Raw genomic sequence first — 144,179 nt, 5'->3', positions numbered from 1 at the left:
CTTGATCCATTCCTGGAACCGTAAAATGAGGCAAGAATTGTTCATTTAAAACCTGTTCATACCTATTCCCAGTCATTGTACTGTCTGAAATATCATAAGATAGCACCCCATTACAACTGACAGCTGCCCAAACAGTAATTCCTTTTGATTTGAGTAAATTTGAGATGCCACCATTTTGTTTCACCAATTGCTAGAGAGCTGGAATTTTTACAGAATACTTTTAAACCCTATTTAATGAATTGTATAGATTTTGGAAATGTTTGGTGCATAAATGGGCAAGCAATGTAAAATCAAACATTTAAACCCCTTTGTGGGACATCCGGTATTTATTTTAGTAGTAACCTAGTATATATTACATTTATCCTTAATTAAATATTTTTTGAAAAAAAAAAACTGTTGTGTAAAAAAATACTACTTTTGCCAATAACGAAATTATTTTTATTAGTAAGTTGGTCAGAGATTTACTGAAGAAAATTTTCTATTTTCTGGTGAAAATCCTTTTGGTTCTGTATATTATTTGTATACTGAATGTTTTGTTTATTTTCTACCACATAAGCCTTCCTGAGAGGTCCATATTTCAGGATCTGGTCCATACTACTGAACCAGCTGACCCCAGGAACCCTCACTTCAGGTGGCCCTGTTCACTACTATGGTGTCATCAATTAATTGCTAGTTGTTCACAAATTCCAAAAAAATAATTTTACTTTTGTTTTTTTATTTTTTAAATAAAATACCATTTAAAAAATATGCCACCATACAAAAGGAATATCTCTTAGTTTCAGAATTTATTTTACAGCTCAATTATAGTATCATACAGTCTGTATTACTTATTTGTTTAAAAAAATTAGTTATTCTTGGTTTGAAGGACAGTATTTTACGAAAGCCACAAGATTTTTGATCTTCTAATAATTTGATGGAATAAATTTTCAGGTCCCTGCGGCGGAAAAAACCACTGGTCAATCAAGGCTCTGCACTTTCTTTGAAAATTTAGGATGGAAGGTAAATATTATTAGGCTTAATGTTTACAACTAAATTGGAAAAAAATAACAAACAACATAAAAAAATAAATCATTAAGGTTTTTTTTATAAAAAAAATTAAAATATTTTGTTTGCAGTTTGCTTCTTTATAGACTGATAATTAATTTAAGTAGGGGCTGTTTCAAACAGTTCTTTAGTTTGTTGTGACAACTCTCTAGTTTGTACATAATATTTTTATTTACGACTTGTTATATGATACACAGTCCTTATCACAATATTTTTATTGAGTACTGTAATAAAGTTGATGCAAGGTATATTTTGATCTGATGCTTTATGCATTTTCAATATGGTAATCTGATTACGGTGTAGTCATAGTTTGTGCAAATTTAATTATTGTATTTTGTCAAATTAGCTTGATATATTTATGGAATTTATTTAAAATTTCTATTTAAGTATGTTTTTTATTATAATGATTTTACACTGCATTACAAACAACTGGGACACTCGTTAATTAATTTTAACAATGCATTGGCTACAGTTCTGATTTAGTACTCTTCAATACAGTTTTTCCTACGAATCATGAACAGCTTGTTATTTTCACAAAATCCAGGTGTCCCAGTTTTTTTGCAACATAATATATCATTAAATCATTAACCTATGAAATATTTAGTACCTTTCGAGGAACTTTCTTATAGTTTATTAAATGTTGTTATTCTTCTTTGGCATTCATTTTTACCTGTTATTTCAAAATTTATGAATTATTTTCAAATTGTGTATATGAATGATTTCATGTAATTAAATATTTATTCAGTAATTTTTCATGTGAAAATAAAAAATGTTGATATGTTCTTATGTTAAAAATAAAAATAAATAACAATGGTCCAATTTCAAATATTATTTATAATTTAATTTATAACTACATAATTAAAAAATGGTTTGAAGGTTTTTTGTGCATTGGCAATGAATTCCTGTAATATAAATTAATATGTGTACTAAACTTTTTAAATAAAAACAGCAAACTGTATATAAATAAGAAATATTTAATTTCAGAATTTTTTTAAAGATATTTTTACCAATATAATTTGGTAAATTGTTAACGTTTGTCAAGTGTCATGAGAGAGTCATGTATGTGGCAAATTTTGAGGACTTTTGGTATGCTTCAAATTGTTTTTCAGGTATTCCGGGTTCCGGAGACAGCTACTGTACTTCTCAGGTATTTTACTACTCAATAATAAAATTAGCTAAATGTTCCATTTCATAAATTTATTGCATACAATCTAGATTAACACTGCTCCGTGTTGTAGGTCCCAAATTTACAATGGGGTAGTCGTATTTTTTAACTTTATAAAGTGTTCTATTCAAGCTATTTATTCAAAATAGCAAATATTACATTTTTTATATCAGTAGAAGTATATTAATTCAGGTTTTTTTTTGTCTTTTGCAGCGGCGGCATCAAATTTTCAGACTTGTCAGAGGAGGAAGGTAAGTCTGTCATTATACTATTTTGCATGCTTTAGTGTTATTTCTGCAACAGTCCATTGTTAACATGTTTTATTAAATTAGTAAGTTTGTATTATAATTTTTGGAATTTTAAATTTTGTTCAGCTTTGTTTTTGTTCTTCGTTTTTTTACAAGACACTAGTTATTATATGTTTGACAATTTTCCTAATTTACCACACTGTATCAGAATCATTAACAGTGCTGAAAAAATTTGATTTAAAAAAATTATAATCTAATTGTATAAATACACCACAGTTCTAATTAATTATTAACATGATAAGATCAATAAATCCATATTGAAATTTAAATTAAAAATGTAAAAATGTTCAAACATTATTTGAATGAAAGTAAGTAATACGATATTTAAAAGTGATTAGACAGATTAATTGATAATTTTCTTCATTATTCATAATTACAATTTTATTTTATAATAACTGTGTCATGAAGTTGTAAATTTTTTACATGAATGTTTTATTATCTGTTGTTTATTGTAGTATTGTTATAGACTGACGAAAGTTTCTATGTTAAGCTTAGATAATTATAATCGGCTGTTCAATTTACATAAGATATTTGTCCGTGTACAAGAAACCATTGTGAAGGCATGCCACAACAAGTCACTGGCAAGAAGAGTGTGCCGTTCAATTCTGCATTAATGTTTGTTTTGATATCTGTGACTGGAACCAATTGAACAGTATTTAACAGTCTATTGTTTAAGCTTTGACAGATGTTAGTGAGAACAGGTGCCAACTAGGTTAGTTAAGTTAGAGAGCATCCAACACATTTAGCTGTTGTTATATGACAATTTGCTAGGTGTTAAGACTACAATTTACCCATCATCCACTCCGTAAATAACATTTTCAAAAATTAAACAAATAATAATACATTAAAATTTTTTATTACTTTTTAAGGAATAATTTTCTCGTTGTTTCATCTTGAATAGACTCAATGGTTTGTTCGTTCGTCGTGGTCTATCTTGTAACCACCGAACAATAAATTGCAAAACACATAAAAATAGTGACTCAGACAGCTGACATATTCTACCTCAACGTCGGTTGCATAAATAAAACATTGCTTCAATAAATCTGGTTTTATAAAGTGGAACGAGAACGTCTGTTGTAGTTTTATACGGTTTGTTGTATGACAAATGTTCATGCGACCAAGAATATTGTGTACAAGTAAGTTACAGCCTTTCATCTCCGTTGTCTTTGCATATTTCAACAATTCTCTGATCCACTGTGAACTTTGTGGTTTATTGATGCAAGGCAAAACAATAATTTTGCCTCATTCGAGAAGTCCTTGAAATACCCGTTTTGTTATCGCTACACTTTTATTTTCTCTGTGTTACGGCGCAGATTAAAATTTTCCTCTTATTAAACATTTGTTTCTGGAAATTGTCTGTTTCTTTTGTTTTATGTAATTTAAAAATATTACATTTAAATGAAACTTGAAGTTTTTAAATTGAGTGAGTAATTTAAGAGAGACAATCATGTAAATATTTGTATATTACAATTACTGAAATGAGTTGGTTGAGTGATATATTATGTAAATCATTAGAAATTATATTTACTGACATGAATTGTTCATTACAGCACAGTCCCTTTGGTATTAATTATAATTAGTTTGTTCAGATAATGTTCGAGTAAATTTTATATTTTAGTGTCAAACTGTTTTAATTAAATTGATTACACTGTATGAAATATACACATTAATTTACTTTAGGTCATCTATTCTTAATCCACATTGAACTTAGAGCTTGAATGCCCAGTTGGTTTTTGAATATTCTTTTCATTTTATAAAGTGATTTATTACAAAATCTTGTAAAGAAATTCTGAACCAATATTCATTAAGAAGGCTTGACGTTTTGTTATGCATATTTTAATTTAATAGAGAAATATAATGTTCTTCATTTACATATTAGACATTGTATTTTACAAATTTCACTCTACCATATACTCGTACCTTAGTTCTGAAAAGTCTAAATTAATATAACAATTAACATTAGTTCCCCATTGTTTCAATTCTATTTTGCAAATTAAAATTGAATCTTATAACAAAATTATGTATGTGTTAGTTTTTTTCCATTTATTTGGTTATAAGTATTAACATTTTAATTTGTTGACTAGTCAGAATTTTTCAGTATAGAGCTGCAGTGAAGGTGTTCATAAAATTGCCATCTTATTAAAAAATTGGGTTTTATACATACAACACAGTTTTTAGATCAAATGAGTAAAAAATCTTGGAAAATCATAAATATTAAAAATGTTTAAGAAATTATCTGAAGACGTTCATTCATTATACTTACATGGTGAATGTGATCGAAATTATACAGACTCATAATCTGTTTCATGCCATTATACCCAAAATTAAAATTAACGTTATTGTAACCATTGAACGAGAATGTTCGAGTAGATGCAGACTCATTTGTCAGTTGGAATACAAAATATTTACTACTTGTAGTGGAATGCCAGTTTGTCACAACTGGATGTACGCTTTTTTAAAACCACTTTTAACTCGTGGTACTTCAAAATTAAATTTGCCACTACGAGCCAACATTTTTCATTCATCTCAACACTGTTGGTCTAGATAACGCGTTTTCTAAAAAGTAGGATAAAGAAATTAATTATAAACTATAGTAAGGAATAAATTCAACCATGTTTTTCCATCCAACTATCTTCCCCGCCTCCCACTCCCCCCACACTTCTATAACAGATTGTTTATTTTTGTCTGACTGGACCACTACATGTTGGCAGCCATCCCCCCCCCCCACCAATGCTGTGTCAGCGTCACACCTCCCATTATTAATATCTCATACTCTAGTTTTCCTGGTCATCTTGGGTATCTCGTTGTATTTACTGTCTTCTTGTATTTTTTTCTTTCTTGGTGACGGCCGTGATCAATAAATTCCTTAGTTTGTTGTGAAGGCTGGTTCTAAATAATGCAGAACATAAGAGAATTGGAATTTAGTGATCTAAAACAGCTCCATATCCTGATTTTTTCTCATTTTCACCTTTGATTTCTTTACATTTATGTTAGTTTCAGATGGTTATAGTTTCCTCTGAGCATAAAAAAATATACTGAAATACATTTAAGCTGAAGGTACTTCAAGTAAAATTCTCTGCATAAAAAGTTAGTACAAAATAAACCAATACAACAGACTACTGAAGGATCTGACACAAAGTAACAAAGCTATCGCACACACAGACTTCCCTTTCACCTTCTGACCCCAAAATCAATAGAATTCATCCTCTGAGAGACATACAGACAGACTGTCCTTTCACCTTTTAACACCAAAATCAATAGAATTCATCCTTGGTCAAAAAAGAACTTATGCACCAAGGTCTCTAAGACCTCTCTATCAAGAGTTGTCGCTCAGAGAGACATACAGACTGACTGTCCTTTGACCATTTGACACCAAAACCAATAGAATTCATCCTTGGTTGAAGAAGAACCTATGCACCAAGGTCTCTAAGACTCTCTATCAAGTCTCAAGGTCTCTATCAAGAGTTGTCCCTCAGAGAGACATACAGACAGACTGTCCTTTGACCATTTGACACCAAAATCAATAGAATTCATCCTCGGTCAAAGAAGAACAATGCACCAAGGTCTCTAAGACTCTCTATCAAGTCTCAAGGTCTCTATGAAGAGTTGTCCCTCAGAGAGACATACAGACAGACTTTTTTTACTCGAGCCAATAGGACCGTATGTAACAAGTTCAAGTCTCAAGGAACTTTCTATCAAGAGTTATCGCACAGTCGACGGACAGACAACAGACAGCGACAATATCAAGAAGGCCCTGTCGGGTTTGTAACAAAAATTCTAAACTTAGCTAGACTGCACAATTCAAAATTTACTCTTGTTTACAAGGAGGGTTGTTACCGCTGGGTGTGTTTGTGTGCAAAATCGGTTTATTTTTAATTCTCTGTGAGGTTTCGCCAGTCGTTTAACACCTGGCGCATCAGACCAGCCGCGTAAGACCAGGCGCATCACCGCTGGGAGCCAAGAGCTACCTGTCAACTTGTTGGCATCGGTTCTTACATTCGACCTTTACTGTCCAGACACATTGTGTTTCATTCTCATGTGACACAAACTATCTAGTAAACCCGTGGTTTTACTGCATGATTTGGCTTGTAACTGGCTTAATGTAAACAAATTTTCCAAAAATATATGTAGGAACTACAGAGGGCAACTAGAAATAGCTTTTACCAAAATCTATTGATGTTCATAAGAATGTTCAAAAGAAAAATTTTTTTTTTTTTAAATTTTTATTATGATTTGAAATTTGTTAAATAATTTATTGACCTTGTTATGCAATTATTAGTAATATTCAAAACTTTACTGATTTAATATCAAAACATATTTCTTTTGGCTATATTGAATTGGTAAAGAGAACACAAATAAAATCGCTTGTTTTGATGATTTATCCTTCATTGTATACAAATTTAAACGTGGTGACAATAACACTCGTAATTGGTCCTGTGTTTTGTTTTTTGCCACGAAGGAAATTTGTTAGATAAACTGGCAAGGCCTGACCGTGAACAAGTGGAAATTTACATGATTGGCTTAAATGAGATCCAGGTGCTTTGTTGTCAGCAATCAGCTGATTAGTGGCGACAGGGAATCGTTGTTGCAGTGGTACAGAGTTTTCACAAAGGATTCCATTACTTGTTTGACGCTGTTTTCAGTCGAGGAACCCAGAGCCAATTTGCACTGGAAAAGCACACAATCTTTCCAGGTTAAGTGTTAGAGAGGGCTTCTTAGCCCTAACTTCGCCTGGTAAAATAAGACATTCTTTACTTTACTTTACTTTTACAATCTAGTTTTTTATGAAATCGATAGTGGAATGTTTCCTGAAAAAGAAATTGATCGTCAATTTTGTAAGTTGTAGCGGAGGTAAAAATGGGCGGGGGGGGCGTATCGAAATGGTTAAAAAATAAAACGTTAGTTTTTATATCATATTTTTCCTGGTTTGATACGCTTAAACCGACTGTCAGACACACAAATAATAGTTATATCATGTCAGACAACGAGATAAAGTCGTCACTTGAGGACCTATATACGGTGAGCTGACACTGAGATAACATTTATTTATGTGTCTGACGGTTGGTTCTGATTGTTTCAAGCCAAGAGAAAAATATGGTTTAGAATAAAATTACAATTTTATATTTTTAACCCTTTTGATACCCTCCTAATTTGACCTCTGCCAAAACTAACACAGCTGTCGATAAATTTCTTTCTTAGGAAAACTTTCCTCTATCGATTTCATAAAACACCAGATTGTGTGGTGGACTAAAAATAAATATAACAATATATAATTTATAAAAATTTTTGTTCCCTTGTACTTTCTAAGTTGAATACATACGTTTTTTGTTTATATATATATATATATATATATATTTGAAAAAAAGCTTTTTTCCAAGTATGTGTATTAAATAACAGGAAATGTCTCTACAGATTTTTGGCTTTAATAGCCAATCACTTACAGTGTTGACAAACTGTTAATTATTTAACGTTATAATTTAGAATTGTGTATTAGTTTGTATGGCTTTAATGTGAGCAAATTACATAAATGAAAATCTGGAAACAATCACAAGCAAAACACTACCTTTTTCAACTGGTGTTAAGCTTTGTTTCAAAAAATGTCTCAGTGAATTGAGCGATCTAATTTAACCCTTTTGATGCCATACTGTATATCAGACAGTATGAAACAAGTGAAAACGGCCATTATTTGATAAGTTAGACCTCTTAATTTTTTGTTTATTTTTTGAAATTACATGAAATGTATCAATATAAAGTATACAACTTGGGAAAAAAAAAACTTTTATGGTCATTGCCTTATTAATATTTTTTATTAAAAACATTTATGTGATCTTTGCATTTTGTATATGATGTTCGTGGCATATAAGCCCGTATTTACGAGTTGCTGCCATAAATAATCACAAAATTTCTTCACATTTTCCCTTTAAATTTTGCATGAATTTTAGAAAATGACAAAATAAAGTAGTTTAAAAGGATTCATGTTTTTTCATTTACACATTTCGAAATTGAATACAACAAAATTTGGATTGCGTCTCTCAGTAAAGTATAGTTTGCGAATATCTTCCTAAAATTTCACGTTCTTGTTCCAAAATTTTAAGTTAACAGTGGTGAAGTGTGAAAAAACTCCTCAATTGTGTTCTAATTTAACATTTATACAGTACAGAATAATTATTTTGAGTGTTGGTATAAAGACATTTTTATAAACGAATTTCACAAAATTTGTGACAACGCTCGTAATGGGTTTACTGCAAGCTTTGTGAAGTGTTTGTGAGGTTTTTATTGGTTCTAGGAAGCGAAGGACAAATTTGTGACTGATACCATATGATGTTTCTCTATTGGAGAAGTTGATTGTAACTTTGTTATCTTTGTAGATAGTTTTTAAAAGCCAGATTGTTGGCTATAAAACTAGCACTAAGAACGATAAGCTAGGTATTAACTAAGTCCTTGTGGTAAAAGAGTTCTTACTTAATTGATAAAGGCTTACATAAATACAGTTGTAAAAAGTGATAATTGGTCTTACACTGTATTTTATAAACAGTTAAAAAACAGTTTAAAATCTTCTAACTTCCTGATAGTTGTGATGTTGGATTTCTTCACAATTTAAGTGGGATACCAAAGGTTATCAGAGCCTGTTCTGATCCATCGTTGTGAATATTGTGTAATCCATGATTAGAATATTGTACAACGTAACTGATTTGAAAATTTGTCTGTTTTCATGAACTTTACTGTCTGTATAGCCTTCAGTAGTATCTTATGGTTGATTGCGTTCTGTATTGGAGTTAAACTTTCTTGAGGTTTGAAGGCTGTGATGGGCCGAAAGTTTTGGAATTTCTTTTGTGAACTTTATTGGGTAAAAGTCCGTTAGTCTTGGAAGTGGTGAAAGGCTAGTACTAGTCAATTTAGTCTTTCTTTTTTGCAACCGGCTTCTTAATCAAACTTTTGCAATCGGACATTAAATTGAAATAAGTCATATTATATGTCAGATTATTCGGGATTTTTTTTTATTTGATGTTTAGTTTATTGACACTGAAAATACATAAAATTTTCAATACAAACATTGATTTTCCACTCTATTTTGCCTGCTAAGATTTACCATTTTCTAAAAAAATGATTTTTAATTTTGTTATTTTGCTAAGTAAACCATTTTGGCACATTTTGTCTACCTTAAATAAATAATAAGAATTTTAACAAATATGTTCGGAAGCTTTACTTTGGTAATTTTGTTTTTGAATTTTTATTTATTTCTATGCTGTATGTAATAAACATACTAAGTTTTTTACTAACCATTTACATATAGATGTTGGCTGTAATGTACGGACTAATAAAATATATAGTAGTATATACTTTACCTCAATGATCACTACTATACAGATTGTTACATGATGTGCACAGCTAGCAGACAGGTGATATTACAGTTTATACAACTGCTGATTTCAAGGTTAACTGATCTCAGAATCAGAACCAAGAATTTCATTGTCTATAAACACAATTTGTGCAGTGGACAAAGTCAATATTGCATTACAGGAAATATAGTCGACAATCTAATGTTTAACTATAAATATAAAATAGTCAACAATGCAAACAAGGCTATAACAGTAACAATAATTAAAATAATCCATAAAACCTATAACTTATTTAATATATAAAAATGAACACCATTAAAATAACAAAACATCAATAAATAAAAATATATTATGAATAAAATAAATAACAAAACAATGTAATTTAAAACAATTTACTAGTATCACAGTCAAAATATTCATGTGCAGAGTAAAATACTTTGGTTTCAACCAGTTTTCTACTACTAGTGTAAATCTGTGTAAAGCTACAAAGGTTTCTCTGGTAGCTAATTAAAAAGTTTAATTTTCACGAAGATGTGGCTACAATTACATTTCTGTAATTCGACTAAGGTCTTTTATAACCTTAGTGTTATTTATCACCTAATGTTTAGTTTATTAAAATGTTTCAAATCACAAGTCGATTCAGTTGTAAGTTGGAAGGAAAATTGTAAATAAATAGAACTTTTATTTACTGTAGGAAACCGTGCTAGAGTGCTACTTTATATGTCCGACAGAGATAGCATTCAGTTTTAAAACAAACAGACAGTGAGACCATTATCAAACGCAAACACGGAACGACGTTATCTGGACGTGTTGGTTTTCCACACGTGTGTTATACTTGATAGACCAGGTATTAATTACAATCGTTTGTGTTTGTCGCTTCATCCGACATTCTGTAAGCTCTGTACACTCTTTGTGGTGTTTAAAAATTGTTGAACAGTCAAGATAACTCTATTGTTGTTTGTTTGACACTGTGCTAAATTAATTATTCCAACTTTGATGTAGTTAAGCTGTATGCGAGAGTTTAAAATTGGATTATATTTATAGGAAATAGTCTGAGGTAAATTCGATTGCAGTCTCAGCTTTACTTAGTCTTCATTTCTATTTGTTGGTGGTAGAAATTTGACTGTGCTTTAATTTGTATAACTTAAAAATATTTAGATGTTTAAAAATTAATTGCATACAATGAGATTATTGGAGATAGAATCAGCTACCATTGGTTGTGTCACATGCATACTAGCATTGAATTACACAGTCCTTTGATATCTTTAATTGTGTTGGACATGCCGTTAATCCACTTTCTGTAGAATCAGAACACATGAATACATTGTGTATATTGTTAATCTCATTAGGACATAGCTACCTTTGGTTGTATAACATACATACTAGCATACGTCCTTTGACATCTTTAGGGACATTAATCCACTTTCTGTAGAATCAGAACACATGAATACATTGTGTATATCTCATTAGGGACATAGCTACCTTTGGTTGTATAACATACATACTAGCATTGAATTACACGTCCTTTGATATCTTTAATTAAGTTAAACACAATGTTAATCCACTTTCTGTAGAATCAGAACACATGAATACATTGTGTATATTGTTAATCTCATTAGGGACATAGCTACCTTTGGTTGTATAACATACATACTAGCATTGAATTATACGTCCTTTGATATCTTTAATTAAGTGAAACACAATGTTAATCCACTTTCTGTAGAATCAGAACACATGAATACATTGTGTATATTGTTAATCTCATTAGGGACATAGCTACCTTTGGTTGTATAACATACATACTAGCATTGAATTATACGTCCTTTGACATCTTTAATTAAGTTAAACACAATGTTAATCCACTTTCTGTAGAATCAGAATATGACATTCAATAATACATACTAGCATTGAATCTATGAATAAACACATTTGTGACATCTTTAATTAAGTTTGTTAACCCACTTTCTGTAGAATCAGAACACATGAATACATTGTGTATATTGTTAATCTCATTAGGGACATAGCTACCTTTGGTTGTATAACATACACACTAGCATTGAATTATACGTCCTTTGACATCTTTAATTAAGTTAAACACAATGTTAATCCACTTTCTGTAGAATCAGAACACATGAATACATTGTGTATATTGTTAATCTCATTAGGGACATAGCTACCTTTGGTTGTATAACATACATACTAGCATTACATTACACCGCTCTTTGACATCTTTAATTATGTTGGACATGCCGTTAATCCACTTTCTGTAGAATCAGAACACATGAATACATTCTGTATATTGTTAATCTCTTTGGGACATAACTACCTTTGGTTGTATAACATGCATACTAGCATTACATTACACCGCTCTTTGACATCTTTAATTATGTTGGACATGCCGTTAATCCACTTTCTGTAGACCCGGAAACACATGAATACATTGTGTATATTGTTAATCTCATTAGGGACATAGCTACCTTTGGTTGTATAACATACATACTAGTATTGAATTATACGTCCTTTGACATCTTTAATTAAGTTAAACACAATGTTAATCCACTTTCTGTAGAATCAGAACACATGAATACATTGTGTATATTGTTAATCTCATTAGGGACATAGCTACCTTTGGTTGTGTAACATGCATACTAGCATTGAGTTACACAGCCCTTTGACATCTTTAATTAAGCTGCACACAATGTTAATCCACTTTCTATCGACTCATAACACATGAATACATTGTGAATATTATTCATCTCTTTAGGACATAACTACCTTTGGTTGTATAACATACATACTAGTATTAAATTATACCGTCCTTTGACATCTTTGATTAAATTGAATACAACGTTAATCCACTTTCTGTAGACTCAGAACACATGAATACATTGTGTATATTATTCAACAAGATTGATCTCGTCTTAAAAAAATTTATTCCGTTGTCATTAACTTTGTCAGACCATTTCAATTTGTATTTACCCAGTATTATAAATCCATATTTCTATCATCAGCTGGTTGAAGACCATTTCACTGCAAAGTAGCTTTAATAGTAAAAATGTCAGCTTTACAGATACTGTTCACAGTACTGGAATTTATTATTATTCTGTCAGCAAACGGAATGCATTGCACCATAGCACTGTGGTGCACCTCCACAAGAGATCGAGATAAATCAGAAATCTAGTCGGCATTAGACTTATCGCGGGAACTCTCATGATTTATCTCAATAGACTGATAGCAGAGAGTGAGGCGCAGTTCGATTTGATCGTTTGACCTTCTGTATTGTTTACTCTTGTCTGGTCCAGGGCCAACAGCTGATGCTTCGCTTCAATTGGAGATATGAGACGATGATTTACTCTCAGAGGTTTTCCGTTCCACTGTTGTTGTTTATCAACTGAAACGCTTTTGGTTGGTTGAAATGTAGTTTTGATTGGAACTTGTTGAATCTAGCTTCTTCAACTCTTGAATTTATTAATCAAATTTGTTTGCTTGGCTAGTTGTACAAATTTAAGACTGAAAAAAGGTCTGATAAGAAAAATAATATCAGGATTGTTAGAGAAAAGATAAAAGCACTTCACCTAACTCAATGCTTTCATTCTACTGCAAATACAGAAAACCGTAATATGTATGTTTAAAATTCTCAATTCTTACTACAGAAATAGAGAAAAATCATTTAACCTGGATAAGAAATTAAAGCACTATTTGGTTGGCAGTGTGAATTCACCCCGTAGAGTAATATTTTGATTAGAGATAACTGTATAAATAAGGTATATTGTATAATATATTCCAATAAAACATGATATATTAAATAAGGTAAAGTAGATTAACACACGCAGCCCCACATGAAGATTCACAATGATGATATTTACTCTTACTGTAGAGTAAGATAGACGCCTGGGGCTGAATTGTTATACAGCAATTAATACAGGGCTAGATAAAGTACACAATTTTAAGGATACTTTTGTATTTCATTAGATTATGACACTGTTCAGATCTACTTTGTACATTCTGTTAACGATTAAAGAGAATTTTGAATTTGAAATTCAATATTAAATGAGCAATTCAGGCGAATATAGAGAGAAAACGTTTCATTGTGGTTTTGTAAGAAAACCAACTTGAGTTTAACATTTTCTTTTCCACAAGTGTGTCCGTATGGTTTGGATTTGTGACCTTGGAAAGTATTGTACACCAGTGTGATACATGGTTCTTCTAATCATTAGCTAATTCACAGAGGATGTGTCAACTACGCGTGGTGACTTAATCTTTAGTGTCGGCACCAGGAAAAGAAAACCGTTACTAATACGCACTCATTGAAGAAAGAAATGTAGATATATGTTTTATTTCGTCATCAATTCCTAAAAACAAAAATTTTTATTGGAAAAGTATTATTACTTTTTTGTAGTTTCAACTTTATTGGTTGTAAATAAAATAATGTTTATTAAAGTATGAATAATAATTATAATTAAATTCGATTTACAAATAATTTTAAATTTGTTTTCATACATATTATTTTACAGTTATGAATGTGATTTTCATTAAATTAAAAAAATCTCATTCCAAACTAGTAAGTCATGAACTTTATGCCACTTGAGATTTTCGAGTCAAACAAAAGATATTTTCTTCACACAAAATTGTTGAAATCCATTTTTATTGTTACACTAAACACTTTATTTTTGTGGATTAAAGCAGTTTTTCTTGTTATAATAGTAACTTACAAACAAAACTACATTAAAAAAGAACACGCTATACAAACTTTTTTATTAATATGACCTTTATATTAATAAGACCTTTTTTTTGCAAATATGGTTAATTTTATTTTAATATCATTCTTTATTAAGAAAACGTCTTGGGACTATAAATAAAAATAATAAATGAACAAACTGCAATATTCTATGCTAAGAGTTAAATTGTCTTGCCAATATAAATAGATAGTAGAAACAAATATTGATTTAAATTATAACAAATAATTTTCTTTCACATGTCACATTGAAAATTACATATTTTTTGTTTTGTGTGCTCTAAACAAATTTATGTAATCATTCAGATACTTAAAAATGTGATCATGATCTGGCCTGTTTTATTTGCCAGAAAACACATCTCAGTCATGTGTTTGTGGTTAAAATATTGTGTAACAAATTATGGTGAATATATGTGTAAGAGGTTGACAATGCCGTTCAACTGTTGTGACGTGTGACAGTTGTCACAAGACAATGAGCAATAATTCACGGTTAGTTAGGTTTCTACATGTAAATGGAAGCATTAAACTTCAAATAAAAATCTGTTATAAAATATTGTCTACTTTGTTGATTAAAATTTATCGATTACAAATTTAATTGATACTGTAATTTCTCATCACAATGAATTAAATAATACGAATTTATTAGATTAAAAGATTGCATTTTATCCGTACTGTTAATAGGATGTCAGATAAGCATTGTACTAGGGTCCACAAGCCTTCTCAAATTAAATTGTCCAGTTATATTTGTTACTAAGCGTTTATTGCAAATTGTAGAAATGTGTATGGGAAGTAATTCTTTTATTCAGTTCTATAGAAACGTAATAACTTGTGAAATTCGTGTTCCACGTCCTGCTTGCTATCTAACGATCTTCCGGCAATAAGTGAACAATTTGTAGATGATTGCTTTATAATGGTTTTCCATTGTCTTCACAATTTATTACGTCAACCCCAGTCGTCATCTATAGTATTGCAGTAATCTACCGATACTGACGTTGTTTAACATTAACGTTTCATGGGCCGTAATGTCTGTATTGCATGCTTCCCCCTCCTTTATAAATCAATAAATACTCAAACAGGAGTTAGGTTTCCTTGTCACAAATAGTCCCGACCACTGTAATGTGACTCAACTATTATTATTATTATTATATTATTAATATTTCTTGATACGATTATGAAAGTGGAAATTTGTACATAAAACATTAGAGATCTTATTCATCAGTTAAAGCTAAGGCTAAGATGATCCATCCTGATCTGGGGACCAATGGCTTGAAAGCCCAATCATCGTCAGAGATTGGATAAATTGATCACTTTATCCAGGACAGAATTGCTTAGTGTTTAAATGTTAGAACTAACCCACCCAGTTCATTCACCTATCTATAAAGCTCAACCACCCTTACATCTCAGTCACCCATAAAAAGCACCCATCCATAGAGGTCACCTTTCTATGGACCCCAATCTTCCTTAGATCTCAATCAGCCATAGAGTCCACTTGTCCATAGACCTCAAGCACCCTTAGATCTCGATCAGCCATAGAGTCCTCTTATCCATAGACCTCAAGCACCCTTAGATCTCAATCAGCCATAAGAGTCCACTTGTCCATAGACCTCAAGCACCCTTAGATCTCAATCAGCCATAGAGTCCACTTGTCCATAAACCTTACCCATCCCTTACCCATTATTAGACCTTTATCATCCATATAACTCTCCCATCCATTTCCGTTTGTTGCTTGACGTAGGTAATTTCCCTTCATAGGATCATAAAGGAGCCATATCTCTTGATACTCAAGGTTTAAAAAAAAGTATAAAGAATAGTGATAATCCATAGTGTGGTGCAGATGTTTTTAAAAGTATCTTATCAATCTCATTTACAGGATGAAAAAGAAACCAATATTAGTAATTCAAAACAGAAAATCTAGGTGAATTCTCACATACAACATCAATTTCTAGGTTTCAATATATTAAGTTAATGTTTTGCAAACTAGTAAGAATAATGTATATGAAGTATTTAAAAACTTTAATTTGAGCAGAGAATACAATTTTAAGACTTTTCCTGTATGTTATTGCAACAGTCCACGTGGTGGAATAAACCGAAGGTTGTCATAATATTTTGTATACATTTTAAATCAGACATTTCGTAATAAATTTAAATCATGGATTCGTTCCATTAAATTTGCAATAACATTTTTTTTATTAATATGGGAAAAAAATTATTATATTTAATACAACTGTAATGAGTTTAAAAACGTATAGTCTCATTAATACGTTATAATTCATGCATCTTGTCGCTAGTGACGTTTTTAAGTATGGAAGGATTGTGAACCCTGAGCTGGAAATGATTAGTGATCTGGAAGCAGTGTAATGTCAGCAAATTACCGAGTCAGCTGGTTACATTATTATCAGTACTTTTCTGCATTATCATCACGTTTTCTCGCTGACTATTTCAGTAGCCGTAACAACAATTGTATGGTGTAAAAGATACTCTAACCAATGTTATTTTGAAAGAGCAAACGTAATTAAACTTAAATTGCTGTGACAATTTGATATCACTTTGAAGGAACATTCATAATTATATTTCTCATCACCAAACTATACCAGTAGTATAGACAGTGTTTAGAAACGATACTTCATTACAAAAGGTAATTTTAAAATTATCTTAAAATACAAAACATAAAACACAAACAAATTAGTGGAGATATTCTTGGAGTTGTGTACTGATTTCAATGTAAAGCAGTCCCTCTGATTGACCTCTAAACCATTAGGCTAACCTAAATTAAAATTCAATTTTGTACACATTTCGTAAATAACGGTTTTGAACATGCCGATGAAAATTTGAGCTATGTTGAAACGGTTTAATTTGATTTGATTTGCGTGAAACTAAAAATTAAAACCCTAGCTCTACTTAGCACAGTATTGCAAGAGTTGAGATCTAGTTTACTAAATAGTGGTTTCTCGTAATTTAAAAATGACTTCAGATTACGTAGTGAAAATGTTTATTCTCTCTTCACAATCAATGAACTGTAACGAAATAGCTGTAATAATATAATAAATCATAAATATAAACATCCAGTTCCCAAAAACTTATTACACAATTAGAATGTATTTTCCATTCCTAAAATTGGCTTAATTTACTATCTCAAGCCACTATAACAGATGCTGCTTCTTGGTTCAGAACAAATGGATTTTTGCTCAATGAAAATAAAACTCAAAAGATGTTGTTTACGTTAAGAACTATGGACAGCAATAATATTGACAAGGATAGGGTTTCCAGGACTAAATTTTTAGGAATCTACATTGATAATAAGTTAAGTTGGCAGGCTCATATAGATTATATATCCTCAAAATTATCAAGAGTTATATATCTTTTTAAAACAATTAACAAGTTGTGTACCAAGTAATTATCTGAAAACAGCTTATTATGCTTATTTTCAATCAGTTTTTCGATATGGTTTAATTTTATTTGGCAACTGTTCTAGGATCGATGAAATTTTAATTCTTAAAAAAAAAGCAATTAGAGTAATAACAAAATCAGAAACAAAAGCTCACTGTAGACCTTTGTTCACTCAATTAGAAGTGCAAACAATCATAAACTTATATATATTTGATTAGATTATTTTCATTTTGAAGAATCATGACTTGTTAAAATTTACAAATGAAATTCATGACCACAATACTCGTAACAAGAATAAGGCAGTAATTGAGTATCACAGACTAAGCAAATCTTTATCTAGTCGCATTGTATTGTCTATTAAAGTGTACAATAAGGTTATTCACCTTTTAAATGAAAATTCAGTGAAGATATATTTAAACACAAATTTTATAAGTGGTTACTCAACAATCCCTTTCATTCTTTAAATGAATTTTTTTTAATGTCTGTGATCAATTTTTAAACTAGGAATTTATTTTTATTCATAGTGATTAAGTTGTTAAGATTATATTAAGTATTACATTTTTTAACTGTTTTTTATATTTATTGACTTATTTGTTGTAACTTTAAATATCCTTATATTATTTATTTAAGTAGATTAGTGACGTGGCAATACTGCTCAATATAAATAACTTTGTCAGTGCTTTTGTAAGCCTGAACGACAATAAAACATATTCTTATTCTTATTCTTAATGAATATTAATGTATTATTATTTAAATTTACCAATTATGACAATGGGCTGTTTTAAGAAGTAGCCCTAATGTGTAGACAGCATTAATGCTCTTGTGTAAATGTGCTTCCTTTATTCTAATGAAAGAAATTATGCCATTTTGAGTTGTATGACCACATTTAGAATTAGCGATTTTGCAGTGTTGTGGAACATCAACAGACTATCATGTTACTTTCAGTACGGCACTTGTAAGTGAAACGTTCGGTTGTTTGGCTTCTGTGACCACACCCTCTCGCTTAATTAACTCGGGAAAACACCAGAGTGTCCAGTGTGTCTGGTAACATTTTTCTAAACCAATATTTTGGGATAAAAATAAGCAATATTTTTAACATGGCACTCGGTTTGCGTTGGGAATGCTCTATAAGATGGATGAGTATCTCGGATTTAAGGACGGGAACTCACTCGAACAGATTAAAATGGTTTTGACATTCAACAGGAGGATAATTCATAGACTTTTTGTACATCTAAAAAATGAGTAGTTGGCATTATTTTGTTAAACACAAGTCAACGCAACAAATGTAGATTCTCAAATTATGAATTGATGCTTGTTCTGTTAAGGACTAAAACTTTGAACGATATTGAATTTACATTTACACAATGCTGTGTTAAAAAATGTGCATTGTGATAATATGAAAGGTGAATATTTTCACAACTATGTTTCTTAAACTAATTTAAAGTTTTTGATATTATCTAGTCTGTGCAAAATTGGTCAGTTTCAAAACAGAATATGCCATGGAATCTTCCTTTATGCATTAAACATTTTATTTTGCTATTTTCCATTACAATAGAGAGATCTGGAAAATGCAGAATGGAATGTCGTTGGGCTGGTTTCAGTGTTATTGTCATAGAACATAAAAATGTATTATGTATTAAAGTAAAACGCATTACTTCCAAAGAAATTTAATTAAGCTGTAATAGCCTGACACAGTGTTGCATCTGTTGGAGCACAGGCTGTTGGTTTTTAATTTCTTCTGTCCACCTTGCATGTTCTTTATCTATTTAATCCCTTATACTCCCTGTTCTTTATTATAATCTATCATACTTATTCCATATGACACAAATCATTCATTCACGACATAATGAATCAGTTGAAACAAAGATCAGTTTGTTTGTTAAGAAAAGAAACCCACGCGTTAATTCATAGTTACAGAAGTTTATCGTTGCAGGTCCCAATACATAAGGGCGTATTCTGACCTAACGGCCGACTGTCGTATTGTCGTTCAGTTGACAATAAGGGTTGCATGTCTCCGAGCCGTATAACTCCCCTAATTCGAGTTACTGTCACTCCCTCCTCTTCTTTATCGTCAGACATGCCATCCTACGGCCGGAACCGACCTTTCATGCGTTATTGTCCCACCCACATTATTGGATAAACGATGTTCCCTCCCCGTCCATTACTCTACACCTTGTGTTTAACACGTAATCAGTCTTTTAGGGAAATGTTATATACTTTTTGAGTAGCATAACATTTTTTGAAACTATCATTTATGAATTTCGTTCATGTTGGAACTATAAATTTATATTCTGTGAAAAAGTAATGTTTGATATTCAAACTTGAATTACCATCATATGAGTTCTGTTCCATTCACAACCTGAGGGTATAGGATTACCTCAGCTTTGGACCCATATAGGTCCCTCCTAAGATTGGAGGGTGTTGGAAGTTAATTCATCGGATTGAGTTGCAAACATCCAATCGTAAATGTTTGCTCCAAACAATGCTAAATATTAAGGATGGAACAGTCTGTTTGTTGCAACACAATCCAAAATGTAACAGTGGATACTGATTTCTAATAGGTTTTTTAGACATAGATTTGTGTCAATTATACTTCATAGAAAATAGATGGTGCTTTATTGAACGGGTTCAATTTAGGTCTTCTTAGGTCTTTTGAGTAATATACCTGTTGACTGAAGTGCCACAAACTAACACAGTTCCTAAATGAGGACTGTGTAAAACACAGGACAAATTTTATATATATATTTTTTTATATCTTTTTACCACAACTGCTATTCTGAATCAATTTTCCTACTACAAGTTTGTACAATCAAGTATAGCATGAAAGTTAAGTATAAGTATAATTTAAAATACTTAAATGTTTTATAAACTTTTTATCGTGTACTACCAGTGAATTAAATTTACAACACTTAATTGTAATTTATTAGCTGTTTTAATGAATTGACATGTTAATATTAGTTACTGCAGTATTTGTGAGGTAACACTTCAAACGTTATGCACCGAGTATGGTAGCAAAAGTTTTTCACTTGATCTATTGTAAATTATATATGTACATTATTAAGGTTTCAAGGTCTTCGGCTGTTCCAAGCTTCATAAAATCATGTTGTTACGCGTTTGTTCATAATATGCATCATGAAGCAATATTAAAAGTTATTGTTTTATAACCCTTGTAATAAATGCAATAACTTTTGTCCTCACAATTGTCAATTAAGGTGTTCAAATTACGTCATTGACTGTTATATTATTTTACCATCAGAAATATGAATATTGTTAATACTAATTTATATCTAAAAAATTGATATGATATCCACTCATTATTCGTAAAATAAAATGTAGTAGTTTACATGTTTCTGTAAATTCAGACACTATACTTTAGAATGGTTCCCTTATGTAATTCGGATAGTGTTTTTTTTTTCAAATGTTCTTTTTATATTTGTTAGCATTGACATTACTCCTTGAGAGTAGTAGTGACAAATCCCAGTTTGAGAGGTTAGTGAAATCCCAAGTCAGCGAATCCCAATCTAGAAGGAGGCCTTAGCATTGAATACAACTTATATGCAGGCAGTAGAAATAGTTTGGGTTCGATATAGGTTCACGGATGTGCCAAAAATGACAACTCCGAGTTCCAAAAATAGCTGCTTTCAATCGCCCAAGTGCCAGTCCGTGGTTCAAAGGGTTGGAGAGGGAGAGAGAGAGCTAGAGACAGAGAGAGAAAGAGAGAGAGATACCTCAGGCCGTGTGCCAAGCCGACCATTGTGTCGCTATTTGCAGAATATCTCGGCTGTTGAGCCTCCTGAAGATATTTAGGTCGATATTTAATGGGAAATTTTACATCTTCACTTCCAACTCTGTAGTTAGTTTTTCAACACATCAAATTCTTTTCAAACCAATCCACAGATGCAGCCTGTATGTATGTACAGTGTGATGGTTTTTTAATTTTCAAATCCAGAAATGTGTACAAATTTTTCGCAACCAATCGAGTTTTGGATTACCTGTGACGTGAGCACCAGTTTGACCAAAACGGAATTCAAAACTAGTTTTGAGTTTGGTTTTTTCAAAGAAAACCAGTAACGATAAAGAATATGGCCCGCATTTGGTCTAACAAAAAAGAAGCAGTCAAAACCAGTTTTAATTATATCCTGTGTTTAACACCCTCGTGACTGGATGGTCTGCTTCGTACAGGCATGGTTGGTTTAAACCAGTTATACAATTGATAATACTGAGAGAGTTGAAATTCTTGGTGAAAGCTGTTGTAGTGGGAGGAAGGAGTTATTTTCAAGTCGTGAACTGCAATTTCTTATACTGACAGGATAGTATATTTTGTACTGTATATTTGAGTTTAGGTAATTTTTTCATTTGTTGGGTCACAATTTTGTTGTTCTAACATTCTAAGTCAGAAAACAAAGTTAGATCAAATATTCAGAACATATCATAAAGGCTAAATTAAAAAGTTCATTTATATTATTTTGATTCAAAAGTATAAGGCTTGAGTTAAAGCCTACGCCATAAAACACGTCATGTAAAACAATAGATAAATCTGTCAACAATAGAATGTGTTAAAATGTAGTAACAGTGTTACAAAGAATATTATCTATGTCTTTCATATGAATTCGTAATGAATAACTGGTACATGTGAAGTAATTCATGGAACATTGGGCAAGTTTATTAGAAATTTGGTAAAAAAATGCTTTGAATGTAATTTAAGTGCCATACATTAAGTTGTACCAGTGTTACTATTCTTCAAATAATGATTAGCCAATTTCTAAATCTTATAAGTCACACATCTATGCTGATGTACAGTTCTAATTTTGGGGGATGCTGATGCACAGGGGGGGGGGGTTAAATAGATGGGACTATGTTATGTTAAAGATTGTGTTTTGTTCAGAGGTAACAAACTGCTTTCGATATTATTGTTTTTGATCAATATTATAGACTCTTATCTCACCTCTGAATGAGAGGTTCCTACCAGCTATGGACTTTGATCTGACCTGTAGAATAAAATAAAAACATCTTATTACAGAGTTTAGGATAACCCTTTAAGTATTATTTTAAAGGCTTTCTTTAAAAATGTTGTGCATTTGTCTGAAAGTGGATTTGCTGAACATCAGTTTCTGGTTAGATTGATATTTTTTCTAATTTAAAACTGTTTACATAGTTATGACTTTGAAATGACCATAAATCCTCGTGGAGTAATCAGAAAAATATTTCAATTTGTCTGTTTTCAAAAAAGTTATCAGAGCTGACTTTAAATTTTGTAAAATATATTCAAACAAAATAAGATAAACCATTAGTAGTTTGGAAAAAGTAAAATATAAAACACATTTTCAACGTTTGTATTTGTTTTAAATGCACAAATTAAAACATAACATAGAATTCCATCACTTTAGTTGATAATAAGAAGCCTTAGGTTAATTCGGCACTCCTTGTAAAATTTCCATAGGAGGATGATTTAAGACCATCCCTTTTGAAGGGTGCTTCTGAAGGGTTGGTGAGGGTAGGGTGGGGGGAGGGAGGAAATGAGTTGTTAATATTGCATCACTTTCAAAGAGTCATTTCGTCTTTGTTTATTTAGTTTAAAGCCACGAGAAGTTAAAGAGGAAAGCAAGGATTGAAGTTTTTTCAACTCTCGTCCAAATTTGCACAGATTATGTCACTTATTCTAAAAATGTTAGTTTTCTTTGTTTGTCAAGGACTTTATTTGGAAACAGCAATTTAGGCAAAATGGTGAGACACATCCTACATATTTTATAGCGTTAAACAAATTTAATTGTTGTTTAGTTTAAATGGAATTTGTTTAGGGTTGTGTTTGTGTTATTGAAAGCATATAAAAAAACTAAAGTCTAGTGGACAACTTGTAGAAACTGACAATGAATGTCGTATTTAGTTTTATTGGGTGTTGAAGTAAGCAATTTTAACGCAAATTTCGTCATTATTGTTCTTGTTATTGGTCTTTAATTAGAGTCGATCTCGGGTATCGATACGATAATTATTAATTAGCCGTGTGCCGATCCCAACCCTATTAGTCGTCGGTCGGGATCAAATCAAGATTTTACATTTCATCTTCCTGTATCTTGGAAGTGCATCTTCCCGTACCTTGGAAGTGCATCTTCCCATATCGTGGAACCGCATCTTCCCGTATCTTGGAACCGCATCTTCCCGTATCTTGGAACTGCAACTTCCCGTATCTTGGAAGAATGCTCGTAGTCGTACAAAGCCTGCGAAATTGCGGACGAGAAGTTTTTGATAAAACTGTTTTTCGACAAATAAAAAAGTGCCATACGGTTCTATTGTACGTGATGGCAGTGGCAAGCACACGTACAGTACGTGCCGTGCGGCACTGGCGTATCAGTGTGGCATTGACATTGGCGTACGACCTCAGTCACCGATAGCTGCCGTACGTCACAGGCTTGCCCGATGAGGCCAACCGGCCGATGACGTCATCTCCGCTCGCCTATCTGAGTCACGAGGGGGTATTCGTTTCTGTGTAATTCCCTCTCCTTTGGACGCTCTCGTAATTTATGTGCTCATTGGTACTATGCATTACCGCAACGCTATTTTCTTTCAACTTGTTCTTGTAGGCAAACTGTTTTATTATTGAAATATTAAATTAATAATTTATTAATGTTTTAGTTCAGCTCTAAAATGCATTAAAAATAATACACATGTTTATGTAAAGTATTGTTATACCTTATTTCATTTAGTCGAATTGAATTGTTTTGTAGCTAGATCCAATTATTATTATCCATGTTTGTAAAAGTAGAGAAAAATGTGTTACAAAATCATTTTTATCAGTCAGAAAGTTTTAAGCTTAAGAGAGAAAGTTCTGAAAGAAAGTAATACATCTGTTGTTTTTGTTTGTTTGACAGTCAAATCAAAAGATAATCCTCTTGAAAATATTCTTTTTAAATTTGAACAAAGAACAAAATCAAGAATGTTGAAAACAAAATAGAATATAACAAAGCCTTTCTCGTGCTCAGTCTCACCTTAAAATAAAACACACAATAATAATGAAAATATAACATATTATACTGTAACAAAATATAAATAATAATAGCATTTATACTAATAACATAAACTTTAACATTCTTTAAGAAAAATGCAGGGCCTCCAAAGCAAATGTTGTAATGAGGTCCCATCCTTGAATTTAAAATGAATGTTTTAGATCGGTCTTATTATTGTACTTTCGTGATGGACTCCCTATTCTTAAATTCTAAATAGAACTATTTATACAAACATCACAAAACACAAAATATAATGGTCAAAAAATAAGGTTTCTCTATTAGAAAACGTACGCGTTTACGACATTATTGGCTGAGCGTTAGCGAATTTCATTTCTGCCTGACTCTGTGTCTGTCCTCATGTCTCGAGAGCGAATTAACCTATAGACTTGAAATTGTGCATGAGCCTTTATTTTTATATAGACATTATCGAGTTCGATGTCGGTGCATGTCATTCCACGAGATTTGGCGGAGCGTTAGCGAAATTTTTGCATTGGTCTTATAAATTTGTAAACGAAGTTGGGTACGATCATGTGACATTTTAACATTCGACTCAGCATAACTTTCGGGAAAATGTATCAGGAAAGATTTCATCTGTAGACTTGGGACTTGGCATGAAAATCGATTTTTCACACAGAATGGGGCTGAGCGTCATTGAAACCCGTTACTTTGTAGGCCACAAAGCCACAATTTCGACGGATGTAGAAATTTCTTTTCTGTATGATTGTCCCTATTGCCTATTGCACGATTTGTGGTGCGGCATATCCTGTCTAGTTGTATTTCTCATTCAATAAAACATTTGCTCTATGTATGTCATATTGGTTGAGCATTAGCGAACCCTATCACTCCTATTGTTCATTTAAATAAAACGTATTAGACTTGATATTGTCAATCTGTTGATTTTTTAAGCATAAATGTTTCAGTGTTCCTCCTCTCTTTGGACATTTAATAAAACTTATCAACCAAATAAATCTTTAACAGCAATTATAATACACCGTAACCATTGGTTACAGTGAACGGGTTACGCCGTAACCCGTTCACTGTAACCAATGCGCTATATTCTGCGTTACACCTCGCCCTGGTTTGTACGAGACGAGGGCAACGCTAGGCTACCTGCTAGGCTTTCTGAAGAAGCGTGTGCCGCCCAACAATGGGGGAGGGGCAACCCCAATTACAGTACAGGTAGATCTGGCTGCGGAGCAGTTGTTCCCACAGGGCTAACAGCTTCCCGTTGGGAACCTAAAAGTGTCAGAGTGAATCTGCTCCAAATATTCGAATTCAGTAATTTTGTTGTCGTTACGTTTTGTGATAAAATCCACTAAAAACAGTAATTCTGTAGTAAAATTGCTGGTTTTTAGTGTACGCAAAGTTAAAAAGTATTAATGGCCGCCATTTTGTAAGCTTTAAAAATAATATCACATTTTTTCAGTGACTGGCTTTGCTACCTAAACAGTTGACTAAACTATGGCGGGATTTCGTGTATTGGTTTTTAACCTATTCAATTTTTTATTAAAAAAAAAAAACATACCGAAATGGTGAAATGTGTTTGTCTTAGCAATGATGTGTTATACCTTTGTTCAGACAGCTACGGGACAACCATGTATATAATTCTATCGTCATACTGAATAGCACCAAACAGTTACACCTAGTAGAATCTTATGTATTATTTGAAAAATTTAAATATTATTTAAATTTTCTGGATCGGAATGTAAAGTTGCGTGTCTTTTTTGTTATAATAAATTGCCGAGAAGGGAGGTAATTTGACTTTGTCAATTTTGTAAGAGTTTGATCCCCTCTCAAGTCTTAATCAGCCCGTCCTTCTGGGCCACTGGACTCTGCGGGGGTGTTATCAAACAGAATAAGGGGGGGAGTCGATACAATAAAAAGTCGATGATACTGATGAACATTGGTACAGTCACAGTCAGGATTTGAACCTGCGCTGTTTCAGGTCCAGAGTCCGACGTCTTAGACCACTCGGCACCGGCCGCACTCCCGAGTATCGATTTTATTTCATTGCTGTTATAAAAAAAAGTAAAATTAAATTCTCGTTACATAAGATTTCTCAAAAGCGAAGTTCGCAATGTGCGGCGAACCTGCATCGTGTCTCATTTTTATATCGCCATGGAAACCCGGTGACGTTTTCTAAACGAGAAACTGTTTGTTCAATGTTATAACATTAACGAGCGAAGTGAACGAGAGTCTCGACTACTGTACGTACAGCCCTGCCACATGTAGATATGTGTGGTGTGGGAGGGGGGAGGGGGACACACACGTGGGCGAGCTGCTGCTCCCTGGCGACGACACATCATTGTGTTCGCCGCTAAACTGAGTCGTGAAAGGTTATACGTCACACACGTGTTGTGGCAGCGCGTCTTGCACAACACGTGTTGTGGGAGGCGTTGTCATCAATTATAAAAGTAAAAGAACACTGTTACTGATTTGTAGATTTAAACACTAAAAGTTGTTCTTACGTTTTGAAAAAACTTTCATAAATTCGTCGAGGTGTAAATGGCAATGGCCCATTGGTGCAAATTGGAAAATAAGTAAAATAAGGATATAATTAATTTGCAGATATTTAAATATCATAGCCGGCTGCTGCACTGTTCGGTGCACCCCAAATAAGCGTGAGAAAGAAATGGCATAGGTTCAAATCCTGTATGTGACCTTAGCATTTTTTATCAGTACCATCGATTTTTTACTGTATCGACTCCCCCCCCCTTATTCTGTTTGATAAGATCCTCGCACAGGCCAGTGGCCCACGAGGACTGGCAAAATAAAACCTAAAAAGGGGACCGACCACTTATTCTTTTAGGTAAAAAATAGTGAGAATCGATCCAGTCTGATGTTGGAATTTATAAAAGAACCGTTCAGTTGTTATCTCGCAGTCCATCTTCTTGCCAAGCTTAGTTAGCCGGGAGAACGACTCCGTACGAACGAGATAACCTGTTGTGTTCGGCCGAGCGACGAGTCACCGAGCCGGTCCAGTTTCCGAGACCTGCACTGCGTGATCGATCACGTGATCACTCGTCCAACTGATGACGGCAGCTCAAACCGTGCTCGAAACGTCAGCGCGGTGGTAAAGAGCGGAACGAACCTCTCTTTCGTTTAGTTATAACTCCTCATAGTCTCCATTATTAATGGAAATTCCATTTAAAATTTTAGGATTTTAACTTCATTGTTTTTGCATAAAAATATTGCCGATATTTTTCAAAAATTTTCAACCTCTCAAAATTTGAAGTTTTAATTTTTCAAATACATTCTGGATAATTTGTAATTTATAGTGGGAATTGTGTTCGAAATTATTGTATTGCGTATAAAATACACATAAATTGGATACAAAAACGAATAAATTACAATGTCTTGTGTAACACGTTTCTGTCGGACTTTATCTCGTGATTTCGTACAAGGGGAGATTAAACTTTCACACTGAAATTGGAAAATGTCCCTTAAAAACATTCGTTTACTTTTGGGTGCTATTGTTTGTTTGTTTCTGTCATTGTTTAACGGTCATTGTTTAACGGTCATTGTTTAACGGTCATTGTTTAACGGTCATTTTCATTGTCTTCTTTGTTAACGCCTTTCACAGCGCTGCGTGCTACACGTCTCAGACATTTCAAGGTGAAAGAACAAAGGTAATATCGACGTTTATATGCACAATTTAATGTTACCATCACCGTTTTGACTTTGTAAAAATAGTTGCTGTAAAAGAACCCATTATGCTGTAGAATTTGAATTTTTAATTTACAAATGTTATACATTAAGAATTACAATATGTTCTTTTATGTACATCAATAAAAATACACAACATATATTATCAGTAGTAGTAGATGTGCCTAATCTCTAGCTTATGAAACAGATAAACAATAACTTATGCCCCTTTCCTCCTCCCCCCCCCCCCCCCCAACAACAACAATGACCAAGAAGTCGGCTTATACAATCGAATAATGAACAGGTATTTTATTATTCATAGGAAATATAAGGAAAACAAGGTTCTTGTCTAGTTTGGCGCTAGTCGGTAGCGAACAAAACTGCGGAACCGATGAGGGTCCTTGAGGGACTCCAATGCGCAAGGTCTGTAGGACAAAGCAGTCAGCTCACTAGGACCGAAACTAGATCTGGGGTGTGACGGAAACCAGTTACTATTAGTTACATGTGTGTAGTTGCTGGGGCACGGCGTCATACCCGGTGGCGTGGGAGGAAAGGGATTTTAGATCGGATTACAGGATCCGATATGTGTGATTACTTCGTGGTACGAATACGCGTATGTGTACAGGACTGCCACATAGTGTGAGGACCTTGATCAAGGTCAACCGATTGTAATCGTGCAATCGGAGCTCAATAAACGTTATGCACACATTAATTTATCATCTTCTTAATTATTATCTAGTAACACTTCTCTAACATGCTTCTTATAGTATACAAACATATCTTAAACACAGTCGGACACATATAACAAAAAACGCCCACAACGTACTCGTTGTTTGTACGTTGTTTCCCCTAGTTTGTACGTTGTTTCCCCTCGTTTGTACGTTGTTTCCCCTTGTTTCTACGTTGTTTCACCTCGTTTGTACGTTGTTTCCCCTTGTTTCTACGTTGTTTCACCTCGTTTGTACGTTGTTTCCCCTTGTTTTTACGTTGTTTCCCCTCGTTTGTACGTTGTTTCCCCTTGTTTCTACGTTGTTTCACCTCGTTTGTACGTTGTTTCCCCTTGTTTCTATGTTGTTTCACCTCGTTTGTACGTTGTTTCCCCTCGTTTGTACGTTGTTTCCCCTTGTTTGTACGTTATTTCCCCTAGTTTGTACGTTGTTCCCCCTTGTTTGTACGTTAATTTTAGCGGTCATTTTAATGTTCTTGTTTGTTACACGCTGCTTCGTGTTACGAGTATCGGATTTTACGTGGTAAAAACAAAGTAATTTCCACGTGTATACGCACAGTTTATGGTTACTATCGCCGTTTCAACATCTTCAAAGCTTATAAGACCCACAACACTCATTATAAATTTGGTCTAATTAGAAGTGTTGTGACGTAAAACGCTGTAAATGAAAGGAAACAAATTTAACATCTTGACATTTTAATGTGTTTATTAATTTTTCATGGTAAATACTCCATAAGTTTGCCTTAGTTGTGATATAAGCGCCAAAGTCAATGTTTTCCTTGTGTATAAGAACGCCATTCTTGTGATAAATATTAAGGTGATATCACATGTCTATTAGCTTGGTTGTTGCTATTCTGCTAAAACGTGCACAAGGAAAAATGTAAAAGTATTGTTATTCCGAGCGTCTTGCAGGAGTTGCTTCGATTACGCTCAGCCGGTAATGTAGTATAATATATTGAATTTTAAATGCGCTCGTTTCTTGTTAATATTAAGCTTTAACAGTTTGCAGCTGTTGCCACTACCCTGCCTCTATATTATAGAAGTGTGTCTCTTTTTTAAGTACAAATGCGAACATTTAAGAGGTAGTAATGTACACTCTTATGAAACCAGAGGCAGGGACAATTACCGCACTGCGAGACACAGGACGGTAGTTCATGAACGCTTGCCTTCACAGGCAGGCGCTCAATTTGTCAACAGACTGCCAAATTCCATTAAAAGTGCAAAAATGTCCGAGGCATTTAGAGTTTCGCCTGAAATCAACATTAATCCGTGCAGCATTTTATAATACAGACGAGTTTTTAACACACGATTGGGAGACCGCTGAATTGGCTGATTGACCCTGCGGCTAGAGTGGACAAATTCGAATGAACGAGATTAAGAATGGAAAATATTGAATGTTTGAATGAGTCCAATTGTCGTGAATGAATGGTAAATTTTAGTTAACATATAAAACTGACAAATGCAATACCATGTTGTACATTGTTTACGCAATAAAATATGTATTATTATTATTATGTATTTTAAATTATGTTTATTATATGTGGCCTACAGTATAAATTCCATTATTATGCTTAACTGTTTATTTCTTTACATGTGTTGTAATATATAAATTTAAATCGAAATTTAATAATTTTTCAAGTAAAATATAACATCCATTATTACTTGTATTAACTGGGGGGGGGGGGGGTGGGGGGGGGGGGGGGTGGGGGGGGGGGGGGGTGGGGGGGGGGGGGGGTGGGGGGGGGGGGGGGTGGGGGGGGGGGGGGGTGGGGGTATCTTACTAACTTCTCGCTGATAGAATATAATGTAACTTGTTTAAATATCACAGCGACAGTACAACCTTTGCACCTAGGTAAAAGTGACGGCTCAGTTGCTATTATTTGGCAGCTATTGCCCTATCCATTCTTATTGAAGTGGGATAGGCTGTAGCTAATCATTAATATATAAACTACAATAGTCATTCGTTATCTACATCATTGGTCATACTTTTCATTAGTAAATTCAGTTAATGGTAAATATCTGTAGGTACTTGAAATGTTGAGGTTGCATTACAAAACTATCAGGGTTATAAATATTTGGGGCAGTAACAGGCTTCGCTGAGGTTCAAAGCAAAGTTTTAAATCTATAGCTCATTTCATTTTTGAGATGCCCATTAGAGAGACAGACATACCGTACAGAACAGAAATGTTTACATAGCCCGGCAGACAAAATAACAACGAACTTGCACCAACCTATTGTATGCTGTGCTAATGACGCTCAGGCAAATACAGTTGGAGGAATTTAGCTGTGCTCGTAGGGCCCAGATACTACCCTCTCAACCAATAAACGCTATCTGTGTGGCGGGTTGCGTTTACGTGCTAGCCGCTGAAATGAAGGCGCAACAATCTCTTCAACGACTTTAAGGGGGTTCGGTATGCCCTATCCTTCCCATGTTAATTTGACCAATTTTATGTACCTTTTTCTCAGAAACCTTTAAAGCTATCATCATCAAACTTTAGGACACTACTATTTAGACGTTTGTTAACATTTAGAGCGGAACAAAGTTAAAAAAAAGAAGTTATTATTTAATTTGTTGTAAATAAAAAATGTATTAATTTTTTGTAAAATAATTTATAATTATAATTTTTTTAATAATAAATTTAAAATAGATTTTTATAATGTCTTCCGCTCTAAATGTTAACAAAGGTCTAAATAGTAGTGTCCTAAAGTTTGATAATGATAGCTTTAAAGGTTTCTGAGAAAAAGGTACATAAAATTGGCCAAATTAACATGGGAAGGATAGGGCATACCGAACCACCTTAAACTCACGATTTTAATTTTCAGATAAAATTGACATATACGTTACATATTTTCAAAAACACGTTAAACAACACTATAACAACTGAAAAAACAAGGATAAGTCCCATTATTCCTATTATTGTATTTTCTCTTGTTATTTAATTCCACCACAATCAGCGCTTTTACAAAACAGATTTTAGCGAGTGTGATGAGTTATTTGGGCCAGTACGATTCCTGAAAGGAGGGTTTTACCCATGAGTCACAGAAAATGTTTTCGGGACGCAGCGCACAATGCTACCCCGCCACCCCTCCCGCCCATCACCACACACTCAAGGTCACGCGCACAGCTAAAGTCCTCAAACTGTAGTTATACTCTCAGGTTTACGTATCCAAAACAGTTGTGTTCTGTACCTTTACTTCTACTGAAGCAATAAATGTACAGTTTATTGTTAACTTAAGTAACAAAACCCGCTATTATTTATGCAGCAAGATAGAAAGAAAATTTATTTCAGTTACAAAAACAGAGGAAAATCACATAAATGTACTGTAAACGTCACATTCTTATTTTCAGTCAATTACCCTGGACTTAGTTAGGAAATTTTCCAAAATGTTTTCACTTAAAGCCGACAATTCCTCGTGTATTGTTTAAAATGTCCATTGTGAAGAGACATTCTGATAAAACAAGATATTTAAAAAATGGATATTAAAAAAAACAATCATAAGCCTCCTAAATTTTTGGAAAAAAAACCTGTTTAGATCATCATTGCCGACACATGTGCCTTTCTAAGAAACGGTAATTGTTTAGTTAAATCAACATAGAATATTTTCAATGTTTCCACGGATAGACTTCCTTTAGCCATTCCACAGTTTGCAGGGGAAACAGATTATATTAAATCAAGAGCATCGCTTTATGTGCGATTGCGGGTTATATTTGACAACAAAGAGCCGCGACTATTGTTTACATCTAATTAACCCGGCTCGTCAATATTTTATAGAATGAAAAACCGTAAATCTAGGAGTAATTATTTTTAGACAGCTTTGATGTGCCGGCTAGCGAATCTGTAAGGAGGAGGTCAAGTAAACAGAGGTCACGTCTTATCAGGCCATAACAGCCGGGACTTTGACTTTGGTTGTTCTGATAAAAGCTGCAGCTTGCACCACCCTCTGCCCGTCATAACACAGCTACTTTGTATATTTATTTATTTAACGGAAACCCATTACGTGCGAATACATTACAATGTACATTCAACATTCAGAAAAATTACACAATAAATATTACACAGATGGCAGCAGGCAACAACATTAATCAAACAAGAGTCCATCGTGCATGAGAGGTATCCCAGTAAAAAAAAGAAACAGCGTACACAACCAATGACAATAACTAACATCAATAACAATAATCATAATAAGACAATATAAAACCCAAAGAACCAATAACGTAAATATATCTATAGGCATTAACAAAAGAGATTGTGAACCATTCAATAATTATCAACAACATTAATGGTGCATAACAACTAGCAACCCAAGCACATCCACATCCGAACTAAATTCAGCTTAATAAAAATCAATATCAATGCAAGAAGTAATATCAATACAATAACACAACAATGCTATAACACTAACGATAATAATACAAGAAATATAATAAAAACAACTAAAGTAAATTATCGGTAAGCATTAACAAGAAAATAAACCATGCAACATACAATAACAAACTATTATATAGCAATAACATCGAATAACAACTTTGCAACAATAATTCGTTAACGACAACCACAGCCACTCTAAAATACCTATGTGGTCCTCTAAGTGCACCACCACTCACAATGGCACTAATCACAGAGAGACATCAGTAGGACTACTGATAACATGTGATACTGTGGTCCTTTAAAAGCACCACCAATTAGACATCTGCTCTAACAGCACTACTGCTAATGATCACCAGAGAAGTGGAAGTCCCTGATTGATCTTCGGAAAGTAGCCTCCGACATGAAGAAGAAGTCTAAATTTTCAGGCAATGAGTATCCAAGACGTTGCATCCTGACCCTGACGCTGTTCATTTCATAATTGGTCACATGATGGAATCTACCAAAAAGTTCTCTGGATCTTGAAGTCAGGCAGACGAAAAAAACACACGTCTCAGCATCTGAGGACAATCAAGCAGACCGTTGATGATTTTATAAAGAAACATTAGATCTTGGACATTCTTCTGGCTGCCAAAGGTGGAAGACACAGCGCTTCAGCCAAACGATCTACAGGTATCTCTCTGTTAAGCAAACCATTTCGGACGCCCAGATAACGTAAAAACTTGGTTTGAATCCTCTGGAGGGCGCTTAGGGTTGACTGGTGCGGGGACCACACTACAGAGGCATATTCGCCACCGGCCTTACCATTGAACAGTACAAACGTTCTTAGTGTAATAAGATCACTAAATGGCTTAGCAGATCGCATCAAAAAACCAATGGCTCAGGTGGCTTGTAGGCACTTCTTAACAATATGAGCGTCGGCATTCAAGGCAGGTGTCCATACCACACCCAGATCACAAACCGAGGGAGGTCGTCGTATGACATCACCACCAATACTGTAATTGAAATGTGTTGGTGATTTGACCTCGTGAAATGTAATTGCTAAGCACTTGTTGCTATTTAGCGCCATATTGTTCTGCTTGCACCACCCCTCTATCGCAGTCGTCTTGAAGAACCTTAAAATCATCAGGGTGTTTAACCGCCTTAAAGATATTGATGTCATCGCCAAAGAGTAAAGTATTAGACTTTTAGATTGTAGACAATGTCGTTTATAAACATATTAAATAGCTTCGGACCCAGATGTGATCCTTGGGGTACACCAGAAACTGCTGCGAAGATTCCCGAGACTGACGAAGCAAACCTCACTGACAATTGGCATTCAGACAAATAGTTTTACAAGAGTACCAGTGATTCCACTAGCCTCGATTTTCCTAATAAGGAGAGGATGACTAGCCTTATCGAACGCTTTAGAAAAATTTAAGTATAGAGGGTCCACCTACTCACCGCTTTTGAACGCTTCCACTATTTAATATTGTAGAACGACTAGGTTGGTGACGGTCGATCTGCCATGATGAAAGCCATGCTGCTGAGGAACAAGTCTCTTAGAGTTTGACCAACACTAGCTTCTCGAAGACCTTGGCCAAAGTCGGCTGTATGGAAATTGGTCGATAGTAACAATATTATCAACAGCAACCCCCTTGTAAATTGGCACAATGTAACTTTGTTTGAGAGCCTCAGGGAAGACGCCACTCTGCGGTGATTTGCTGAAGTTTATGGATTGGATCGGTTAGAACTGGACTGCATTATTTCAATACAATCGGGGGAATCATGTCCGGTCCACAACCTTTATAAACGTCAAGATTGACAAGAGCTTCTTCAAATGTGATATTACAGTCAGCCATCAAGTTTTCCGAGTCTATTGTGATAGGCAATACCTCGTTGCTTCGAATGGAGTTCGATTTTGAAAACGATGAAGAGAATAACTGAGTAAAGTACGAGTTCCTTACTGCTTCTTCGGTAGTTGTAAGATCTCCAAACCTCATAAGCGAGGGTGCAGCAGTTTTGTTGAAATTTCCAATAAAACCCCAGAAAACCTTAGAGGTGTTTTGAAACCTATCATCAGTAAAGGCGATGTAGTTTCTGTTACATTTGTCAGATAGCAACTTGCATTGATTACGGATGTAGGAAAGTTTTTTTGTAATCACTGGAATAGAAAGTTGTTTTTATTTCTTGTCGAGTGATTTCTTCATCAAAGTTAAGCGCTTTAGTTCTTTCGTAAACCAGCATGTAAATTTGGAAGCACTGGAATAACTGGACTTCATGTTCTGATGCTCCTAATCTTGTTTTACTGGAGCGAAAAGCAATTTGCGTTGCAAAAGTACAAACAAAGGTGTTCTGGATATTTACCATCGTTCAGTAACACTACGTTTCAAAATCAGTAATGATCTTTTCCTCAGGTAGATAACTAGCCTAACGCATAACTTCAATCTAGGATAAAATGAACTAATCATACCAGAGACTTGTGACACGATGCAAACTATCTCTAAAACACGCATTAAATAAAAACAGAACACTAATAATTAAAACCGAACTGGAGAATACATGTCACAGTAGGTCTACACTGAACGTCCAGCCAGGGGCCAATAGTAAATGGCGATCGTCACGGCTGACACAAGATGGCCGCACAACAGGAAACGAGTGTGGGCCTTTTTATGACTGGATCATTCTAGACGAACTTCTTAAAACCATACTATAACTGCATTGGTTTGTTACAAACCTCTAATTTGTTTGAAATATTACATTTCCTTGTTAGTTCATTTTTTAGAATTTTTCAAAATTAATATTGTGTGTTTGAAAATTAAAAACAATTGAACTACCTGAAGATGAACACATTTCGTATTCTCATTATTATAAAAAAAAGCGTAAGTTACTAACATAGCAAACAAAAAAGTGTATGTGTATTAGTGGTTTTAACTTGATCAAGATCACATCCTTAAAATATTGGACAATATCTATCAATTTTAATATTTCGGACACGAAAAGTCAACGTTACGATTTTATGACACTGTAACACATAAATACGTTTTTTTAAGAATATCCGCCCTGTAGCATAATCGTACAGTAAATTTGCCGCAACACAAACAGACTTATAGCAGAGTGTTACAGTAACTCTGTAGCAACCTGGAAGGTACAAACGTATATCAGAGACTTACAATAACTCTGCCGCAACATGGAAGATACAGGACTATAGCACAGCGTTACAGTAACTCTGCCGCAACATTGAAGGTACAAACCTATAACAGAGTGTTACAGTAACTCTGCCACAACCTGGAAGGTACAGGCCTATAGCACAGCGTTACAGTAAACTCTACTGCAACATGGAAGGTACAGGCCTATAGCACAGTGTTACAGTAACTCTGCTGCAACATGGAAGGTACAGGCCTATAGCACAGTATTACAGTAACTCTGCTACTACCTGGAAGGTACAGGCCTATAGCACAGTGTTACAGTAACTCTACTGCAACATGGAAGGTACAGGCCTATAGCACAGTGTTACAGTAACTCTGCTGCAACATGGAAGGTACAGGCCTATAGCAAAGTGTTACAGTAAACTCTGCTGCAACATGGAAGGTACAGGCCTATAGCACAGCGTTACAGTAACTCTACTGCAACATGGAAGGTACAGGCCTATAGCACAGTGTTACAGTAACTCTGCTGCAACATGGAAGGTACAGGCCTATAGCACAGCGTTACAGTAACTCTACTGCAACATGGAAGGTACAGGCCTATAGCACAGTGTTACAGTAACTCTGCTGCAACATGGAAGGTACAGGCCTATAGCACAGCGTTACAGTAACTCTGCTGCAACATGGAAGGTACAGGCCTATAACAGAGTGTTACAGTAACTCTGCTACAACCTGGAAGGTACAGGCCTATAGCACAGCGTTACAGTAACTCTGCTACAACATGGAAGGTACAGGCGTATAGCACAGCGTTACAGTAACTCTGCTGCAACATGGAAGGTACAGGCGTATAGCACAGCGTTACAGTAACTCTGCTGCAACCTGGAAGGTACAGGCCTATAGCACAGCGTTACAGTAACTCTGCTACTACCTGGAAGGTACAGGCCTATAGCAGAGTCTTGCGTAACTATGCCACAACCTGGAAGGCACAGGCGTATAACAGTGTTACAGTAACTATGCCACAACCTGGAAGGTACAGGCGTATAGCACATGCCGCAACCTGAAAAGTACAGACCTACGAAGAACTTGGAATCTGGAGATTTCTGGCACCTATAATTTAATATTAATGTTATCCCAGTTAAGGCCAAGATTGATCATTATCTTTAAACTGAGATAATTTGACAAATAAAAACAAGTAAACTTCTCCGGTAAAAATAATTTTCAAAATTTTGAGAACCACTGTTGTTTTCGTTGGTTTTCTGCATTAAATTGGAATATTTTAACAGTTATCTCTTTGCATACGTTTTGGCTATAAGATTTTTGGCGTCTAAGACAATATCCAATGTTTTCGAGGAATATTGAGCACATACACTTGCGCGCTGTACTTGTCAACTATGAACGTCTCATCACTTTGTAAGGGTTCAAATTTATACCCCGTTTTCTTTTTGTTCTTAAATGAGAAAACGTTTATTTTGACGAGTAGATGTGTCGATTTATTTTCGTCGATAGTCGTCGTCGTCGTAGTCCTTCCATTAGAAGGAGTTAATTTGAGGTTAGGTAACCTCTCTACTCGGGGCAGTGCAGTAGCCGGAGCTCCGATGTAGCCGCTGCAGCGTATGCCGACAGACTGACGAAAACGCGTTTCTGCGCATGACCGGCTGGCGGTCTACTTATACAGCCGACCCGACAAGGGACAGAGAGTTTGCCTGCGGACGTCGTGGTGTAAAGTTGATTCGAGGAGAGAGTGTGCCTGCTGACTTCGTTGTGTGAAGTCGATTCGAGGAGAGGAGTTTGCTTGCGGACGTCGTGGTGTCAAGTCGAGTCGAGGAGAGGAGCCTGGTACGGAGAATACGCATTCGCCATATATCGTATATTTGGTGAGTCACCACGATTTGTAATCGTTAAGTAAATTTAATAATTCGGTGCGTAGGATAGGTTAGCAGCGGTTTATAGGTTATCGCAGTTAGTGATAGTAGTGTATCTATTAAATATAGGTTCTACTACCCTTCACTACCTTTACTAGTTTGCAAACGTATATTTTGCATCCTATAAGCTTGTTATCCTATTCCTAAGATTAATAATTCGGTGCGTAGGATAGGTTAGCAGCCATTTATAGGATATCGCGGTTAGTGATAGTAGTGTATCTATTAAATATAGGTTCTACTACCCTTCACTACTTTTCCTAGTTTGCAAACGTATATTTTGCATCCTATAAGCCGTATAAGCTGGTTATCCTCTTCCTAAGATTAATAATTCGGTGCGTAGGATAGGTTAGCAGCCGTTTATAGGTTATCGCGGTTAGTGATAGTAGTGTATCTATTAAATATAGGTTCTACTACCCTTCACTACCTTTCCTAGTCTGCAAACGTATATTTTGCATCCTATAAGCCGTATAAGCTTGGTATCCTCTTCCTAAGATTAATAATTCGGTGCGTAGGATAGGTTAGCAGCCGTTTATAGGTTATCGCGGTTAGTGATAGTAGCGTATCTATTAAATATAGGTTCTACTACCCTTCACTACCTTTCCTAGTCTGCAAACGTATATTTTGCATCCTATAAGCCGTATAAGCTTGTTATCCTATTCCTAAGATTAATAATTCGGTGCGTAGGATAGGTTAGCAGCCGTTTATAGGTTATCGCAGTTAGTGATAGTAGTGTATCTATTAAATATAGGTTCTACTACCCTTCACTGCCTTTCCTAGTTTGCAAACGTATATTTTGCATCCTATAAGCCGTATAAGCTTGTTATCCTATTCCTAAGATTAATAATTCGGTGCGTAGGATAGGTTAGCAGCCGTTTATAGGTTATCGCAGTTAGTGATAGTAGTGTATCTATTAAATATAGGTTCTACTACCCTTCACTGCCTTTCCTAGTTTGCAAACGTATATTTTGCATCCTATAAGCCGTATAAGCTTGTTATCCTATTTCTAAGATTAATAATTCGGTGCGTAGGATAGGTTAGCAGCCGTTTATAGGTTATCGCGGTTAGTGATAGTAGCGTATCTATTAAATATAGGTTCTACGACCCTTCACTACCTTTCCTAGTTTGCAAACGTATATTTTGCATCCTATAGGCCGCATAAGCTTGGCATCCTATTCCTAAAATTAACAATTTGTTGCGTAGTACAGATTAGGAGCAGCTAATAGTTTATCGTAGTTAGTGACATGTTTCTTTCAGGTTAACTTTATATGATAATTTTATGTTATTAGTATAAAGAAGGAATTTGTTTGGTTTGATATATTTAATATTTATTTTGATATTTGTAAAGCCAAATCATAACCTCAGCTTAACACAGCACAACAACACACTGAAGAAAGAAGAAACGAGCAGACGATACAGAGACCGGTTCGAGTCAACGGCTGTGGAATAAAGATCTCGCGGACCACCGATATTAAAAATCTGTTTTCTCGCGCACAAAAAAATTGCCAAATAGTCGTCGTCACAATAGGAGTTATTTCTAAACGTCACATTTTAGAACGGGGCATTGACAGTTCTAATCGACATTTATTTACGTAAAATCGCGAGACATAGAACAGAAAACTGTGATGATATCGTTCTATTGAAGAGTGCGAATAACTGAATTCGCTCTGAACGAGTCTGAGATTTTCTGTTCACTTACGTTAAACCTTGTGTATCACATCGATCTCTACCAGCGCACAGTGAGGGCGCGGGTAAGATAAAATTATAAGGCGATATCACAACCCTGGAATAGAACCCAGCACGACTGCAACTATCAGGGCAGACGATATAAAAAGCGATTTCACCGAAACACCTCACATAAAATGGCGCCCGAACAATTGGACTGAAAAGAATATAAATCGAAAGACAAAATACTAAGTGATACGACAGAGACAACTTAAAATACACAAACTTACTGCGAATAACTATTGAAAATGGATCTATACATTTTAAGGTTTCTGAGAACCATTCTAAACCTTCTTGGATGGAACGTATTTTGGATGTATATTAATGGAGGAGAAAGCGGTACTACAAGCGATACAAAGAAAACAGATTCAAAAACAACGAAGCCTCCGCCTACGACGTCTACTTCTACTGGAGTAATACCAAAGACCGTTCAAACAGGACATCCGATAAATCCTCACACTTTGGTAACTCCAAGCGCCGATGACGGCAATATATCAACCGACTTCGATGCAAGGGTTAGCTGGGTTTATAAGCTCACCAAACCGCAGCTACAAGCTGAACTTAATAAATATGGAGTACCGAATGACGGAAATAGCCAACAGTTGCGAGCAGAATTAGTGCGATTAGCACGAAGTGGGATTGCGAAGAGCCCTTCCCTCGGATTTGCTCCTACGGAATATGGAAGTGTGAGTCGAGCAACGAGCGGCGAAACTCTCCCAAATAACGAAAATGTGCAATCGAAGACAGGAACAGAGATGGAAGTTATTAGAGAGATGCTTGGTCTCCCGCCTACCGCTACGTTCGAAGAAGTTAAGCGAATAATGTCAGGAGCTGTACGACCACAGTCCCAACTCGTAGCGACTAGAGCAACTACTTTCGAACAAACAACCCCGAGAGAGTTGAGCCAGAATTCAGAGTATGAATTGATGGCATCCCGGAACGTACATCCATCAAACTCGCTACCACAACAGTATTACGAGTTCACTAATACGCAGTCAGGAAACATGGTGTCTGGTTTCGAGAGTAACCCACACAGCATTTCAGACACCGCTACATTGTGCAATATGGTGCGCAAATGGAATCTTCGTTTTGATGGCAGGAGAGATACTGACGCCATATCGTTCTTAGAACGACTACACGAATTGATGGATGCTTATGAAGTCCAACAAGATCGAATGCTAAAAGCTCTACCTGAACTGCTAAAAGAGAGTGCACTTTTGTGGTACAGAAATAATCGAGATATTTGGGCAAACTTTGTAGATTTTCTTCGAGACTTTCAGATACAGTACCTGCCACCGGGGTATATCGTTCATCTGGATGATGAAATTCGAAAACGAACCCAAGGCGATGGAGAACTGTTTAAACAATACGTTGTTGCTCTGTCTACTCTCATCAGAAGAAGAGGAGGATTTTCGGAGACTGAGAAGTTAGAGAGAATCTACAATAATACGCACCCGACGTATAAAATGTATGTTCGAAGGAGAGATTTCGTGAACTTAGCCGGACTAATGAAGGTTGCTGATGAGTATGAAACTTGTCTACGAGAAAAACTTAATTATCGCCCTCCACCGAGTCCTGCTCAAGCGCTAGTTCCGGAAACAGCATTTCAAAACAAAGGTAGATCTCAGCAACTGAAAGAAAGTTTTCAAGCATATGCCGTGTCTAGGACTGCACATCCCAGAACGGAAACTCAGGATAAACTTGAAACTGCGCAAACCAGGCCATCCGACAGCGGGCACCGGAAAGTATCTTTCAATGAACCGTCCACCGATCAGAGAGCCACTACACACATGCAAACTTGTGGCGACCAAAATAACCCGTCAAAGCCTAATAGTATACGAGGGATAGTAATGTTGGAACTGCGAAATACCAGGCCATCTCTATAGAAATTGTAGAAAACCAAGGAATTTGAAATGTTTCAACTGTAAGAAGCCAGGTGTTAAAACGACATCATGTGATTGTAGGCAATCGGGAAACGAAGCGAGGACTTCGGGAGTTGGGGGTCACCGGAGTCCAAACCGAAGTCAAAACTGACTACCCCAAAAGAATGGAATGAATGGCTCGACAAAATTAAAAATTTTTGTGGCATGAACAATCGAATCGATATTGATGACCCAAGACCGTACACGAACGTGGAGATTTACGGAAGAAACTTCAAAGCGTTGATTGATACCGGTGCAGTGGCGTCACTCATTAATGAAGAGGTAGCCGATTTCCTGGGGAAAGTAGGCGTTCTACCTGCGAGGAAACAATTCAAAATCTCACTAGCCGACAATACTCAAGTGTCCGTCTCGAGCATATATCGCTTTAAATGCAGAATCACCGATCACGAGCTGGACGTAGCAACTGCGTATTTGCCGTCGCTGACTGCCCCGATCATCCTGGGCATGGACCTGATCCGACCATTAAATTTGGTATCAGTTAACTGCGGCGGAGATCTATATGACAGTCGTGTGACCGACGTCAGCTGTATGAATAGCGACAGAGTACCAGAGGAGGTTAGTTCACTAGATGACGAAGAGAGACACATATTGAACGAATTTTTACAGGAAGAGCTTCCTAAATTCGAGTCCTGCTCGGGAAAAAACAACTTTGGTGGAGCATCGAATCAAACTCAGCAAGAACGAACCGATAAAACAACGATACTATCCTAGAAATCCGGCGATGCAACAGATCATTAACGAGGAAGTTGATAAGATGTTACAAGATGGAGTTATAGAACCCTCGTCGAGCCCGTGGAGTTCTCCGATAGTGCTCGTGAAGAAACCCAGTGGGAAATATCGTTTCTGCATAGATTTTAGAAAATTAAATGGCGTCAGCGAGAAAGACGCGTACCCGTTGCCCCAAATAAATTCGATTTTGGAGAAATTGAGAGAAGCCTCCTTCATCTCTACCATCGATTTGAAACAAGGATATTGGCAGGTACCCCTTTCGCAAGAAAGCAAACCTCTCACTGCTTTCACCGTACCTGGCAAGGGCCTGTACCATTTTCGGGTAATGCCGTTTGGATTGCATTCTGCTGGAGCAACGTTCCAACGATTACTAGACCAAATTATAGGTCCCGAGCTAGAGCCAAAAGCATTTGCTTATTTAGATGACATAATTATTGTCAGTAAGACGTTTGAAGAACACTTAACGCTCCTCAAGGATGTCTTCAATAGGCTACGAGGCGCTGGTCTGAAACCAAATGCAGAGAAATGTCAATTCTGCAAACGAGAATTAAAATATTTAGGCCACGTTGTAAATAAAGACGGAATTCGTACAGACCCAGAAAAGGTACGAGCCATCCGAGAGTTCCCCACTCCTACTTCAGTTCGCTCTTTGAGAAGCTTCCTAGGACTCGCTTCTTGGTATAGAAGATTTGTGGAGAATTTCGCCAAATCAACTAGACCTCTAACCAAACTTTTAAAGAAAAGTGAAAAGTGGGATTGGACGGACGAACAACAGAGTGCGTTTCTCGAGCTTAAAGATAAGCTTTCCGATACACCAATACTAGCGTGTCCCGATTTTCAACAAACGTTTTGGCTAGCAGTAGATGCTTCGAATGATGGACTGGGTGCAGCATTGACTCAGAAAATCGATAAGAGAGAACGCGTTATAGCATTTGCTAGCCGATTGTTGACCGACGGTGAGAAAAAGTTCACCGTTACCGAAAAGGAATGTTTGGCGTTAGTATGGGCGGTAAAGAAATTTAGGCCATATCTGGAGGGGTACAAATTTATCGCCGTTACCGATCATCAGGCTCTCAAATGGCTGATGAATATTCAGCAGCCGACGGGACGACTAGCTCGGTGGGTGCTAGAACTTCAGCAGAACGATTTTGAGATTCATTACCGGAAGGGTACACTAAACAGAGTGGCAGATGCTCTGTCTCGCTACCCCGTAGAAGGTGCAAACAGCGCTCAGTTATGCTCTAGCGCAGAAGTTTTGGAAAAGGAATCGGACTTAAAGCGAGATTGGTACCACAAGATGTTCGCTAGAGTTACCTCCAAGCCCGACACGTGCCGAAATTTAAGGATTGCCGGAGGAAACCTTATGAAGTATAAGCCCCGAGGAAGGGCGAATAGGTTCGACGACTCTCTAAATTGGAAACTGTGTGTACCAAAAGACAAGCGAGAAGCTGTGTTGAATGAAAATCACGATCGCGAAAAAAAAACGGCCGGCCATCTCGGAATAAGAAAAACGGCAAAGCGAGTCCAAGAGAGGTATTATTGGCCGGGATTGCTCACGGATGTGAAGAATTATGTTAGAAGATGTCAGTCTTGTCAGGCGCACAAGGTTGAACAACGGAAACCAGCAGGAAAGATGTACTTTCGGAGACCAACTGGTCCATGGTATAAGGTCACAGCCGATATAATAGGACCCTTGCCACGTTCACGAAGAGGTGCGAGGTTTATCCTAGTCGTACAGGATATCTTCACGAAATGGGTAGAACTGTGTTCGTTAAAAATCAGTGACCGCGACGAATGTGGTGAACGCATTTCAAAATTTGGTGCTTTTTCGCTTCGGCGCACCAGAGGTCACCATCACCGATAATGGATCGCAGTTTACGGCCAAGCTATGGCGTAATTTACTGGAGAGTTGGGGAATCGAACATCAACTGACAGCACCCTACACGCCTCAAGAGAATCCGGTGGAGCGGGCGAATCGAGTCCTAAAGACGATGATCGCACAGTACGTCAAAGAAGATCAACGGCTTTGGGACATACACTTGAACGAATTCAGGTACGCCATGAACACCGCCGTACATGATTCTACGGGATTTACTCCAGCTTTATTAAATTTTGGACGGGAATTGCGGTTACCGAATTGCAATCCATGGCCCTCTAGAGGTACAGAATGGGCAAGATGACTCCGAGTCTCATGTGACAGATACGAACCGGAAAAGATTAGAAGCTTTCGCGAAACTGTACAAGCAATGCCATTCGAATTTAGAAAGAGCGAGTCGATCTCAGGCAAAATATTACAACCTAAGGCGGAGAGAGGAAAACTTCCGAGTTGGGGAGTTGGTGTGGCTGAAACAACACCATCTCTCGTCGGCGATTGACTCTTTCGCCTCGAAGCTAGCGGCGAAATACGACGGGCCTTATAAAATTGTAGAAAAGTTCGGATCAAACATCTATAGCCTCTGTGGTCGAAAAAGGAATGTGCTACGAGCTCACGTCAAAGACTTAAAGAAATATGTCAAATAAGAAGCCGTACCAAGAAAATCCAAATACCGGATACGTCACGGAAGAGAGTCAATGTACGGAAATTGGGTCTCTCCGTCTTCCCGAAGAAAAAGAAAATGGGAAAGAATGCGACCGTTTTGGAAGAATTCTCTTATTATTCTCCTACAGGGCGTAGGGGAATTCGTTAATGGGAGAACGAAGTGTACTATTTTAGTTTGCCTTTATTATTTTACGTTCAACTTATGAGAAGTGCAAGTTTTATTTTGTTTCGTTAATCCGACTTCAGAGTCTTTTTTTCACTTTTTATTTTCTCCAGGAAGTAAGTGGAGGGTGTAAGGGTTCAAATTTATACCCCGTTTTTTTTTTTTTGTTCTTAAATGAGAAAACGTTTATTTTGACGAGTAGATGTGTCGATTTATTTTCGTCGATAGTCGTCGTCGTCGTAGTCCTTCCATTAGAAGGAGTTAATTTGAGGTTAGGTAACCTCTCTACTCGGGGCAGTGCAGTAGCCGGAGCTCCGATGTAGCCGCTGCAGCGTATGCCGACAGACTGACGAAAACGCGTTTCTGCGCATGACCGGCTGGCGGTCTACTTATACAGCCGACCCGACAAGGGACAGAGAGTTTGCCTGCGGACGTCGTGGTGTAAAGTTGATTCGAGGAGAGAGTGTGCCTGCTGACTTCGTTGTGTGAAGTCGATTCGAGGAGAGGAGTTTGCTTGCGGACGTCGTGGTGTCAAGTCGAGTCGAGGAGAGGAGCCTGGTACGGAGAATACGCATTCGCCATATATCGTATATTTGGTGAGTCACCACGATTTGTAATCGTTAAGTAAATTTAATAATTCGGTGCGTAGGATAGGTTAGCAGCGGTTTATAGGTTATCGCAGTTAGTGATAGTAGTGTATCTATTAAATATAGGTTCTACTACCCTTCACTACCTTTACTAGTTTGCAAACGTATATTTTGCATCCTATAAGCTTGTTATCCTATTCCTAAGATTAATAATTCGGTGCGTAGGATAGGTTAGCAGCCATTTATAGGATATCGCGGTTAGTGATAGTAGTGTATCTATTAAATATAGGTTCTACTACCCTTCACTACCTTTCCTAGTTTGCAAACGTATATTTTGCATCCTATAAGCCGTATAAGCTGGTTATCCTCTTCCTAAGATTAATAATTCGGTGCGTAGGATAGGTTAGCAGCCGTTTATAGGTTATCGCGGTTAGTGATAGTAGCGTATCTATTAAATATAGGTTCTACTACCCTTCACTACCTTTCCTAGTCTGCAAACGTATATTTTGCATCCTATAAGCCGTATAAGCTTGGTATCCTCTTCCTAAGATTAATAATTCGGTGCGTAGGATAGGTTAGCAGCCGTTTATAGGTTATCGCGGTTAGTGATAGTAGTGTATCTATTAAATATAGGTTCTACTACCCTTCACTACCTTTCCTAGTCTGCAAACGTATATTTTGCATCCTATAAGCCGTATAAGCTTGGTATCCTCTTCCTAAGATTAATAATTCGGTGCGTAGGATAGGTTAGCAGCCGTTTATAGGTTATCGCGGTTAGTGATAGTAGCGTATCTATTAAATATAGGTTCTACTACCCTTCACTACCTTTCCTAGTCTGCAAACGTATATTTTGCATCCTATAAGCCGTATAAGCTTGTTATCCTATTCCTAAGATTAATAATTCGGTGCGTAGGATAGGTTAGCAGCCGTTTATAGGTTATCGCAGTTAGTGATAGTAGTGTATCTATTAAATATAGGTTCTACTACCCTTCACTGCCTTTCCTAGTTTGCAAACGTATATTTTGCATCCTATAAGCCGTATAAGCTTGTTATCCTATTCCTAAGATTAATAATTCGGTGCGTAGGATAGGTTAGCAGCCGTTTATAGGTTATCGCAGTTAGTGATAGTAGTGTATCTATTAAATATAGGTTCTACTACCCTTCACTGCCTTTCCTAGTTTGCAAACGTATATTTTGCATCCTATAAGCCGTATAAGCTTGTTATCCTATTTCTAAGATTAATAATTCGGTGCGTAGGATAGGTTAGCAGCCGTTTATAGGTTATCGCGGTTAGTGATAGTAGCGTATCTATTAAATATAGGTTCTACGACCCTTCACTACCTTTCCTAGTTTGCAAACGTATATTTTGCATCCTATAGGCCGCATAAGCTTGGCATCCTATTCCTAAAATTAACAATTTGTTGCGTAGTACAGATTAGGAGCAGCTAATAGTTTATCGTAGTTAGTGACATGTTTCTTTCAGGTTAACTTTATATGATAATTTTATGTTATTAGTATAAAGAAGGAATTTGTTTGGTTTGATATATTTAATATTTATTTTGATATTTGTAAAGCCAAATCATAACCTCAGCTTAACACAGCACAACAACACACTGAAGAAAGAAGAAACGAGCAGACGATACAGAGACCGGTTCGAGTCAACGGCTGTGGAATAAAGATCTCGCGGACCACCGATATTAAAAATCTGTTTTCTCGCGCACAAAAAAATTGCCAAATAGTCGTCGTCACAATAGGAGTTATTTCTAAACGTCACATTTTAGAACGGGGCATTGACAGTTCTAATCGACATTTATTTACGTAAAATCGCGAGACATAGAACAGAAAACTGTGATGATATCGTTCTATTGAAGAGTGCGAATAACTGAATTCGCTCTGAACGAGTCTGAGATTTTCTGTTCACTTACGTTAAACCTTGTGTATCACATCGATCTCTACCAGCGCACAGTGAGGGCGCGGGTAAGATAAAATTATAAGGCGATATCACAACCCTGGAATAGAACCCAGCACGACTGCAACTATCAGGGCAGACGATATAAAAAGCGATTTCACCGAAACACCTCACAACTTATCAGCGCATCGCATCGCATGTCTCATTGTGTAGACAGTTGGTGCTGACTGCAGCTATCAATCATCCGTGTCTACCACGATGTGAGTGGGTTGGAGTTGAAATAACAGATACCTTTATAGAGCAGTGAAATAAATACACCTAGGGGGCTTTGGGGGGCGGGGGGTGGCTAGAGTCAGAGAGGGTCTAAACGTATAGAACATGTGCGCGTCAGTCGTCGAGAAACTTTGTGGAAGGAAACAAGGATTTGAAATATACAAAATTGTACTTCAGAGCAGTTTTGCGCTATAATATCTTCCCTAGCAATTTTATTATTTGAAACCTGAGTTCATGAATAAAGAGTGAAGTGGGTGCCTCATGAAGCAAGATATGTCGAGAAAGGTTTTATCTGTGAATTTTACATGAATCTTCTTTTCTACATTTCTACCAGTGGTTGAGCGTCATTGCAATTTAGCATGCAACCTCAACGAAGCCTGTTAAGTAGACTAGTTAATCCTCAAGCCAAAAAAGAGGGATTTCAGATGAAAGACAAAGTTTTTAAGACCTAACCATCATAAAATGATTTCTAACCCTCTCACTTCACGGTAATCCCTGTCAGTGTGCAGCTCAGTAGGCATCACTAAATGTGACGTGAGCCTCAACTGTGTTCACGGGAAACCCAAAATTCCCTTTTTTGACAAAGGAATACAAAGAGAAATCTCGTCCATTAGTAGATTCTAATGTTAATGTTGAGTCAGCTCCATTTTACCTTTCTCTTAGTGCAGCGTCTGATATCTGACACTGTCACAGACTTTTGGAATCTAAATTTCACGTCTGACAATTGAAAAAATTGTGCATCTGACGAGACAATGATATCACCTCTTCATCTAGATTAAACTTGATTTTGTAGTCTAGGTGTCTCTGTTGTCAAAGCTATGTAAAGAGTTTATTTTCGGTTTCTCCGTCACCGACTTTTTTGGAATTTCTACAGCAGGATGTGAACTCCAGATTTCAGACAATAAGTCTGTTACAGCGACATATTTCAGACACTGCACTAAACTCAACATCCCCAATGATTCAACCCTTCCCACACCATAGGTATTTTAATTGCAAGAGATTTTATCTCAGGTTTAAAATTCAGGATCTGAAAATAATGCAGACCCTTTAGGTTAGTTACTGCAAAAGTTTTAAAAAGCTACGTGCAGCATTCAAAACATAAATATTCACCATTAATTTCGTTGAAAGTAAGTATTATTAAGTACAATGAGGAGAAAGTATAAATGATACTTTGAAATGCTAACGATGGCTAAAATATTGAAGAAGCAATGAACATTCATATGTCAAAAATGACACCTGCAATCACTTTTTTAATTCGAATTATGCAAGCATTGCGAGAGCTTGGTTACCTGAACATATTGGGGTAAAAATTAAAATCATATAGTAATAAAAAAAAATACCTGAGCACACGACGCGCAACTTTATTAAATGAAGAGGAATTTGCACGTAGGGAGAACACACGAGGAGAAAAACAGCTGATCGCTGTACAACTCTCAATATTACACTAGCAGTAAAATACCATGGAGGGGGGCAGAGGCCTCAAGCATTATCCTGACTGAGGAGTCCGTTCGTCTATCGGTTATACTTCTCGTCTGTCAGTTCGGTCGTCTATTTTTCTTTTGAATACCTACATCCAGCGATAAGCATGTTTCCTTATTGCGGTTTTAAAACACTACACTGTTTTTTTCTAGGCCACTATGAACTTTATTTATATTTATACATTTTTTCCAAGGACTGGCAATTCTTTTACGTTTTACGTAAACAACATTTTTAAGCATCTTATTTCCCTAAGGAACTTATTTTTGAATTAATGGGACTCATTCTCTCACGCACAGGTGCTATGCATCTATGTGAGGAAATATTTACACAAATATTTATAGTAGGCTACATATTAACATTTAACTTTTTCACTAAGTTATGTTTTTTTCATTTAAAAAGTAATTTTATATTACAAAAATGTAAAATTGTGCTCCTACGATTTATAAATTTGTGCAACATAATGGAAATAAAGATGTTTTTTGATTTGACTTGATTTGACCAATCTTGTTATCCAAAAATTACGATGTTAATCACAAATATATTCAATGAACTCTTTAGATATTTTGAAGTATTAAAATCTTCTATATGAACAGCCTAAACTTAAATCAAGCTATTTGAATGTTTGATATAAAATTTATAGTTAATACAATTACAGTTAATATATGGATTTTACATTCCATAAGTAAAAATATTGTGTAACTAAATTTAAAATATTTCCCTTATACTAACTAGTTAACATTCCTAATTCCCTGACTCTCCGGTTATCCGTCCCCCCCCCCTAAAATATGTTATGGAGCCGTCACTGCGTTCCAGAACAGTAGAGTAGTGCGGTCATGGGTACGTCATTGCGGGAATCTGCTGGACGTCGCGTCGACTAGCCGCTCCTGTCCAATAACCGTCTTCTCCGTAGCGAAGGGGTGACGCTTAGGCTCTCTAACCGAGGTGTCACGGGTTCGATTCCTGCGGAGGTCAATACATATTTACAATCGGGTTTGGACATTTATCCCTTTAAACGAACAATTTGGTTGATTATCCTGGCACTGGCGTAGAAAGACCCTTTCAAAAACCGTCTATGTAGGTCACTCACAAACCATTATTTGAGTCTTTGGCTTTATAAATGTACGATATAAATGTTCCAGAGAATCCCATGGGATCCTATTTACTTTGGATAGTTGACTTACATATAAAATTTAACCTAAATGATAACTTTATAATGTTAACATCTAGAAATGCACGAAATTCGTAAGCCGTCTTTAACCCATTCTCAAAAACTATCCACGCTCCTTTCTGACTACTTTTCCCTAACATTTTTGTGACATTTTGTGTTCTCTATGGCCATACATTTCTGTACATTACTAAAAAAAGACATTATACTCTAACATTTTCAATCAAGCTTTAAATTTCATGTTTAGTATAAAATAATTATTTCTGCATAATGCTAGGCAAAGCTACTTAATTTATTTTCAAAATCAACATAAAAATATTTTAATTATTAACAGTATGCAATCGGTTTTTTATTGATTTTTTTATTTTAAAAGTTCTAAACCTTTAATATATCTCTTAGATAACTTCCATGAATACAAAGTAAGAAAATAATGTTTTGTTGAAAATTTCTCCTACTTAGTCTATCTTGTAATCAGACTAACTAAAAATTGCTGAAAATAAATATATCCATTTTTACAAAATTTTCACGAAGCAATGATGTGTTAAAATAATGATTTATGACGTGAAGAAGTTAATTGTTTTTACTCCGCTCATTTGTTATATGCTGTAAATATTTCATGTCCTTATCTTCTTCAATTTTTCTTTGGTCTGATTGTAAGACGCGTCTCAATTCTGCTTAAAACGCCTCGACTCCGTGGAATGATCAAAAGAATTTTAGTGCTCCTGTCTTTAAAAAGATATTTAGAAGGATGTGTCTAGAACGTTGTTTAAAAATTAAAAAAAAAAACTTATTTCAATCGAGTACACGATTGATCATATCACTTTATAATTCTGAAGATATTATTTGAACTTGGTATTTTGAGAGGTTCTCATCTAGTCTTTTCATCCGGAAAGTGGACATTGGCATTTTATACACGTTTTTTGCTGAACGTCTGTACGTTGGCACTTTGGACATTAAAAATAAACAGCCGATTACCCGAATGTTGGCACTGAAAGAGAGATTTAATCCAAGAAAGTTGTGACTCTCCCACTTGCCACAGGATGGGACGGAAGCTCGCGTAGGTCAAAAGGCGAGGCAGTCGAGGTCATAGGTTAACTCGAAGGGCAGACGAAGGTAGAGCATAACCGTCACGCTCAATCATTTTCTTACAGACAGAAATATTGAGTCTTACCGAACTGGAAGTATACGTACTTTACTTATACTTACAGAGCAGTGTAGAAGCTATTAGACGGTTTCTGAATACTTAAGTGTAGAAGATGTTGTTTAAATTTGGAAGCAGTTTAAGTAATGAAGGAATTGCCAAGTTTAGAAAAAAATGTTAACGGAACATGCTGAAATTGCTGTTAAATTCTATGATTTAATTCTACTACATTTATGATTAAATGTTTACATTTTTGTAACTTTGCTCTGTATGTAAATTATATGTACACACAATCACTGTAGGCCAAGAACGTAGCTAAGAAAAAATGTTCTCGGAAGGGTCCAGTCAACCGATATTTTCCCGTAGTGGACAGAGAGTAAGACCCCATTTTGTTCCTTAAAAGTTCTTGACCCGTATTTATTTTGAGAACGTCTTTCTGCAATACACGTCAGTAATACTGAACTATTTAAATAATAATAATCGTTTACTAAAAAGGTAGTACAAAAATGAAAATTTGGAGGGGGGTCCGGACCCCTTGCATCCCTTCGCTAGCTACGTCCTTGGTGTAAGCTACTTCAATAATGAAATCTCTGTTCCGAAATAGTAGGCATTTACCACGACACACTCCCCACAGCTAGCTGCTCTGCAACCCTCACTACCAGCCTCCTGTTTGTTAGTCATGAACTGGTACTAGAACATACAGAAATCACTTTTTATTGTTTTAATCCGTTAAAATAGTGTTATTTTAAGTTATCTCCGTTACAAAATTAAGAAAATGAGTCCAAACATGGCATAAACGTGGTATGGTAAAGCAGTGAAAGCAAGAAACAATACAGCTTTAATATACCATAAGTGCATCGCATAACGGACTCGGTTTTTATTTTATTTTTAATTGCAGGCGTAATAAAACTACCTGATTCGAAAAAGAACTCATAAAATTAGCCATTGAACACCGGGAACACAATCTATGAGTTAGCCTGAACATTAGGGTCGTGAGTGCGCGTGCGGGAGAGCTTTGATACTTGAGAGAGCTCAGCTCTCCGTATAGCGTACAGCTGCGAGCTAGCCGCTAGCCGAGAGGAAAAAATATTCAGGATTAACTAATATACATATAACTAATACGAAATACAGGGTGAAAACAAAGCCCCGCACGGGTTTGATAATTCCCGAATGATTACAGGTAAAGCGACAAAACTTGGTACATCATTATTGCACCTATAAATCTAGTTTTTAAACTAACTACCATTCTTTGTCATGTCAGGGGGGTGGCCCGCAAGGGGTCAGTAGGAAATCTTAAATTAAAGCACAGGTCGAGTAGTACATCAAATTGAAAGTCTTTATTAGTAGACTACAATGCCGCAAATCCGACCTGAAACCGTGCACTCTTTAAAAAATTACGCTGGGTTAAAGTTTGAAACATATACAATGTAGGTTCTGGTCTGGACGGTTTAATATTCTTGTCTTGGCTCAAGTTATCAAAGTTAAACTTAGTAAAATAATACTACACTTAAGGAATAGTTTTTAAGGTAGTTATTGACTCTTCTTATCAAATATTGTTCGTTTAAAATAATGTACATCTAGGGCTATGCTTAAGTTGACATTTTTTGCTCCTTTCCTTGTATTTCACCCTTCATTGGAATGTACACCCTGTATAATGTCAGCTCTATAACAGCACGGAGGAGTCACAATAATCACTGGAGTGCTGTATTGAGATTTACGTAATAATTCATCGGTACAATCAGTATTTTACCAAACTTTATTTAAAAGGTGTTCCTGAATTGTTAAAAAGCGAACAACTTAAGAGGCGGCAACCCATTTTTCTCTCAACTAAACAATTTTACTGTTGTGGTTTTATTAAAAAAGGTATCATGTTTTTTTTCAATTAGGAGGACAGGATGGATAGCTTCATGTCTAAAATAACAAATAATAACATTTTATAAAACTCATGATTTATTTTTCCACATGACCTCCATGTTATATGACAGATGTTCCGAAATCATCCAAAGCTTGGCTGGAGTTTTGTCCAAGTCTGCGGTTGGTGCCTTAGGGAGGTTCATTCAACATAGAGCCACTGACTCAATGTTTACCTATTCTGGAGTTTTCAGATTTGGAATCATATGTGAATCTGAAAAGTATAGGGATCATGATGCATGATCTCAAACAATGTAAGGCGTTGATTTTGAACTTCTTTGTTGCCGACATTTTTTGGGATCTCTTCAGACGGACATGTACTGTAGGATTTTAAGAGTCACGACAATGTCAAATTTCAGACGTTGCACAGAGCAAAATGTGAAATTGAGCTGAACTCAACATTTGCATTGAAGAGGAGGTCAATAAATGCTAAATATGTAAACTCTGTGATATATTTCGTCTTTTGATGCAGATGTGGGCTTTCCTAAAGGTTCTGAATGTTAAGGCTACATTAAAAATTCGAAATCCAAGTTTTGCAGTAATACATCAAGGGCTAGACTCACTTAATTTACCATCATCGTACTGGATAAGACATAACCCTTGTTATAAGCTAATTCCTGTTCAATTAATTTTTAGCAAACTTTACTAAATGGTTTTCAGACAAATGGCAGTTGACGGAGGTACCGCTGAAGGTTCACTCTGTTCTCGCAAACTCTAGTTGAGAGGGCCTTGAATGATGTCGTCCCGCTCTCGTAAAGTACTCATTCCAAGATTACTTTCTCTGCTAATTGGCATTGATCAAGCGTTATGCAAACTAACTATCGGATTCATTTCCGTACTAATTGGGATATCGCCAAATGTTTTAACATCTTTTGAGTTACAGGTTTTAGTCTGTCCACATAGCGGTCTCTTTGCATCACCGAGCTCCGCGATAAATTGAGTTGAATTGGTTTTGGACCAGAGCATTTTAGACAAACTTCCAGAAGATTTGCTGGTGGTTTAATATAAATATTTATCTCCGTTAGATTGTGAGGTGGGTACTCTTAGGTTTTCAAATTTTTAAATACTTTATAATTAAAGGTAATAAATGTACACTGCAAGAGACAGTCTTTCAAAGATGTCCTTCAGGAAAGATGAAGGAGCTGTGCTCAATTTTTATGTGTTGAAAGTTTTATTGGATTTATATGTTCTAGCAGGTTTGGTCTGGAAATGTTGCAAAATTTTGGTCTAAGGTGTGTGGTTACTTTATTTTAGCTTGGAGTTAGAGGATAATTTTAATCCATTACAGTAAGAGTCTATATACTTGAAAAGAAATTTCCGAACTTGTACATTTATTTGGAACATGCGTATAAGCATTATTGAAAGGTGATAGTGAAAGATGTTTACGAGGGAAAATGTCACAGCACTCGGGAATCACAACAACTATTTTTTACATGTAAACGTTTAGTTTAGCTGTGATGCTGTTAAAGACTTGACTCCAGGAATCTGTCATGTTCGTCTGAAGAGATAAAAAAATAAGTCGGTGACGAAGACGTTTAAAATGGGTTCTGTAAACTTTTCGACATCAGAGATACTCAGACTACAAAATATAGTGTAATGTATATAAATGTGTATTTCTATTGTCTCATCAGGTGTATAATTGAGTATTCTACGATTTTTAGACACGGTCTTTAAGCACGGTGAATCAACCTAGAACACATCACTTTATGTGTATTTTCTACAGTTTAAAAATACAGATAGAACGAAGATTCAATGATAGGCCCACAAAGACACCAGTAGGAAGAAGAGGGCTTGGTATACTAGAGAAAAGATGTAACAAAGAACCAGATAAATATTTAAGAGAAGAAATTTGAACTCTTCAACTTCCTAATCAATGTGAGTGAACCTAGGAAACGAAGGATTTATATTCTATAAAATCAATGTCACTAAGCACACAACTACCTCAGACGGAGTTTTATGTGATTTAAAATTGTGTAAACTTATTTTATTTAGGTTCAAAGACAAACTGGATCTTTCAACCGCTCAGACAAGATCTGTAACTAGGTGTTGAGCGATTTGGAAAACTATTCGTGTTGCATTTGTATCTTTCGTGATAACGAAATAATACTTTATGTGGATGTTAAGATTGTGTGCAAAAGGAACAAAGTTGGACCTGTGATAGTGCCTTAAGAAATGCCAGGTGGTATTAAATAAAACTTCCTGAGCCACCTCGAAACACTAGGACTTACCAGAAATATAAGGGTATAATCATTGCAAATGATTTCTTTTCCAATAAGCAAATGATAATGCAAACAAGGTCTCCAATCCATCACCCCACTGTTAGCTGTCAGATAGAAAAACCAACAATGCTCGACTTAGATATCCTCACTGATAAGTTTGAATTAACATTAAAATAAATAGGAATAATTAGAATCCTGAACACAAGATCCGCAGAAAAAGGTGCAGCAGAAGTAAAATAAGTAGGTTAACACATTCAACAGCTAAGCACATTATGAGATCGTAACCTGAACCGTGACTAACGTGACCGCACGTCGGTGAAACCGCACGGTCTCACACGAAACACTTGGGCAACAGGATACGGAAACTGGCAACGGAATAACACCTGTTATCAAATTGTATTATCTAGTACTCCACTGACTTTACCAGATAACTGTTATCATTTCGTCCTTAGTTAGGTTACGTAAATAGCAGCTTTTCTTTCACACTTAATTATACACCGAAGTACAATGAAAGTTAAAATAAAACGGAAAAAAGTAAAATAAACATTCAGGTAGTTTAGTACTGAACAAACGTCAAAAAATCCAACTAGATTTGATAGTTTAATCTAATGTCATAAAAAACATTTTGGCAAAGTTATGTTCTTTATAAATGTATGTCAAATGTACACACCACTACTTTTGTTAACTGCCTATTTAAGACAATGCAATAGGTGTACGATAATATAACTTTTCTGAAGACATAAAAAAGACACAGATTTGTTTCATAAGGTATCCCAAAATTTGAGGAGAATTTTGCAATCTCTTATAATTAGGCCAAAAAACAGTTTAGTTAAGGATATGAACTTTGTATATTAAATGAACGAAATATGGCTGGAGAAAGTAACATGGTTTTTAATTAACAAAAAAATGAGATTTTCTTAAAACACAACATTGAATAAACATGGCATTTTCTCCATTTTGCATTTAACTGAACAATATTGTTTCAATAAATCAGAATTTTTTTTTTAAATGCCACTTCCTGTAAATATAACTCGTGTACATACTGTACAAATTTCACATTTTTACCTTCAACCGTTATAAATTAGGTATGACGACTAAATAGCCTGTAGTAAAAACTTTAATTGCCTGCAGTTTTACGTAGTTATCAAAGATTTGTTCTACTGTTTTTGTATTCAGGGAGGTTATTTAAAGACCTTGAATTTAACATCAAACAATATTTTCGAATTCCAAAATCGATATTACTTCTTACCAGTATTCTTCCAAAGTCCTAAAAATAACCGAATGCAAGAATCCACACATCAATTACTTCTTAAAATAAGATTATTTTTTCATTTTATTATAAGATAGGTACTTTTTTGTTCTAAATGAAACAGTAAGTATACATTTCTTTAAAATTATTTACAATATGAAAAAATCGTCCAAGGATCATACTAGTCTTTTTACCATCTTATTATGTTTATTGTTTATATCGCAATTACCGATAATTCTATTTTGCGTTATAATTCCCCTCAAATTAAGTCTCCATAAATTATTAATATCATTAAACAAGTAGAGCATTCTCCTGTTTGTTTGCATTAAATTTGCCCTTCTGTCCATATCTTGATGTTTTGGATATTAGTAATCCAAGGTTCATTGTATATTATTTTTCATGTTTACCTTTATACAATATCAATTTAGGTTAATATTTTCTATAAGTAGGAAGCTTAATACGTTTATAACAGCATAGATACGCGTTTGTGCGTCACAATACAATCAGCACACGAGCAAAGTTCAGTTTTTATATTTAGTCTTATCTTTGACATTTCAGCCACTGACTGTTCTGAATTATTCCATCACACGGAGTCTCGTGACTGAATACAAGTCCTGCGTCAATTTGAAAATATATTAGTCAACTTTACAAGTACTTTTTATCTCGAAATCAAAAAAAAAACACAATTTTACATCTATGATGTAGGGTCTACAGTATGTCGTTCTGTAAACTATGATGTAGTGTCTACAGTGTGTCGTTCTGTAAACTATGATGTAGGGTCTACAGTATGTCGTTCTGTAAACTATGGTGTAGTGTCTACAGTATGTCGTTCTGTAAACTATGATGTAGTGTCTGCAGTGTCTCGTTCTGTAAACTATGATGTAGTGTCTACAGTGTGTCGTTCTGTAAACTATGATGTAGGGTCGACTGTGTGTCGTTCTGTAAACTATGATGTAGGGTCTACAGTATGTCGTTCTGTAAACTATGACGTACTGTCTACAGTGTGTCGTTCTATGATGTAGTGTCTACAGTGTGTCGTTCTGTAAACTATGATGTTGTGTCTACAGTATGTCGTTCTGTACACTATGATGTTGTGTCTACAGTGTGTCGTTCTGTAAACTATGATGTTGTGTCTACAGTATGTCGTTCTGTAAACTATGATGTTGTGTCTACAGTGTGTCGTTCTGTAAACTATGATGTTGTGTCTACAGTGTGTCGTTCTGTAAACTATGATGTAGGGTCGACTGTGTGTCGTTCTGTAAACTATGGTGTAGTGTCGACTGTGTGTCGTTCTGTAAACTATGATGTAGGGTCTACAGTATGTCGTTCTGTAAACTATGATGTAGGGTCTACAGTATGTCGTTCTGTAAACTATGGTGTAGTGTCGACTGTGTGTCGTTCTGTAAACTATGATGTAGTGTCTACAGTATGTCGTTCTGTAAACTATGATGTAGTGTCTACAGTATGTCGTTCTGTAAACTATGATGTTGTGTCTACAGTGTGTCGTTCTGTAAACTATGATGTTGTGTCTACAGTGTGTCGTTCTGTAAACTATGATGTAGGGTCGACTGTGTGTCGTTCTGTAAACTATGATGTAGGGTCGACTGTGTGTCGTTCTGTAAACTATGGTGTAGTGTCGACTGTGTGTCGTTCTGTAAACTATGATGTAGGGTCTACAGTATGTCGTTCTGTAAACTATGATGTAGGGTCGACTGTGTGTCGTTCTGTAAACTATGATGTAGGGTCTACAGTATGTCGTTCTGTAAACTATGGTGTAGTGTCGACTGTGTGCCGTTCTGTAAACTATGATGTAGGGTCTACAGTATGTCGTTCTGTAAACTATGGTGTAGTGTCGACTGTGTGTCGTTCTGTAAACTATGATGTAGGGTCTACAGTATGTCGTTCTGTAAACTATGATGTAGGGTCGACTGTGTGTCGTTCTGTAAACTATGATGTAGGGTCGACTGTGTGTCGTTCTGTAAACTATGGTGTAGTGTCGACTGTGTGTCGTTCTGTAAACTATGATGTAGGGTCTACAGTATGTCGTTCTGTAAACTATGGTGTAGTGTCGACTGTGTGTCGTTCTGTAAACTATGATGTAGGGTCTACAGTATGTCGTTCTGTAAACTATGGTGTAGTGTCGACTGTGTGTCGTTCTGTAAACTATGATGTAGTGTCTACAGTATGTCGTTCTGTAAACTATGATGTAGTGTCTACAGTGTGTCGTTCTGTAAACTATGATGTTGTGTCTACAGTGTGTCGTTCTGTAAACTATGATGTTGTGTCTACAGTGTGTCGTTCTGTAAACTATGATGTTGTGTCTACAGTGTGTCGTTCTGTAAACTATGATGTAGGGTCGACTGTGTGTCGTTCTGTAAACTATGATGTAGGGTCGACTGTGTGTCGTTCTGTAAACTATGGTGTAGTGTCGACTGTGTGTCGTTCTGTAAACTATGATGTAGGGTCTACAGTATGTCGTTCTGTAAACTATGATGTAGGGTCGACTGTGTGTCGTTCTGTAAACTATGATGTAGGGTCTACAGTATGTCGTTCTGTAAACTATGGTGTAGTGTCGACTGTGTGTCGTTCTGTAAACTATGATGTAGGGTCTACAGTATGTCGTTCTGTAAACTATGGTGTAGTGTCGACTGTGTGTCGTTCTGTAAACTATGATGTAGGGTCTACAGTATGTCGTTCTGTAAACTATGATGTAGGGTCTACAGTATGTCGTTCTGTAAACTATGATGTAGGGTCGACTGTGTGTCATTCTGTAAACTATGATGTAGGGTCTACAGTATGTCGTTCTGTAAACTATGATGTAGGGTCTACAGTATGTCGTTCTGTAAACTATGATGTAGGGTCGACTGTGTGTCGTTCTGTAAACTATGATGTAGGGTCGACTGTGTGTCGTTCTGTAAACTATGGTGTAGTGTCGACTGTGTGTCGTTCTGTAAACTATGATGTAGGGTCTACAGTATGTCGTTCTGTAAACTATGATGTAGGGTCGACTGTGTGTCGTTCTGTAAACTATGATGTAGGGTCTACAGTATGTCGTTCTGTAAACTATGGTGTAGTGTCGACTGTGTGTCGTTCTGTAAACTATGATGTAGGGTCTACAGTATGTCGTTCTGTAAACTATGGTGTAGTGTCGACTGTGTGTCGTTCTGTAAACTATGATGTAGGGTCTACAGTATGTCGTTCTGTAAACTATGATGTAGGGTCTACAGTATGTCGTTCTGTAAACTATGATGTAGGGTCGACTGTGTGTCGTTCTGTAAACTATGATGTAGGGTCTACAGTATGTCGTTCTGTAAACTATGATGTAGGGTCTACAGTATGTCGTTCTGTAAACTATGATGTAGGGTCGACTGTGTGTCGTTCTGTAAACTATGGTGTAGTGTCGACTGTGTGTCGTTCTGTAAACTATGATGTAGGGTCTACAGTATGTCGTTCTGTAAACTATGGTGTAGTGTCGACTGTGTGTCGTTCTGTAAACTATGATGTAGGGTCTACAGTATGTCGTTCTGTAAACTATGATGTAGGGTCGACTGTGTGTCGTTCTGTAAACTATGATGCAGGGTCGACTGTGTGTCGTTCTGTAAACTATGATGTAGGGTCTACAGTATGTCGTTCTGTAAACTATGATGTAGTGTCTAAAGTGTGTCGTTCTGTAAACTATGATGTAGGGTCGACTGTGTGTCGTTCTGTAAACTATGATGTAGGGTTTACAGTATGTCGTTCTGTAAACTATGATGTAGTGTCTAAAGTGCGTCGTTCTGTAAACTATGATGTAGGATATACAGTATGCCTTTTTGTAACTTTGATGTAGAGTCTAAAGTATGTCGTTCTGTAAACTATGATGTAGGGTATACAGTATGTCGTTCTGTAAACTATGATGTACTTTCTCAGTCGTGCCTATGTAATAGCTCAGAAGTCCAAACGAAATCTACTTGATTACTAATGGCCGTACACGTTATACAGTGTAACGATGCGTGTGCCGACGAGATCGCGAAGGCAGTGACTGACACGGGGAGTCACAGGAAGTGACGTCAGGAAAGAGTCACTTGTCGCACGATTGTCAGCGGCTATTTGCTGAATTGGCGACCCTGATAACGTTATCGTTATCTTGGGGGACTGGGAGCACAAGTCGTATATCTTTGACTCTTTCAGGATCGCATCGTACTTTATGGAATAAAAAAGTACGAAATAGTTTATTGAATTCTACTTCTCAGAATCGACCACAATATTTTTTAAATCCGGAAAAATTAGTTATTTTAGTGAGATGTTTTGGCAAAATATTATGCAAAATTAGGCGATATCAACTAAAAATGATAATTTATAAAATTTACAAGCTTCTTTTCTAAAGATTACGTATTAATCCCTTTTTGTATACTCTTACAATATTATAGTGCAGTCAAATAAAAGCAAATAGTTAAAATATTGACTTTTTCATTTTTACTCCATTGAGTAAAAGAACTAATTGGGGTCATTAGCTATGGAAATCGGTTGTTTATTTTGTAAATTATGTAGAAAGAATAAGAATGCTGGTATTTTTTTATTATTAATTTTTCTTAATGCTATAAGCTCAGGAACATTTATTTAAAATTTGTACTACAATGTCATTCAGAAAGATGACTTTATATACAATAATTGTTGTAGAATCCGCTAGGCTTTGTTTTCAAAGGCAAACAAAGTCGAGTAATATTTAGTTTGCAATGTTGTCCAAATAATGTCATCATATTATGTTGACAAAACAAACGTTTGTTTTGCCCGACCATGACTGAACGGGAAGGCCGATGAAGCAACAGAAAGACAGATTGTCAAGGGAAGAGGAATACATTCCCTTGTACTTGAGGGCTTTCACTGCAATTCAGATATAAAAATTTCATTTATATACGTTTTTAATTTCCTAGTAAGAGCTTTAAACCTGAAGACATCCAAAAAAAGGTCAGCGACGAAGAAGCTCAAAGTGAACTATTTACATCGTATCGACATCAAGGACACCCAGATTTCAGATGCTGCACCAAGAAGAAGGTGAACTGGACTTAAACGCGTAAGTCAGTGATTGTGAGATTCATGCTTAGAGAAACAAAAACTACTCTAAATTGGATATTTTCTTTATGAACGCTTTTTTAAAATTACAGCTTTTAATACATGTAGTACAGCTTCCTCACACTTTGTACAGCTCGAAAGTATAAAAACCCAGCTTTTCGGAGATCGTATAAAATGAACATTAGTACTTTAACTAAGGCCTAAATATGAGTGGAAGGGAAGTAATTGACCTTCAGTCAGGAATAGATCGCGATTCATTTTTCAGCCCTCATCAAATTCTCTAAAGGAGTTTTAAATATGAGTGGAACGAAAACAATTGACCTTTGGCCAGGAATAGATCGCGACTCATTTTTCAGCCCTCATCAAATTCTCTAAAGGAGTTTTAAATATGAGTGGAACGGAAGTAATTGACCTTCAGCCAGGACTAGATCGCGATACATTTTTCAGCCCTCATGAAATTCTCTCAAGGACACAGTATAGAAGGCATCAGGCAAGGATCTGTACAAAAACTGCACCAGCTGACCTTCATGTGCCAGCTGACACTTAGGGCACTTTCTCCACTGAGTAACACCCGGAGCCTAGCGGGGCTAGAGGTGTGAAAGTATATGACGTCATACATCACTCGAGAGAGGATTGGCTGCGAGCTTAGTAATCATGTGTATCAATGGGACAACCGAATTCGAAGTATTGTATCATTCGAATAGTTTACGCCGTAACCGAATAAGTACTCATAAAAATCGTTCTTTTTCATTCGGCATTGTTAAAATAACATGCACTCTCGCCACTTAGAGAAGTTATTGTGGGCATTTCAATAAATGAAATTAAGTCACATGAAGAACGTATTACATTTTGTATTTACAGTGTTTTTTTTATCTCATTTAAACCTCAGCGTCAGCTATACCGGCTTCGAAGTGCACTGGTTTTTTATTAAAGTACAAAGTACATGGTTGGCCCTCCCCGGGATTTGAACCCGTGATCTCTCGGTTAGAGAGCCGAGAATATAATCATTAGTCTAAGGAGGACATATATATATATATACAGGGTGATTCATGAAGTTCTCCCCCCACTTCTACAGCACATTGTACTAGTAAAAATAATGAAAAAATGTTATATAAACATAGGTCCGAAAACGCTTCGTTAGCGAGTTACAGCTAGCGAAAGATTTCGCCTGAATTCCTGGGTAAAGAGTAAAATAAAGCCATACTGAACTTTTGGAAAGGTTAATTAAGTAAGAAATATCGTGGATTCTTATGTATTTTTACCTGATAAAGCTAATAAAATAGGTTTCAGAACTGTACCTGTAGTAGTTTTTGAGGGATTCAGGGTTAAATGCAAAAAATTGGGGCACGAAACAATGTTTTTTTAAGTTTGATGTACAATAACTTTGTTAAATTGGTAATAAATACATAACATCAATAAACATTAATTGTAGAGAATTTAATTCTGAGAAAATTGATATAATCAAAATCTAAAATAAAACAGAAATAAGTACCAAAAAATCGATTTTATTCAGTATAATACATTACTAGTTTTAAGCAAAATTAATCAGGTTGGGCCAACCGTACGCACCTTTTTATAATAGATGTTCGAAAATGAGGCCATCATATCAATACATTTTGCAGCACGTTTGTGTATTGCTTTTGTTGCGTTTCTTAATTTTTCAGGACTTCCCTGTATCTGCACAGCCGAATCCATAATACGGGCAATTAATTCATCACGAGAATTAATTGCCGTTTCTGCTTACTTAAATCATCAATTTCCTGGACACTGGATTGGTCGTGGAGGGCCTCACCCTTGGCCACCAAGATCACCAGATCTATCTCCATTGGATTATTGCATCTGGGGATGGATGAAAGACATTGTATACAAGACAAAAGTGAATTCTCGTGATGAATTAATTGCCCGTATTATGGATTCGGCTGTGCAGATACAGGGAAGTCCTGAAAAATTAAGAAACGCAACAAAAGCAATACACAAACGTGCTGCAAAATGTATTGATATGATGGCCTCATTTTCGAACATCTATTATAAAAAGGTGCGTACGGTTGGCCCAACCTGATTAATTTTGCTTAAAACTAGTAATGTATTATACTGAATAAAATCGATTTTTTGGTACTTATTTCTGTTTTATTTTAGATTTTGATTATATCAATTTTCTCAGAATTAAATTCTCTACAATTAATGTTTATTGATGTTATGTATTTATTACCAATTTAACAAAGTTATTGTACATCAAACTTAAAAAAACATTGTTTCGTGCCCCAATTTTTTGCATTTAAACCTGAATCCCTCAAAAACTACTACAGGTACAGTTCTGAAACCTATTTTATTAGCTTTATCAGGTAAAAATACATAAGAATCCACGATATTTCTTACTTAATTAACCTTTCCAAAAGTTCAGTATGGCTTTATTTTACTCTTTACCCAGGAATTCAGGCGAAATCTTTCGCTAGCTGTAACTCGCTAACGAAGCGTTTTCGGACCTATGTTTATATAACATTTTTTCATTATTTTTACTAGTACAATGTGCTGTAGAAGTGGGGGGAGAACTTCATGAATCACCCTGTATATGTATGTATGTATGTATGTACGTATGTATGTTATTTTACAATAGAATAACCTAAAAGAAAAAACTTGATGAATGAGATGATTTAAAAATAATCACTTTACTAAAAATACAAAATAGTTTTGAATATTACTAGTATATTAGAATTATTTGTATTCTTGAATTAGAATAATATTATTTACTATATATGAAATTATTTTAATTTTTAATAAACAGTAAATTGCCCTTATTTACAATTTAAAGCAGTCACAATGAAGGAATAGTTCTTGAAAATGTATTATTACAAAATCAAAATTATGTAAGAATCGAGGCATTGCGTACTTCTTATGCTGCACCTTGGAGAGCCATTTACCAGCTACGACCAAACAGTAACTGTGCACCCTGAGATCAGATACGTGGCATTCGATTAGAATAGTATTCAATAATACGAATAAGGCTGTTTTATTCGAATGTTCGAGAAGTATTCCTGTATATAACCCTCAGATCTGCAGATCCGGAACGAGATGAGGTTGAACTCCATACTGTGTACCTTGAAAAGTTCCGGAAAGGTTTACTAATTTTGTAATCATTTCCTGTAAAGCAGTGAGACTTGGTATACCCATTCAAATCTGACTTTCTATGCGATTTTCAGTGTTTTATCTCACCAGGCGGACGGCCCGCAAGGAGTCAGAAGAAAATCTTAAATTAGAGCAAAGGTCGAGATATACATCAAATTAAAGGTCTCTTTTATTATAAGACAATGCCGTAAATCGGGTCTTAAAAGATTTACCCTGTCCAAAATGGCGGCATTTTAAAGTTTCTCTTAAATTACGCAAATTAATGTAACACATACTATTCTGTGTGATTAAGTGCAATGCTCCTTACTTTCTTTACGCATCGGACGTTCGAGCTTTGTTTTCTACATAATTGAGCCGTTTCTCTTGCGGATCTAAAGCATGATCATCGGAGAAGGATAATGAGATGGACTTTGCTTTCTCATTAACAAAACCACTTTCCTCATGAGTAATCCTATCTACAAGTGGGTTTCTACGAAATCCACGTGGGAAATACAGATTAGGACCTGAACTGAAATAACAATCTATCTTCAGCGGATTTTCTGGAAGAAAATAGGATTTTTATGACTCTATGCAGGTGCAAAGTATAGAGGGATTCCATTCGTTATGCTTAACTCTATAGTTTATTACTGTTACAAATTCCTGTTAGAGACAAGTTTTTTGTGAACCTTTCAGAAAGATGATGGTATTCAGCATTTTGTACTTTTCTATTTTAGTAGATTTTGTGTACAGAATCAGCGTATAGCAATCTCCCTCGTGGTAGCATCAAAGTATGATAAAGTGACAACAAGAGGTTTTACATCATTCCAGAAACAACAAACTCAACTCGAATCAGTGTGTTGCTATGTATGTTATCTTGAGCAAGATGTGGTATTAGTGATTAACAACTGTTGACACATAGGTTAGCGAAGTGTTACCAACTCAACTCGTATCAGTGTGTTGCTATGTATGTTATCTTGAGCAAGATATGGTACTAGTGATTAACAACTGTTGACACGTAGGTTAGCGAAGTGTTACCAACTCAACTCGTATCAGTGTGTTGCTATGTATGTTATCTTGAGCAAGATATGGTACTATTGATTAACAACTGTTGACACATAGGCTAGCGAAGTGTTACCAACTCAACTCGTATCGGTTTGTTGCTATGTATGTTATCTTGAGCAAGATATGGTACTATTGATTAACAACTGTTGACACATAGGCTAGCGAAGTGTTACCAACTCAACTCGTATCGGTTTGTTGCTATGTATGTTATCTTGAGCAAGATATGGTACTATTGATTAACAACTGTTGACACATAGGCTAGCGAAGTGTTACCAACTCAACTCGTATCGGTTTGTTGCTATGTATGTTATCTTGAGCAAGATATGGTACTATTGATTAACAACTGTTGACACATAGGCTAGCGAAGTGTTACCAACTCAACTCGTATCAGTGTGTTGCTATGTATGTTATCTTGAGCAAGATATGGTACTATTGATTAACAACTGTTGACACATAGGCTAGCGAAGTGTTACCAACTCAACTCGTATCGGTTTGTTGCTATGTATGTTATCTTGAGCAAGATATGGTACTATTGATTAACAACTGTTGACACATAGGCTAGCGAAGTGTTACCAACTCAACTCGTATCGGTTTGTGTTGCTATGTATGTTATCTTGAGCAAGATATGGTACTATTGATTAACAACTGTTGACACATAGGCTAGCGAAGTGTTTACCAACTCAACTCGTATCGGTTTGTTGCTATGTATGTTATCTTGAGCAAGATATGGTACTATTGATTAACAACTGTTGACACATAGGCTAGCGAAGTGTTACCAACTCAACTCGTATCGGTTTGTTGCTATGTATGTTATCTTGAGCAAGATATGGTACTATTGATTAACAACTGTTGACACATAGGCTAGCGAAGTGTTACCAACTCAACTCGTATCGGTTTGTTGCTATGTATGTTATCTTGAGCAAGATATGGTACTAGTGATTAACAACTGTTGACACATAGGTTAGCGAAGTGTTACACCATGACGTGTGGGTGAACTGGTCTGTGAGGCCGAGTAGTGGAGGTGTGACACACTTTGACACGGATAACACGTACCTTTGGGCACTCCTACTGTATGATAGACTTTTGATAAATACCAACTCAACTCGAATCAGTGAGTTGCTATGTATGTTATCTTGAGCAAGATATGGTACTAGTGATTAACAACTGTTGTCACATAGGTTAGCGAAGTGTTACACCATGACGTGTGGGTGAACTGGTCTGTGAGGCCGAGTAGTGGAGGTGTGACACACTTTGACACGGATAACACGTACCTTTGGGCACTCCTACTGTATGACACACTTTTGGTAAACATATGAAGTAGATTCTTTCTTACAAGAATAAATCAAGCACAAATCAATAAACAGAGTGAGGTAAACCTCCCGTCCACGATGTACAGCTACTGAACCGAGAATCTACCTCTTTAGTTTTAACGAAAACCCCATATTTCAACCCAAAAGAATTCGGGTTCAGGAAAATAATTTTTTAACACCCAAAAATACCCCAAAATGGCACTTTTGGGGGTATGAGTCATTGTTGAAATATTTTAAAATGTAAAGGTACGGTAGGTCGAACTGTACCTCATTTAAAAAACTTATCATTTTTAAACAAGTTTTGATGTATTTCGCTTCTTGTATACAGGGTAGTCCAAAAGTTTAGTTGTGCGGTTTCACAGTTTTTTACTATTATCTCGTTGAAAATTTTAGAAAATTCAAATTTTTATCCAATGTTGCCAAGGAAATACTATTTTTTTAGAAATGTTACAGTTGTCACTTTACAGCAAATTTCCAATTTTAAAATAGTTTATATTTCGTATTTTTCAAAATCGTAAAACCTAAAATGTTCAAATAGCACGGCATGACTTTAATTACACCTAGTAGCTCTTTTAAAAACTCAATTTGTTTATATTTAAACTTGGATTTACGTTGGATGGTTTTAGAATTGGCGCCAAAATAATGGTGATACACTATGCAAAGTCGAATCGTGCGCCGAAAAAGTCAAGCTTATATACTTTAGGTTCATACAGGTGAGAAGAAAGATAAACCATATGACTGCACATTGCAGGAGCACCACATAACCATGCTGCCCACACTAGAGTTGGCGAGAGACTGACTACAAAATCAATATCCGCAGATCTGAAAGAACAACAAACCGGATGGCGATGGTTTTGAGGGGAGGGGCGTAGAAGTCGTCGGCCTGTTTTAATTCTTGATCTCAAAATCATTGTACCATGCGTAATGGCGACAAACATCCGAAGTTAGATCCTGTTATCCTTTTAAATCACCCATCGGAAATGACACACCTTAAAGAAAAGAATTGATCTCTAATAGTTCCCATAGGTAATGATATAAGAGCTTCATCTTTTGTCAACCTCTTATATATTCTTCTGCGAGTGCATATACAAATATTGCATGTGAAACAAAGAGGAAGTTTTTTCAGCGCACGGAAAGGTCTGTATAGGAGCAAGTAAGTGGTTGAGGTTATAATGACGACACGATGACCTTGAGTTTTGTCTCGGAGAAACTCACGACTGTAGTAGGTCGTTACTCTCCGACCGACTGACAAAATCACAGTACCGTAATAAATAACCAAACCGCTAAAGGAGTCAGCGACTATGTCTTCAAAGGAAGTTCTTTGTAGATTATAGCTCATTATTTCAATGTTGATTTTCTAATGGGTTTGGATTGCTGTAATCCCTTTAATACAGTGGCGTAGCGAAGGGGGGGGTCCAGGGGGTCCGGACCCCCCTCCCCCCCCGAAATTTTAAGACATTAAAAAATGAAGCATGGAGCAGGAGAAAAAAGGAGAGTTATCATTACTCTTGTCTACAAACATTAAATTGATAGATTTAATTGATTAAAGTGACCTTTGTTAAAAATATAATTGTCCTTTCGTTTAAATTATAAAGTATCAAACGATACTTTTGGGCTCGGCCTTCCGGATAGTGTAGTGTAATCACGGTATTTCTATAGGGCGCGGTCACGGGGGACGTCGCAAAGTAACCTGAACCGTAACACGGCGAACAGTTTAAATTAGCGACCCACTTCGATCAAATTCGTCTTGGGGACGGTATTATTTCATTTTCCGTAGTATAGTCCGATCGGAAGTGATTATTTTTGTTTTTTTTTTTTCTCGATAATTATATATTTATTAGTAGGCGTTGAATTAATACCTAAAATCAACGTACTAACATAATTCTAAGTACTACTTTTACTGGTTTTCTAACTAAGTACTGGTTTTACCTCAACCACTCAACCAGTGAAATCCAAAATCGTCAAAACTTGAATCTGTAGAGTTTTTCTTCGGTATTTACCAACCGGAAGTGATTTTTTTCTCATAGTTATATAGTTAGTCGAGTACTATATAATTAATTATAACAAAAATGATAACAATGATAACAAAAAATCGTTGCCCTAACTCAATAAAAAATACCACGTTTACCTCAATAACTGAAGTCCGAAGTAGTTGAAGTTCTAATCATTAGAGTTTTTCATGTGTATTTTATTTTCGACCGAAAGTGATTTTTTTAGTTTTTCCGATAATCATGTACTCGTCTACAGTGTAATGTTACAAAAACATCGTCATTATAACTAATTCATAAATACCTCAATAAGTGAAATCCAAAGCATCCTAACTTCTAATCAGTAGAGTTTTTTCCGGTGCATTTTCCGACCGTTTGATCTGTAGCCTACCCGAGCAACGCTAGAAAATTGCCCTCCTTTTCTAAAGGGGTTTCGGCCGTCAGTGGCCCAATGTCCCCGAAGGGGTATTTCATTTTCTCCACAGATTATAGTTGTGTTAATTTGTTCTTCTTCTTTCTTATCCAGTGAATGCAACATCACATTAGTGCCTTCTACTCGGCCAGAATCGAACTTCGTAAAGTTTCTGTAGCTATACAAGAAAATTTGTGGTACTAGAGTTGCTGTGAGAGTTGAATTTGCCTAATATATCTTTCCACTTTCTATAAGGCGTAGTTACTAAAGTTCATATTTTTGGTATTTACCTTTTACCAGTGAACTCATTGGCAAATAACACACAAAACGTCCTCCGGATCCCCGGTTTCGGACCCCCCCCCCCCCGAACGAAATTTCTGGCTACGCTACTGCTTTAATACGTTATTTCTTATGGTTTTACGTCATAAAGTTTTATTTTTCCATGCAAAATATTCAAATTCATTGAGTAAAATTAAAATTAAGAAAAGATAATGAAGAATACCCTGAATAGTACTGCTACAATGGAGGTTCAACACAACCAAAATGGGGTGATAATTTTCATATGGGAACTGAACCATGAATTTGTTAGCTGGACAATCTAAATGCTTTCCTGATATTTCTTGCTTGACAACAAATTCATTTTAAATAAGTTCTCCAACACTAACTTGATATGTTCTTTCCCATTGTACCAATACGGGATCCTGAGTTTGGATTACTGGAATTCATTTATTACGTTATATTTAATATTTTTACGTCATAAAATTTTATTTTTCCAAGAAAAGTTTCAAAAATTAAGGAAAGGTAATGAAGAATACCCTGGATAGTACTGATATAATGGAGTTTCAACAGAACTTAAAAGGGATGATAATTTTCGCATGGGAACTGAACCATGAATTTGATAGATTGACAATCTAATTTTGTGCGGGTATTGCTTGCTTGACAACAATGACATTTTTTAATAATTTTCCAACACTATACGTTGATGTGTTCTTTTCTATTGCACCAATGCGGTCATGAGCCCGAGTTCGATTATAATTCGATGCTGGACATAAAACGAATCATGCTAAAATAGATTGCAGCATAAAAAAGGATCTCGGATTTGTAGTTGCGTTTAAGCCATACACAGAAGGCTCTAAAACCCTCGTCTTCCTCTAGTACTCAAAACCACACTGTTATTATTTAATGCAAATACCTGAAAAAAAACTGGTTGTATTCTTCATGTAAATCAAAAAGTAATAAACATATTAACTGCAAAGCATATTCTGAGGCAGGTCCTCCAGATCTCTTACCTCGATTGAGGGGGGGAGATTTAATTTTACTGTTACACAATAACTAGTAAAGTCAATGACACAATCTATGCAAGCCACTGGTGAGTAGTTTCCTTGTTAGTTTTACTTGTTTGACTGTACTAATAGCGAAAGATTAAATTGCCTTCCCTTATCTTATCGAGAGCGTAATGAATCTACATGGTCCTAATGTAACCATAAGGTTACGTGAACAATACGTAAGCTTAAGCCTAGCGGAACTTTGCGATGTCTTCATAAATTGCTTCAGGCTACCCAAAGACGGAATTAATTTTATTCCTTATTATTTTTATTTGTTTGACTGTACTAATAACGAAAGATTAAATTGGCTTACCTTATCTTATCGAGAGAATAATGAATCTACATGGTCCTAATGTAACCATAAGGTTACGTGGACAGTACATGCCGTCAAGCCTAGTGGAATTTTACGATGTCTTCATACATAGCTTCAGGCTACCCAAAGACGGTATTATTTTTATTCCTTATAATTTTTACTTGTTTGACTGTACTAATAGCGAAAGATTAAATTGCCTTACCTTATCTTATCAGAGCGTAATGAATCTACATGGTCCTAATGTAACCATAAGGTTACGTGAACAATACGTAAGCTTAAGCCTAGCGGAACTTTGCGATGTCTTCATAAATTGCTTCAGGCTACCCAAAGACGGAATTAATTTTATTCCTTATTATTTTTACTTGTTTGACTGTACTTCGAAAGATTAAATTGCCTCACCTTATCTTATCGAGAGAATAATGAATCTACATGGTCCTAATGTAACCATAAGGTTACGTGGACAGTACATGCCGTCAAGCCTAGTGGAATTTTACGATGTCTTCATACATAGCTTCAGGCTACCCAAAGACGGTATTATTTTTATTCCTTATAATTTTTACTTGTTTGACTGTACTAATAGCGAAAGATTAAATTGCCTTACCTTATCTTATCAGAGCGTAATGAATCTACACGGTCCTAATGCAACTATAAGGTTACGTGAACAATACGTAACCTTAAGCCTAGCGGAACTTTGCGATGTCTTCATACATAGCTTCAGGCTACCCAAAGACGGAATGAGTGGGCCTACGGCTATAGACTCGGTAGTTGACGAAACCAGGTCTATGAGATAATGTGGTTACGTTGGGCCATGATTCTCGTGATCTGCGGGTACGGCGTGATGTGGGTCTTATCTAGCCATCCAAGAGGCGTCAGTTCTGACAGAAAAATGGTTACATAGAATAATGGCTACAATCGAGTATGTCTTTCGGATGCCTCTTCATTATTATGACTCCATCGACTTATTCTATGTTTATTGTTAGTGGAGGTTATGATTATAATAAAGATTTAAATAAAATATTATCTTCTCTATTGTGGGAAGGATTCCCCAGGAAAGTTCACTTCTGGCTGGTTTATACCCTCCAGTTGAACCCACAGTGGGTACAGAGCAAAAAAACCGATGAGTCACTCTAATGTTGGAAATTTTATGGATGTCCAGGATCAGCTCAATGTCAAGATGTTTGGAGTGGAAGGGTAGATCAATAGGTCTAGTCTACTGCGGGAGATGACTGTTGGAGATGGTGAGGTTCCCTAAGTGTTAAAGGGCGTGCTATCCCCTGCACCCTTTGACTGGAAAAGCTGTTACAGAACTGGCTTCCCCTTCTTCCAAGGGCATGACAGATTAATGTCCAAAATCCTTCCTCATGGAACTTGACAGGAGGGGCCCTGCCCCGACCTTACCCTTCCAGAATACCCTGTAACTCCGAAAGCAACCGAAAGGTCCTATTAGGACTAAGTGCAATTTCACAGCTTCTTGTCCTGGGGGAACAAAGAATTGTGAGAAGAATTGGTCTATGTGAATGTTGAGTTTAGCTCAATTTCTCCTTTCGCTTAGTGAAGCGTTTGAAATCTGTCTGTCACAAACTTTACTTCTGGAATCTGGAGTCCAATTTCGTCTAGAAAGATTAAGTCGGAGTCGAGGATGTTCAAAACGAACTCGTCATCGTTTAGACACCAAAGACTCCTAGACTATCAAAGAGCTTCCCTGGCTTATCTAGATTACGAGGTATTTTCATTGTCTCATCAGGTGCACTACTGGAGCTAAACTCAACATTTACGTTGCCTCTTTTAGCTTACAACTTTCAATTTGTCTAATATATCAATTTATTTATATTATGCATTTATTTTAAGTTATCGTTTTTACTTTCCTATTTTTAGTCTTAATCAGCTTTATTTTTGATAAATTAGTCAGTCGACATTTTTAAAACATAGTAACAAATTTTACATATTATTACGATATCACTAGTTACTTAGGTATAGCGTTGCTATACCTATGTGACCATGTGATAGAAAATAATTTCAATTAGTTGGTACACAACGTCGATTCCTCCAAAAGTCAAAACGAACAAAACACTAAATATTTTAGATTTGAAAGTCAGTTAACTAAGTGGGAAACAATCTAAACCGGATCCTTAGATAACCAATCAGACTGTAATTCTTTAAAAAATAGTCTATGATGACATAATATTTGCTTAAACGGCAACAGTTTTGAAGATGATGGAAAAGACAAATACTCGGGGAGTTGGGTTGATTGTCGTCGCAAGAATCATCATTCCAGTCACTTGTTTGTTAGTGGTCTTTCGCCAACGCGACGCCTTGTAATCTTTACTGCTCTACAATCGCTTACGCTAACAATATTAGCTACTTAACCTTTACATACTGCAGCATATTATTTTTTTACTCTATGGTAATATAAAAAATACTATCTCACACAAGAAAAATCCGTATTTAAAAGTATTCCAGTGCTTCTATATTGGTCTGGAAATTGGATATTGAATAGGAGAACAGAAAAAGGTAATAGTTTTTGAAAAGGAAATATTGGAAACAGTGTAGCCTATGTACCCACCTTCAACGTTGGAGCATGGAAGACTAATCACACTCGGGAACTGAGAGAATTGTAGACTGATCGAAATATTGTAGCTTAGGTACGAAGTAGAAGGATCAGGTGGGCAGGGCATCTAGAGGACAGCACCATGCCAAGAAAATTCTGGACATCAACCCGGAAGTTAGAAGACCCCTTGGACGACCAAAGCTAAGGTGGTTGAACCAGGTGAAGAAGGACCTGTGAAGATTGGGAAGAAGGAAAGAGGATACAAGATGCAGAAATGTCTGGCGGCAGTGTGTTGGAGGCAAAATACCACCTTGGGTACCAATAACCACATCAATAAGGATCTTTTTTAAGTAATACAATTATTTCTCGGTATCTAGATTTATTGAAAAGAACTGATCAAAATACTGATAATCTACAGTGTATCTAATTTGACTGAAAATAATCAGAGATTGACATCATTCTGAATATATATTTTTTTTTAGTCTGACAGTATCCTCAACAATTGGCATCACGGCGTTTCGCAGGGTGAAGAGGAGGAGGCCGAGCCACCTAAAACTTAGTGATTTAACTGCTTCCTTGATTATCCACTAGCAACAACCCACAAGTTGAAACATGTTCACCAAAATGTAGAGGCTTGGTCCATTATGTTTTTAATTCTTCGGCAAACAAGCAATTCCAATCGGTATTGAGTTGTGGTTTCACTGTTCACAGAACAAAAAAGTCGGCACCAACAAAAATGTTATCAAGGTTATCAAGACTCGAGACAGCCCGTCGAACACGTCTGGTGTATTCCGGGCCAATCTTAAAAGTATTCTGTATAATCAATACACAGATCAGGGACGTAGGTAGCGAGGGGGTCCAAAGGGTGCGCACCCCCCTCAAATTTTCAATTGTTTCTTTACTTTTTTACTAAACGATTATTATTACTTTTTAAAACGGTATTACTGACATGTACTGCTGAAAGATTGTTCTCAACAAAGAAACTGGTCAAGAACTTTTTAAGGAAAAAAATGGAGCCTTACTCTCTGTCCACTACGAGAAAATTACAGATGTCTGGACCCCCCCCAATTTTTCCTAGCTACGTTCTTGACACAGATTACAGTACACTCAAACCCTAAATTGAATCCGAGCGAGTGTGTTTTTCACCAAGAGTTTTGCTTATTGGCTGAGCGTCAGCGAAGCATATTACTCAAGGGGCTGCAAAACTTCCATTTCTATCTGTACGAACAATATCTTGAGACCGAATTGACCTACAGACTTGGAATTTTGCATGAAACTTAATTTCTACACAGGCAACATCGAAGTCAATAACTGCGCATGTCACTCAATTGGATTTGTCTCAGGTTCCCAAATATTTTTATATTGGTCTTATGGATAACAATAGCAAAACAAATAGTTTTGTAAACAGACTAAGTATGCCCACAGTCGTATAACATCTTAATTAATTATTAAAATATAATGTTATAATATATGAGTTATAAAATAGTAACACATGCATCTAATTGCCTACAAAAAAATCTCAAGAATTTGACTAATGTAATAATTTCTCGGCGTGTTTTGAAGGGAATATTTTTGATAATATTCATAACGTTATCCTGAGAAAAAAATTCTTTTAACTAGTGAGAGGCCCCGTCCTATCCACATACATAGCAGGTCCCCTGTATAGCTGCCATCTAACATTGTGTTTTTGTATGTTACCTATGTTTTGTGCTTCTAAAAGCTATTTTACACTTATTACACGTATTGTATCTGTTTTTTGATAATTTTATAATTTATTTATTTATTTAAATATATTATATTTATTTACATTTTAGTGTAAATAAATAGTACAATTATCTTATAAAACATTTTATAATAATGCATTTTAAATCATAAATATATTTGTCATGTAAATAACACATTTTAGTCTATTAAACGTACAATAGACAATAAATAACGTAAATTTGTTTATCAAAGATTATAAATTAAATGTCTAATATTTGAAAATATTTACAAATTACAAAGACAAATGCAGAGTAATTAGTTATTATTTTCTTCTGTTGCACAGTTATGGCACCAGTGCATGGTTTTCGCAATATTGTATGCTTTAATAAAAACATGTTCCCACCAACTCTGTTAGGTGCCATCTAACAAGGGGACCTCTCTCACGGGTTAAGGTTTACTTACAAAAAGATTGTTTTGCAAATTAACACTACTAGTTACATTACTGAAAATGTTTATAGACTTTGAAGTTTAACTATAATGATTAATATTTTTCCTGAATAAAACGCAACATACAACATTTACGATTTTTCCAATTTTACAGTACCAACAAAACCCCTTATTACAGGGAGCGGTCGTAAATATAGACAGGTCGTAGAAACGATGAATCAACTGGAAATTGTCATATTAAATTAAATTTCAACATAGCAATAAAGTATTTTCACAACACAATAGGTTAAAATTTGTCATTTTAAAGCGATGTAAAAAATAATGGAACTAAAAATACCGTATTTCTTCCTGCACCGTCCGGCACAAACGGAAGCTTCATGAGTTGCTATCGACTGAAAAATCCAGCTGAGGATTCATTGATAAGTTTATTGAGGATGAATTTGTGCCACGTTGTATGTTTTAACCTCTCTGTAACGGTTAGTATGTTAATTTACCGTTTAAAACATTGTTTTAACACCTACCTTCTTGAAAGCCTACATAAATCTAATGATTACAGGCGCAGAAGTCTCACCTACAAATGTAGAGATTTTAAACATTGTATCCATGCACACAACGTAGCTATGGTGCAAATGGTTAGTTCAATGTGAATGTTGAGTTTAGCTCAAGTTCACCTTCCTCTTAGTGCAGCTTCTGGAATCTGGAGTCATCTTCATGTCAAGAGATCCAACAAAACTCGGCGACGAAAAAGCTCAAAAAAATTATCTCTTTACGTCGTTTCTACATCAGAGACACCCAGACTACAAAATATAGTGTAATCCTAGGTGAAGAATCATTCTCATTGTCTCGTCAGCTGCACGATTTAGTGTACTTTGATGTTTTAAACGCGATCTCTAAGCGCGGTGGAGGAACAGTTTTACACACATATCGTAGCTATGGTGTCAAGGATTGAATAAATCTGAATGTTAACTTTAGCTCCAGTTCTCCTTCCTCTTAGTGCAGCGTCTGGAATCCAGGTGACAGATTCCAGGAGTCAAGTCTGTGACGTCAGATTCCAGACGCTACACTAAGAGGAAGGTGATCTGGAACTAAACTCAACACTCCTATTGTATTTTTGTTCTATTTGATTCTACAGCTAGATAAAAATGTTCCAGCTATGAATGCTCAAGCTCACCCTTAAGTCAATATCTTTATGTAGCTGAACAAATTATCCATTAAATGTAAGAATAGAAAGATCCCCCACACAAAAACTTTTTATTGAATGAATATACTATAAGAATATTCATATTCATAAGTATTTAGTAATTGTTTAGACTTTATGTAATCAATCTGAAATCATTGCCGTCGGTGGGTGCTTAATCTTTCAGATAGGAATATTCTCTTTTGAAACTGATATGCCTATGCCGAAATACGTTTTTGTAAAATTACGTACTTTAAAAAATTCTTATTGTATGTCCAAATACACTGTGCATACATTATTATAGTACCAGACACATCAATGCAAACCGGGGTTGTGTGTGGCACGATGTTGCCAGCTGTGTAACGAGTGATGGGATAATCGACTTTATTCAACAATCGAGTGATCATTACTGCTTATCTATCTTCCTGAATCCTTTACCTTCTTCACGATTTAAATTCAGCACAGAACGCGAGAATAAATAATAACAAAAACATGCAGAATAACCGAACGCCGAAGAACAAAACCGATGTAAACAATCGAAACGAAGCGAGACATCGTCGCATCGCATTGTACTGAGAATCAGCTGATACGACAATGTGGCAACTCCGCAAGGTGAGGGGGAAATGGGGTGCGGTAACTGTCCATACGGCCAGGCTTGCAACGATGCCTCGTACTATAACAAATTTAATTAGAGCCTGTTAAGAAAATTAGGGAAACTAGTCATCATAACCACTAGCAGTGCCCCATGTTATTATAACGAATAGTAGTGAACTTACAACAAAGCTGAGACAAAACATGTAGGTACATAACAACTTACAACAATGAACTATAAACAAATGTTATCATAATTTATTCAAATGTTTGTACGCTTCCCTTCTTGAAACTTCGTAACATAACAAATAACGAAAATGAGCAAAATTCGCCGAAAGAGGACCGAAAATCCTAAATCGAATTCTATGTTGCTTTACAGCGCTTTATATTCCATACATAACTATTCACTTCAGAAAATTCTAACACCCGCCATCTTAAAAGTTGACATTGATTAAGACCCAATAACAAATCTACCTTAGCCGTGTGAAAATTCTGTTCTCGCGCCAAATTCTGTCTGAACCAATCAGAAATTACGTCAGTCACCGTGGTTATAAACCGCGTTATATTGCGTAAACCCAGGAGTTAAGCCTGAAAACCACTTATTCGCTTCGTCCACGCCCCTTTCCCTTCTGCATTCGTATTAAAACACGCACACAATTGCCTATAAAGAATATTTCATATACTAGCAATAGAGTTCGCTATGGTTAAATACAAGGTTCTAGAAAATGGACATTGTTTATCAATCAACCAACACACCACAACAACATAAGGATCATTTTGAGTCGCTTCCATTTCTGTTTAGACTGCGTCCCCGACTTGTTCACCTTCAGCACCAATCACTGTCCCAATGACTACGCTCTGAACATGTTCCAACAAGCCAGGAAGCCTTACTTGCGACTTTTGTGAATCCACAAATCAATTGATTCGGGGTATTAAGTCTTCTGATGCAGACAACCAGGTCACTCATGGAGATCTTTCGCGTAACTGTAAGGGTTTGAAGGTAGGAATTTCTATTTCCGTTTCCATTCCTATTTAGAACGGTATCGAGTCCTATCACTTGACCCCAATGTGGACCTCCTAGGATTCCGTCACGCTGTAAATATTTTAGTATTGATATTTTAGCAGGTTCGCCTGTCACGGTAGCCATTTTTTCTTTTGATTTGGCGCCTTTCCCTAAATTGCGTCCCATACAAAGGCACGTTACACGGGTCTAGAACCGTTCGTGCAGCTAGAATGGTTTCTAGCTGTCTCGATGCAGCTTATGTGCCCTCGTGTCAATTTTCCCGTTAAAGCACAACTGTGTGTTCTCGTCGTCATCTTCCTGTTTCAATGCAACTGTGTTCTAGGCGTCGAACTTCCCGTAGTTTCGTTTAGAAAAGAGGTCAGAGGTAAATTCGATGTCCGGAAAAGAGGCCAAAGGTAAATTCGATGTCTGGAAAAGAGGCCAAAGGTAAATTCGATGTCTGGAAAAGAGGCCAAAGGTAAAGTCGATGCCATGATAAAGTATCGTCACCGATAATCGTATACAAATTAGTCTAAATTAAGATTCAATCCTAAGTTTGTTTCATAACTGGCAACACTGAATTTATGAGTCCGTAAATCGGGTAAACACCGCCATAAGACATCAACATTCGAACGAAAATGACAACCGGAAAGTCAGAGAAAGTTTGCACCTTTGACTAGAACACAATATAAAGTTAAGAACAACTCAGACAAAATATTTCTAAATGTTTGCAAGTCCCAGAAAGGATGATTAAAAGCAGATTTAGATGAACAATATAGTGGTGAGTTTGGCTGTATGATCGATCAGGAAAAGATAAGTCGGGAGATAACGTAGGGTTTCAATACAACCCACCTTCTGTTCCGAGAAACCCCTCTGTCTCTTCTAATCTTACAGTTTTCACAATAATATTGGGCTTCCTTATTAATCTTAGCTAGTTCAATATTGGTTTGAGAGAAACGAAATCTGAAATTCACAGAGTGCACTGCGGAACATAAACAGCGTGTACCGCAATAAGACATAAATGTAAAACATAACCTAAAAACAGCACCACTCACTTTTCTTATATCGAAATTCTTCACTGACGGGTAGTCCGGGCATGTTCCAAATCCAGGTCTCTGCGACCTCACGATCACAGCACAGGAGGCGATCACCGTGACTGTCACAAGGATCCGAACCACTGACACACACATTTTCACCAGCCCAGTTACACTTCCACTGTGGCACTAACGAACGGTCACTGTCTGGCGGGAGAGAAACACAAATTCACTGCTAGGCGATCAGCTGTTCATGCCTGCTCTGAGCGCTGCCTTCAAGATCTCCCCTCCCCTCACTACATACCACGGCGCACTTGATCTACTTGTAGTTTCATTGTCCCTTGATTGTTATTGCCAGTTCCGTTAAGTAGTTCAATTCCGCAAAGTTAATTTTAGACGAAGACTCTGTTTGTTTTGCTCCTTACTTTACATTAAAGTTTGAGTAAGATTTTATTGTGAAGTTATCCACTGAAACGACCTTGAGTTTTTTCCCATATCTTATTTGAAATGTAAATTACAACAAACCATAATTATTTTATTCTCAATTTTGTAATAAACGTTGTGGCTTGAAGCATCTGCACAAAAAACTCTAAACGACGACGGAATAAAAAAATAATACTTGAAATAAGTTTAAGAATAAAAAATCTCCATCTATATTTATGTGAAACTTCACTTAGTTTTCCAGAACTCCTAAAAACGTTTGTTACCATGTTTTACATTGAACTTCATTAAAATATAAACTACTTCTTTTACACCCCAGTTTCTCACTATCAATGATGACAATGATGTTAATACTATATAAATCTATATACTTATTTATGTTGGGTTGAATGAAATCATGGACATACTGACTCTTGCAACTCACTCTATTCAATTAAAAGATTAAGTGAATTGAATGTTCAAAATGTATTAAACAAATCTTTAATTTTAAAAACTAGTTGAGTTTTTACAAATCTTCAAATGAATTGAGTTACTATACAAAATTAAGGAAATAAAATATTAATTCTTCTCATTTCCAGTAGACGGAAAGTTGGACTTGCTGAAACCCCTTCTTTGGCATCACTGTTTATTCTGGTAGAACAGGCTCAGCTCAAAATTCTGAGCGATCACTCCGACAAATTCTTGGAAGAACTAGAGGTAGGTAATGTGTGGAATGAAAGTCTTTAAACATTTAGTTGTCAGTCTGATTAATGTAGAATTAGAACAATATACCTCCGATGTTTTTGATAGCCAGTTTCAATAATGATATAGCTTCTGCAACGTCTCATCAATCTTCCATCCCGATTTACTACAATAATTTTCATCCTAAAAAGTATTATGAATCTATTTTGATTTAATTATCTTACTTGCCATTTCAAAAATTTTTTATTCCCAAATTAAACTATTGTTATATATGCAACACTCAATTAATTATCCTAATCAATAGTTTAGTTAAATAATCTAGTCGGAAAATTCTAATTTGTATTTTAATACATCATCAATAATGTTATTTAAATTGTGGTAAACTACATTAATGTTACTAAATTCCAAATTATTTTCCTTTCACGACACAAGTTATAGTATGATGCAATGTGACCAAGAGAATGCAGTAATGTCAAGAATGTAGCAGGGGAAACATTTTGGGGGGTCCAGACAACTGATATTTTTGTGTAGTGGACAGAGAGTAAGGCCCCAATTTAATCCCTAAAATTTTCTTGACTAATTTCTTTGTTGAGAACAATATTTCAGCAGTACATGTCAATAATACTGAACTATTTAAATAATAATAATAATCATTTACCAAAAAAGTAATTGAAATTAAGTGAAAAGAAGTGAAAATTGGAGGGGGTCAGGATCCCTTTGGACCTCCTCACTTGATTGATACGTTCTTAAGTGATTTGATTAGCCAGTGCCAACTTCCCTGTACATTGTTGAAAAAATTAAATTATTAATAATCTCCTGAAGATCATAATTCTCCTCCTAACCTCACCAGCAGCAGCAGAAGAATATTTATGTTAGCTTATTATTTGGGTACCATCCTAACAAATTTCTCTAATATCAGTATTTTTGGACAGAGAACTTAAACTTTATTTAACTAAACTATAGTTTCCACAGTAGTGTATTTTACTATCTTTTAAAAATAAGACTTCCTTGCGGCAAAGAAGACTGGTAAGAAAGCCTTTTGCTCAGTCAAACTTTGTCATTTTGCACATGTAAAATTAGAGTTGAAGAAAGAGGAATTTGAAAATTATATAAACATTTAAACTACAAGAAATTTTTTTTTTAATTTATAACTTGCTTTTTTAACAAGAACTTCTTCTTCATTTGAAAACTATTTACATGTAGAACATATAATTTTAATAGGAATTTTTAAATTGCATTTCAACACGGATTTCATTGTGCTTCATATGCGTGCTTGTGATAAAGCTCCCATCCCATTCTTTGTTTTTAACAGCTCCACGAACCGCCCCGAGAATGTATCAGTCTTCTTAAATTTCATAAATTTTATTATTGTTTCTAATTAATTTGTCCCCACTTTTCCGTATTCCCCTATAGTGATTAAATCTTTTTCAATTTTAATACAATAAATTAATATTTTTCTTTCATCATTACAGGACGAACTTGTGTTGTTATTGATAAATTATTTACTGGTTTAAGTAAAAATGAATTATCTATTTACATTATGAAATATGATAAACTAATTGTGTACCTAATTAAAATAGTTTTACATTACAGCACTAATATATTGAAAATTCAATATTAACATGATGTTCATTGATAAACATGAAGGGCCACCTGTATTGGGGGCCATTTTGCCCATTAAGAACAATGTCAAACCTCATTATGAGGTTATGGAAAGATTATGGGAGATGTCTACTCTTAAAGACATTATAAACACACATTCAAAATCTTTTTAGTTTTTCCCATACTTTTATAACTTATTTATGAAAAAATTTCACACTTTTTGCACTTAATCATTAAAATATTCAAAAGGTCAACACTTTACAAAAAAACTAAAGTGCGTTTGGATGCGTATTAATTGTAATTTCAAAATGAGACACTTCCCGTAGCGCTAATATAGAAAATAAGGGTGTAAACTTGTATGAAGTTTAACATTGTTCTTACGGTCATAGTCAACAAAAAACTCAAGGTCATTTCTCCACAACCATAAGTCATACTTGAGGCTACAGTCAGACATTATTTTGTTAGATATACTGTTAAATATTGATATATTTTGAGTATATGACCTTACTTAGTTCACAATAGTAACACATTGTGCAGAGAAATGTGTTCAATGAAATACGCTGTTAATTCCAACACTGCAGTGAAGTCTGCTAAAGCAGCAAACATTTACTCAACTGCCATTGGGTTATCAGTTGACTGATTGTGATGGCTGGGTATCAGTCATTGTTTGTTGCCAGTGGCGTACCTAGGGAAATGTTTGAGGGGATCGTTAATTTTTGTGGGGAGGAATTTTCAAGATGTGAATCCTTTTAGCAATGGGGGATCAAGACATCTTAATTTTTAGCTCATATCACGACTACAACCAAATTTTTTATTTTAATATTTCAAGATAAGTACACCCCAAAACACCTAGCCTTTTATTATTTCAAATGAGCATATGATTCAATGCTTCCTAAAACTATCAACTTAAGTTTTGTAATGAAAAGATATCCCTTCTGGCATCTCAAAATTTTAAACTGAAGATGCATTATTAGGCATTTGCCATCATTATAAAAATGTACAACACAAGGTTTCGATGATTGAAATCCATCCTCTTCACGTGAGAAGATAAAAGTTACAATGAATTGCCGCTAAAAAGAAAGACAATTTTTATCCCCGTAATGTTGTCTTATACATTTTGTAACATAAAACGACAGCAAATGTCCAAAATCTTATTATCCTCTCAAACCTTCCAACGTCAAAGAATGTATTATTAGTGGAGACGTTTCATTTGCGTAACACTGATGAGACCGTGACTCTCAAGGTCGGCATGTTAATGTACTCGTAACACTTTCAACTACTATGAAACGCCATCATCTTGGAACCTTACAAGACAAATATCGGTATAAGCACATAAATTTGTTTGTAAAAACATGGACTAGATTTAGTTACAGTCAACTCAAAAAGTACGTTTGTAAACATTTTCATTAATAAGATTCAATTTTATACTCCTGAAACTTTTGAACGGCCACTGTATCGCAATCTTGTTTGTCAAATGAGTTTGGAATTTCATAAAACTTGTAAATTTTCATTTAACTTGTGAAATAGATGATAATGTTTCCACAAAGGCAAGATGTTTCCACAAAGGCAAGGCAATGTTTCCACAAAGGCAAGACAATGTTTCCACAAAGGCAAGACATTGCTTCCACAAAGGCAAGATAATGTTTCCACAAAGATAAGACAATGTTTCCACAAAGGCAAGATAATGTTTCCACAAAGGTAAGTGGCCGCAATCTTCAAACCTTTTATCATTTCGGACAAACAAACTTATTGAAGCAATTTATAAGTACTGTCTTACTACCAAGTTTAGCTAGAAATTGCAGCAATTAATTTTAGTGTTTACCATTACTTTCACATTGTAACTGTACGTCACTTAAAATTTTGTACAATCATTATCTGAAAACCTTACGAGATATCAAAATCCACATAGGAACAAATATTTTTGTAAATTACCTGAGTTCTAAAAACACATTTTTTTGTTCTCCAGACTTTGAATGGCTACCATCTTGAAAGGTTTTATTGGTTAAGCCTGGCTAACAAACACATCCAAGGCTGTGCAAATACAGTCTCTGTACCAAACTTAGTGTAGGTCACAAGTTTGTGTTATGTTGCATAATTTTACATGAGTACATACATATATCGTTATATAAAAATTCTTGGATTGTGGTGGTTTTGAATTATGAAGACCGTTAAGTAAGAGCAACCAACTTCTGGAAATTCTGTCATTAAAATGGTTCTAATACACAATTCTACCTAAGACTGAATCTACCCAACATTCAGACTTTATTCTGTGGTAATGAATAGACAGTTAAATAAGAATTTATTGCTTGACATAGCAAATCAGTTTTCATTTACGCAGACGTTTGTGAGAGTTTAGAGTTTGCACCATCTAAAATTTTAATGGGTTCCTACTTCCCTCAGAATAAATGGTGCACCCCATCTCCAAATTTAAATTTTGATTTAAATATTCACAGTGTATTTTAAATTCTCATTTTTGCCCACTTTTATTGTCTGATTTTATATTTTCTATTAGATTTACACTGTTCCTTTAAAAATTATCATCTAAAAACAGTGTCAGAACATTTTAAACAGAATTCTTCAAATATTTCAGCCATGTTGAGAGAGTCATCAGTCAATAGAATGATGTTAAAATAAAACTGCCAATATTATTATCTGCTTATATGAGTTGAAGGACCAGTTGAATGTGGAGCTTTACAGGCTGAAACAAACCAATCAACGACTTATTTGACCAAAAAGCAATTACGATGGCTTCTTCACAAGCTGCCAACTTATTGATAATTTGATAATGCCTTATTTGTTGAAGTTCTTTTCTTTCTTGCTTATTTCTAATTTTTCTCTTATTAAGTTGAACCTTCGTAAAAAACTTGATTTTGTAAATATCTCGGCTAAGTTTATTGGTCAGCTAGGTACGCACGCCATATCATTCCATTATGGCAGCCATTCAATTTTTTTTTTAATTCACAACTCTGTTATTTATAAACCTTGTGAAAAAAGTGTTCTGGAATGTTTATACTACTTTTCTTACACTTTTTGTTATAAACATTTTTTTCACCTTGGGCTGTTATCAAGATATTGTGTACACATACATCACATTATAACAAAGTAATGATATTTCAGTTGTTCAAAAAATTTCTTGCCACAAAGAAAGAATATTGAAAGTACTTTTGTTTTTTTCTAGTTCTGTTGCATGTTTGGTTTTGTAACTGATTTCTGCTATAGTCAATTTTTCCGTACCCTGATGTTCTGTTTTTACTGATGTGTTCACTTGTGCAGTAGATATTAAACATATTATTTATTCAAATACAGATTATTTTGAAAATTTTATTCTATTCACTCGTTAACACCTGCAATGCCGTTCTATACCGAGTGATGATAACTATTCACATAAGACACTGAGTGCTCAAGGGCGTCTTGTGCAGTCGACGTGTTAAGAGATTATGAACCTAATGGCAATAAAAATATACCACTTCACAATTCAATTAAAAAAACTCTTTATTCATTATTTCACACGTGTACATTGAAGAGTGTCAGTAAAAACTAATCCTAAATACGAGGGGTATTAGAAAAATAAGGTTCCCTATGCCGCCGAGACAGAATGTGATATGTTAGGAGAAATCTGGCAACACTGTCTTACTCATCAGCTGTCCCTCTCTCTATCCATAGCACTCGCGCCTCGCTACGTCCAACAGTGCCGGCCTAGCTGCCTTCGAAGATGGAGCTCCCTATCGGTGTTACTGCCAGATGTGAAATTCGTGCTGTGATACGTTTTTTAAATGCAAAACCGATTTCACCTATTGCAATTCATCGTCAGTTAATTGAAGTTTATGGGGAAAACTGCATATCTGTTCAACACGTTCGGAAATGGTGTAGAGAATTCAGTGAAGGCCGCATGGAAATTCACGATGAAAACCGAAGTGGACGGCCTTAAGTTTCAGATGGAGTTGTTGAAAAAGTTGAGACAATATTGCTTAAAGACTTTTTGCCTCACGGAACAACAGTAAACTTTGACAGATATTGCGACACATTAAGAAAGCTGAGACGCGCAATCCAGAACCGCCAGAGAGGAAGATTGTCCAGTGGTGTGAGGCTTCTCCATGACAACGCTCGACCTCATGTCTCACGCCAAACTCAAGAACTGATGACAAATTTTGGCTGGACTATTGTGCCCCATCCCCCCTACAGCCCAGACCTAGCCCCAAGTGATTATCACTTATTCCCAAAATTAAAAGAACATTTGGGTGGCCAACACTTCAGTACCGATTATGAAGTCAAGGAAGAGGTTATTCGATTCCTCAGAGGATTGGCGGCAGAATTCTACAACATGGGGATAGAAAAGTTGGAGCATCGTCTACAAAAGTGTTTGGACAGAAACGGTGATTACATGGAAAAATAGCTTAACTTTTAAGTGTTAAATTGATGTATAACACTAAGTAGAAATATAGAGCTGTCTATTTTATAATATCATGGGAACCTTATTTTTCTAATACCCCTCGTATGTATCTAAAGCTAAAGTATTTACAGAGTTACATCGTGATGTTACCAATATTTTGCGTAAGTAATTAATTAATCAATTCCATATATTGTCAGGTTAATTAAAAAACCTTTTAATAGTTGTGAAAATTTACACTGAGATGCACAATTTTTAATATGATTGGGAATACATTTCAAAATTTTAAGACCATTATAATAAACATTCTTCTCAAAAAATTCGAATCTGTGTTGAAAAATATTGTTTTTTGTCTCCCCTAGTCCTATAATTATGTGTTAAAAACATGTGTAGTTCATATTAGCCAATGAAAAATGTTTAACAAGTAAAATGGCATCATAGATATATTGCCCATAGACTATCAAAAGTCTTAATTGTTTAAAACAATTTCTAGAAGAATCATCTGGCTTCAGATTAAAAATTACCCCTAATTGCTTTTTTCTGAGCTTTTAAAATCTTATCCAAGTTTTCTTTTTAGTTGCTCCATAATCTGATATACCATATGCAATGTGGGAGTGTACATGTGCGAAATAGATTTGTTTTAAAACTGGAATACTACAGAGTTTTGACATTTTATTTAGCGCATATAACACAGAGCTTAATTTATTTAAAACAGAAATGACATGCCTGTCTCAACTTAATGAATTGTCAAATATTAATCTAAGAAACTCAAATTGATCTTTTTTTCAATGTCTACTTCAATGGACTAGAACTGTTTCTATTCTGTTTGGTTGTAAAATGTATATATTTAGTTTTGTCGGGATTCATATGCAAATTTTGGTCAATAAGGATTTGTGGGATGTTTGCTAATTCAATCATTGATTTAACTTCAAGATCTTCTTGTGATTTACCGGATACTGTCAGTCTTGAGTCATCTGTATTCAGACATAAACCTGTCTAGGGCCTAAAGATTAATACATTATTCAAACCTCTTAAGTAGTAGATAAAAAGTAGGGGACCAAGTATTGATCCTTGTGGTACTCCATACTTTACGTGTTTTTACTCGGATCTATTAATAACTATAGCCTTAAGAGTTCTGTGCACTATTTCAACGTACAATAGCTTGCACTACCATTCTTGGCTACAACATGTAGTTGCTGAAACTAATCTCCAACACTGAATGGCAGCTAAAATAGCAATAATGAGGAAAAGGACGAGGATGACAGCTTGGAGAGTACCGTAGGGGGAACTAACGTAACAATAGCATGTAATAAAAATGTTTAATTCAAGAAAATGTATATACAAAAAAATCTATTAGTAGAAAAACTTACTGGGCAGTGAGAGCATTGGCTTTCTGACACAACTTGCCCAGCAGTCCAGCCAACTGCAGCAGTGAATTGCAGCCTTCCACGATCCGCATGTGTACCAACCCGATCTCCTGAAATAACAAGAATGTTTTAACACAAAAAATATATTTGACAAAGGACTAAAGTCAAATAAATCAAATTTATCATTATTGTTCTATATCATTTTAGAAATATTAAAATATTGTCTTTTTGCTCTCAGAGGACTTTACTAACAATTCTTATACATGTAGCTGAACAGTGGAACAATTTTGTTTGAATTGATGATCTCTATTTCTTTGTTTGAAGGTTATTTTAGGCAATGGAAGGATTTTGAAGGAAATAGGATTTTTCCGGACATTTGCCATTGTTCAGTGAAACAAGAAATCAGTAACACTACGTTTTGAGATCTGCTATCTGATTTCTTCAGGTAAAGAACTAACCTAATACATAATTGAAGAAGAGATCAGATTGCAGATCTCAAAACGTAGTGTTACTGATTTCTTGTTTCACTGAACAATGGCAAATGTCCGGAAAAAACCTGTTTCCTTCTATCTCTATTTTTCGTAGACTATCAGCAAAGCTGAATTATATTAATAAAATTAAAACCCATGCTATTTCTAAATCAGCGTAATCTGCAAAAAAGAATGAATTCTTGTTTGAAATTTAAGTTTTTGACAAACACAAAATTGTTGAAATAATAATTATATCAGATCCCAGCAAAAGATGTCCTAATAAATTTTATCACTTATTGTCACGAATGTTCACTTCACGTCTCTTTGAACAGTTCTTATTACTATTTGTTATTATTAATTAATAATAATAAGAGTTTGTAATATGATAGTTATAAAAAAAGTTTGTAAAAACTATTTGAAGATTGTTTTCATATTTTAATTGTATTCTGAAACACTCTTTTTTATACAAAAAAACTAATATTATAAATAAAAGGAATCTAAGTAAATATCCATGTTTTTACTTGAACACAGAGGAAACAGAATTGTGAAACAGTATTTCCCTTCACATCATCTCCTATTACCTAGTTTTATTTTTAGTGCCATTCTTATCAGTATCTATTGTTCAGAAGCTAGACAAGTTCTCGTGGTCCTAAGGTCTTGTAATATATTCCACAAGAAATCCACTGCCTAAAGACTCACAGAGATCAAACGCATCCGCCAAAGAGAAGAAAACCTATTCATTACGTTTAAATCTAAGGATGATATAAACATATTCTAAACATAGCAAAAGTTTCTTTGAATTGTAAATATCTAGAAAATTAATCAAAAAAAATTTTTTGCATAACTTAGCTTGTTAATCGTAAAGAAATTTACATGAAAACGCAGATCCAACGATAACGTTCTGTGGTCTCATATGGTGGTCGGCAAAACGCAGGATAACAGTAAAGTCGCGCACGTAGATGACAGCAGTTGAGACGCTCGAGATGCATCGTCTGCAAGTCACCTGTTTTTCTTTATTTGGTGCACAAAGCGCTAGATTATATTTCATATAATTTTGTCTTATATGTATTCTTATGATTTTAAATTCTAATTTTTGTATTTCATGTCATAATTTTGCATCATCTAAATTTCTTACTTTCAAATTTCCTGGAGTTGACGAAAATTAGCAATGCTCGTGTGATTGGACAACATATTCTGCATCCGAGCACAATGAAAGTTATAATGTTTTCTAATGATGTGCAGATTGTTGGTAAATAAGTTCATAAAATAAATTCAGTGAAATAATTAGTTACGATCATGACCCACGATTCAGCTGACGATCTTGCTTCACATATTTGCTGATTTTGTCCATTGTCGGAGGGCGGCATCAGAAAAGAAAATGCATAGTTGTTGTGAAGCCCTTTTTGGATGGGACTCCACACAATTAAGAAATAAGACAGTAAACTATGTTGTGTCTACACCAAACAACATTAGTAACTAAATGTATGTGCAGGACACTTATAAAGAATTATAACAGCCTGATCATGTTGGAATCCAGCCTAGGGTCTAGTTTCTAGGTGACGATTAATAAAAGAGAATCAAATTACGACTTTTTTACATTGCAAGAAATAAAATGTTCACATTGTATTTTACCCAGATAATATACATTTCATATACAGAAAAAGTATGCAATGTTAGCAGATGTAACACAAAATTGCATCTGAACTTTGATGACATCAAATCAGAATTATTGGTGAGCTGTTTAGTAGTTCATAGCTCTTAACGATTGGCCGAAACTTCAAAATTTGGCCCGAAGCAAACCCACTCTTCCGCAACCAATAAATTGAGTTACAGTTCATCCTATAGCATGTCTTCTCCATATAATGAATGAATTAATTAAATGAATAAATTAAAAATGCTTTTGTTAAAGAGGCGGAGTTAGAACTACCAAGCCCTCTCTACCACTCAACCTCATATTGTATACAGTAAATTTACAATAGTTTGATCCAATTGTGGTGAATTATTAACTTATTCTTTAAATAGAAAAACAAAAATGCTTAACCTACAAAAGTAAATGATCTTAAAGTAAAAATCTATGTATTTAAATGAATACAAAAGAAAAACTTTATAAATTTTACGATAAATACAAGAAAATTCCAAATGAAAAGCAGGAAGCAAAGAAACATTCAATCACTCTAACACACCAATTGACCACATGACCGCAACAAGCAGCAACACCCTAACCTCCGCCCTGAAATGAGCACGGTCCTCAATATCTGATATCATCGGGGAGAGCGTTCCAAAGGCGACAAGCCTGAACAGTAAAGAACCTATTACAAATTGTTGATCGATGAATTGGAATTGATAGTAATGTGGCTCCCTTAGGGTATAAAATATTCTCAAGGACACGGCATAGATTAACAACAGATAGTATGGTGGCCAGTATTTCCTCAGTGGTGACAAGACAGTATTACCTGAACAAACTCCAGCTTTATAGTCTCTGCAATATCCAGCCCCTTGCTGACCTTGAATATGTTCGTAATCATGTCCTCAGGAGCGTAACCCAGCTTCCAGAGATGAGCAATTATCTACAACACCATTGCAAAAGTTACATAACAACATGTATATGACAAAGTGATAGTACAATAGCATTGCTCATTTCCACAACACCTGACAGATAGAACTGATAAAAATAGAAAAATCTTACTTCACTCTCATTAGAACAGTGCATATAAACTGATTTACAGAATGGTCTAATCTGTATAGTAAATCAAATCTACTCAGATTATTCAATATAAAATTGTAAATCCATGGATAAATTTTATTTCCAATAATGAGCAAGACAAATTCAACACTAAATATATACTGTAATACAAATTTTGAACTATTAACTGTAATTAACAAAAATAATAACATATCTACTATCGTTTCCATCATATTTGCAAAATGTGTTGTTAACAGCTTGAATTTTTAAAATTCTTTATTGTATGAATTTATAAGAATCATTTTTCATTTTGTTCATGGTCTTGCACCTAATGAACAAATCTTCACTTTTATACTATCTCATTAAGTTTTGTGAATCATGGAAACGTTCTGTAGAATCAATAAAAGTAGTTATTAAATTAGCGTGTTCAGTTTAAATTCATTTGACAAGAATTTCTCCACAAAGACATTTTTATAGTTTTGGTTATAAATACTATGTAGCGGCAGCAAACTCACAACTAGTGAGTGTTCCGGGTTTAAGTCCTGGCAGAGCAAGTAATTTTTGTGATTCAAACTTTATTGAAATTACATATACTTATTTATAATTAGGCTTTTGAGTATTGACATAGTTCATGTCTCAAAAGAGGTTAGTTCCACATTTTCTGTCCCACAATTATTTCACTTCGCTGGGTTTATTTTTACAATCATATAAGAATACTAATATTTTTAATTTAAATTTATCACAATTTATGGATAAAATGTAACTGAAACGCACGTACCTACATCTGTGAATTTAATGTTAGAAACAGCGTGATACGTAATTGAAATTTTGCACACATCAATGCCTAACTTAGCACATCTTAAAAATAACAGTCTTCATCATCGCTACAAACATGGCCTCAAATAGACTGGCAGATAAAGGTCATGCTTTGAAACAGTTCAATCACACAAAAATGTGTTTACTTTCATAGCTTGTCCTTGACCCACCAGTTCTATTTGTGTTTACTATGTTTCTCTCATACCAACTGAAACACTAAAAATATGAAAGATAAACACTGCGACATAAACACAAAACGGGCATTGCACAATGTTGATTGTTGCAAATAAGGTCACACACTTTAGCCCTCCAACAGACCGTATAGCAACTTCTATACCGGCAAGCCCATTTTGGCCTATTTGCAATGGGTTTTCTAAACTGCTATAAAATATACGTATATGCTTTATGCAAATGTACACTTATTATTTTTTTCCAAGTATTTAGAATTTAAATATTGAACTGGAAAAAAAATTAAATTGAAAAAAACTACAGATTGCTGAGCATTTTTAGTGTAAAACCAAAAATGTTGCGTTCCGAAATGCAGAACTTATTATCCAAAAATAAAATATGAAACAATGTGTATAAATATATGACAAATAAATCTTTTACTAATATACAAAAAAGTTGCTAATTGATCAAATGGTTTTTGATAAGTCCATATAAAATATTTCTTTACATATAAACCTACCAAATGTTATATCATAGTAACCCCAAATAGATGTGCTATCAGGTATGTTGAATTCAAAAAATATAAATGTTTGGTAATAATGTATTGTATTTATGATGGTTTTTTTGTAGATTCAATAACTTTTCCCAAATAGTGTATAATGTAAGCTTTGTATTGATATGTAATAAACTTTGTAAATGTGTATTCATACTGAAGTAAAAGGATAATGCAATGTAATACTGTTTTATATATAATACAACACAATACTATGATTTTCTAATAACAATTGCCACATTTTAGTATAAATAGAGTTATAACAAACGATACAAAATGAAGAGCAAGAAAAGAATAGAAATCAGCAAGCAATCTTCACTGTTTACACAAATACAGTCTTTGTACAACACACTTATGAATTTTTTCAATCAGAGTTTTCAGCCCGGATAACAGCTGATGATGACAGTAACAACACAATTCATCTGGAGCCAATAAACACTAGAAATAAAACCATAAAATAGTCCAGAACGGATAGCATGCACCAACATGCGGCTGTCTGCACTGTGCGACTAAAGTGAATTCACCAAGGTCAAACACACATGACAGAGAACCAAGGAAGTGCTGACATCTAGTAGAAAATGCCAGAACTACTTGCAAAGTTGTCAAAGACATGGTTCTTGCGAAATAATACACCAGGCAAACAGAATAAATCAGGAACAACATAGTGATGTATGATATTACGTCGGTAACACACTTTTACTCAATCGCATTGAACATAATGATAAGTCAAAAACCGTGAAGGTGTTAAAAATATATCTATACAGTTTTTATTTATCAAAACAAAAACGACTATAATTGAGTCGCATTATAGAGAAATACGCATGCAGTTGCTAGGCAACTGAATTGTCATGTGTATAAAGAAAACATATACACTTGTAACAAAAAATCCACATGTTTAGAAAGAGCTGAGTGATGATATCACAAAAAATAAAAATTCTGTATGATACTTGAAAACATAGGTAGTTTTTTTACCCTTCTAACAACTTTGCGGCTGGTGCTAACTATACGACTACTTTAAAATTCCAAAAGTCAACTGATTAGGTTTATCGGTAATTTCTAAACCTTTTTGGGATAATTTCTTCTTCTTTTACTTCTTCTAAGGGGCTGTATATTGCCATGCACTTAAGCCTCAAAGGCCTTTTGCTCACTCCAAAAAAAAAGCAGTACGGTTTCAGCAGTTTTACAAACCACTGAAAACAACCAATCAGTCTCCTGGGAAAATTCACCACCTTGTCTAGACTACCAAAGATAGTATAGTGCTCACTTGCAGGACAGTCAAAGAGCAGGTGTTCAGCAGTTTCCTTGTGCTCGTTACACATTCTACAGATTGGATCCTCCTGAAGAATGCTGACCCTCTGAAAATGCTTCATCAGGTGACCATATCCCATAATCAACCCATAACCTGACGAGACACCGATCTACTTAAGGAGAGAAGGTCAGACGCCACCCTGGGGGAAGGCGACTATAGAACCATTCTACTCATTCTCAGACCCGGATGCAGCCTCTAAGACAAGTTGGCATCAGCTTTTTCGTTACCAGAGATCCCCTCATAACCAGGAACCCAACAAACAACCATATCGTAGATTTTACTAAAGGGAGGAATGATTTTATAACAATCCCAGACAAGTTTGCAGTTGAACACACAGGAGTTCAATAATGCTGCCTGGCTATCTGTGAAAATGCTAATTGTCTTACTCCTATTCCACAGGCGAAGATTCTTAAGAGCAAATTCCATTATTGCTGTAACTTCTACTTGACTGTAGGAAGGACCCATAGGGGACACTAGATACCTACATGGTCTTATTCCCCCAATTCCAGCGCCTGTGCCACTTTTAGTTTTAGAACCATCTGTAAACCATTTAAGCTCTGCTGGTGGAAGAGATTTCCTTCCCTCAATTGAATGTATAACAATTCTGAAGGTTTTGTCGAAGGAAAATCTTTGTGGCATCTGATCAGGCATCATGTGCAGCCCCCCTGTTGCAGCCCAAGGCCGACCAAAGACCCACATGCTGAAGACTATAGGCACTTCTCTTGAACATAGCCCAAATGACAATGTCCAGGGGAGCAAGGTAAGACAACAGTCTAGAGTCGTGCCCATCGCACTTGGAAAAGCCCCTTTGATAGCACAGCAAGCCATCCTTTGGATGCTAGCCAGACTAGCTACTGCCATCCCAGTCTCCATGTTTGGCCACCAAACGACAGCCCCGAACATTAGTGCAGGTCTGTAGTGTTTTTAAAGCTACATTGTTTTAATATTTAAAACTTAAAAACTTAAATTAAATGTAAATTTTGGGAACAAAGTAATGGGATTTAATTTTAATTAGGTTGTGGGAAGTTAAGATGAAAATGGATATGAAATCCTTTGGCAAGTTAGTGCTGGTAACTTTAAATTATTAGGAAGGCGGTTCACTGCCTTGAATTGATCAGAACTTGTCTTGTGTACTGCAGTTACGTCAGATGTGAGAGGGCTATTGTTTCTCGAGTTGGATACGGCTGGGCCAATGAGAGAACACCGCGGATGTCCATCAGAGGGGGGTGGAAAAAAAACTATAAAAACTGCCAGCTCATAATTTTCGGCCTTCTTTTGGGTAATTATTGTGAATTTAGTTGATGACAGTGCATGCCGTTTCTAAATGTTTTTACGCGAAGGATTTTGAGCTAAGCACCAAATTTATAGTACGTTATATTGAAATAGTCTTCCAAATCTGATATTAAATTAATTTTGTTGTCTTTTTTTTACAGGAAAAATCTAATTTATAGAAACTACAAAGCAATCTGCATAATTGATTCTCGATGAACAATAAAGCACAATAGAATCAAACAAGTTACATTTGGTTCAAACTTGCAAGAAAAGTGAATTAAAATTGAACTTTGATTGAATTTTAATAAATTTTGTAATTTATTAATATTTAATTTGAACTGTTTTATTGGATTTTAATTGAATTCTAATAATTGTTTGAGAGAGTTGTATCTGAATTGCAAAGACTTGAAAGTTAAGGTGCAACTAGTGAAAAGAGAAGTTTGATTTTTTTATTTTTGAATTTTGAGTGAACTTAGAAGTGAACATTATTATTTTAGTTATTTCTTAGTGGTATTTGATTTTATTTGAAAACTTTATTTTATTTCAGGAGAGAGCTCTGATTCTTAGTTTGATACATTTGACTGAAATTTATATTTTTTGCCAAAGGACCTTTTTACTATTATTAAACTATTTGTCAATTCTTTGGTGAATATAGAGAGTGATGAAATTCTAAAGCATTGAACTTTTTAATTTGCCATTTTTTAAATATATCCATTATTTTTATTTTGAACTGTGATTTTATTTTAGACAAACCAGATAATATTTAATAGTTACAAATTTAGTAACAAATTTTACTGAATATTCACTCGAAGCTAACTAATCAAAAAATATTTTATATCGTCTTGGATGTCTGATTGATAATTTTATTCATAATTTTCTGGAATAGTAATATCTAAAATCCAAGTTGTTATAAGGTCTAACCACGGAGACATAAAGCCAATACAAAAGCCTCGGCTAAAGCCCCTAGAACCCAACTATCACACGTCCCATTGCATTAAAGACCATTTCTGCAAATGGGGTCCCAGTTCAGGACCCTATCAAGGATAACGCCCAGGTACTTGACCTCAGACTTTAACTCGACGAAAGAACCTTTCAATAAGAATGGACCAATACCCACCAACTGACACATTCTTGTAAAGGCAACCACGGCAGCCTTAGTGGGGTTGACACTAAGGCCCATCCCATCACACCAGTTCCCCTCCATGTTCAGAGCAATATTGGTCAGTTCCGTGACTGTTGTGTTGAACTTGCCACTCACAAGAATCACAATGCCATCTGCATACCCCTGTGCGAAGTCACCACTACTGTTCAAAGACACGAGCAGGTTGCCCACAAGGTTCCACAGAAGAGGAGAAATGAAATGAAATGAATGAAAAATGAAATGAAAAATTCTTTATTTTTACAGGCAAAGTTAGGGCCGCATGGCCCTTTCTTACACTTAACCTGTTGCAATGTAATATTTAAAACATTAAATAAATATTATTTAAGAATAAAACAAAACATAATAAAGATAATAAAATAAAGAAATAATTACATTTACTCAAAGTGATGAAATTAATGCAATATTTTAACGTGTAATAATTAAAATTTAACACAATAATAAATTAACCATTTCTACTATTCTTAAAACATAATATAAATTTATATTTTTAATATACAAATAAATTAAAGTATTTATTGTTAAATGAACTTTTTCACACACAATCTCACATTCATCCCTCTGCCAGTGTCACGCCCACAGCATCTCAGACCGGAACTGCCCCAGCTAACCGCTCAAGGTACATATCTTTCAGTTTCGCCACAAACCGGGAACTGCTATCGATGGAAGTAATTGTTTGGGGAAGGGCATTCCACAACCTACAAGCCATTACATGGAATGACTTATCAAACACTGCAGTCCTGTGCTGAGGCATTCTCAAAATGTATGAGCCAGAGCGAGTGCTTCTTACACCTACATGAGACACAGATTTAAAATATTCAGAAAAATATCTTGGAAAACCAAATTTCAATATTGAATGAACTAGTTTTTAAAATTTTGATGGATCTTTGATCTATTAATTTTAGAATATTTGACTGAATATAGTACGGTGTGATGTGCTGCTCCCGTCTCACATCGTAAACGTAACGTATACAGTAGTTTTGAGTTCTTTGCAGCTTCTCACTCAGCACTATGGTCATATCATTGATCACGGAGTTACAGTAATTGAAATGTGGAAGTACGAGTGATTTAGTCAAGAGCAGCTTGATATGTTCTGGTAAAAATCGTTGTAAACGTTTCAGTGAGTGAATAGATGCGAAAACCCGTTTACAAATCTCCGCAACAGCGTCAGTCCAAGTCAAAGTCGAGTTTATAGTCAAACCAAGATCCTTCACCTTGTCGTAGTATGGCAGGCTGTTACCATTTACAGTTAACGTTTCAATAGTATTGAAGTTTATTGAGTTTCGTAAACGAGAGTGACAAATAATGATTGGTTTCGTTTTTTGCATGGTTTAGTCTCAGGCCATGATTTTTGGACCACATAACGATATTTGTAATGTCACTATTGATTTTGGTGATACATTCATTAATGGAGTCAATTTTAAAGTGTGAATAGATTTGCAGGTCATCAGCATACATGTGATATGAGCTATGTTTAAGTACAGAATGAATGTCGTTCACGTACAGTACAAATAATAAAGGACCAAGAATCGATCCCTGTGGCACCCCACAAGTAACAATTTCCCAGTCCGAAGTCATGTCATCCACCTTTACACACTGCCGTCTCCCTGACAGATAAGATCTCAGCCAAGTTAATACATGACTAGAAAACCCTATTAGCCTTAGTTTAGCTAGCAATACTTTGTGGTTTACGCTGTCGAAAGCTTTTGAGAAATCGAAAAGAGTGAGAATTGTGCCCTGTATGTGATCCATAGCAAGCCTAATGTCATCCGTCACTTTTAAAAGTGCAGTTTCTGTACTGTGGTTGGTCCGAAAACCAGATTGATAGTCACTAAATATGTTGTTGTAAGATAGATATTCAGTGAATTGGCAGTGCACAATTCTCTCTAGGCCTTTAGATAATGCAGGAAGAATATTTATCGGCCTATAATCTGAACATGATACTGGTGCTGAAATCTTATTAAGAGGACGGACAAAAGCAGACTTCCATTGTGATGGGAAAATACCACTCCTAAGAGACGTGTTGAAAATAAATGTGACTATTGGAAGGACAGCAAATAGAATATTCTTTATGAGGCGTATTGGGATGCCATCGTACCCAACAGCATTACTGCGAATACGGCGTATAGCTTTCAACACGTCACCTTGTATCACAGGTTTAAAAGTAAACTCAGGATAACCACAACTACGGTGAGGTAGGTTTTGAAGATGTTTTAAGTAGTCCTCCACTTTTTCCTGACTGAAACTTTGACTACAAGATGTAAAAAATTGGTTCAACTCATTCAGAGGTATAAGAACTGGCTGTGAAATACGTTGTTTTCCTATTTCAAGGCTTTTAACCTTACGCCATAAGTCGCTTGACGACTGTTTCCTATTCTCAAAAAGACCTCGAGTATATCTCAGCCTGGAATTACGCAGAAGTTGTTTAACCCTGTTTCGAATTAAACGGTACTGATCCATAAGTATCTGGTCATTAGAGCGCCTCGCTCTTCGATATAAGCTATCGCGATGGGCCATCAGGCTAAGAATATCCTTTCTCATCCATGGCACTGGGTGCCTCTTATTTATTCGTTTTGTCACATAAGGAGCATGTTTATCATAAACAGATAAAATTTGTTTATTAAAACCATCCACCATGTCATCAACAGAGTCAAGATTCTCTAGGTTATGCCATGGGAGCAGAAAGGATGTTGCCCTGGGGACAGCCCCTCGTAATCCTTGCACTGATGCTTCCTCCCATAACAGTGGTAGTGATCACCCTGTCTGTGAGCAAGGCTCTTATCCAGTCACATATTAGGCCATCACATATAATACCACATCTTGAGACCGCATTGATAATCACATGAGTCTGTATTGTAAAAAGCTCCTTCCATGTCCAGAAAGACACCTTGGCTACTTCTTTTGTTGCTAGTGCCTTCTCAATCCTGCATACCAGCTGATGTAGGGCTGAGTCTGGGATAGTTTAGTTCATTAGGAACACAGCTATTATTTTTGCCAAGGATAGAGCCTTCCTTGATGGTTAAATAATAATAGAAATGGAGATGACATAGTGACTCAAAATGAGTCGCTGGCCAGTAAAATGGTCAAGGTATTGCAACAGTATTACCTAATTATAAAGTTCTCTCAGTTCAAGTAAACACTCATAGGTTCCCTATTTTATCAGTTTACAGCTGTCAGGCAGCTATTGGAAAATTGTTGATATAAATGTGGATTCATCCATGAGTGTTCCCAATGCATGCCAGTCAAGGGGTTAACTGTTCAGAAACCATAAGGTGTAACTTAGAATTTACATAAAACTCAAACAGGCAAAAAGTACATCAGATCTTAGGAGTGAATGTTGAGATTACCTCCAGTTCACCTCCCGCTTCATACAGTATCTTGACTCTTGGAATTTGGAGTCTACGGTCGTCTGTAGTGATCAAAAAACGTTTGGTGATGAAGGTGTTCAAAATGAACTTGATGAATCATTTTAACATCAGGTACATCCAGACCACAAAAGATCTCTGTCTGGTTCACCCAGCAGTCATCCAGTGTAATCTAGATGAAAATGTGTTCTCCTTGTGTCATCAGGTGCACAATTGCACTACGAGTACAGCTTTATTTCTTAAGTTTAACAGAAATATAATGCAGAGTCCATAGTTTCGTGACTATATATATTTGCATATTAACAACCAGAAACAATAAATACAATGAAAATGGTTCACAGCTGATGGATCAATGGATGAAAGGCTACATGTAAGCCAAAGGGCATGAAATGTCCTTGTGTTGGGAGTGTCGATGGCCGAGCGGTCTAAGTCGTTGGACTTTGGGCCTAAGTTAGAGATAGCGAAGGTTCAAATCCTGTCTGTGACCGTTGCACTTTTTATCAATACTATCTACCTCGTACTGTATCGACTCTCCCCCTTATTCTGTTTGATAAGATCCTCGCACAGGCCAGTGGCCCATGAGGACGGACAGAATAAGGCTTAAAAGGGGGATCGGTCTCTCCTTTTTAAAAAAATGCTCCACTTGGTGTATCGAATTAACACTCATATTGATCAGACATATATCATTACTCCAACCAAAATCGTAATATTATCACACCAACAACAAAAGGTTACTTGCCTTGTACGCCTTAGCTATATCCCCAGACACGCAGTGCATCAACATGTCCTTGACCAGGAGAGGGTGGGGCTCGTCACACACCTTGAACACGTTCTCACTGCTGACGTGCCCAAACCCTGAACAAATAATAACTGCATGTAATAAACTCATCGCTTGCATTTAAATGCATTAGTACTATGGTCTAAATTCATTAACAAGTTGTACCGTTATTTAGTTGTATTTTATATAATGCATATTTTTGCAACCCTGTTACTCGTTACAGGTTAATATAAGTTACATCCGATTTTGGAACTAAATTCTTCACGGATTAATAACCTACTTGGCATGCGTCTACATTTTTTCTCCCATGAACTTTGTAGCTGCCCATCCTGCTGCCGAGCAACACCTTGTGTGCCTTTTCCGTAAAATTTAATTTTTGTATTATAAATTAGCCCTATCATGCGAGACATCTGATTTTGAATGTAATATAATATTACACCTTGGTTGATGTTTTATTTGGCAGATTAATATGGATAATAGTGTGGTGATGTCCTCCTGACGAGACGTCGTTGTCATGGATCTTAAGATAAATGGCTAATACTGTCGTGATTTTTTTTTTTAGGCGAGTTTAACTTCGAATCTCGTGAGTTTGATTTTAACTATGAGTACAACTTCGAGTGCTTCCAGCATTCATGTTTTAGACTTCTAGTCTACTAATTTTCACTTTTTCCGACTACAGCTGCAATGTCGAGCCAAGATGCTGACACACACGATTGTAAGTTGACATCAACGTGAAGAGAAATCAATTTTAAAGTTTTAATACTTATTAAGTTTGTATGCAAAGTTCCCATAGAACATTGGAACCATTAGGCCCACCCCCATGAAATCATTTAGTTCATTTTCACTGTATTTGGCAGCAATGTGGCATAACGTCATTTTATTTTTAACATCTAGAAGCGGTGCTTTTATAGTTATTTGCCACAATAATCATAGAAGTAAACTTTGCAAAGTCATAATCATAATCATCATTATCAAATATATAAATTCAAACTTATAACTATTTTAATTTATGAAATACACTGCACACTGCACATATAATTCAATGTGGTTCAAAATAATAAATATTTTAATTTCACCATCACGCAGCAACTACAAAAGTGAGGTCAGTTCTTACTATTTCTTGTAGCTTCTACTTGAACACAGCATTTTTTAGTAACCAAGTACAAAATGTACTTGTACTGATTTAGAATCATATGTTACAGTGTATTCCTAAAATGGTACAGGTAAATGGTCCAGCTACTGTTAATGCTAAAGGAGTCCGAATACCCCCGACCCTCCCTTCTGTTCAGTTTTCCATAACCCAACAGAAACAGCGTTTTGGACACTCCCCAGAGAAGATTTCTGGGTGCCCCACTGTAATCTAATATTAATTTTTATATTGATTTGAGACTGCAAAACCAATAACTGCGCTAATTTTGTATCCCTTATCTTTACAGGTGTCTAAAATGTAAATAAAATTTAAAAACACATTTTAGACAGAAAGCTTGTAAACTAAGTATTTATAGACCATATTTCTATTACTTTTTATGTTTGCCTAGACCAAAAGATCAAATTCCCAAAATATTTTCGCAAAGTTCATAAACACCCAGTGTAATATTATAATTACAAGGTTAATTTTTTATAAACATAATTATTTGTAATATAATTAGTGTATATGATAATACTTGATATTTTATAAGACATTTTATTTAAAATAAAAGGTTTTATGAAAATTCCAACTGTAATTAACTTGTAGTTGGATTTTCTATGAAAGTCATTTCCTTAAAACTATTCAACCTGTTTTAGGTTTAGTTCTTTTTGTATGTAAGATAAATTTTGGAAAAATGTATTTCTGTAATGAAATGTAGGCATGTAAATTAAAATCTTTGGGCAGTTGTTAAACTGGTCCAGATCAAAACAGCTGAAGGCAAAAATGTGAATTTTTACAATTTGTAGATAAGTCAATACAATTGATCGTGTCTTCAGGGACATTCATAAATCATTTAGGAAAAGGAATGGCGTTTTTAATTAAATATAGCTTAAGAAAAGTTGTTATCAATAAGCAAACTTTTATTTTCTCCGGTTTTTTCCCATACATTGAATAAAAAAACTCACATTTTTATCTTGAACTGTTTTTCTTCAGGCCTGTTCATTGGAAATTTCTAAATAATATTAGAAGTGCATAAAATTTCTAATGAAATTTTTATCTAGATCTTTCTATTTTTCTTGCCTTTAAAAAGGTATTTTAAGGGGCTGCAATAAAAAATATCCTTATATACTTTATATAATAGTATTGTAATACTACTTAATATATCAAACTTACCATTGAAAGTTGACTGGAGATTGTTGAGAGCTTGCCTCATATCTCCTTGTGCCGTGAATATAATGGCTTCCAGACCATCGTTAGTGTGTGATACCTGATGAGGAAATGAGTGTAAGTAAAACGCAATACTTTCAAATTTCCATTAATTAAGTTAAGCGTCATCATTAGTGGAGATTAAAAAATAATCTATTAAAGTAAATAATGAATTCAAACTCTTCATTTTAGGATCGCTGTGTATTTAGCATTTAAATTAAGGGTTTTGAACCTGATTTTTCCTCCTTACTTTGTACAATTGACATTTCACAACTTTTAACAAACATTTCTTCTGTAACATGTATTTAATATTTCAATACACTAGTCATGAGTCAATGATGAATGTGAAGTAAATTGTGTTTAATTCAATGAGGTTACCCTGAGTAGTCCTGATAAGGTTGAACGATCCGTAAGTCATAAATTAACACCCTTGTAACCACCTACAATCAGAGGACTTCAGTTTGAAGTAACTCTAAACCATGACAGTATTCATTTGATATTATTAATTAATTGACTAAGTCAATGCTTCGCTCTCAAGTTGGTCGAAGTCTAACGCACTTTCTCTAGTACCAATAATTACCGAGATTGGCTCACAGACATACATACAACTTTAAAAATTATGTAATCAACTTTGTCAGATTGAATCTTCCAAATCTTTGGCTTCCAAATGCTGTAACTGGATTACATTCAAATACCAACCATTAATCTATGTCCAAGAAGAATTTGTTAAATAAATACAATAAAATAAAATACAAATTAATTTACAAAGAATATGAGAATTTAATGTCATTAGTAAAATAATTTAAAAATCACCGACCAGTACAATCAATTAAAGACAAATACAACTGAGACAAACATGTTACGTTCTTTTTAAGTGTTATTTATTCTTTATTTATTTATTTCTTTTCAAGTTTCAGCTGAGCTATAAAAGTGCTTTATTTTACTTACTGTGTAATCACCTGTGTAAATTACAAATCAATCTGGTTCCCTTTCCCAAAACATAACCTTGTAAATTAATAGAGTGAAATATTATGAATCAACTATTTTGAATGATTCAACCCACACCTACAGTGCTTTATTTATTCGAAGTGAATACGCCTGCAATTATAATTTCTGCTTAGATACAATGCCACAACTTTTCCATCCTACAAGAGTCACGGTGAGGCCTGTCCACCAGCAAAGCATCGACTCCAGGCTACAACAGGTGGAACAATGGCTGACAGGACGCTCCATCGGAGAGATTCTGCTCAGGTACTGCTGCTTCGTCAGTATAGAAGATGATGACTGACTTTCACTGCACTTTGATTTGCACTTACGTTTTTTTAATATTGTCTCTTTAAACACAGGAATTTGATCAATACAGTTTGTTTTATTGAATGAACGTTTTAATCAATGAATTACCAGATTAAGTTGTAGGGCGAGTGTGGTTAACGAAGATGATTGGAACTCTCATTGAATAATGTTCCCGGTTACCACACTTGGGAGACAATAGACTGCGGATAAGATTGTACCAGCAGTGGTGTAATTATAGCCCAGCAGCTGATTACGTACGCAACCAGATTTTTCTTGAAAATGATAGAGAAATTTCCCTTAAGAAAGAAATCAATCAATCGTCTAGTTTTGGCAGAGTTTGAAATGGAAGAGTTCAAAAGGGTTAAGAATAAGAAACATTAATTTTTTATTTATAGATTTTATTCTTTTAGCACCATAAACTTAAAAAAGACCATCAGCCACATAAATTTTACTTTATTACCATCAGACAACTACGAGGTGTAGTCAAAAAATATGGTGAATAATTTTTTTATTTCAGAAAGTAATAAACTTAAATTGAATTCAATTTAATCTCCTTCAACATACTGTTCTTAGCTGGCAATGCACTTATTCCACAGTGTAATCCATGACCAGAAAAATTTCTGGACGGTTTCTTTCTGAAGAGTTTTTAGCTGCTCGGTCGTCGTGACCCTCTCAATGTCAGGAATGGTGCCAAAATTTTTTCCTTTAAGCAAGTTGTAATTGTTGTGAAGATTCAGAAGTTGTTTGGTGCTAAATCGGGTGAGTATGGTGGATGTGGACAGACAGGTACACTTTTTTCAGCCAAAAACTCGGGAATTAGAAGCGAGGTGTAACATGGCGCATTGTTGTGATGAAGAAGAAAGCATTTCACCCATTTTTCTGGCCTCTTTCTTCATATGTTGTTTTGCAAACGTCGCAGTATGCTCTAATAAAATTCAGATTTCACAGTTGTTCCCCTTGGAACAAACTCTGATCGCACTATGCCCTTAAAAAAATACAATGAGCATGACCTTGATGTTCGATTTTGCCTTTTAGGGTGAGGAAATGCACCGGTTTTCAATAGTGAACTCTGCATTTTGAACTTTCATGTCCAGTTACAATTTTGGCCATGAAATCCGGATCTGCTTGAAGACGATCCTTCAACTCTGTGCAGACTGATGCATGATTTTCTTCCTGTTCATCACTCAAAGGTCTAGAAATTTTGCACTCACATGTCTCATTTGCACATTATCGGTTAAAATTCTTTGAAAAGAACCGTATGAGATGTTAATATCTTCCGATAGCTCTCGAATAGTCATTCGCCTGCTTGAACGAACCATTACTTCTACGTTTTCCACATGGACTGTTTTTGAGGTTAATGGACGTCCCGAACGCTGCCTGTCTTCAACCGACTTATTTCTGTTTTTAAATCGGTCTTGCTACTTGTATACAGTATTCAGAGTTACCACATTTTTGCCATACACAGATTTTAACATTTCATGAGCTTCTTTGGCAATCTTTTTCAACATAAAACAAAACTTAATTTTAATGCGTTGTTCTAAATCCGTAACACGTGACAAGACATGATAAACACAACCTCACTCTAGTGGCTCTATTAGTCGACTGACAAGCTCCAGCGTGTTGAAACTTGTCGCTGCCTGTCTCTACACATCACACTACTCGCAAATTACATTATATGGAGGCAGTTACCGCTATAAGAATTCATTCACTGTATTTTTCGATCACACCTCGTAGATAAAGACTCTGGAAGTCACCACTTTAATGTTCTGTATTAACTGTGTACGGTGACGCTCATTGAACATTTATTTCTATGTCTGTCAGATGGTTTTGAACGTGTTAAGCTAAGAAAATATGATCTAAGAAAAGAAAAACATTATTATTCATATTTTTAACCCTTTTGATACCATCCTATTTCAAACTCTACCGAAACTAGTGTGGACTGTCAGCCTGATAGTCTATCCGTTTCTAGTCAGCTGGTTCTGAATTAACACTTATTTATGGCATAAACAGAGTAAAGTACAGAGTATATAAATTTATTCAGGGTTAAAACACAAACGTTGTGAGAGCCGATGCCCGAGCGCTCTGACATCGGACATTAGATCTGAGTTAGAGATAGTGTATGTTTAAATCTTATCTGGGACCATAGCACTTTATATTAGTACATCGACCTTGTACTGTATCGACTCTCTTCCTTATTCTGATTGATAAGTTCCTTGCACAGGCTAGTGGTCCATGAGGACGGGCAGAATAAGGCTTAAAGGTTTTCAGTCTCTCCTACAAAAAACCTTTATACTTGAAAAATAGTTTTTAGTAGTAATTAACTACTGACTTGTTCTTTCTGGCAGATCTCTGTGACTTTAGCCAGCAGCTGGGCGTCGGTGAGCTTGTTGTACCGTAGGATGCAGCAACGAGACTGTATCGGCTCTATGATTTTCTCACTATTGTTGCACGCCAGAGCAAACCGTGTGGTACCGCTGTAAATCTCCATAGTCCGCCTCAGAGCTTGCTGCGCTCCATCTGTCATGCTGCCACCATAACACTTTTTATAATAAACACAAAAATACACTTTTCTGTCATTTCTCAAGTTATAAATGAAACTTACTTACTTAGATGATTCCAGCAATTTTTGCCCATACAGCACCGATTTTCATAAAAATTTGGATTTAAGTTCTACTTGTCCTCAGTTCAAAGTCTACCCTGTGCCAGGGGTTGCTTTTTTCTAGGGGTGGATGCCAGTGCGGACATTGATAAATTGACTAATTCTAAGCAACTTTTGTTCTATGAAGTTTTTTTCTGAAAGTCAATACTTTTCTATTTATTCGTGAGTGAAATTGTCGGTTTTCAGGCAAAAAAACAAACGTTTTCAGATGGTTTTTCACGAATAAATGGAAAAATATGCATTTAATCAAAAACTCGGTAGAGAGCAAATGATCACTTATAAAAAAACAAAAAATCGTGTATTTATGATATATTCAGACCGAATAACAAAGGAATTATAGCCTATTAAAAGTTGATTGGTATTTTCAAATGCCAAAATAGAAAGTTTCTATATACAATAACCAAAACCCAATGAATTTGTCAGGGAAAATTCATAGTACCTTTTTTTAATTTCCATTTAAAAACCTTTATTTTTATTTTTATAACGTTAATTCCTATTTTTTCGTTAGAAAACAATAGTGAAAATCTCTCCCTCTCCTCCACCCCTTTTTTTGCCTGAAAACTAACAATTTCACTTGTGAATAAAGTATTGACATCCAGAAAAAAATTAGTAAATTTATTGATTTCCACACTTATTTTAAATAAAAAATTGTTCACCCACCAGAAGGGGTGGCACTCATTCCCAGGGAAAAAGCAACCTCCGGCGTAGGGTCAACTATAAAATAGATGACAAGTAAAACCTAAATCCAAATTTTTATGAAATTTGGTGCTGCATGGGATAAATACACAGTTTACACTTTTTATCACCATTTACTGGACTATAATGGTTTTTGAATAAGCTATCAACATTCAAACCTCTGAAAACAGACTACCTATAAATTTACATAAGTAGCAATTACCGCAAACTTCCAATTTATCACACGTTATCCGATAAATTATTTACATCTGTTCCCGAACATATTTTGATCAAATGCACAGAAAAGTTTCTGTGCAGGTAACCAGAGTAATAAGATATCATGATTTTCAGGCGATATAACATGTAATTTGAAGTTTGTATATGTTATGTCTATGTTTGTGCATTACCGATTGTGCTGCCTATATACCTCCAGCTTTACGTTTAGTTTTTTCTTTTTGTAGTTGTATACAGGTATCCAACTACAGTAGAACCCCTCATATCCGGCCTCGGTTTTACCGCACCTCGGTTTATCTGGCCCCTTCCCAAAATCGAAATTTATTTACCACGGCTTGCAGACGCGCAGTTGCACGCACTAGTCTCCCACGACTCTTGCATTATTTTGGTGTATCTATTTGTTTACATTTTCCTGTGTTGTCCTCAGTTGAGCTAATAGGTTTAACCTGTAAACAGTTCGTTGATTATTTCCAGTGCGGTTAGTACAGTACAGTACAATTGTTTTGTTTCGTCAAGTGCTGTGTACTGTAGGTTGGTTTATCCGGCCGAATCGTTATCCGGCCGAATCGTTATCCGGCCAGGGGCTCGGTCCCGTGGTGGCCGGATATGAGAGGTTCTACTGTAATAAAAATAAAAATAGAGGATATGACTTTTAATTCTTACAATAGAGCCATTTTCCTGAAAACCGGCCAACCTATTTAAAATAGTTTGATATTTTTGTATTATCAAATTGGTCTGGCCAAAGTAAACCTAGTGTGAAATTGTTGCCCGATTGTACTGATTGTATTTAATAATAATTCTGGGGTAACTGGATTACCGGTGGAAGGAGTAGGCCCAGAAGAATGATAAGGACTGGACTGTAAAAAAGAGGCTGCTATCAGCGAGGCGCGCATCGCAGATGGCAGTGTTTGATAACGAAATTGAGAGGTGGGGTGAAGTAGACGTGCCATACCTCCCGTCTCAGTTGATCGGAAGTTATTGTAACGAGTAGACTTTGAAAGTGCTTAGAGTTAATCTTTTGCTAATCGTCATCGAACCTGCGGGTGCTTTCAGCAATTATTTTTAAATCTCTAACACTGAAGAATTTTTATAATAAAAATTTCTAGCACTGAAAAGAAGTAACATTTAAAGTAAAGTAAAGAAAATTAGTAACAAAATAAAATTGTATTTTGAAGATAAATTAAAGTGAAGAATTGGCAGATCAGATTAGAGTGTGAAAGTTTTGAATTTTGAAAATTGAATAAAAGACAAGCTGTAAGAACTTTGTACATTTTTGGAGTGACGAATATATTACAAGTTTGAATTTAAAAGTTATCAAAAGTTTTTAATTTAATTTTAAATCCAGTAATTATTTTCAAGAAGAAGTTTTATTTTAGTTTGAACTTTATTTATTTCAGAAGATTTTCTTTTATTTTTGAAACTTCACAAAAGTTTTAAATTTCAAAGCTCCTCATGTGCCAGTAAAACGGTACACTATCATTCAAATTAACATGACATAGAATTTAATCTAATGGAAATCGTACCACTGCGGAAAGCCTTTTCAAGCCTTATTTTATTAAAAGGTTTCAGATGGTAAAATTGGAAGAAAAGTGGATTTATTACAATTCAGATTGGAAATCAAGTAAAAGTGGTTGTCCACAGGGTTCGAACTTAAGTTCTTTTTTGTTCTTAATTTTTGTTGCTTATCTCTCTACCCACACTACAAAAACTGCTCTATTATTCAGTATGCTGATGATAGCTCAGCTGTAATCATGCAGAAGGTCTTAAATGCAAATATTAGCATTTTTACATAACCTAAATGTTTGGTTTTTAGTAAAGGGTCTTAAATTAAGTAGTGAAAAACCACCATATATTTTGTAATTATTTCAAAATTGCACATAATTGGTCATTTTTCCAATTGTACTCAATTCCTCTTTTTAAACTTGCAATACTCTTTATTTCTTGAGTAATGAGTTTACCTATTCCTAAAAGGGCTATTTGTTTATTACGTTTGAGAAATGACAAATCAAGAGTGATCTAGTATCAAATTTATACCAATGTAGAATATGAAAATCATTTTAAACCGAACCTGTCGGCTTCATCTAAAATGACGATCTTGTGTCTGCCTGGCGGCAATGTGACCTTCTGCTGGGCAAACATCTTGATCTTGTTACGGACTGTGTCGATCCCTCGGTCGTTGGAAGCATTGAGCTCCAGCACCGCCTCCTTCATGGCGGGCCCCAGAAGGGCTCTCGCCAGGCACAGAATTGTGGTGGTCTTGCCCACTCCGGGTGGTCCCTAGAAAATAACAGTGATTAAGTATAACATTCCCTTCAGGCCTAAAGAAACCTACACAACTGCTGACATTGCTTTCTATGTCAAAAATTGAAAATATTGGTTATTTACCAAATTGTTTACTAATAAATCAAGCAGTGTACTAAGGAAAAAAAACTGTTTATCTACAAAAATCTTTTATTCTAAGATATAATCTAGGATTTTAGTTAATTCCAAACTATTACTTTGTACTTATTGGGTTTGTTAAGTTTTTGGCAACATTCTTGCTGTTTTGCTTGAAAAATTAATACGAACTTCTATTGATAGAACTGTTTATTGATATGAACGTCTAATTTTTGCAGACAGTATAGGTACCATGCTAATCTTGATGACTTCTGTGTGATTGAAATTTCTTTTTAAATGATGATTGATTATCCAGTTCTATTGTATTTATGTTAGTCATTGCAGTGGAAATCGTTAAGAAAACGAATTGAATGTTTAAAATTGACGAATTAAGCTAATAGTCTATAATACTATTCCTGAAGACTTAAAAAATATAGGTTTCATATGTATGTGTGTGTGTGTGTGTGTGTGCACGCGCGCACGCACGCGTGAGTATGAGCCATAATAATGCTTTAATTATACACTATTTGATTTTTAAATGAAAGAAAGCTTTAAATAGCTAAAACATGTCAGTGCAGAGAAAATGGAATAAAAACAAGCTTACTGCAATGATGATGTGTGGAGTGTTGCCACTCCGGGAGATATTGGCCAATCTGTCGACGGTTTCTTCATTTCCCACAATATCATCAAACGTTAATGGCCGATACTTCTCTATCCTTAAAAAAATCAGGTAAACAATTAATTACAAAAAAACAATGATGAAAAACATTATTAGTTTACGATACAATCATGAGATTATTACCTTTTAAAAGAAGGATGGATTATAAAAATTGTATGGAAAAAGTACATCATTAGATATAAATTATTACATAGACCTATCAAAATATTATGATAAATTTTGTACAAGGACAATTCAATTAAAGTACTATCCGGAGGCCACTAATTTTAGATGACGTTTTGATTGAAGACTTGCAAAAACTAAATTATTAGAAAGATCAGACTTATTTGACTTCAGTGAACATTACATATCATTACGACGATCGGTTTTTTTTTTCTACCAACCAAAACTTTGTAACTTTCTACAGTCTCAATAAGTAATGAAAACTGTAAAAAAACAATAATTGTAATAATTTAATAAATAGGTTGTTATTTACTTTCCCATGTTATCTTAAATGATATAGGACAACTGTTAAAATTGGCTATAACAGTAATCTGTCATTTTTATAACGAATAATGAGGTGCCTGCAAATTATTTTTGCAGAAGAATTGATAACATATTTGAAACTTAATTCCTTACCTATGGTTACATGAGTGTACAAATTTTTTAAGTCTCCCGCACATTTGTGACAAGGTCCTCTAGAATTCCGTTCTGTTACTGATAGGTAGGCTACTATCGTAAGTGATGTTATTCATTTACTACAATCAGAGTGGACACCAACTTGTAATGATCGCTGGAGGCTTTAGTGCCAGTTCGTTCGACTACTAAGTTAGTTCCTTTTTCAAGAACTTTTTTATTTTTAGAGTTTACCGCACTTTGTTTCCTCTTTCTTCTCTATTTACTACCTAAGCAATTCCATTTGAAAACCTAACAAATAGGCTTAAATGTGAATGGGTAAAGTAAATATTTGCCTGTAAATGATCAAAACTAACCTAACGACAACTTCCAACTCGAACAGCTTAACTTCCTACTTGAAAATCTTGTATACACAATCTAATTACAAACAGAAACAACTTGCAAAACGCAGTTAAACACAAACATCATTGTCATAATTTAAAAACAAAATGCAAACAGTTACCCTTAAAGATACAACTGTTTAAAATAAATACCCTAAAAGACTTTCAGACACATACATAATTTTCGAAACTCTCGGAACTAGTTGAATACCTGACTCATGGTTAATTACAAGGCACAGTACTGAACTGCATTTGGAAGCGGCAAAGAAGACGCTTGATATCAGGCCAATAGTAGCACAGTGCATCGTCACCCCATATGGCCTTACTCCTGCCAAAAACATCTCATATTCTATATAAGTTTGGATTGAAAAACCCACTTAGCTTCTTTAAGAAATCATCCCGGCCCTTCATTCGGCCCGACATGACAAATGCTGATAATCGTAATTTGTTTGATACTTAATAACAAATGTCCCTCAAAATATTTTTACATATTTTGCACTTTGCAAGCACATTAACATTACTCAATACAAAATATAGATTCACGATAGCCTATAGCTAAAAACAATAAATTCTACGGAATGTCTGCTATGTAAAATTTCTTCTTTTGATCTTATTTATTAAAAAAGTAAGGAATAATAATAAATAATAGAATGTATAAATAATCATTATACTATCTATTAAAACAGACAATATAATAATATTTAAAGCCTTTAAGACATCATTAGTGTACTGCTGGTGCATTTCAGCATCATGTATATAATAATACATGGACATTTTATTAAAATACTGTATACAACTCGTTGGCAATACAAGATGAAAAATATTACAAGAAGGTAGGTGTTTTACATAAAAATGTAAAAAGGCAACATAGTTAATTCAAAACAATTAAGTAATTAAACTAATGTTTGGCTTAGAGAAATGATTTCTTTACCAAAATGTAGGCCTTTTCAGGTTTGCTATTATACAGCATTTGATTACGATCAGCTCTAATATTCTTCAGAGTACTAAGGTTAAAGATTGAGAATGTCTCTGAGTCAAGATCGATGACTGTCAGTCGCCCAGGACAGTTTGGCAACGTAGCATAACATGGTTGGCTCAGGCTAAGTGGCAGGCATTAGGAGCCACATATCAAAGATCTTCTTCAGTGCACTCTTGTATAGAGGCTAGTTGCTATGCCACTAACTATGGAATTCTCATACAAGCTATCAATCACAGATAATATAATACACTGCAAGTTATGGCTTAGTTAGACTATTTGTGATTTTCACTATCTAAAACAATTAATAGTTTAGCTCAGGAGTAGAATACACTAAAAACTTTAATTTTAAATTAATAGGTTGTGACTCTTGATGACTAGGCTATTTTCACGGATATCTAAATTTATCAAGTAAAATTGTGCATTTCATACTTACCAGGGAAGGTTTTGACTTTTATCTGAAGATTTTGTTGTTGAAGTGCTAGTGCTAGGCTGATGCTGTTTTGTAGACGTAGGTTCTGTAACTTCAACACCTTCCATTGGTTCAGTGTCTGCCATAATAATTTTACAAAAATGTGTAAAACTACTAATGATTTGTAAAATTTGTCAATGCTGATTTATTTTGACTAAGATTAAATTGATTGGAAGTTTGATGGCAAATTTAGTACAAATACTGACGTTACTACGTTTTTAAAACTCAAAATTATAACCTAAAATTGTAAATAAATAGTGAGTGATTAGCACTAGACTTGGCAGCAGTGTTGATTATTTTTACCAGAACTAAGTTTCCCGCCTCAGCTTTCTTCTTCTTCTTCTTCTATCTTAATCTCTTCGCTAAAAATGGCTCCAAACAGTAAAATACTATTTCTACTGCTATATTTACTATTCATGTTATATTTCACCTCAGTTCTTTGCTTTTTATTTTGAAAGTATTTTCTATGCTCCTTAATAACATATACGACATACATTTTACCCTCCCCCCAAGACTACAACCCTTTGGGGGATATACCATAACCAAAATATTAAAAACAAAGTTGTCTAATTATAATATACCGTTTATAGAGTAATAAATAAACAGTTTTATTACTCCAGTAAAATGTAGTTACTTGCGAGTGCTCCTTTGGTTCGGATATCCTTCAACTCAGAAGGTTGGTACCCATAAATTAACTTTCAACCAATATCACGATTCTATTTAGTCCAGATTTGACTGCTATGTTGGTCTCTGACTAATTATGCCGATCTAGAGTCTGGAGTATATATATACTCCAGCTGGGTCGCAAGCAGTAAGCAACTGAACCACAGACACAATCTGCAAAACTTAACGTTCGTGTTCAAATTGGTCAACGGACATATCGATTTTAATAAACTTTTAAGACTGATTAACTTCCACAATCCATTAGTAATTATATCTAAAAACATCTTCAAAAGAAATGTTCCCAAATCGTGCTCTGTACAGCACGATATCTCGTGTGCAACATCTTGAAAACAGCCTCGCATTATGATTTGGGACTTCTTTGAAAGTAGTAATTCGTCTTTTAAAAATGCCGTACATAATCACAGCAAGGACCCTGTTGTCCACACTTCGGGTACATACCTTGTTACCTTACATTCATTAACATCAACTACGTAGTCTACTGAACCTTGCTATGTAAATTTATATTATTGGTACTTTGGGATTATACCGACCACACCCAGACATGAATCGTTATTTCACATTTCGTTTCTACTGATTACTAGATTAGCGTAGAACAATATTTCGTCAATATAAAACAGGAATTGTCTTATCGCAAACACCTCCCCATCCTCAGACAGAGGTCAAAGTCGAGCGTCTAGTAGATAACGTGATTGCAGAGTCTCGCCGCCCGTTCAGCTGGTGCATCGCTTTGTTGTACTTCCGTGTTTTACCTCTACATTTCTCCAAACACAAAAATTCAACAAAAACAAACATTTACCAAACTAAACTTTTTATTAAAAAAACACTCAAAACTTGTTTTTATTCTTGATCACATTCCGCCACCCAAAATGCGAGTGCCTCCGGCCATCAGCGCGGGCTTCGGCAGCACCTTCGGTGCTGCCCCGCGCTGATGTCGACGAAAGAAAAACATCCCTCGAGATAGTACCTATCAGTAAAATATCAAATTCTAGAGGGGCTAATCAGAAATATAAATTGAATTGTAATGGAAAGGCAATGATGTACCGTGCAAATCACGTGATGCCGCGCGGCCTGCCGTAATCAGGATTCTCGAGAAAGATAAGATAACAGCGACAACAATACCGATCACAATACCTGGAAATGCTTGTAAGTTTGTAATTTTGTAATTGAAGAGTTGTTTTTTCGTTCTATCATGTTTGTTTCTATAAATTTCTATTTTTGTGTTCTTCATACTGGTGTGGTCGGTATAATCCCAAAGTACCATATTATTAATACGTATTCTATTACCTCTGGTTTTCATTTTTGCAAAGAATTACATAGTTATATATTTTGTTAGCCTACTTTTATAACTGTATTGTTATTTATCATAGTTATTACTATTAAGTTCATCTTATATTTATATTTTACTTTAAATTGTTACTTTTTCAATACTGTTAAATTGTATTATTATCTCCGTTTCATTTTACCATGAATTCTATTAAGGCCAATTATATGGCCTCGACCACATAATGATTAGGCACTGTCAGGCATTGTTGTTTTTTTATAAGAGTAATACTATTATTTTAGTCTTGAAGCGTTGTTATGCTAATTGAGGTCGAGTTGTTCGCAACCCTCACTTTAAGCCCCGCTTACGTACCAAACCGTACAAGGTTGCTTGAAGATGCTTGGCCGCACTAAACCCTAACATGATACGTATGCGGCATACGTGTTTGCGGCCCAGGTGGTAAACCAGCAGTTTGGCCAACTCGGTGCGGCCTGATTTCCCCGTCACAAGTCTGTATAAAAACCCTACATTTAAATGTTTACCTAGTCCCAGCCCACCTCGACCATACTTGTCATCCAACTAAGCTGAATGAAACTAATCAAATCGGATAGTGTATGGGCTTCAGTTACTTTTCTAACTGGTAAGTCATTGACTATAGAGTAAAAGTGGTCATAGATGATCGACCAAACGATATTTTTAATTTTTTTGTTATAAGCTTATTTTTGTTTGTATAATTCATAACTTAGCACTTATCAGTAATGTAGTTTTAGTCATATTATCTCATAGTGTATGTCATGTCATGAATACAGTTGTGGCACAATTATGCTACTCAAATAAAGATCTTCTGATTCTGATGGTGACAGATAGAAGCCAATAGAACACCCATTGCCCACTTTCGCTTTCTTGTCTTCATCATATTAATTTTGTCCTCTCAACTACTGAATTCAATGAAATTGTTCGTTTGTTGTCTTTGACATGAAGACTTTTTTTAGCTTTCCCGTTTGTTTCGTTCTTCGTTGGTAGTTGATCTTATAGTTTAGTTGAACTGTGTTAGTGATTTGTTTGATGTTATAAGCAAGACATAAATTAATTTTATAATTATTATTAAAAAATACTAATCAGAAATATTTTTTGCCAATGGCAAAGCATCATCCTGATCTTATATTCTGCCGAAAACAACCAGGAGTGGGTAAGTACATTATCTGAACTAATCAACAACAAAGTATTGTAGGTTAGTGTTCCTGTATTACATACCGGTCTTATTTATAATTCTAAAGGTTCAATATTTTACTTATACTCTTAAAACTCCAAATACCATTTGATTTTTTTCTACTGGGCTTGCTGGTTTTAGGCAGTTACAGTAGGCTATTATTAAATATGTAGAAAATCTTCAAATTTACCTAGTGTACACTATAAGTTAGATTTTCCAACCTCAGCTTGGAGAGCCACATTATCCTTCTTCAGCAGAACTAATGAACTAATCCTTCTTTGTCAAGTTTATTCATAAAACATTCTGTCCAGGCTCTTCAAACATTGTACATGCCGTGGTTGGTAACAGCAAATTAACACTGCCTATGGGCAGTCTAGTGGTTTGCACATTCAAATGAGTAGACACCGGCTGTGGTAAATTAAAGAAAACCTACACCCAAGATCAATGAGCTACGTAATGAGACCAATGCCAAACTTTTTCAGAAATCTTTATTGTCGTTGACATTCTACAAAATGCATGACAGTCGTCAATTTGAAACTTAAATGGACGTTAAAATAAGAGTTAAAATAGTAATTTAATAACAACTTTCTTCCATGTAATTCTAAAATTTCATACTCAAAAACAGTGCACTTGCGTCAGAATCTTGAATTAAAAATTTAACTTAATCAGATAACAAGTTCCTGATTTATACATTTTCAAAGTTGCACTTTGGCGCCAAAAATCTGTAGTTTTGTTGTAACCGGAATACAAAATTAAAGTTATTATTTGTAAATAATTTCATGTTTATGTCTAAATGCAGAAATAAATAAGCTAAATTTTAATATCTAGTTGCTATTGTCGCTCTACTTGTTAGTTTGTGGTTAACTCTCAAACTCGGATATCTAAACTTTTTGATCTAAGAGTAATCTTTCCACAACTATCAGTTACATACATATGTGGCGTATTCAAAAAGTATCTGACCTTAATCTGGAAAAATATTTTTTTTCTATCAACATGATTTAACAAATAATCTTAGTCAAAATAGTCCTCTTATGCAAAATAGTCGCTTTTGAAGGGGGTTCCTTGGCACATGTTGTGGTTGTAGGCTGAAGCAGAAAGCAGGATAATACAGCACAGGTGGTATGAACGCTTATTATAAATTTGGAATTGCAATACAAATGTGTGAAAACAATACTCTAAACAGTAGGCATTTACAAATTCCTTGGGGGGTTTTCCCTTGGTAGGCCCTACTGATCACATCTTGAGGCCATTAGGAGATTAGTGACAACAGCTCTGTGATGGATGTTGTTTGTGTATGTAATTCATTGTTATACTCTAACTATGGGGTCTGTTCCAGCCATCGGTCGGCTGTGTGAGAAGTGCGACGGCAAGTGTGTCATCTGCGACTCGTATGTGAGGCCGTGCACGCTGGTCCGTATTTGTGATGAGTGCAACTACGGTTCCTACCAGGGCCGCTGTGTCATCTGCGGAGGTCCCGGCGTCTCCGACGCTTACTACTGCAAGGAGTGCACCATACAGGAGAAGGATGTAAGTATTGAACAAGAGGCTAATATTAGGATCCTCTGTTGGAGTCACTTATTGGCTGAGCATTAGTGATACCTACCACCCGAGTGGCTTGAAGCTTCATTTCTACATAGGCAACACCAAGTTTGATGATTGGGAGTTGACAGAGGTAGTGGATGTTTTTACGTTGTTCTTAACAGTAACCATTGTGACAGCAATAAAATAGCAGGAAAAACAAGTCCAACTACTATTTGAGATTTTATCATGACATATTAACACATGTAGTCTGACTATCCCAACACATACAACATCATCTTTTTATGATGTGTATGTAGATTTTTATTTAAACTCTGCTATGAAATCTAATTTAAATGAACAAAAATGTGAATGTGTCATCTGTACGATCGTCTATCTGTCCACAGGACAGTTCAAGACTTCTTCGTTGGTATACACTTTGTATTTGTACATTAATTACAAAATTATCTTCATTGCCAATTTAGACTTAATGTTTCATATCAATTCTCATCCAAGATTCAGAGGGAGAATTCTTTCTTGGATCTCTTCTCTTATATTATTAGCTGATGGACTGTGATAATATTTATTTCACACTTGAAATGAAGCAGTTCAACACGTTCGCTACCAACCGGCACATATATGTGCCGGTAGGTCCATCATAATAGACCACCATTGTATGAGTTGGGCACTTCTCACAGACCAGCTCAAAGTAGTATGGTCATTACCGTAGCCCAAGAGTACAACATTGTTCTAATCAATTTATATATCATTTTATACCCTTAGGCAGACGTATAACTTGATTCCACATCCTTTTTTTTACGTTGTATACATTTTGGCTAGTGGCACATATATGAGCCAGTCGGTCTGTAGCAAATAATTAGGCTTAGGCTTAACCTCAAATATAATCATTTTCTAGTTGCAAATCAAGTAAAAATTGCCATAACTATGTTAGGCCACATTATGAAAATAATAAAAACGAGTGTTGACAGTGGTAGTTATGTGTATTGTACAAACTAAAACAAGACCTTTGGATAAACACTTTGGAAATAGCAGAATATGTTATAAAAAAACTCACACAAATGTCTCTTATTTATAAACTTCATTTAGGTAATGAGCTATTCAATTCAATTCAATTCAATTCAAATAATCTTTATTCATATTTGTACATTGAAATACAATAAATAGTGTCACAATTCATCAGACTATATCTAAGTATGTTCCAGATATAATTTTTACCTAAAACCTTATAGTTAAATGTCTAAATCTATGCTTTAATACATTGTCGAAAACATTTTAAAATTTCAATTAAGTTGCATGTTGTTTCTTAGGCTATAAAATTCGTCAAATGTATAAAAAGCATTTTTAAGCAAGAAATTCTTTAGCAATAACCTGAATTTTTTCTGATCATTTATTTCGCCAATTTCTTTTGGAATAAGATTTAAAAACTTTACACCATTATATGTGGTTTTCTTCTTAAACAATTCTAAATTATGATTATCCAAAACTATTTTATTTTTCTTACGTGTGTCGTAATGGTGAATATCATTGTGTGTTTAAAAATTTTCCTAAATTAATTTTGACATAAATAATACATTCTAAAATATACAGGCTATGAACTGTTAAAATTTTTAAATCAATGAAATGTTGTCGTACCGAGTCATCATTATGTAAATTTAACATTGCTCTTACAGCTCTTTTTTGGCAAATTAAAATTTTATGGAGATTTTGGTTGGATGTACCTCCATACACACATATTCCGTAAGATACATGCGATTGAACGTGAGCATGAAATACACTTTTTAATACAGTTAGATTACATAAGTTAGACAACCTTTTTAGAGCATAAATTCCAGAATTAATTTTAGTTAAGACATGGTCAATATGCTGATCCCAACTCAGATGGCTATCAATGTAAATACCTAGGAATTTGGTTTTAGGAACTTGGGATATGACCTCAGTATCAATATGAATTTGGACTTGGCTATCTTTCCTATTTTGTTTTGTTGTAAACAACATGTAATTAGTCTTTTGAGCGTTTAAGATTAAATTGTTATTAAAAAAGAATTCTTGTAATTTTGATAGTTGAATAAAAGAGTTTATTTCTAGTTCTGTATCTGTCTTTGTAGAGATAATAAGATTGGAGTCATCTGCGTAAATGCAGAGTTGGTTTTTTGTTTGGTTAATTTGACTAAGACACCTAGGCATGTATTTTATGTAGCAGATAAATAACAATGGGCCTAAAATTGACCCTTGGGGTACCCCATACTTAGTTTATTTCTGGTTTTGATTTATATTTCAAAATTTGGTTGTTGTTTACCTTGGCTATTTCTACAAATTGTTGTCTGTTTGTTAAATAGGATTCAAACCACTTTTAAATAATAATTTTTTATTCCTAATTTGTTCAATTTTTGTATCATTTTAATGTGGGAAATACTGTCAAAAGCTTTTGACAAGTCCATGAAGATTCCAGCTACTTTATTTTTCCTATCCATTGATTCGATAATTGATTCTATAAAGCAAATTAAAGCAGTAATGGTAGATTTGTTTTTTCGGAACCCATGTTGTTCAAAGTCAAAAAGATCATATTTTTCTAAATGTGTCACTAGTCTTAAATACATTGCTTTTTCAAAAATTTTAGAAATTGATGGTAAAATGGATATCGGCCGATAATTTTGAATTTCAGTTTCCTCACCTTTTTTAAAGATTGGTATCACTTTTGAAATTTTTAGTTGACTAGGAAAAATCCCTGAGATGAAAGAAGCATTTATTAAATGTACTAAGGGTTTTATTAAGGGGTCCTTTGCAAATTTAATGATTTTAATGGGGACCTCATCGTACCCACTAGACCACTTGTTTTATAGAGAGTTCAAGATATCATTTACCTCTTTTTCATCTGATGGGGGACACCTAAATTCGGGAATTTTGGTAGGAGTTATATCTTCATCATGAGTTGGGGGCATACTACTTAACAGGTTTTCAATAATGTTAACAAAATAATTATTAAAACTATTTGCCACTTGGCTAGGGTCTGAAACAGTCCCCTTATCAGACTTTAAAACATAACTTTTCTCTGCTACCTTGGATGAAGTTTTCTTTGTTTCTTTATTTATGATTTCCCATGAGGTTTTACCTATGTTTTCAGAGTTTTTAATCTTTTCATCATAAAAACTTCGCTTTGCATTCATTAAATTACATTTATATTGTTGATTTTTATTCTTAAGATCTCTCTTAAACATCTCTAAGCCTGAGTTTCTAGCTAATTTGTTTAGATGGATGAGATTTTTATCTTTGACATAAAACAGTTAGGAACTAAAAATGTCTTAGGTAACACACATTTTGTTCTAGTTTTTCACTTGTGCCAACTGCACCAAGGAAGAAATTTTGAACGTATACCGAGAGACCAAGTGGCACAAATATGTGCCATACATCCCTGTAGACCGATATGAAAGAATGAAGTCGAAAGAATAGACCGATCGTTATCACAGCCTTTTATTTAATAAGACTACACTGGCACAAATATGTGCCATCGGCCTATGAGAATGAACTAGCCGGCACATATGTGTGCCAGCCGGTCCGTATTAATGAAAAAGTTTTTACATTTCGGTAGCAAACGTGTCAAACAATAATTTTGGATTTATTTTTGAATATTTTCTGTTATATGTTTAATCCAGAGACCAGTAGAGGTTGGCATGCGCCAAGTTTGAAGTACCAAAGTGTTTCATAATCGTGTTTTCAAACATCATTTTTATACCCTAAATTCACTTTTTTTACTTTTTTTTTTTATTCAACCACGTACACTAAGTAATATAGCATAGTTATTTAAAATTGAACTCTCAAAATTGTTGAATAGCAACTATTTTGTTAAGATAAACCAAATTTGTTTTTTGTAACAACAGTGTTCTTATTTAATTGAGAATTTTAAAATGATAAACAATTTGACCCATTCTGACACCTAAGATTTTTTACCGATTACTCTTTGTAAGTGTATTAAATAATCTCGTTTTTTATTCTTTCAGAGAGACGGCTGCCCTAAAATTGTGAATCTCGGCAGTTCCAAGACAGATCTCTTCTACGAGAGGAAAAAATATGGATTTAAAAAGAGATAAACCAATACATACGTTGCATTCATATTCATAAATTCATTTTTTCATAATTCCAATGAAATGTACATATTTTTTACTTAGTGTATCTCTTTTAATAAATGTTTTAATGGAGACAATTGACTATTATTTCTTACAAAATAACAGAATATAGTTAATATATATTAATAATCTAAAATAATTTTTGGTATTTAACAAACTTAACATATTAAATTGTAAGTAATATTATTACATTCTTCAGTCTTAATACTAATGACAAGCACAATTCCCTACATTTACAAGAGTACTAATTAAATTTAATCATTTGTTTAATTGCACAAACATTGTTCACAATAGATTAATTAATTTAATCAGTGACAAAAGTACAACATACTAAACATAAAACAAAAATTGAGGCATCATTTAGATAAATTAAGTAAATTTGTATCAATCTATTATCCGATAAACTACAGAAGGAATTATTGCTAGTATTATTTATTGAGCTCACTGAAAGTTTTATTCATAAATATTATTCAAATGGCAATTGAATAATCTATCTTGTGACAGATTTTGGTTACACTTATTATTACTAGTTTCATTTTCAGTATTGACTAATTTAATAATTAGTAATGATGCAGGAAAATATTTTAAGTAAAAATTACTGTAAATTATTGCAAATTCAAAAGAGGTCTCAAGTACTAAAAATAGTATCAGCTAATGAAAGCAAACTTAAGACTTACTATAAACTTAATTTTTCCTACAAACAATTTTGTGGGGGGAGGAAAACTTACTGCTATAGAACTACCTGTCTAAACCTACTGCTACTCGTGTTGACTAGTGTCTAAGACTTTGTGACTGTGTCGTGAGTCTCGTGTAGTGTCCGCTGGCAGATGAAGGAGACTCTCTTGAGCCCTGCCAGACTCTCGGTGACCTGCCACATGTTGTACACCTGCAGTTTGTTGGAGCCCACCATCTGACCTACGCAGCTGTAACAGTACTAGATTAAAAATTGATATATATTAACATTATTAAGAATTATAGGTGATATAAGGTGTTGGTTAGATTTTCTATACAAAAACAGTCTATTGCAATGCTGTCATGGTAGCACTTATGAAAAATATCTAAATAACTTCACTAAACATTACTCCCAGAACCCAAAACCAAACCTTGTTCAAAATGTTTTATATATATATATATATATATAAAATATATATGTATAATGGTAGCACATTCACCCGGCAAGTGAGAGATCCGGGTTCGAGTCCCGGTGGAGCAAGTACTTTTTGCGATTCAATGTTTATTGAAATTAAATAAGGCTATTGCCATTTATACAAATTTAATATACTACTATATACACATACATACTATATAACGTGGCTTGTGGAAACAATAACTATCTTAAAAAAAAGACAAATCAAGTTGGAACTTAGTACTAAAGTTGATCTTATAATTATCTCGGCACTTTAAAAAAAATTCACAACTGTAGATTAATTATGAACGTACCGAAAAAGCAAAAAAATTGTCTGGAATGCTTATAAGATTTGCTAAACTTTTTGTATCTCGTACAGTTTTTGAGATGTTAGTACTTGGAGATTACGTGGGAATAAATTAATAATATTTCAGTTGACACAAAATGTACCTTCTTCCGACTAAGCAGGAAGGACAGATTTTATTATGAACAAGAAACTTCTTTGTACGAGGGCTGTTCAAAAAGCAACAGACAATGATAGTGCCGCAATCTTGGTGTCAGAGTGTTCCTACATTCATTACGCAACCAGCCGTGGTAGATTGTGCTTCATGCCTATAATAATCTGTATGCAGTGGAGTGTTGAAACCAGTGCTGCAATTGAAAATCCCACCAGTTTTTCACTGGTGAAAAATCACAAACCATTTAAAGTTTGTCACCTGGTTTTTTTTATGTGTACGGACAAGAAATAATGAGTGAGGCAGAAATGCATTGATTTTAACCACCACACCTGAGATATATCGTGCAACTGTGGCTTAGTGAACACCATGCCCGAGTATACTCATTTTCATACTAACAGCTGTTTTGTTTTTGTTGTATTACCTGTTATATTGTGTTACTTGGTGTTCTGTTATGTTAGAAAAGTCTAGAAGATAGCTGTCCAGTTGTACAATCTTGTGGGTATTACTTGGACACCATGTGCTTTGTATCGAATACGAGTTTGGGAATGATTGCATTCATATTTTACGAGGTGTTTTACAACGTTTATTTGTATTTGTTTTGATGTTGTAAACGCAGGTACACCAATGGATGAAGAGGGTCTACTACAATCACTAGAACTTCCCAGTTTGTGAATTGTGATTGGGACCTATGAATGAAGATTCTCAGGTGACAACGGACGGACCAGTGAGGCCTCAATAGAAAACCGGGTGGAAAGAGATATGATAACTGAGCTAAGAATTCATGTAACTGGTTTATATCCTTACCAACACTCAGTTGACATTATTTGAGATCTTTGTAAACATTGTCCAATATTTATTTGATTTATCAAACTTTAAATAACGTGTTATATCAAAAACTCCTAAAAATGGGAAAAATACTCTGCACTGGGGGTTTATTATGTAACTAAGCCCTGCACTTGGATGTCGCTGCAAATCAGGAACATGGAGGAATCAGGAAAATCGTCATTTCATGGTTACGGAACTCCCAAAACATTTCCCCAAATTTCACGGAGTTTGGTTCATGAAATTGTGGTTGATAAACTTGGTTACCACACATTTTGTGCCAGGTGGATCTGAAATCCTAACGTAATACCACAAAAACAGAGACTTCCTGTCGCACTGACATTTTCGGAAGACAACGATAAAAGTGGAAACCAAGTCATTTTTCGTATTGTAACAGGCAATGAGATTAGAGTAAAGCACGTCAACTATAAAACAAAACAGTGGTCGATGGAATGGGGACACACGCATAGAAACCGAGGAATTGTTGCAAATGCTTTCAGCAAGAAAAATCATGGCTACTGTGTTTAGGGATGCTCAGGTGATTAGTGATTCGTGATTTTGTTGAATGTGGCCAAACTGTCAACTCAGAGAGATATTGCCAAACACTCCGAAAACTAAAGACGTGTGACACAAATCAAGTTTCGGAGAAAGCTCATCAAGAAAGTTTTATTCCTACCACAACGCTTGTCCACACACAATGCTTGTACATGCCCAAGAACTCTTGGATAGGAAGTTTTCAATCTATCTACCGCCGTACAGCCTGGATTTGGCCCTTGAGCGACTACCACTTGTTCCCAGCAATGAAGATGTGGCTCGCTATGCAATGATTTAAGACTGACACTGAAATGTATCCTGATGTAAATGAGTGTTTGAACTCGCGGGCGGCAGATTTCTACAGAGAGGGTATTGAAAAGCTTGTACCACATCATGATAAATTTCTCAATTTAAATGGCAATTATGTATAAAAATAGCCTAAGATTTTACCTTCAAAATGCAAATAGTAAAAATTGTTATTTTCACTTTGTTAACGTTTTATATCAAAATATCTGTTACTTTTTAGACAGCTTTCGTTCAATGGTGAGTTTGTGAATGATGTAGAAAATATCGAGGAGTGGTGATGGGTTCTGCCTTTGAAGAATGATTATAGCAGAGCTTAAATTGGTGTGTGCGTAAACGAGTTATCATCTTTCCACAAAGGACTGTACCAAATTTAATAGAACTCTTACTAAACTAACTGTGCTATCTAAAATTCAAATTTTTTTAAAGCACAATGTATTGTGTGTGAAATAAATATTAACATCGTCATGCAAAAACAATGAATTAATTAAAATATGGTGTAACAATGTTGCTCAATCTAGTATTTAAAAGCCTTTGAAAAAATCACTACAGGACAATAGACAATGGACAACTAAACTGGTGTGTGCGTAAACGAGTTATCATCTTTCCACAAAGGACTGTACCAAATTTAATAGAACTCTTACTAAACTAACTGTGCTATCTAAAATTCAAATTTTTTAAAGCACAATGTATTGTGTGTGAAATAAATATTAACATCGCCATGCAAAAACAATGAATTAATTAAAATATGGTGTAACAATGTTGCTCAATCTAGTATTTAAAAGCCTTTGAAAAAATCACTACAGGACAATAGACAATAGACAATGGACAACTAAACAATGATGTGAAAGATGAAGTAGATCAAAGTTTGTAGTAATGAATTCTTTGATTTTTAACGTTTAGCCCATGTTGCTATTTATTAATTATTAGATTTAATTCACTTCAGTTAGAGGTGTCTGAGTGGATATAAATTATCTTTGTTACGATGTGTGCGCAAACTATAATGGTAGCATCACACCACTCAGTCTATTATTATTATATTATTATTTTAGTCTTCAATTAAACCTTTTGTTCGAAAACAATATTGGCTCTCAGCTTCTAAACTATTATAAGTAAAAAAATTCAAGCTTTTCCCATAAATTAAGTCGCATGGTAATTCTAAAAATGTAAATACTAAAATTGAATGTCCCAAAAACTTACGTGATCAGTTCTCCAACATTTATTTTGGGAAGTTCTCGGTCAATCGGGTAGAATATAGCTTGCAAAGGCAACGTCCCGTTTCTTTGTTCGCTGCGCAGAATCATCCTGTATAGCCCAGTGGGACTGAGAGATACACTGTCCAACACAGCTGTGACAGAGACAGAAGAGAATTAATGGTATCACAATAGAGATGTCAATGATGTAGTGTGTTATCTTTAGGATCAGAGTAAAAACCAGACATGGTTGGATAAGAGTGTTCCTGGGGCAACGCCAAGAGCCGAAGGATTGACACTGCTAGTCACAGACTTTCCTAGATAATCCTAGACGTGTTCCATCATGACACAACTAGCGCCGTCGAGTTCCTTGCAATTACAGATTACTGTTTCTTTGTAATCTGTAATTTTACAAAACCATAATTTTTCCCTTTATTGTACAAAAAAAACCTTTTTGTATTTGTCAGACAAGTGTGATACTCCCCATTCGGTACACCATTTGTTATTCTATTGTGTGAAAACAATAAATTCAGTTGTTTGTACTGGGTTTCAAAGAAATACTGCAAAGAACACAATAATATACCACCAACTACTAAAATTGATTAGCATTTACCTGTGGCTTACCATGCAATTTTCTGCTGAATAACAGGAACATTAGAAGCTAAATGTGCATATATTATTGTTGTAAATATAACAGACATGAAATTATTGTAAATTGACGCTATACATTTCTCAAAGATATTGTAATAAAAAGTTTCTGATTTCTGAGGCATATCCTGACATAGTATACTAGACACCGCTAAGTCATGTTCACTGGAAGATGAATCATTTCAATCAATCTTCTGATCATTTTGGAATAGAACAGAATCAAGTAAAGAACAGTGTTTCAGAGCCCTGGTGTTGGAAAGTGAAGTAGTTTTTATAAGCACCAGTAAAATACTGCAATTTCTATACTTCATGTCATGATATTGTATTTTTAATAGTTGCAACAATTCCAGTAAGCCAACTAACCACATCAGTGTTCTTAGTTTTTTTTTGTAGTGAAAGGACTTACGATGTAATATGATGCAGCCTTGTAACAGTTTAGAAACAGAAATAGGCCTATTTGAGGTACGGTAAATATGTCAGTGTTCATCTAGAATTTCAACACAACCGTACATAGTAAGTAGCTTTTGCAATGCCCTAAAAGGCTCGCAGGCCACAAGACTTGCTGTATTTGCACTCTCTGTCTTTGAAAGTTTAAATATATGTAAACCTGATAGAGTTTATGTCCTTGCTTTTCCATCCTCGGTTTGCTATATCATCCTATTTCCTTAGTTCGGTCTAGGATTTATATAAATTTTTATATACATAATCAGTAACGTATCCCTCAGTGCAAAACAAATCTGCTACCCTATTGTTGGTTTTTCTGCATTGAAAAATGTTGTTCTCAGTGTCTAGAGCAATGCTTTGTGATTCTATTTGCAACTATCACAGGCTAACTGCTTTCGCTTCTTTCCTAAAATGTTAACCACGGAGCGAATGGTTTATTGACTTATTTGTTAGCATCTAGTCCCTCCATTTTCATTCCTGTAGCAGCTGTATATATCAAAGGAAATCTCTCCCACATTATCAAAGGAAGATGATATCGAGTACTAAACATGCACATATTCACAATTTTGTCAGTAACCTGAATTTTATAATAATGTTTGATTAAATAAGCAGAAAAACATCTTTGACATAATAAACGATCACAAAAAATTCTGTCCATTTAGCTTACCATGATTTTATTGTAACACGACTATTTACGCGGTGAGTGCTTCAATTGGTTGGATAAAGTAGTTGGGGTTTCTGCACCTCCAAATGCACCCAGTTTTAGTTCGCTCCAAGCACTGAGTGATTGATAGGATGTGTTTTTGAATGAAGTTTGTTTTTTTTATTGTGTCAAGGTGCGATAAAGCGCCTGTTGAAGCTGCGATACATAATTTAGTTTTATGTGTTGTTTGGGAAGGATGGAACGGAAACTTATCAAATGCTTACAGAGGCCTTTGAGGAGGAATGCATTTTGAGATCTCAATGCAGTAGGCGCACATAAAATCTTCTCCCCACACCCAAAAAAGGTGCGCATGAGCAAATATCGCATGAAAACAATACTGATTTTCTTTTTTCACATCCGAGGAATCATCAATTTTTGAGTTTGTACCTCAAGGACAAACTGTCAATTTAGCCTTTATCTGGAGGTGCTCAAGAGACTAAAACGCTGGGTCGCGCACGTCAGGCTTGAACACCCTTCATCGGTACTTACTAGCTGAACCAGAACAAGACCCATGTGGTGCCTCAGCTTCGTAACAGTCCTGACTTGGGTCCGTATGAATATTTTTGTTCCCCTGAAAAGAGAGCTGAAGGGAAAGCACTGGGAGTCGGTGAGAACATCCAAGCATGTTACAAGGTTCCTGAGAGGCATTCCAGTCGAGGAGTTCCAGTGTGCTTTCAGGCATGGCAGAATCATCTCCACAGGTGTAATTATGTAGGAGGACACTATTTTGAACCATTTGTAACAATCGGATGAATAAATCTATTTGTCTTAGAAGATGTGCATGACTTTCTAATGCACCGTATATATTAGTCTATACAGTGTATCTAATACTCACATATCATTTTCATGTGGCAATTAATTTTTATAGTAATTAAGCTGACATTAATTTGAGTAGTGGATTGGGAATAACTGCCTAAACAACAAGTTTTAGTAATCCACCTGTTTAAACTAAACAAAAATGTTCTCATAATTAATTGAATTATGGAAACCCATAGGGCAGGGCCCTATGGAATAGATAGCTTTTTATTCTCATGGTAAATTGACAAACAACAAACGACTTTAATTAACTTTGCAATAATTGATGGACAGTGGGATAAAGCAGATTTTTATAATTCCGTAATAAAAATTGCCAATTCAAAAGCTCCCAGTAAAGCTAATGCAACTCACCTGTTATTTCGTAAATGGTATGCAATTGTGCCTCCTTGGCCATCTTGTGCCAGCGAACCACCTGATCAATGGAGCCGATAAAGAATCTCTTGCGGCTCACTGAACTTATCTGTAAATCAAATTATGAGTAAATTATCTTCCATTTCTATTTGTATATATGACTACATGATTAGTGAAACTTCATCCATGCTATAGATAAACATTGGCAATTGGACATGTAACAATGTGTTATGAAGTCTGGGGTCTCAAATATTCAATATACGAGGGGTATTAGAAAAGTAAGGTTCCCTATGCCGCCGAGACAGAATGCGATATGTTGGGAGAAATCTGGGCAACACTGTCTTGCTCATCAGCTGTCCCTCTCTCTATCCATACCACTCGCGCCTCGCTACGTCCAACAGTGCCGGCCTAGCTGCCTTCGAAGATGGAGCTCCCTATCGGTGTTACCGCCAGATGCGAAATTCGTGCTGTGATACGTTTTTAAATGCAAAACAGATTTCACCTATTGAAATTCATCGTCAGTTAATCGAAGTTTATGGGGAAAACTGCATATCTGTTCAACACGTTCGGAAATGGTGTAGTGAATTCAGCGAAGGCTGCATGGAAATTCACGATGAAAACCGAAGTGGACGGCCTTCAGTTTCAGATGGAGTTGTTGAAATAGTTGAGACAATATTGCTTGAAGATCGGAGAATCACCATTCACAGGAACAACAGTAAACTCTGACAGATTTTGCGACACATTAAGAAAACTGAGACGCGCGATCCAGAACCGCCGGAGAGGAAGATTGTCCAGTGGTGTGAGGCTTCTCCATGACAACGCTCGACCTCATGTCTCACGTCAAACTCAAGAACTGCTGACAAATTTTGGCTGGACTATTGTGACCCATCCCCCCTACAGCCCAGACCTAGCCCCAAGTGATTATCACTTATTCCCAAAATTAAAGGAACACTTAGGTGGCCAACGCTTCAGTACCGATGGTGAAGTCAAGGAAGAGGTTACTCGATTCCTCAAAGGATTGGCGGCCAAATTCTACAACATGGGGATAGAAAAGTTGGAGCATCGTCTACAAGTGTTTGGACGGAAACGGTGATTATGTGGAAAAATAACTTAACTTTTAAGTTTTAAATTGATGTATAACACTAAGTAGGTATATAGTGCTGTCTATTTTAAAAAATCATGGGAACCTTATTTTTCTAATACCCCTCGTAACACCATCAAATATCGGACCTGGTACAGGGACGGGTCAAAGACTCTGAAGGGTACTGGGGCAGGGGTCTGGGGAGCCAGACCGAGGGTTAACTTAAGCTTTAGCCTAGGTAAACTGGCAACTGTCTTTCAGGCTGAAGTTACAGCCCTTGCAGAATGTGCAAGAGTTAATGTGGAAAGGGGCTAACAAAGGCAAAAACATCTACATTAACTCGGACAGCAGGGCTGCTCTGCAGGCCTTGGCCAACCATGTCTGTAATTCGAAGGCAGTCTGGGAATGCCATAAGGTCTTGAAATTGCTGGCGAAAAACCAATAAAGTTATTCTAACTTGGGTGCCTGGACATAGAGGAATCACAGGAAATGAAGGGGCAGACGGTTGCGCTAACTTGGAGCCAACCGTCTTCTTACCGGTCCTGAACCAACGTGTGGGGTCTCATATAACTTAGCACGTAGATCAGTTACCAAGTGGATGGCTAACAAACACCTACAACATTGGAGAAACACTGAGGGGAATGTACAGGCAAAGCGGATGCTCAAGGGACCATCAAGGAACATTGCAGCAGATGCCCTTAGAATGAGTAGAACGGAGATCAGAAAGGTGACTGGTTTTATTACAGGTCATTGGATATTCCGAAGTCACACCTGAACAGAATAGGTATTTCCAGTTCAGGAAACACTGTGCAGGAAATGTGGCGAGGCTGACGAAACAGCCAAGCACGTCATATTTGAATGTCCGGCATTACAGAGCAAACACTCAAGATCCCTAGGTGTTCTTATGCATACGGAAGAGGGGTTGGAACAGGAAAGCATTGTTCAGAAGATCTCATGGTTTTGTAAAGGCTGGGATTTGATACAGCTTAAACCTGGGAGAGGGTGCACAATAAGCCGGATGGCTGAGAGGCAACTACCCAGGCCTAGGAAACCTGGCCCTCTGTTAAAAAAAAAAAAAAAAAAAAACCCATCAAATAAGTTAAGTAAATATACGAGTACACCTGCTAAACTGCCTCTTGTTAAAATCATTTCAAGAATGAAGAATTGCAATCATTAAGCTAGCAACATTTTTAAATTCAATACAGCATACAGTAAACTACATAACTGTGTCAATATTTACTCTTATTTATAAATGGTTGTAAGTTATGCACTTATACTTGATCATTTTTTGACTAATTATATTTCACTAATTATATAGTTATATTTCACGTGCTTTTGAAGTGTTGGAAAATTTTAGAAATTATATGACAAACATTTTGCATTTTAACATGAGACAAAACCTTTCCGGTGCCAAGGATGGCAACTCTTTACCTCTTAAAAGAGATATTTGATGAAGAGTCATTGGAAACTATTTAATGAAGCTTAGATCGAGTTTTACAGATCTTGATAGACAAAATCAATAATATGTAAAAAATATATCAAATATTATATCCTGAAAGTAGTGATTATTTTAATTGTATACTAAATAAAATTGGTTTTTTTTAATTGCTTAAAAATGGACGTGGGATGAAGGTAGCTAAAATTTACATTTGACTAGTAAGGTTTTGCTTAAAAAAATGTTTTAATCTCAGAACTAAGGTGTAATGATTTTTTATTATTTCCCAATTTTTGAAAACCTCATTTATATAATAATTGTTTTTCTTTAATTTTAATATTCATTTAAAATAACTGATATTACCAGGGTTATTAAAATCTTTTATTCATGCTGTTTTAATATCCAGGATGCCTTTACAGTGACATACACCTTGACTTATAGCTTCATATTCGTTTAAAATTTTGTTCCGACTGTGGCAAGTTTCTCTAATGAAGAGTTTTACTGGTCTTACAAAAATAAGGCTATCATTATTTATTCCATGTTAATGTATAAGGTTGCATTTAAAAATTACTTTGTCACTCCTGGACTTTGGTAAAACCATAGAAATATACTTTGATTGAAATCTTCTCGCTTCCTTAGGTCTTAACTAAAGTTCATTCCAAGCGTTTTAATTTTAAGTAACTTATGCATTTTTTTCTTACACCTAAGCAAAAGGATAAATTTCAGTCCTTGAAACATGCGTTTCTATTTTTTTAAACTTATATAATGATGGCAAATATCTGAAATCCTATTATCATTACAAATAAAATGTTACTCCTATTCATAAAACCATCTCAAACATAATGTGTAAAACATTTTTGCCAGTAGAGTATTGATGAATTACTTTAATCTAACTTTTTAAATAACTGATTTTTTAGGATTCTCCTCCAATCTTGATAAAAATGCATATGTTAAAGGGGTAAGAGTGTTTACAATATCAGCTTACTTTAGGTTTAGAAGGGGTTTTCTTGGAACCGCTGCTGGATTTCGTGGCCGTGGAATTTTGCACTGGTACCACAGATGTCGAGGTAGAAGCCACAGTCTGCATTGCGAAGGACTGGTCAGGATTGTAGTTGGGGAAGAACATGGGTGGGGGTGGGGGGTACAGATAATGGGGGGTGAAAGATGGCAGAGAGCGGGGGGATGGTGGTGGCAAAGAGCGGGGGGATAGAGGTGGCAGTGAATATGCGGAGACTGGTCGTTTGTACGGGGGATCCCGTCCCCTCATCTGATTGACTCTTTGCTGCTGAGGGGGAGGAAGTCCTGCTTGAGGCATCGTCCGGTAGAGTGGAGTCGATGGTGATCTTGTCACTCCCGCCATGGCCAACTCGGAGCATTCTGACATGGGTTCAGATTCAGGAAGCTGGTTCCTTCAACATACAACAATTTAAAATGAATAAAACATTATTACTGACGGCATCTGCAATTCATAATAAAAGACTAAAACATTTCAGTTATTTGATTCTTCAATGTTAGAACTAGGTGTAAAATTCTTTTGGCATTTAAAGCAGCGAAATATCATTGATGAAATTTAATATAATACCTACTATTAAAAATATCCTTTACAAACAACACATAAATGATGTAAATTTGATCAGGAAAAATAAATGGCCAAGAGAGTGCTGATGGCCGAGTGGTCTAAGTCGTTGCACTTTGAGTCTGAGTTAGAGATAGCACAGGTTCAAATCCTGTCTGTGACCGTTGTACTTTTTATCAGTACAATCAACCTCGTACTGTATCGACTCTCTCCTTTATTCTGTTTGATAGGATCCTCGCACAGGCCAGTGGCCCATGAGGACGGACAGAATAAGGCTTGAAAGGAGATCGGCCTCTCCTTTAACAAAAAAAGTCCTGTTGCAAACTTAAAACACTAATAAGTTACATCCATCATTGGCAGGAACTGGTTACAGTGCTAAAAGGCTTAATGTGCATTTCCAAAAATAAAACTTGATGCAAATTTAATGCATCACTGGGTACAGCGAAAACCCATGTGGTGCACATCACATATCCGGGAAATCCCATAGATATCCAGGAGCGGCAATTGAGATTGGAATTAGAAGATTGATCTGTAAATCTACTCTACTGCAGAGGGTGACTATTGGAATGGGTGGAGCCCCCTTAGTGTTAAATGCTGTTACTAGCCCTGACATTAGAGAGTACTATCCTCTGACTGCTTTGTCTGTCAAAGTCTGGACCAGAACTGACCTTCTCTTCTTCCAAGGTGAGATGACTGAGATGTAGAACCCTCTATTCCTCATGGAATCTCACCAGGAGGTAGCATCTACCACCAAACCTTACCTATCTTGAATATTCTGTCATTTCGGAAGCAAGCCTAAAGATCCGTTTAACCCTTCCCACACCGTAGACGTATATATCAGAATGGTAGACTTTGACCAAAACGCCAATTATAGTTATATCCAATACTATAGATTATGTCTCTTGGAGAGTTTTTAGTTCGCAAAAGGCCTTTGAAATGCCCATTGCACGCTCTGTGCTTATCGCGGTTGCCAAGAAAATATTTATAAACAACCTTCACTCTGCGGCAGGAAGAGGTGAGCGTCCTTCGTCTAACTCCGACCACCTGCTCATCAGTTCTGCGTCTCCTTCACAGCCGTAACGAAACATATCTGTGGGGTATATTACTGCTTTCTCGGTTGTCACGAGTGTGCATGTCTTTTACATATCTCATTATTGTTCTTCATCATGTGGTAGTGTTGTGATTAGTTTGAAATATTTATCTTTTTTACACTAAAATTTATTTAAGGTATACAGTTTTTTAAATAGTTTATTTTTTATTTTTACCAATAAGTATGTTAATTTTAAGTAAAATACCTTGTTTTATACTTTTTTTGCTTTTACCTTTTATAGTTTTGTTATAATAAAAATTAGCTTTGAACTTATAGAAACCAAATTTGTTTACTTGTCTTGGCATTATAGGAAAGTTAATTGAATTATTAAAGGCATGCGAAAGGTTAAGACTATTTTTAATGAAGAGCTTTCTTACCTTCTTGTCCTAAGCAAACAAAACTGATGTACAGTTACACGGCTACAAAATTGTTTTATAGATTTGCAATAAACTATGAAACCATAGCGAATAGGTTCAAAATAAGCAATTCAGGTTAATTGGTCAGCTACAACATGTGCTTGACATTGTACGTAGTAACAGAAGTGCCTTAAAATAAAGTCCTTTTCTTATAGTTGAACATAATCCAATACCTAATTATTATGCGGCCCTATCCCACTAGCACAAGCTAAATTGTTACAATAAGCAAGTTCAGTATAAAAAATATTGAATTCGATAGTGGCCCATGACTAATGAAATATTCTTACAAATAAAAAGCTATTATGTTCTTACTCCAACCTACCTTGTCATGAATTGTTGGGGGTAGATCATTGGAGTTCTTGGCTGTGCAGAGGAGCCCATTGTTGAGGAATTTGATTGAAAGTGTGGATTTCCAACAAAGTTAGACTGGAACCTCTGATTGCCTCCTAAACATTAAACATTCTTCTTTGGATTTCAAACAACGACACAATGTTTTATAGTAACATATTGTCTATAGAGATAGAGTAATTCCCTTAAATTACTACAGAAGTGGATTTATTGAACTATGACTATACACCTATTAATTATACGATACAAGAAAATGTCACAAAGTGGACAACACTACAAAACTCTTACTTATTGTCTACCAATTATTTACTACTTAGTTACTTATGTTAAACTCTATTTATGTTAAATTATTAAAAACTTAAACAAGCATTTCTTAATGTATTTTTAGTAAATTATTTTGTGGTATCAAACCGTCAATATAAGCTTATGAGAGCTAACATAAACACCAGGACTTTGAATCAACTAGAGATAATTAAAAAAATAATCGTGTTATCGCCTGAAAATGATTTATTGGCACTGTCCACCATAATTGTTTATAACAGCAACTCTCTTCATATAACATTGGTATGGTTGATTCAATGTGAATGTTGAGTTCAGCTCCTTTTCACCTTACGCTTAATGTCAACGTCATCATGATCCAGGAGGGTTGACTCCTGGAATATGGAGGAAACATCTGTCAGAAGAGATCCAAAACAAGTTGACAATGAAGAAGCTCAAAACAAACTATTGCATCATTTCAACATTATACACACTTAGACGAAAAAATTTGTGATTGCGTCAGATTAAAGATGCTGCACTAAGCGGAAGGTGAAAAGGAGCTGAACTAAACATTCACATTCAATTAATCCTTCCCATCATACCAACATTATGTGTAGTAAACTCGGTTGCTCCGCCGTGCTTTGGGATTGTGTCTAAAGCATCGTAGTGCATCTGATGAGACAATGAGAACACCTTTTAATCTAGATTACACTTGATTTTGTAGAGTTGTCCCTAATGTGAAAAAATGAGAATTATGTGATCTATCCCAAATTTGAAACAAATTTAAATTAAGTTCTGTTAAAACAACCTTAACACATATATTTATACAGTCTAGTATGTAGGCTAACAAATTCTAGTTCCTTATGAGTGGCCGAGATGGAATCATAAAATAAAAAATTTCTTAAAAAAAATTCATGAAAAACAGATCGAACTGACTAATTGAGAAACTCAACGAGAAGATGCTGTGCATTGTAGCTAATATCACCCTATTGTCTATTGAGTAAGTTATTAGGTTCAGTGCTGGATCTCTAGAAGAGTCCAGAGAGCTTAAACACTTCCAAGATAAAAGAGAAGTTGGATCTGGAGAGGGTTCAGACTGGGCCTCTGGAAAATTTTAGGTCTCTAAACTGTGTTATTACGCATTTTTAGGTGCAGGGGAAAGTTCACTGTTAAAACCAATAGTGCTCAATTTTTCAGGTAGAGGTACTGGAACACCGATCCAGTTCATTCCGCCTCAAATCAAGCACTGATTAGGTATAAGACTCAACAACAGTATACACAAAGAGCTTCTTCTTGAAGCGTAACTAGAACTATCTAATACAAAGTTATAGAGTGCTGCACAAGACGAGTCTGTGTGTTTGTGTATATATCTGATACTAGGACTAGATTTATTCCAATGAAGTTTGTTCATTTATTGTGTATATTTGTAAGCTATACATCTTCACTGGGGTTCTATACTTAGTGATCTGGAGTGCTCTCACTTACATTCTGCGCCAAAAGGCGTTTGCCTCAGCCAATGTGCTATACTGCTATACAATAAATGTCTAGCTATAATACAAATAGTTAACACCTTCACTGGGGTTCTATACTTAGTGATCTGGAGTTAGAAGATTAGAAGTAGCTTCCTCTAAAACACAGTATTCCAACAAATGGCAACAAAATGTACCAAAGTATTTGGGTCGCTAACGCCAAGGACAGCACAACTTTGAATAGTTTAGAAAATTTATTTCCCTTATCATTAATCTAAACATGCTTTAATTATGTATGTTGGAACTTCAGATTAGTGATTATTAATCAATAGTCCTAATACTGGCTGGGGCTAAATAAATTGTTTATTTTATGATAAAACACCCATATATACAAACATATCCTATATCTGCATAGAATCCCAACATCCATATATAGGCTACAGACGTGTTCTATATCTGTATATAATCACAAAATCCATATACAGATATTCACAAAGTAATTGTTTTATAATATAAGAAGCTTTTAACTTAAACTAAAATGATCACGAAAAATCAATCTTATTACTAAATAAGATTGATTTTTTTTGAGTTCACTAGAACTGCAGCATTTTATATCCAGTATTTTACAAATGCTACAAAATATATTGGTGGCATTCTAGCTAGTTATTTTTAGTATTATTTTTAAATGTTTATTTTAATTACATATCAATTTTTTTTCAATTTTATGTTAGCACTTTTTTAGTTTGACTATTGCGTGTAATCCTTAAAAACTTTCAATTCTTGAAGAACATGTAAATTTGGGTACTTTGGGATTATACCGACCACACTAGTATGAAGAACACAAAAATAGAAATTTATAGAAACAAACATGATAGAACGAAAAAACAACTCTTCAATTACAAAATTACAAACTTACAAGCATTTCCAGGAATTGTGATCGGTATTGTTGTCGCTGTTATCTTATCTTTCTCGAGAATCCTGATTACGGCAGGCCACGCGGCATCACGTGATTTGCACGGTACATAATTGCCTTTCCATTACAATTCAATTTATATTTCTGATTAGCCCCTCTAGAATTTGATATTTTACTGATAGGTACTATCTCGAGGGATGTTTTTCTTTCGTCGACATCAGCGCGGGGCAGCACCGAAGGTGCTGCCAAAGCCCGCGCTGATGGCCGGAGGCACTCGCATTTTGGGTGGCGGAATGTGATCAAGAATAAAAACAAGTTTTTAGTGTTTTTTAATAAAGAGTTTAGTTTTGTAAATGTTTGTTTTTGTTGAATTTTTGTGTTTGGAGAAATGTAGAGGTAAAACATGGAAGTACAACAAAGCGATGCACCAGCTGAAAGGGCGGCGAGACCCTGCAATCACGTTATCTACTAGACGCTCGACTTTGACCTCTGTCTGAGGATGGGGAGGGGTTTGCGATAAGACAATTCCTGTTTTATATGGACGAAATATTGTTCTACGCTAATCTAGTAATCAGTAGAAACGAAATGTGAAATAACGATTCATGTCTGGGTGTGGTCGGTATAATCCCAAAGTACCTAAATTTGCAACATATCTCATATTTTAGCTTATTTATCTACTGAGCTAATTAAAATTTGATATGTAATTGCTCATTTAGGGTAGAGTACGATAAGCAGACCCGGTTTTTTATATGGATATTGACAAACGATATACTTCATTATAACTATAGGTATAACCAAACCGTTATACAGTAGCTTCTTTATTTATAATTATGAGATTGTCACTACATACAATCAAGAGGTATGTGTGAGGTATTAACTATTTTAATTTCAAATGTGATTGTTATTATGACTATAGATATGCTAATATGATTGATAGACTCGTGTTCAATATATGAATATTAAGTATTGATGATTACACTAAAACCACTTCCACTTATTGTACTTTACCCCATATTTTAACTATACATATGGTTATGTAAGTACTTCCTATTGTATGTATTGTTTAAAAATTATTTTACTCAAGTTATTTTACCATAATATTTTGAAAGATTAAATATTACCCGTGTTTATTATTGTATAATTTAGTATATCTGATACTGGACCAAAATAATGAAAATTGGTTGAAAACTATGACCTAATTGAAAATTATTTATTTACAAACATTGCTGAGATTGAATCAAGAGTTAAAAACAAAAAATTTATTCCTCATATGAAAATAAAAATTTGCTTTATAAGTAGTTTCCTATAACCTAATTTGGGGTAAGTAGAGTACGATAAGTGGACCCGGTTTTTATATCAATTAGTGCAATCATTGATACTTAATATACATTTATAGAATATATGTTTATAAATCATATTAACATATATCTATAGTCATAATAACAATCATATTTTTAATTAAAATAATTAATATAATGCACGAAGTGATAATCTTATGAATAATAAAATGTGCTCTACTAATCAAACAAACAATTAGAACAAAATTTATAAACAATACTGAAATGATAACATAAAAAACTGTTATAATAATTCAAAATATGTGTAATTATTTATGTTTACTCCTGGGTAGCAATGATTAACAGCTTTCAAGCAGTTGTTGAAGCATCTTCTCTAGAAAACCGTACTTCTCTTCTGTACAAATACTCACAGAGATGATTTGCAAGCAGCTCAGCTGATATGCCACTTTTTAAAATTTGATCCACGGTTCTCTATGAGCTTTTAACTGTTTGTTTAAAAGATTTACGTAATCTATGAAAGAAATTACGTTTATATGAAAAAGTGTTTATAGTTGATACAAGTTATAGTTCAAAAATCAGTTTCGTTTATCGACATCGATAAAAATAACTGGGTCCGCTTATCTGATCTACCCCTTTATTTGTTTAAGGATATCTTACAAACGAGTAGGGCCTATAGCATGCAAGACTAACACATAGTGGCTAGGCTTAATCTATTAGGGCACTGTTTTTCATTATAAAAGATATATAATTATAATTATGATAACAATACCATTATTTTGATATTGAATATGCTAAAATCTAAATCAGTTTATAACAGCTATAGGCCGACATAACTGAATTAAATGTCTTAGAAACTAAGAACAACTTTGTTTAGGCTATGTTGTTTTTTATAATATGTTTTAGTTTAGTAAGTTGTTTATTTTCTTCCAAACACAGTGACTACAATTCTAAATGTACTAACCTGTTGAAGGTGATACATTTCTTCCCAAAACATTTCTGAAATTGCTTGAGTATGACATGTTGTGCAAATGTCAAAATTGTGAAAGATAATGTTATTGACGAACTGATAAAATTCAAAACACAGCACAATCAAACTCACTGTAGAGTTTGTAGTTCCGTTTCCGTTGTCTCCGATAAATTTCGCCAAAGATTTACACACTCGTAGGCATAGAGAAATCTTTAACTATATTGATGTATAATGATATATATTATGTGTATACAAGTAAAGAATTAAAAGTAAACATATAATGAATTTTCTATTATTTCACAAAAGAAAACTCACAATTATCCAATAATTAGTGTATTTTTCACGAGGCCTTTCGACATCGAAGATGCCATCATCAGGTGTGAATCAACAATTTAAAAACAAATATCAGCTGAGTAAAACTATCAACATTTATATGGTTAAAATTAAAATAAAATGAAATAAATATTAGTATATGTATAAAATAAATATACTAATAAATATATATTAGTATATATATTTACACACCATATAAGATAAATAACCTAATTGGAAATCCTAAAGATAAAATTTTAGATGAAAATAAAAGTGGCATTTACAAAATTAACTGTGAAGATTGTGATAAAATTTATATTGGCCAAACAAAAAGAACTATTAAAAAAAGATTTAAAGAACACGAAAGATATTATAAATATGGACAAACTGATAAATCTGCTATCGCCAAACATGCTTTTGAAACAAACCACACATTTAAAAACTTTACATTATTAAAAGAAGTCCACAAACAAGAAGAACTCGACGCATATGAAACATTGTACATAACAAAACACAAAGATACAATTTTAAACAATGATTTTGGACCGATTCAAAATTCACCATTCCTTAAAATATAACTAAATTCTCTTTTTGACCCAACTTTTATACATATACTAATATTTATTTCATTTTATTTTAATTTTAACCATATAAATGTTGATAGTTTTACTCAGCTGATATTTGTTTTTAAATTGTTGATTCACACCTGATGATGGCATCTTCGATGTCGAAAGGCCTCGTGAAAAATACACTAATTATTGGATAATTGTGAGTTTTCTTTTGTGAAATAATAGAAAATTTATATTCCAATAAGAAGAGCTCCTCCTCCTTCATATAATGAATGTTTAGAATCAGCTGAAATGTTCTAATCTGATTTATAGTGTATTTTATTTAAAACTCCTTGCTATATTACAAGAAAAGGATATTAAAATTATGATTAACAATATAAAAAGGCGTTCTAACAGCTTACAATTAAATTAAAAATTAACAATTTTGTTGTTTTGGAGTTGCACATTTTATAAAAAATAATTAAACTATATACAATAAACTTTGTTTTAGATTTGCTACACAAATTTAGACTATTTTTAACAGATAATTTCTTATTTAAACCAAAAGGTAATTTTACGCTTGTTCTAAATTTTCTAATTGAATTTTGGAAGAATTTTCTGGTGCTTTACAAATCCCTTTTAATGTGTAACAATTATTAAATATTTCGTTATGAGCCAATGCATGTTGTGAAGCCAATAATTTGAAGACCGATGTTTATTCATCCTAATATGTAAGGAATTTGTCGTTAAACCAATATAGACCTTGGGAAAAAACTTTGTATGACAACTGATAGATTACATTCTTTGATTTACAGTTAATATTATTTAAAATTTGATATGTTTTATTAGTTGTGCTACTTGTAAAAGTTTTAGAAGGATTTAGAATTTTTCATGTAACACAACTCTTATTTTCGCAAGAATGGTAGCTTAAAAACTTTTTATTAGCATCTGAATTTGGAATTTGGTTAGGCAATAATTTAGGTCTTACCAGAAAGGTTCTTCAGATTAGGAGCTTTACTAAATATAATTCTCGGAGGTTTTTAAAACAAACTGTTTGTCAAGGGATATGATTCCAAAATGTTGTAGGCCGTTTTTAATATATTGTTAGTTTTATATAGCCCCGTGAAGTATTGCGTGATAAATTTAGGATCATCCGTATAATTCTTCTTGTTTCTGCTGTTATTGTTATTTATTTTTAAGTACATACTATCAGTAGAGTTTCGTGTTTTCATAGCGTTGGGTACACATTTGCAAATGTGCTCGAAAAGACACCTGACATAACTCACTTATGCAAACTTTATCGCGGTTTTACCTCGTTTATATTACTCATTTCTTCTTACTAACATCTCTGATGAAGAAGCTTTGTTTTTGAATCTCTGGTGTTAATTATGTTTCTAACTGAATTACTAAATAACTATTGACATTGACTACTTTGCATGCTCTAACTATCATTTAACATTTCTATAAACATTCTAACATTTGGAAAAGAAGAAGACCCAGGACGGTTGTATAATTTAAGAAAATAAAAGTAAAAAATAAAGAAAAACTTTAATTTCCAACAAGTTAAATGTGACAAAGTATCCGAAACAATAAAAAAGCCTGTCAATAAAACTAATACTGTTTTGAAGATAATCTAAGACCTCAGAC

At 35.1% G+C, this 144,179-nt stretch overlaps 3 protein-coding genes and 1 long non-coding RNA gene across 4 annotated transcripts in view; 2 read left to right on the top strand and 2 right to left on the bottom strand.

Annotated features, from left to right (window-relative positions):
- The window catches only part of LOC124367268, an 11,401-nt gene extending 8,878 nt beyond the window's left edge, over nucleotides 1-2,523 (top strand). The window contains exons 2-4 of the long non-coding RNA XR_006922882.1: nucleotides 931-999; nucleotides 2,154-2,191; nucleotides 2,423-2,523. This is a non-coding gene — a long non-coding RNA (uncharacterized LOC124367268). The remainder of the gene's footprint in view (nucleotides 1-930; nucleotides 1,000-2,153; nucleotides 2,192-2,422) is intronic.
- Nucleotides 2,524-89,279: 86,756 nt separating this feature from the next.
- LOC124367267 (replication factor C subunit 2-like) lies at nucleotides 89,280-114,891 on the bottom strand. The gene is made up of 8 exons (XM_046823970.1): nucleotides 114,573-114,891; nucleotides 112,091-112,202; nucleotides 111,179-111,387; nucleotides 107,872-108,067; nucleotides 104,217-104,310; nucleotides 101,876-101,991; nucleotides 92,265-92,378; nucleotides 89,280-89,451 (listed from the first exon to the last, which is right to left on the bottom strand). The coding sequence occupies exons 1-8, from the start codon at nucleotides 114,692-114,694 to the stop codon at nucleotides 89,341-89,343; spliced, it is 1,074 nt and encodes a 357-aa protein (XP_046679926.1). The 5' UTR covers nucleotides 114,695-114,891; the 3' UTR covers nucleotides 89,280-89,340.
- Nucleotides 114,892-117,561: 2,670 nt separating this feature from the next.
- Nucleotides 117,562-123,501, top strand: LOC124367266 (PHD finger-like domain-containing protein 5A). Its single transcript, XM_046823969.1, has 3 exons — nucleotides 117,562-117,742; nucleotides 119,100-119,290; nucleotides 123,298-123,501. The coding sequence occupies exons 1-3, from the start codon at nucleotides 117,691-117,693 to the stop codon at nucleotides 123,385-123,387; spliced, it is 333 nt and encodes a 110-aa protein (XP_046679925.1). The 5' UTR covers nucleotides 117,562-117,690; the 3' UTR covers nucleotides 123,388-123,501.
- On the bottom strand, nucleotides 123,491-141,782 carry LOC124367265 (histone acetyltransferase KAT6A-like). Its single transcript, XM_046823968.1, has 6 exons — nucleotides 141,667-141,782; nucleotides 136,742-136,865; nucleotides 134,323-134,746; nucleotides 130,822-130,930; nucleotides 127,867-128,014; nucleotides 123,491-124,346 (listed from the first exon to the last, which is right to left on the bottom strand). Exons 1-6 carry the CDS (start codon nucleotides 141,722-141,724, stop codon nucleotides 124,202-124,204), a joined length of 1,008 nt encoding a protein of 335 aa, XP_046679924.1. The 5' UTR covers nucleotides 141,725-141,782; the 3' UTR covers nucleotides 123,491-124,201.
- Between the last annotated feature and the right edge of the window lie 2,397 nt (nucleotides 141,783-144,179).

This window comes from Homalodisca vitripennis, chromosome 8 (genome assembly GCF_021130785.1).
Source record: "Homalodisca vitripennis isolate AUS2020 chromosome 8, UT_GWSS_2.1, whole genome shotgun sequence".
Lineage (NCBI taxonomy): Eukaryota > Metazoa > Arthropoda > Insecta > Hemiptera > Cicadellidae > Homalodisca > Homalodisca vitripennis.
Note: the sequence above shows the minus strand (reverse complement) of the source record. Positions and strands in the feature narration are given on the sequence as shown.

What these genes read in the sequence shown, in the direction of transcription:
- LOC124367267 (XM_046823970.1), bottom strand. Translation starts at nt 114,694, where the DNA reads ATGGCAGACACTGAACCAATGGAAGGTGTTGAAGTTACAGAACCTACG. An exon ending in ATTTTAGATGAAGCCGACAG is followed by an intron (nt 108,068 to 111,178) that starts GTTCGGTTTAAA and finishes TTATGGTGGCAG; the next exon opens with CATGACAGATGGAGCGCAGC. An exon ending in TAAAGCTGGAGTTTGTTCAG is followed by an intron (nt 89,452 to 92,264) that starts GTAATACTGTCT and finishes TTGTTATTTCAG; the next exon opens with GAGATCGGGTTGGTACACAT.
- LOC124367266 (XM_046823969.1), top strand. Translation starts at nt 117,691, where the DNA reads ATGGCAAAGCATCATCCTGATCTTATATTCTGCCGAAAACAACCAGGA. An exon ending in CCGAAAACAACCAGGAGTGG is followed by an intron (nt 117,743 to 119,099) that starts GTAAGTACATTA and finishes GGTCTGTTCCAG; the next exon opens with CCATCGGTCGGCTGTGTGAG. An exon ending in GCACCATACAGGAGAAGGAT is followed by an intron (nt 119,291 to 123,297) that starts GTAAGTATTGAA and finishes TTATTCTTTCAG; the next exon opens with AGAGACGGCTGCCCTAAAAT.
- LOC124367265 (XM_046823968.1), bottom strand. Translation starts at nt 141,724, where the DNA reads ATGTCATACTCAAGCAATTTCAGAAATGTTTTGGGAAGAAATGTATCA. An exon ending in AAATGTATCACCTTCAACAG is followed by an intron (nt 136,866 to 141,666) that starts GTTAGTACATTT and finishes TTTAATGTTTAG; the next exon opens with GAGGCAATCAGAGGTTCCAG. An exon ending in CCCCAACAATTCATGACAAG is followed by an intron (nt 134,747 to 136,741) that starts GTAGGTTGGAGT and finishes TGTATGTTGAAG; the next exon opens with GAACCAGCTTCCTGAATCTG.